General features: G+C 31.5%; 4 protein-coding genes across 13 annotated transcripts; 2 read left to right on the top strand and 2 right to left on the bottom strand.

Moving 5' to 3' along the window:
- Positions 1–7,929: 7,929 nt before the first annotated feature.
- LOC123700694 (protein tipE) lies at positions 7,930–33,921 on the top strand. Of its 9 annotated transcripts, none has more exons than XM_045647987.1 (4): positions 7,930–8,011; positions 25,770–26,826; positions 27,108–27,154; positions 29,418–33,921. In XM_045647987.1, the coding sequence occupies exons 2-3, from the start codon at positions 25,859–25,861 to the stop codon at positions 27,133–27,135; spliced, it is 996 nt and encodes a 331-aa protein (XP_045503943.1). In that variant the 5' UTR covers positions 7,930–8,011; positions 25,770–25,858; the 3' UTR covers positions 27,136–27,154; positions 29,418–33,921. The 9 variants fall into 9 exon arrangements, 7 of the variants coding, with proteins under 7 accessions (XP_045503943.1, XP_045503941.1, XP_045503940.1 ...); XR_006752638.1 differs by having other exon boundaries at positions 7,931–8,075; positions 27,108–27,190; XM_045647985.1 differs by having other exon boundaries at positions 7,931–8,070.
- Positions 33,922–34,712: 791 nt separating this feature from the next.
- Positions 34,713–37,601, bottom strand: LOC123700693 (dynein regulatory complex subunit 4). The gene is made up of 7 exons (XM_045647983.1): positions 37,584–37,601; positions 36,803–37,495; positions 36,350–36,537; positions 36,033–36,151; positions 35,429–35,540; positions 35,128–35,270; positions 34,713–34,810 (listed from the first exon to the last, which is right to left on the bottom strand). Exons 2-7 carry the CDS (start codon positions 37,461–37,463, stop codon positions 34,726–34,728), a joined length of 1,308 nt encoding a protein of 435 aa, XP_045503939.1. The 5' UTR covers positions 37,464–37,495; positions 37,584–37,601; the 3' UTR covers positions 34,713–34,725.
- Positions 37,602–38,159: 558 nt separating this feature from the next.
- On the top strand, positions 38,160–39,859 carry LOC123700692. Of its 2 annotated transcripts, none has more exons than XM_045647982.1 (4): positions 38,160–38,476; positions 38,979–39,095; positions 39,301–39,393; positions 39,610–39,859. In XM_045647982.1, the coding sequence occupies exons 1-4, from the start codon at positions 38,237–38,239 to the stop codon at positions 39,823–39,825; spliced, it is 666 nt and encodes a 221-aa protein (XP_045503938.1). In that variant the 5' UTR covers positions 38,160–38,236; the 3' UTR covers positions 39,826–39,859. The 2 variants fall into 2 exon arrangements, with proteins under 2 accessions (XP_045503938.1, XP_045503937.1); XM_045647981.1 differs by having other exon boundaries at positions 39,289–39,393.
- Positions 39,860–54,655: 14,796 nt separating this feature from the next.
- Positions 54,656–141,921, bottom strand: LOC123700847. Its single transcript, XM_045648191.1, has 3 exons — positions 141,110–141,921; positions 73,444–73,766; positions 54,656–55,620 (listed from the first exon to the last, which is right to left on the bottom strand). The coding sequence occupies exons 1-3, from the start codon at positions 141,258–141,260 to the stop codon at positions 55,471–55,473; spliced, it is 624 nt and encodes a 207-aa protein (XP_045504147.1). The 5' UTR covers positions 141,261–141,921; the 3' UTR covers positions 54,656–55,470.
- Positions 141,922–144,179: the final 2,258 nt, after the last annotated feature.

Here is a 144,179-nt window from a genome sequence, read left to right as displayed (position 1 = left end):
CTAAGAATAAGTTGGCCATAGTTCCAGATACAGTAATCCAAAATTAATAATGCGCATGCAAATCTTCGCTAATTGTCGTATTTCCGAAGACACTCGAATCATTGAATCGTAAGAGCCCTAAACAACGAACTTGCATTTTACACCTTGTTCAAAAGAAATAGACGTCAATTCACGGTCATACACAATCAAAAACAAATCGGGCGGTAGGTGACGGTAGCCTGTCAGTCAAAAAAACTCAAAAATCCGTCAGTTGTCTTTAAATATTGGTGGTGACTGCACGTGTTCTCTCAGTGTGGAATTATATAGAGCTGCTATTACGTTCCCTCCTTGGTTTTGTTTTTAAAGGTGAATTGAATTAAGAAGGTGATGGCAGTAGGGAAAGTGAAAATGAAGAAGAGTTCCGATGTATCTAAAATGTCAGAAATAAAGATAATCCCTGATTTTGATTGTTTTTATTTTTTTTTTGAAATTGTCATAATATTGAAGAATGATCAGTAATTCAGTACTGTAAATACTTTTGAACTGAGATTTTAATGATAAGATTTACATATATTATGTTCGCAGATTTACATATATATTATAATCGCGCAAGCGAAATGTTTCGCTACAGAAGCTATATATATACAACTTTCCGACATCATCCATTGGGGCCTTCACGGCCGGCCAGTCGAGTTGACTGGTCGAGGATCCTCCCTTTTTCGATGGAGGAATTCCACCTCCCTTCCTCCACAGTGGTGACCCCTGACAGTTCACAACTCCTTCTGTCCATCCATGATGTCCATGCTCACCTATCCCTTCCCCGCCCACGATCACCGCCCGCCAGCCAGCGCACTCGGCTTCAAATGGAAACCTGTCCACTACCATGTGCGATCGCGCATGCTTGGTCAGCTCCACAGCCATCCTCACTGCACACTCCGACTCACTGGAACATACCTGGCATTGGCAAGGCAATTCGTACTACGACCTCCGGTCTCGGAGGGGAGTCCTGTAGCGACACCTCGCTCTGAATCGCGCAAGCGAAATGTTTCGCTACAGAAGCTATATATACAACTTTCCGACATCATCCATTGGGGCCTTCACGGCCGGCCAGTCGAGTTGACTGGTCGAGGATCCTCCCTTTTTCGATGGAGGAATTCCACCTCCCTTCCTCCACATTATGGTTTAAATAATATAAACCTGTGTTTGAAAACCATACTTTCTACCAAACCATATCTACTTATTTTATTGAAAACCATACTTATTTTAACCTTCTTTTCTTCCATCATTACACCAGCTTCAGTAAGACACTTTAAAAGTACTATAAAATTTTCCAAGTAAATCAATCCAACAAAGATAATATATTCGCAATCGTGGGGTTATACTCGCTATTTACTTACAAGGAATTATCGAAACAAAATCGTTACTTACCTACAAATACATATTAATCTCTTTTAGCACAAAACATATAATTTGACTAAATTATGCACGAAGAAAATGCATTTAACCGCTCTATATAGATATCATCTTCGGACGCTCCGAGAATATGACAGTTGCCGAACAGTGACGAAGATTTCTATGCGCATTATTACCTTTGGAGTACTGTACATATGTAAATAATGTAAGTACTTATAAAGTAAAAGATATAAATCGTCTGTATTGCTTTGAAGACGCTTTAAAGCTCGTAATTCTGATGCTTCTCTTTTTATGGATATCAGTGGATGATATAGAATACAGTATACACTTAAGAACAAAGTATATGATAGCAAATCTTAATTACTAGCTTCCGCCCGCGACTCCGTCCGCGCGGAAAAATTAAGAAAAGTTAAGATTTATTTTTTTTCTACGTATTTTTCCGGGATAAAAAGTATCCTTTTTTATGCCCAGGATAATAAAGTATAATTATACCAAGTTTCATCGAAATCGGACCGTTAGTTTTCACGTGATGCCTGAACATACAGACAGACAGACGGACAGACAGACAAAAATTTTTTTAATCACATATTTGGGTTTGGTATCGATCCAGTAACACCCCCTATTATTTATTTTTTCAATATTTTCAATGTACAGAATTGACCCTTCTACAGATTTATTATATTTAGTTATGTATAGAAGAATATAGATGTATTGGACAAGAGATAAAGTCTAAAACTAGAAACCTGAAAATGAAAATTCCAGCACATAATATCTACTTTAATTTAATAAACAATACATACATCTTCTCCTATGATAGACTGTACTACGCTAAAGGAGAATGGCAAACTCCCATAGGACTCTGGGCCTGATCGTTACACTGATGATTTATGGGTGATTAAATAGATAAAAATATACAGACTCTATGAATATAATAATTATAGATCTTTTCTATGGGATAGCAGAGATATTGGGATATTGATTAAGATCAATTTTGAATGTAACGTTACTAAGGCCCTTCTGCCATTAGGTACGATACTTCTAGAATACGATACTCGCGTAGAATACTACTTAGATATTTGCTGGCTACCAGATGCTCGCATATTATGCGACTGAAAAATGACTAAATTCATCATTATTGTGCCTCGTTTTTGTGGACCGACGTTATAATAATAAATAATAATAATTCATTTATTTATTGCAACAACAGTTACGTCGTTATGTCGAGCAATCAGCAATTCCAGTGACGAAGAAGCTCTTGCAGTTTTTCTTTTTTATAGAAATAGAAGACGCCAACGTAAGAGTAAGAACTAAGAAGTACTGGATTCATCCATATATTGAAAGAAACATAAATTGTAGAGTTTTTGTAGCCGAACGAGAACTACAACATGATGATTAGATATTTTTATCTTTCTAACGAAGAGATACGCGCGAGAGTCGAGACCCGATGCAAAAGCGACCGACACGGTGAGTAGTGCTATACTAGTCGCAGACGTGTAGGATACCAGTAGCGTAGTGTGCGAGCCTACATAAAAATGTATGTGAGATACTCCGCGGCGACTAGTCTCCGAGACTTGCATGATACTTGAATCGCCTATGCGTATCGTAATGGGAGAAGGGCCTAAAACTTCACTCAAATGTCAAACAACAAACATAAACAAATCACTCATCACTGACACAATTATGATTAATAATTTGACATTTTATTAATGGCCAGCTACCTAAATAAAAATGTTATAATTATTATTGATTAAGTAAAACATGTTTTTATTTTATAGAATGATCTAAATAAATTAAGATATGTGTTAAAAATAAGTTAAGTTTTGCTTCTGATTTATAAAGCATTTGAATTCAATAAAATTGAAAATAAAATATAGTCATTCATTCGTATTAATCGATATATTCGACTTTTTTACTCCTGACAACACTGACAATCTCTGCTTGATAAGACCGGTAGTCATAGAAATCTAAATAACAATGCCGGTAGTGAACACATTATCTTTTTTTTCAAAGATTTGTTTTCCCATAGAATCAGAAGTAAATATTTTACCAAGAATTACTAAAAATAACATAATGAATTTTAAATATATTATGATTTCTGTAACAGTTAGGCCCAGTTTCGCCATTCTCCTTTTATTTTATGTTTAACCGTAATAAACTGGTTAAGCCTACTTGAAATATTGGACACTTCAATCTTTCGATCTGATTTATCCGCTTATCTTCCAATAATCTATATTAAATATTATAAATGCGAAAGTAACTCTGTCTGTCTGTTACGCAATCACGCCTTAACTACTGAACCAATTTGCGTGAAATTTGGTATAGAGATATAATTAGATACCCGAGAAAGGACATACGCTACTTTTTACCCCGGGAAATAGGATAAGTTTTATCCCGGAAATCCCACGGGAACGGGAACTATGCGGTTTTTTCTTTGACTGCGCGGGTGAAGCTGCGGGTGGAAAGCTAGTTGTTTATAAACGCCTAAACAATACTTGCAACACGATAGACGACGTAATAACGTAGTTAGTAATAAATGTCTAATGATTATATAAAGCACGGCACTCACGTATTATACTCATTATAAAATACTAGCTGTGCCGCGCGGTTTTACCCGCATTACTCCGTTCCTGTTGGTCTTAGCGTGATGATATATAGCCTATAGCCTTCCTCGATAAATGGGCTATCTAACACCGAAAGAATTTTTCAAATCGGACCAGTAGTTCCTGAGATTAGCGCGTTCAAACAAACAAACAAACTCTTCAGATTTAAAATATTTAGTATAGATATGCCATGAAAATTAATTATATTTCTTCTATTTCCTAATAATAATGCTGTAAATAATACGGCAATGCAGTAAACCGTGTCACGTGAGGTTGTTCAACCCTTTTAAATATTGAAAAGTTAATGACATTTTGAAAGCCTAGCGGAGCGAAGAGCGGCTATAAAACCTTTTTCATTGTATGTTCGCTGTAATTCGAGCAAAAGACAAATGTAAATAAATATAAGAGCATGACATTGGAAGTTTACGATTTGAAACACTTTTATATAAAAAAAAATATTTTATACAAAAAATGTATCTATCTTATTTTGGCCGTGACACTTTGGCGTTGAGGAGAAACCAAGATCTTATAAAATACTATCTGTGCAGTATTACCCGCATTTCTGTTGGTCCTATTGATGATGATATACCTATAGCCTTCGTCAGTGAATGGTCTAACACTGAATTTTTCAAATCGCACAAGTAGTTTCTGAGATTAGCGCGGTCAAGCAAACAAATTAACTCTTCAGCCTTATAATATTAGGATTTAGGTTTAAGATTAATAAGATATAGGTATATTGAACAGAAAGCCGTATCATTTCATTGTGTCTATAATTTCCAAGCTCTTAATATTATAACCATTAATCATACACATTTGTATTTTTTTTTATAGATTTTTCAAAATAACCGTTAATTAGGTAAACACAATAATTGTGTTTCAGAAATCGTTTCGCTTATGAACATGATACCGCCCTGTAATAACTTAGGTAGTATTTAATTTTTTATCGATCTCTAGATTACTGACGTTAGTTCAAGAAATAAAATCAATTTCTAATGTGAAGTTACGTTTACTAGCTTAAAGCTTAAAATAAATCTTAAGTATATTGATTATTTGTATATGCACGCCATTTCTACATTATCTTTTTCTTATTTTATGTTTTTCTTTGTTTCTGTTTCTTTTTATAAATAAATGTTGTACTGTTATTTACGTTTATTTTATTATAGGTTTACTAGTATTCCTCCCGCCGCCCCTAGCTCCTACTCCCTTGGGATTTACAAAATAAAACTTATTCTATTCCTTTCGCAGGTCTCAAGCTGTCTCTGAACCAAATTTCATGCAAATCAATTCAGTGGTTAAGAAGTGAAGTAGAGACAGATTTATTTTCTACTAACAGTAAAAATTAAATCTATAATCTTATGTGTCCATCAATAAAATTGACGGAATTTCATACAAACCTGTATAAACATATTATGTAATATGTGTATTGTTAAAAAAATATTATAAATAATGATATAAGATATAATGAGCTTAACGTTATTGCGCTTAATTTCATAATATGTATTAGGTATATGTACAAGGCTACCTAGGACAAAACAACTCACATGAAAAAAAAAAACATACTACGTCTAATAAAAACATTTTAAAGAACACTGTCATTCATATTAAAGAATAAAAACAAATAACTGAGAATAAAGAACGCTCCAATTACGATTTTCAGTGTCTCGTCTCAAAGAGAAAGCTCTAATGTCTAAGATCTAGACAGAAATAGGTCATAGCTGCGCCGTGATTAGCGTTTGTTCTCAATGCTAGAATAAGTTACTATGTTATAGGAATTGTTATAGTAAAACTAGCTAAGCATGCTAGAAAAATGTTGTTCTGCCTTCGTTCACTTAGGGGTATGGAAAATAGATGTTAGATCTTTACAGGCGCACAAAATTTCATAAAAATCGGTCCACACGTTTCGGAGGAGTATGTTAACTAACATTGTGACACGATAATCCATACTAATACATATTATAAATGCGAAAGTAACTCTGTCTGTCTGTTACTTAATCATGCCTAAACTACTGAACCAATTTTCATGAAATTTGGTATGGAGATATTTTGATACCCGAGTTTTATTGCGAAATATGTGCCACGGGCGAAGCCGGGGCGGACCGCTAGTTTTATATAAATAGATGTATGGCGATTATTCCGTAAAAACTTTAAACTGATATTGAAATTACTATACCTAATGAGTAAAATGACAACAATAACTTTTTCTAAATAAAACGAGAAATATCAAAAAAAAATTAACAAATAAATATTTGAGTTTTTAGTTTGATAATAATTTATGGAGAAAACTAAACAATACCTAAAAAATAATGAGATAGCATTCCTATAGCTTGTTATGTGACTGCTACATTTAATCTGCAATAATTAGCTGTTTAAGCTATGTTAGAGCTTTTAAGCTGATTATTATTGAATGTAGAGCTAACTGAGATTCATTTAGAAAGGTCAATATTATGTACTAGCTGTGCCCCGCGGTTTCACACGCATTACATCGCTCTTGTTGGTCTTAGCGTGATGATAAATAGCCTATGACCTTCCTCGATAAATGGGCTATCTAACACTGAAATAATTTTTCCAATCGGACCAGTAGTTCCCAAGATTAGCGCATTCAAACAAACAAACTCTACACCTTTATAATATTATTTCAAATATCTATTAGATATATTAACGTCTTTCAATTTAACTTTTCAACTTACACTTGCTATGCGTCTAAATAAAGGTTATAAAAATATTTATTTATTTTTACCTTTATAAACTTTATGATAGGTAAAAAATATGTTTGTAAGACTTTTAAGTACGAATAAAATTAAGTATCGATAATTATGAAACATTCAGGCCAGTAGTTTAGGGTTAGTACTATTAGTGCCATTTATTGCTTTACTTTTGAAAGAAATTTACAATCATTTGTATATAGGTAATTATTAATCCGCCTCCTTGGTACAGTGGTTGACGCGTGAGCGTAGAACCGAGGGGTCCTGGGTTCGATTCCCGGTGGAGACGAAGAAAAAAAAAATGTCTCGGTCTGGTAGGACACAGAAGGCTGATCACCTACTTGTCCCTAAAGAAAATCGATCAGTGAAACAGATGTATGCATAATGCATCTGCCCCTTACCCCACTACGGGGACACGGGACTTCACTTAATTATTAATAGCCGTTATAATTGCTCTTTCCTAAAAGGTTATGAGTCTTGTAAACTTCAAATTGCTTCGTTAACTTTCATAATGTTTGATCCATATTTGGCAAAATTTCTAGAAAAATCTGGCAAAAACATTTGGAACGTAAAGTCCATGGAAGGTTTTTCAATTCACCTGGCGTTAGGCCAAATGTGATATCTGGCAGTTTCGATTTCAAGCCCCAATAGCGGCTTAACAACTTAGTGCTAAAAATCGAATTATTCTAAATTGCGCAAAGCATGAAAACGCTTCCAGTTCGAGTTGCTAAAGCTCATAATCGTTTAATCAAAGAAGACGAACGTCATGACATTCGTCGTATATTTCCCTTTAAATATGCGGGGGAAACTAATCCAAAACACACTAAGTGTTAGATATGTAAAGCAAGAAAGACTGTCTGCCGCCACACAGTCGAGCACACGACACGGCTTTATCGATTCGCCGTACCGACGCGCGCACTCAAATAAAACGATGTTTTTAAATGGAATAATACATTTTTAAATTTAAATCACTAATAAAATGGAATTCAATTTGAATGTACAATTCTTTTTTTGAATAATTTTTGCGTTCCATTTTTTAAATTTCGAAAATTGATTCTTTCAAATTCGATCTGTTCGAATTTCGAATTCTGTGTTCAAATTTTTGAGAAATTAAAAATCGATTTTTGAATATTATTATGTAAAGTTAATTCTTTGTTTTTTAACAGCTTAAAAGTGTTCGTAGCTTTCTAGTGCCAATACGGTTACGATAAAGCCTGCGCCCAGTTGTAACCGACCCGCGGACTCGTGCCGACGTCTGCGTGTCGTAGACGTCAAAAATAGAACAATATAGATTTTTATTTTCCACAAAGGACAATGGTTTAGTGTTCACGATTAGTGTATAGTTTATAAAGAAGTTTTTAATCCGAGTGTTTTTGGTAAAGTGCGTATATCGTGTATGTTTTATAAAGGCTATCAAATTTGACCCTACACGTATTTGTATTGACCATATATTTGATAAGAATACATTCTAATGTATGAAAGGCGACGTTTGTATAATCACGTCTGCAATATGTCAAATTACGTGAAAGGTCCGCTACAGCTACGGTCTGGCATGTCTGTTCGTTTATTTATCCTTGGTATATCTTTACGAGGTTAAACGTAATGATTCCTTGGGATTAGTTATTAACGTAAATAGTAAATTAACCTAATGTATTAATTATTTTAATGTATTGGAACTAACAATTATTTGACAATGTGTGTCAAGGATACACAGAGATTTTCTTAGCCAAAAATATAGAGTGCATAAAATAAATTGGAGCTGTCTTTTATAAGAAAGGATTCCTGTTCCTTACGGACAATTTAATTTCCACTTAGTTCACATTTTTGTACTTAATTCAAGCTCATTTAGTACATGCCTAATTTACGACAAAATTCAATTGTCCGTAAGGAAAACGAATACCTACTTTAGTGAGTTACGTTTATAACGGTCACAAGGTTCCTTAAATTATGTGTTTAGCTATTTAACGTCTTTATAAGGATGTGTTACATTTCAAGACGATAAATTTTAGAATAAGTTACTTATGTTGAAGACGGTTGTAATACAACGCTCAGGATAATGTCTACATAAATTTGAAAAATTGGGTCTTGTTTACAATGTTACATAATATTGATCACATAACCAGCTTCTAACATAAAACATGAATACATCTACCTACCAGCTAGAACAATTAACATTTAGTAAGATTTTCATTACCTACTTATAATACAAAAACTCTACATTTTACAAAAACATCAATTTCTATATCAATTTATATATTATTATGATATTAATTATTTATACTAGCTTGACATACAAAATAGTAGACTAGTATTTTGTTCAATTTATTCTGTACAACGTATAGCTTGTGGTATAGCTGTTTCCTGAGTTTCATCAGATTCGGTACAGTACATTTACGTTATCTAGCCATCAATTTACAAACACAGAAACAATGCATTTATTACTTGAATTTGTAGTCAATAAATGTATTATGCAAATCTAAATTTTATTTACCTTATATATCGATATATCTTCTATGAGGCAACAATTGAACTCTTGCCAATTCAATCAAAAAACAAAAGCAAATCTATACGTATAAATATCAGAAATCCATCAATAAATATTGTACAGAAGTCAGAACTAACAAATCGTATCTGTAGTTTAGTTTCAATATTGCTTACCAGTTTTGCTTTTAGACTACTAGATGGCGCTCCATGAAATCTATGCATTTTCATACAATATTTTCTAGGCTCTAAACTTAATTTATTCAAGGCATATCACTTCATAGTTTGAAACAAAGTTTCTTTGTCCCTATGTATGCTTAAATTTGTAAAAGTACGCAACGGATTTTGATGCGATTTTTTTGAAATTATACTCTCTAAAGAAGTTTCACTTCAAAAACAATGTCTCCTTTGCACGCTTGTCCTATGTCCTCTCCTACAATTGTCCTGAAACATGGCTTCTATCTGAATTACTAGTACGCGGTAACCCATCAACAAATTGACCGCACCTAACTTTGCTTAACCTTCCGATTATTCAATCGTTAAGTGCGACAGTATTAGTTAATTAAGCATAGTACATATTTGAAATAAGCAGTGCTGAATCCTTTGTACAGAAATCAGTTTTAAAAAGTTGAAAACTACCTTAGTATTTTTATTTTATTTCTATAACTAGCTGTACCCCGCGGTTATACCCGCATAGCTCCGTTCCTATTGCTCTTAGTGTAATGTCATTATACCTATAGCCTAAAGCCTTCCTCAATAAATGAACCCGTGGTTCCTGAGACTAGCGTGTTCAAGCAAACATACAAACTCTTCAGCTGTATAATATTAGTGCACAATCAATAACCTATTTACTGCTATAGTGACAGATAAATATACAAAGGTCAGGGGTTCGACCCAAGCCCCTTATCATTTATGTAGTTGTAACTTTAATGTGAAAAGAGTATATTTTTGTTGATTGTTTTTATTGAGCATATAATTCGATTTCTTAAACCACATTTTTTCATTTATTAACATGAACACAGACACGCACACAAACACATGTACCTCTTAAATTTTGTTACACTTCTAAAGTGCGTCACACACGGTGAAGTGAACACACCTGTTACAAATGACCCGAAATTTTGTGGGTCATTTGTAACAGGATGGCGGTTCTACAGGGGTCTTAGTACACAATGACAAAAAGAAAAATGATGGTCAGAACGCTGATACCGGATACCTTAAGACACTATAACGTTTTATATTAGAGTATCTTAACATAAAATATTATAGTATCTTCACCGTTACCTTTATTTTTATAAAAAATGTTGCATGTTTGCATATACATATATCAAAAACTAATGAATATTGTAGTAATTGCTTTTATTGGAATAAAACTTTTATGTAATAGCTCTACAAAAGCTCTACAATATTTTTTAAAAAACTTAAAATATTATGTCATTTTCAGTCTCTTGATCGCCAAGTAAATTAATAATGATGTGGTAAAAACTTAACCCTATTATATTAATTAAATTTGTATTTAATTAACCATAAGTTAATTGGATATTTATTTATTTATTTATTTATTTATTTTAATTAGGCACACCAACAATAAATACATTTGACATTGATATAATTAACATTATTGATTAATTAATATTATGTACTTATCAATAAAAGGTGTACACAGCATTTATAAATTAAATAGAATTATTTATGAACATAACAGATAATTAATTACATTACAATATAAATATTTATTTTTTATTAGTGTTATCTATAATTAAGTATTTATAAAATTATTATTAATCGTTTTACAAACTATTATTAATCAAGCAATTAATAATTTTATGTTTGTATTGTGCAAGAGATCCAAAGAATATATCAAGGTCCGGTATAGAAGTGACAAATTGGTTATATGCTGCACACATTCGAGGCAATGGTGCTTGACGTACTAAATTAGTTCGGCTCACTGGTAAATCAAAGAGATTACTAATCGGTTTTCTGGGTAAATTAGACGGGATTCGAAAAGTGATACCAGAAACAATATCCTCACAGGTAGTTAAACCGTTTACACAGTTAAAAAGAAATACCAAGTCGTGTAATTTACGGCGATCTCTTAACGTCATCATTTTGAAGTAATGTAAGCGCTCAGCATACGGACAACGATGTGAGATACCTGGGGAGGTAAAAGCCAAATGCCTAGTGAACGATCGCTGTATGGATTCTATGCGCTGCGAGTGCACGGCGTGATGGGGATTCCACACAACACATGCAAACTCGAGGTGACTCCGTACGAGTGCATTATATAAGGCAATTTTTGTTGATGCTTTAAAGGATGTAGCATTTCTTTTAATAAACCCAGTCATCCTTGCAGCTTTCTTAATTATTATATCAAGGTGAGATGTAAGTTTGAGTTTACTATCCAAAGTTACACCCAGGTCGACAATTTCATGCTGGTGAAGGAGAGGAACATTGTCGATACTGTAAGCCGAATTAAATGGTACTTTTTTCCTTGTAAATCGAATGAATGAACACTTATTAGAGTTAATTATCATATTATTATTTTTACACCACTGACCTATATTGTCTAAATCATTCTGGATAGCAGCTGCATCCGCCAAGCTGTTTACAGTTTTGTAAATTTTTAGGTCATCAGCGAAAAGTGCATAACTGCAGTGTTTGATAGAGTCACAGATGTCATTGATGTAAGCAACGAACAGAAGTGGACCCAGATGAGATCCCTGGGGAACACCAGATGTAGCAGTAAACACTTTAGATCTGAAACCTTTTACAACAACTTCTTGATTCCTTTTATACAAGTAAGATGCAATCCATTGTAAAATAGGACCCGATATACCATAGTTTTTTAATTTTGTGATTAAAGTCAGATGATCCACCTTGTCAAATGCGCTACTGAAGTCTGTGTAGACTACGTCCATTTGGTTACCGATGTCCATCACATGCGTCAGGTCAGACAAAAACTTAACAAGGTTAGTTTGCACTGAGTGACCCTTCCTAAAGCCATGTTGATGTGGGGTTATAAATTTATCTAAATATCGAGTCAAAACTGGACAAATCAACGATTCAAACACCTTTGATAAAGAAGATAAGATAGTTATAGGCCTGTAATTACTGACTGCACCTAGGTCGCCTTTCTTGTGTACGGGCACAATTATAGAGGTTTTCCAATATTCAGGAAATATACCTTGTTTAAGTGACTCATTAATAATTATAGCGAGAGGGGAGGCAATTGCGACAGCGGCGCGTTTAAGAAATACAGGAGGAATTTGATCTGGACCAGCACCCTTATTTATATCAAGTTGTTTCAACTTGAGAAGAACCTCTTTTTTTGATACAATAACCTTTGCACAAGAATCCCAAGCGGCTTCTCTATTCTGAACACAAATATTTGATAAGGGTTCAGAATATATAGAAGAAAAATGCAATGCAAAAAGATTAGCTATATCAGGGCCGTTAGTCGCGATTTTGTCATTTAGGCACACAACAGAAGGTATGGAAGATGTCGGATTGTTCCGTTTACTATTTATAAACTTCCAGAAAGCTTTACTATCCTTCGAGATTGCATTTTCGATCTTTAACTTATAATTTTGATGACACTGTGCAATTAATTTATGGGAACGTTCACGTAATATACTAAATTCTAACAAATCGCGGGGATTTTTATATTTCTTATACTTGAGTCTCATTTTTTCCTTATCTTTGATAACGTGAATTAGGGCGGACGTAAACCAGGGAGGGTATTTACTTTTCTTCATTTTACTCTTAGGCACATGGTTATCAATTACACTACGCATAATGTCGTAAAATGCCCCTAACTTATCATTAATATCAACGAATTTAGCGAATTTGGAGCACCAATCAATATTCTCCAATTCCCGCACAATACAATCATAATCGTCTTTAAAAAAGTTATAGCTAACGTAGTCATCACATCTTAGTGTGGAAGGTGCTTCAGATACCAGACTCAGAAATAAACACGGATGATGGGGATCAGGTTTGGTCAATATATCAATCGCAGTAGATATCTTAAAACGAGGAATATTAGTTAGGGCTAAATCTAATATTTTTCCATTTTGATTTGTAATATTGTTTATTTGCTCAAGGTTATTTAAGTTGATAAAATCGACCAAAGCACACTCCACACGACCGTGACATGCAACAGGAACCATTCCACAAGTACCGCCTTGACCATAGGCCCATTCTATATTACCTAGGTTAAAATCACCTAGTATTATTACATTTTCCATATGTTCTAGTACATTATTAGCATTATAAATAAATTTTTCAAGGGCATTGTAGTTGGTTGGAGGCGGAAGATAAATAGCACAAATAGGTATGTTTTTTGTCACACCGTTAATAACACAAGTAATATTCACCCAAAGATCCTCATATTCACTTTCGTATTTAAATAATCTGGAAGATTGTATTTTCCGAGCTACTGCTATTAGGACGCCACCTCCATCCAACTTAGTTTTTTTGTTACAAATACGGTCTCTACGATAAACAACATACCGGGAATCGAATATCTCACTGCTAGAAATGCCACAATTAAGCCACGTTTCACTTAAAACAATAACATCGTATGAGTTTAACAGAATATTCTTATATAGGTCGTTAGTTTTAGTTCTCAATCCTCTAACATTCTGATAATATAGGGTAATCATAATTGTAAATTTAAATAAGAACCGCAACATTCACTGGGGATAAAGAAAAAGAGACTATGTCATCAGTTTTATACTGTCTAAACATCGGATTTGTAATGCTTGACTAGTTTCGTTTTTACGCACATATATTTTGCCGTTCCGAACCCAAACAAATTGATATCTCACTTCTTTTGCTTTTATTCTAGCAGATGCATGGAGAATTTTGTTGGCTGGGGTTAAATGTTCTGAAACATAAACTGGTTTTTTAATTCCACCAATTCCCAAGTTGTGTGTGCTTAATTTATCTCCTGGGTTACATTTGTTGAATTTTTGTACCGCTGCCAGCAAAATATCTCGATGGCGAGGACTTCGTAATTTAGCAACAACAGCACGGGGTCGACTATCATCTTTATTGATTTTAGCCACACGAGTTACATGCATTATGTCACCGTCTATGATATCTGCATTTACTACTTTTGCAAGATTAGTAAGACAATTAATTAAGTTTTCACTGCGATTTTCAGGTAAGCCATTAATCTCTACATTGCTATCCCGTTGATGCTGTTCAGCATAGGCTAGTCGACTAGAAAGATCTCTTACAGTGCTCAATAAAGTAGTATTTTCCTTTGTTAATTTATCAACAACAGTATCATGTTCTTGTAGTTTGTTTTTAAGTGCCTCATATTGGTCATTTAAGAAGGTTAAAGAGTCGTGAAAGTCTGATATTTGTTTCGTAATGCCACTTAATTTGTCACTTACTGCTTTAGCAACGGCGTTTTGTATTTCATCGACGATGTCAATCTTAAATGTATGCAAAATCTCACGCAGACTGGCCTCAGTTACAGGTGAGTCATTGCAAGCAATGGTGCCTGACCGTTTAGGAGCACTTATTTTTATTCTATGGGTGACATTATCGACTTGTTCCGCTGTTGAACCAAGGTCCTCGCAAGGTTTAGTGCAGCTTCGAATTGGCGTATTGGTGTTATCCAGTTTGGGTCGCTGGCTAAGACAAGCTGGACATTTCCAAGAAGATTTCTTTTCAGGTAGCATGGCATAAAATCTCTTATCGTTGGTTCCAGCGCACTGTAAATCATATGCTAAAGAACATAGAGAGCATCTTAGGAAATGAGTACCTTTGATAAGGTTTCGACATCCACTACAAACATTCGACATAGTGTGTAAGTTAATCTTATTTTCCTGTTATTATAAATGTCCAGGTCTCTTTTTTTTTTCCTTTCTTAATAGTTCCTTAGTATATCAGTACTATTTATAAATGCAAAAAAAAATCCCAATAAAAAAAAAAAAAAAAAAAAAAAAAACAAAATATATATTAATGTTCTGTGATGATTTGAACCGGCATCTATCGATTCTTCGAGTATGGGCGTCGTACGACACAGCTACGGACACTGGTACTGCTAATGTTGAAATTTATATTGTAGTTGTTCGATATAGTCTTTAATAAAAATAGTTCATAGCAACGACGTAATGTTTTCGTGTTACCCTCGTGTTAACTTGTTTTTTATTCCGGTAAAAAATTATTCACAGTTATTTGTAAATGATGTAAAACACTTGTGAATTCACAGTTAAAGATCATAAATAATAAATATCCGTTTATATTGCTTACACAGCACCAAGAAACAAGTTAAAGATATTGTTATATTGCTCAAAGTTAAGTGTTCTGCTTGTGTGTAGATAGTTTGTGACTTACGTAAGTTACTATTTTATTAATTACCACTTTTATCACTGATTAATTTGTCTTAGCACTGATATAACTTTTGCACTTATTCACAACCAACTATAGAAACAAAATTTACTCGAGAAATTAGAAAACATTAAGATTTTCTATTTTAAACAATTAAAGTATACGGAGAACAACGGTTACGGTTAACGGTACGGTATCTTTCTGGATAAATTTAACCTAAAAGTTGTTACTTTTAATTTTGCTTACAGATTGTTATCTGTAAGCAATAAAATTCAATTTTGTTACTGTCTTTTCATTAGGGCCTTAGTTCTTTCATAATTCATGCAAAAACAAATATTTTTCCTTCAGTCAGGAACTCAAGAGTGAGCCATTCAAGGGTATGTGGTAAAGAATATACAGAAAGAAACATAAGCAAGCTTTTTGCCGCAAAAATATATTTTGCAGAGGGTGAAATAGGATATAGTAATTTATAACGAGAACGGTTGTCGTTCGTTTTCTGGGAAAGTTTTATAATATTATATACTAGCTTTCCGCCTGCGGTTTCGCCCGCGTTGTCAAAGAAAAACCCGCATAGTCCCAGTGTGAAACCTATCATATGTGTTAATCCAAGTTACCCTCTATATATGTGTGCTAAATATCATTGTAATCGGTTCAGTAGTATTTGCGTGAAAGAGTAACAAACATACATATACATACATCCATCCTCACAAACTTTCGCATTTATAATATTATAGTAGGAAAGGATAGGATAGGATTATAACAGATAAATAGCAGATTTATAGAGGAAATATATCACGTCATTTCTGTCTTAAAAGTATATTAAAATAAAGTGTTTTATTACTTGCAAATTATAATACAGTCTAATTTTATCACACATTATCTTTTCAATTGCTTTGTAATTACAAATAAATTTGATTAGCACAATTGTGCTAATCAAATTTATCTGTACATAAAGACGTCGTTAATTCTCACATAATTTTAGGAGTCTTTTAGTAATAAATCTATACTACTTAATATTGTAAAGCTGAAGAGTTTGTTTGTTTGAACGCGCTAATCTCAGGAACTACTGGTCCGATTTGAAAAATTCTTTCGGTGTTAGAAAGCCCATTTTTCCAGGAAGGCTATTGGCTATATATCACGCTTAGACCAATAGGAGCGGAGCAAAGCGGGTGAAACCGCGGGCAACAGCTAGTCTGTTATAAAAAGATATGCCACAATGTATAGACGCGAACAAGAGCTCGTCGCATTACTTATTTTTATTTCTGTCAGAAAAATGCTACTATAAAAGAAAATAAAACAATAAAAAACTGAGGCAGGGTCGGGGCGTGGGCTTAGTATAATCTAAACATTGTATAAACAGCTTCACACAAAGTCAATCACTTTTCATACAATATAGTTAGCTATAGTTTCATATAATCATAGTGCCTACAAAGTAGTAATTTTCTTTGTCACTGAAGCTTAGTTATTTTGCGAACTCGACCAATGATTAATTAAATAAAGTCTTTTGTCACAATCAATGTTTGACGTCATATTATTATTGTTGCGTAAAAGGGAAGACGTATAAGGTTTGTGGGTTAGATACTATTAACATGCAAAGGGAAGCCCTTAATGGATTCAGAAACAGAAGGAGTTTAAGATTGAAGTTGTAAGCCGATTTGTCGAGCTTTATGATGTTGTAGTTTCGGATTGGACAAGGCTTGATCTAAATCAGTTTTGTGTTGTTGAACTATTTTTAATATAAGTCAGTTTATACTCATGAGTACATCTTTTAAATTGGCATTATTGTCTGCTTTCTTAAGAACGTCAGTGATCGAAATTTTCTGCTTTTACAGAGTTTCCAGAACATACATACTATATACATTACTTAAAATACTTTGATTTTTAGTCTTTTAAAATGTCAACATTAAACTCTCCAAAAAGTTGTGTAAAATTATAATCGATATTAATATATTAAACAAAGATTATATGCGTATTATATGTAATCTTCTGATAAGTACCAATTATATAATTTCAAAATTTAAACCTAAGTTAAAGCTCCTAGATTTACTTTCTTTTTTCCAATATTACCTGATAATAATAGATGAGCAAACATAATATTAGTCGACTTACCTCATATTATAATCACCAAATATATACTTTAATATATTCAACATACAAACTACATAAACGGCTTTATGCATAAAAGCTCTACCAAGCAGCTTAACCAGAGCTTTAGAAGGAAAACAGTAAAAATAACACAGATGTTACTTACTGATAATTATTTAAATAAGGCATTTTTAAGCACCCGTTTTAAGTCAAATTGCAAAAACAGGCAGTGAATTTTCTTGACCTACTCAACAAGGAATTTATATCTTCTAATTATTAGTAAGCCATTCTTTTTATTCAAGCCGCTTGTTTCTACTACGTTATTACGTATCATTTTGATGCTTGTGACATCATAGTTGCTATAATAAATAATTACTCCCTATTTTTAATCTCCAATCATTTACATCAATTGATTAACTTTCTTCTAAAGTTTTTAAAACGTTTAATATCATGTTCAACTTAAAAAAAAAATATTATTTGCATTTTTGACCCGTTAGGCAAACATACATTTTACTATTATGTACCTCTTTAGATTCAACTTATCAAAGCCTCAATATATGCCATGCCATACTTAATGCCATAGATACATCAACCACATGAAATTTTAGGGCTGATTTTTTCAATCTTTGGTTAAAACTTATTCTTCGGATAACGTATTAAACTAACATTTCAAAAATGCATTCTAATTTATTGTCCGGATTTGACAGTTTAATGGTGACATTTTAATATTATCGTGTAAAACTTTATTCGACGGATAAGTTTTAACCAAGGATTGAAAAATCGGGCCTTAATATAACAAAGTATATTCCAGCAACACGTACGTTAAATTAAAACCCCTGCATAAAGCCCAATTAAAAAAATTACCACATGCAATTTGCTGTTTTTAAATTCGTGCATTTCGCATACAATTAAAGTTTCGCTAAGTACTCAATTTGACAAACACGCACTGTTCCCTCGACCTCCTTGCCCTACTGCGCACTAGGGTTATACTGTGGTTATACATAGTAACCGTTTCCAACCAAGGCCGGGGTGGCTAAATGCGGCTAACTCTATTAAACTTTCTTTGTGAGAATTGTTGATAATACAGAGTAAGAATAATAATAGTATCGAATATTTTGTGTTGTATTCAATCGTATTATTGTTCCTAATAAGGGAGTTTCAGTAAGTTTCTTTTGGTAGTTAGAAATAAGCATAAACCAGCGTATTTTATATTATAACTAGATTACCGCCCGCGGCTTCGCCTGCTTTGTCTAAAACCTAATAAATTATATATCTACTCAAACCTTCCTCTTGAATCACTCTATCTATTAAAAAAACCGCATCAAAATCCGTTTCGTAGTTTTAAAGATTTAAGCATACAAAGGGACATAGGGACAGAGAAAGCGACTTCGTTTTATACTAGTGATAATAATATTAAATGTTATTATTTAATCTTTTTTTTATCCAAATGTAATTTTATACATTTGGATATACTATCATACTGAATAAAAGAAGCTTGTTCCTATGTGAACTATGAAAACAAATATTACATGCATATTTTTGCTATGAGTGGAATACAATTCAACACTGCCAGTTACTTTTATCTTTAAGATCATAATTTTAATCTTTAAGAATTATTCTTACATGTCCTTTATTTTTATAGTTGCCTGGAAGAGATTGCTTTTAAGCAATAAGGCCGCCTTTTCAATTTTATGTATTCATTTATTTTAAATTTCTCTTACATGTACAATGAAGTGTCATAAATAAATAAATATAATATTTTCAACGTTTATGTTTAGACAAAAGCAATTCACAATTGGCGACAGTGATATTTTCACAAAAAATAGATCTTGTTATTTTTTAAGACAATTATTAGATTTAGGTTATCCATAGGTTACACTTCATCTACACATTATATAATAAATCTGTAGAAGGGTCAATTCTGTACATTGAAAATATTGAAAAAATAAATACCAGGGGGTGTTACTGGATCGATACCAAACCCAAATATGTGTTTAAAAAAATTTTTGTCTGTCTGTCTGTCTGTCTGTCTGTCTGTATGTTCAGGCATCACGTGTTGCGTATTATTATAGGCCTATCCGTATTTGGGTCCAATAGATATTTATAAGATATCATTGTCAGAGTTACCTACTCAAAATGGAGAAATAAACCATCCATGCGAAGACCGACATCCGCGCGGACGGAGTCGCGGGCGGAAGCTAGTCAATACTAAAACAGTATACTCCCAAACAAGAAAACATAACACAAGTTCTATTCAATAATGAAACTACAAGACATCTTATTTATAGACCACGTCACTCCACGTTGCTTCCGACCTGATTGCTTCAACGAGAATAGCCACGCTACGTAACTGTGTGTATCGAGTTTACGTAAATCATTTTATTAGATAACTAGCTGTGCCCTGCGGTTTTACCCGCAGTGCTTCACTCCTGTTGGTCTGAGGGTGATGACTGATGATATATAGCCTATAGCCTACCTCGATAAATGGGCTATCTAATACCGAAATAATTTTTCAAATCGGACCAGTAGTTCCTGATATTAGCGCGTTGAAACAAACAAATAAACTCTTCAGTTTTAAAATATTAGTATAGACATAATTTATTAGATAACTAGCTTTAGCGGCTTCGCGAAATTTGTATAAAACCTAATAAGTTATATAAAAAAAAAACCTTCCTCGAGTATCAATTTATCTCTTCAAAAACCCCCTCAAAAGCCATTGCGTAGTTTTTTAAATTTAAGCTTAGATAGGGACGGACAGATAGCGACAGCGACTTTATTTTATGCTATGTAGTGACAAGCTGGAACCCGCGGTTTCGCTTGCGTGATATCCCGATAAAGAAGATTATGTGCTAATCCAGACAGAAACAGACCTTTCTCTGTACCAAATTTCATACAGACCCGATCAGCTGTTTTTGCGTGAAAGAGCAACAAACATACTTTAGATTCTTACAAACTTTTGCGATTATAGAAATCAATACAATATATTTGTTCGATATTGTAGAAGTCAATATATTTGGATATAATTTATTGGTTACGAGCGACCAGGCTTCACACGACTGCAATGCTGATGTATTACGTATAAGTAAACCTTCCTCTTGAACCACACTATCTATAAAAAAACGCATCAAAATCCGTTGCGTAGTACTGATTTAAGCATACAATATGTGCGAAAAGACAGCGACTTTGTTTTATACTATGTAGTGATTTGGTTTGTTTTATTTGAGGACTAGCTGCACTCCGAGGTTTCACCCGTGTGACTCCACTCCTGTGGATTAGTGTGATGATATCTTCCTCGATGAAAGGGCTATCTAACTCCCAACGAATTTTTCAAATCGGACCAGTAGTTCCTGAGAGCGCCTTCAAACAAACAGACTCTTCAGCATTATAATATTAGTATAAATTTTGTAGAGATATTTAAGTATATGAGATAGATAGTCAAGTGGCAAACAATTCAAAAGGGCCATTAGCACTGAAGTTGTTATTCATAAGAAGGGCGATTAAATCCCCTTGAAAAGAAAGCTTTTCAAGCCTTCTTCAAGCAGATCAAAATGTTTGTATCGATTTCTCTCTACAAAACTTGTTCTATTCATTTTGCTTCTAATGTTTTTTTTTCTACAAAACTTATTAGTTACTAGCTTCCGCCCGCGACTCCGTCCGCGCGGAACAATTAAGAAAAATTAAGATTTTTTTTTCTACGCATTTTTCCGGGATAAAAAGTATCCTATTTTATGCCCAGGATTATAAGGTATAATTATACCAAGTTTCATCGAAATCGAACCGTTAGTTTTCACGTGATGCCTTCACATACAGACAGTCAGACAGACAGACAGACAGACAGACAGACAGACAAAAATTTTTTTAATCACATATTTGGGCTTGGTATCGATCCAGTAACACCCCCTGCTATTTATTTTTTCAATATTTTCAATGTACAGAATTGACCCTTCTACAGATTTATTATATGTATAGATATTCATTTTGTTTATAATTAGATCAATATATGAACTTTTCTTTTGAACAGATTCTTTGTTATTTTATACTTATTTTCGAAACCTTGTACTCCAGTAAAGATAGTTTTACTTTTATTAGTTACTAGCTTTCTGCCCGCGGCTTCGCCTGTGTTTTCAAAGAAAAACCCGTTCCCGTAGGATTTCCGGGATAAAACCTATCCTATGTCCTTTCTCGGGTATCAAAATATCTCTTTACCAAATTTCATGCAAATTCGTTCAGTAGTTGAGGCGTGATTGAGTAACAGACAGACAGACAGAGTTACTTTCGCATTTATAATATTAGTATGGATTCCGTTTCTTATTACATTACAAAGAGGCTGTAGATTTTTGGTTTTGAAAACATAATAATGTAAATCGTTTGATCATTAATCACAAAGCCAATAAATGATCGAACTGATGTTTATCCATCCTTACTTTGCTGAATTATCATAGAAGCCATTAATACAAAGATAGATGTCCATGTGTGTTTCCATTTTATCTTTTATTTCCTGTTTTGCATATTAAACATACCTATATGTTAAGATATCTGTTTCTGTTTAAATTAAAGCAAATTTATTGTTACACATTTCTGACAAAAAAAGAAACAAAAAGATTTGTTCACTACAAAAACACCTTTACGTAATTATCTTGTTCAATTTTTTCTACATTACCTTTCATTATATTAAGTACATATTCATTATCATTACATACCAATTACATTTCACATAGATAATTGACCAAAGAACAAAAAGATTAACTGCTAAATGAAACAAAACCACCTTTACTTTAAAACTATCTTGTAGTATTTTTCTTCTCTATTACCTTTCGTCACGATATGCATAAGCAGCTTATGGTAAACAGATTACAAAGGGCTCTGAATACCTGTATAATGTATATGTACGGTATTTAGATTGTAAGCATGTAACTGTGGTCAATACGACTTACCTTAAACGACTTCTTACCCTTGAGTTGTTAAGGTGTTAAAATGTTCATTGGATCTTACGCTATATCTGTTATATTTGTAATGCATGCTTACAAGATAATATAATTTTTAAAATTCCTAGTAAAATATTATAGATAAAGAGTATTTTGTAAAGAGCAAACAAGAATTGTAAATGTTCGCCCAGTAGAGAAAAATACAAGCATTTTAGCTCATGGTACTTAGCAGCTAAAATAATCTTCTCTTCATTTTAATTCCTTGGATAACTACATACATGAAAGAAAAACTACTAGCTACATAAAATGTTTAGTGTGGATGTTACTTTGAGTGTAAAGATTCAATCCCTGTTAGACTAGCACAAAAAAGTGTTCCTCAACCTGTAAATTAAATTGAACAGGTGCCTATAAAATTATCTGCTCCTAACCTCCCTTTGAGACAGAAGATTTATCTCGCTTTCCCCTGGAATAGGTACATCTTTGTATAAGATAAGATTTTTGAAAATTATTTCCATAAGATTTCAAACCCTCAAATTCAGCAGTTTTAGCGATAGTTGTCAGTAAATTAGTTTCACGTAGATTCATTTTAAAACAAGGACACGGACACAATATGAAAAACAACGGAAACATTTAAGTCGTACAAAACATAGTGCCTTGTGTCAAACGTTACAAAAATATTTTAATATTTTCAGAATAAAAAGTGAAACATAAAGAACGTAACATTTAATGAGTTATTTAAAAGAGACTGCAAAGCTTTGGTTAGTTTCAAATTAAAAACGTATGGGGCTTTGAAATAAAACTCTTTAATATTGACATGAAGATATAACATTTTTATTTTTCTATGAATAGTGCATTAAAGTTATTTTTAGTAATTAAGTAATCATAAGGAATATGCTATTGTTAGTGTAAATATATTTTGGTATAGGTGTCAATCATATTCATAGAAATTATATTATTTTATTTGTATGATTTATGTTATCCAAAACATATGATAATTATTTTTCATTGAGATTTTTTTTCTTATACAGTGTAATATTATGAAATTAATATTACCTCTAGGCTCTACCACAGTATAACAATATATTTCCTATATTGTAATACTGTGGCTCTACATCATATTCAGGTACAAATTTAATTCAATTTATTTTATTGAATGCGCTGAACACGATTCATCTCAATGTTATTTCATAACATGTTATTCTTTTGAATCATTTTATTGTTGAATTTTTATCCATACAATAACATACAGTCAATATTCGTCCAAAATACTTACAGTGTAAGACCACAGTATTACAATATTATTTCCTATAGTAATACTGTAAGTATTTAGGAAAATAGCAAAAGCAGAACAGAATAGCAATTCCAACAAGAGCTTACATAACCCTTCAAATGGTACACTTTTAGTGCAGATTTTTCAATCCTTGGTTAAAATTTATCCGTCCAATAAAGTATTACAAGAACATTTTAAAATGTCACCTGTAAACTGTCAAATACGGACATTTAGAACACATTTTTAAAATGGTAGTTTAATACGTTATTCGATGAATAAGTTTTAACCAACGATTGAAAAATCAGCCCACCAAATATTCTTGCCAGAAATATCTGACGGCTGGTGGTCGAATCGATACGCTCGGTAGACAGGCAGGCGTCGGCTTGTACCTAACATTCCATTGGACATATTTTATAGGTATTTATCACTATACTTATAGTGGGTATAGTGATTAATGATGCATTATATTATGTTTGTCCTTCCTGATACTGACATTTTGACTAGTTTTTATTGTTCGGATATATTTTTTTGATATTATAGTCATAAATATCATATTACCTACAAGCGTGATTCTGTGATATTTAGATACAAAAATTAGGAAAAAACTGGCCTTCAAGATAGTAAGTTTATCAGTAGTTCGAATATCAGGGTCTACAAGTGAAATACGTGTTTATTTGGGAGATATTTTATTATTAACTAAATCCATACTAATATTATAAATGCGAAAGTAACTCTGTCTGTCTGTCTGTCTGTTACTCAATCACGCCTAAACTACTGAACCAATTTTCATGAAATTTGGTATGGAGATATTTTGATACCCGAGAAAGGACATAGGCTACTTTTTATCCCGGGAAAATGACGCAATCCCGGAAATCCCACGGGAACGGGAACTATGTGGGTTTTTCTTTGAATGCGCGGGCGAAGCCGCGGGTGGAAAGCTAGTAGATTATAAATATAGAACTAACTGAATTAGAATTATTATATAGTTTCATTGAAGATTCTAATTATCGTATTTAAAAATGTATGTTAAAGAAAACTACGTAGTTACGATTTTTAAGAGTTTTATAACCAGCAGCATCTTAATATGTAAATCCATGATTTAGGGGACTCATCGAACATTTAGTTCAGGATACATCGCCCATTTTTGCAAGTGACTACTATCAAGCTGATTTTCCGTTTGTAGCTTTATTTTGATGAGACACCGAATAATTTCGTGTACGAAACTCTCGATTGTGGTAGCTAACAGAGATAACAAGGATAAAATTTTTTGATTTGATGGTTCTCAAATATTTATTACGCAATTTGTAGGACAATATGTCTGTTGAATTATATAAACATTAACTAAGTGAAAACAAAAAAATCAGCTTGTTAGTAATCATTTATGATGACCTCGTTATCGATACACTTTGGAAAGGGGGACTCTTTGAACAAACCATAGATTTTGTAGGACAAATATTTTTTCGAATAATTTAGGTAATTATCTTGAGATTGAACAAAAAAAAATTCAGTTTGTTTGTTAGTATATTTGAGAACCATCAAATCAAAATTTTTTATCCTTGTTATCTCTGTTAGCTACCACAATCGAGAGTTTCGTACACCAAATTATTGGGCGTCTCATCAAAATAAAGCTACAAACGGAAAATTAGCTTGATAGTAGTCACTTGCAAAAATGGGCGATGTATCCTGAACTAATTGTAATAATTGATGAATTCATGAACATTTAACGAAGCAATATTTATTTAAATTATCGTGATCCATTATTCAAATATGGAAATGAAAATAAACATGAAGTTGTTTAAAAATGACGAACTTATTTAGCAAATGATTCAATATTCAACATTGCTCAATTATACGAGAATAAACATTCGAACAGATATGATATTATCAATAATAACAAGCTAGCCTTTATAAAACATGCACGCTAAAAATGTAAATACGTTTTTAATAAAAGTATACAACTCGTTTAAAGTGTTAATTCATTAAAGACTGATAAAGCTTGAAATGATACAGCCGAGCTGAAACAAGCGCTATGATCGCTTCTAGCGAGCTCACGCCAACATGGCCGACGAAGAAGAAAAACTGCCGATACCTCCCACATTCCTCGAGAAACTTCTATTCTACACGACAGCTACGTTCGTCCTCCTCGCGATATTCAGCCTGTTCGCCTTCCTCTTCTTAGTACCGTTCGTGATAGAGCCAGCCTTCACCACCATATTCATGCAGTTTGATCCCGTTGGCGCGTTATGTGTCACGGCTGAAGTTAAACACTTGGTCGGCGCGAGCAACTGCTCCTGGGCGTCCTGCAGAGAAGGCTGCACCAAAGACCTCTTCGAATGCACTCAGATACGAGTTAACTACAAACTTGGCTACCCCCCGAATATATCAGCTACCGATTACGAAGCTCTCATCAGAGCCGAAAGATCCCTGAGGAAAGATTACGATTACGAAAATTACGAATCACCATTGGATAAAATAGACCCAGAAATGGAAGATTTAGAATTGCCCGAAGTTATTCCAACAGGATTGCAAGGCAACGACTCAGAATGGTATTTCACTGGTGCTAGGTTATTCCCGAATGTTAAGGGATGCGGTTATCCACCTATTTTAAATTGTACTATATTCTATGGAAAATATAGACCACTGGGCAACAATTATACTTGTTATTATAGTCGCGTTGACCCCGGATTAGTGATCACGGAATTGGACATGTGGCAGAATACGCTCAATTTAGTTTACGCCATGGCCATTCCGATTCCATCCTTTTTTATTTCAGTGATATACCTAACGATTGCGTACTTTAAAATTTACAATACTGAAGAGGAATCTGAACAAGCGCCTCTGCAGAGTGATGCAGAGGCGATGGCAACAGGAGACGATGGAAAACCAACGACTCCTGGGTCCGATACATTTAGGGAAGATTTAGCTTGCTTTGGCCACCAATTAAAGTTGCAATTAGCTAACGATAAACCAAAAGAGGGCTTTGAATCAAATAGTCCTCCTATTTCCAACTCTGCGTCACTGTCTGGGTAAGTATTAGAGTGATTAAACTCAATAATATCTGTTTGATGGTGGAAATAGTTGTAGAAAGTAGAATTTTTCATAAACATGTAGATTTGTGTTAACTTTACCTAAATATTGATGTGAAATTAATATTTTAACAATGTAGTAATGCATGAATGTAGTTTAGTATCTGGAAAAACTATTCTTATTGGGAAAGATTTTATCTAGGGAAAACTAATCAAATCAGATGAATCTCATACAAAAATTGTAGTAAATAACATAAATTGTAAATAAATTTCTTCGACAGGACCAAATCATCTTTCGTGAACGCCTAATGAAACTAGAGTTACAAAGGTATGGTGAATGAAATTTCGAATTCAAACTGAAAAGGTAGCTTACCAATGATTTGCATTCATACTTTCTTCTTTTGCTTTATGATTTCGAGCACATTTGCAATTTGCAAGAACGAAAAGATTTAAAAGTAAAACAAAATTGCGTTTATAATTTGTGTCACTATTCACCTTTTTAACCCTAGAAACATAACCTTCGTCCATCTGATGAATACGCGGTACTAAATACGCCATCTCTTTGTAACGCGTGCGCGTATAAACTTGCCTGTTCTTGTCAACTTAGTGTGCACCGCGCTGTTGCAGACGACACCGGTGTTCAGCGCGTAAGTATTTTGTTTTTTGATTTATTGAGCATCTGTTCATCGATTCGATGAATGGTTATGGTTTGTGTTAGTTTTGGTGACGGTTTGAAATATTTGCTTGCAGATTTTTGACATGGAGTCTCGACGAGCACTGAGTGATGACACAATTGTGCGATTATTGTTGGAAGAGGATGACACCAACTCGCTGCCGGCTTCTTCGGATGGTGAAAATGAAGACTTTATGGAGGTGGACGACGTGGAAAGCGATCAGCAATATGAACCCTCTGACCAAGAGGACAGTCAGCAAATCCGTCACGGTTCATCACCATCTCACTCACGGGACCACGAGACCGACTCTAAATCACCTCCTGATTTATTGGAAGAGACTTCAGGTACTTCTTCATGTATTTTGACCTTACCACAAAGTACCATTCGTAGTCGCAATCGTCACGTTTGGGCCACAAGTAAAGGTCGTACATCAGGAAGGACAACTGCGATAAATATCGTCCATGTAGCAAGAGGGCCATCTCGTGGTGTAAGAGGAATGGTAGATCCTTTATTATTATTTGATCAGTTCATGACCGATCAGATATTTGAAGAAATATTGAAATGGACCAACTCTGAAATCGCTATAAAAAGACAAACGTATGAACAAGTCACATCTACTGGGATGATGGTCCATCTACGTCTACTGCCGACCCTCGACCGACTCAAGCACAATATTTGAATAAAAGGAAGGTTTGCGGTCTATGTTCCTATAAGCAGAGACGCATGACTAAATCATATTGCTCTAAGTGTAACACTGCAATTTGTGGTGAACATAAGGCTGAATTCTGTGTGAATTGCGCTGTGAATAATTAGCTTTTGTATTTTTTAAGTGTAGAGTTATGCCCTAAGTTTGTTTTGGCCAAAGAAAAAAAAGCTATATTTTGTTATTTTTTTTTTTAATTTTAATTTTTACGTACCTTATCAACTACGATCTCCTTAAAACTAGTGCCTTACGTTATTATAATAAAAGTAAATAAAGATTTACTTTTTTTTAATTATTATGTTTTAATTATAAATAAGACCCTTATCCCTAAAAAATTATGTAGTAAACAGTTTTAAATTATAACGTTTTAAGTAAAAATTTCATACTTTAAAAAATGTTCATCAATATGATGAATGGTTATGTTTAAAGGGAGCATTAAGAAGGTTATGTCTCTAGGGTTAATTCCAGCAAGTAGGTTCGTCGATAAATAAATTTCAGATAAGCTTTTGAATTGGTTATGCAAATTTATGCATAGTGCATGTTACTTGGAGTAATTGGATTAAATAACTAAGCAACTTAGGAAATAGTATTTTACATGGATTGTCTGCCTGCTATTTTTTAATAAGTATTTAAGTTATCGTTTTGTTAAAATATCTTTTACATCCGGCTCTTCCATCTATAATACGCAAGTTGTTTTGGTAATACAACTGAATGTATGTTTTTTTTTTTATTTGAATTATTTTATTCTCGTGGCACAGAAATTGCTTGCATTTTACGTTATGAATAGTTTTTTTTAAGCGAAACCCTAGTTACTCTAAAACTAGTCAAATATATTCTTAATCACACGATACGTGGTGTAATTTATTTTAATATGATTAATATTTTTTAGCTATCTTTTCATATCTAAAGATACAAAATAATAAGTGGTTACACAACTTGAATAATCACACCTTATCAAAATTCAAAAACCTACTCGTGATATTATCCAATTTGCCAACCAAAATAAAATAGAAAAATGTATTTTAAACCCAGTGGTAATGCAATTAAATCTTATCTTCCTTTCAACAAATTTATAATTCAATTTATTCGCCCAGTCGACAGTGTCATGGTTTCCAAGAGATTTGTTAATACTATTGAAAAGTTCTAATAAAGTTTTAAAATCTTGATAACACTATTGAAGAATGAATTTCTTAACTTCTTAACTTTGCTTTCAGATGACACGGCTCCTGAAAATGCTTTGGATACAAAGTGCATCATGAATTGAACATTTCAATGGACTTGTAATCTCCTGCGCCTGCGTGCTTTCGCTTCGAGTGAAGTGCTTGTGTTGTGACATTCCGTGACAGCAGACGAACGAATCAAATTCGTTTTTAATAATGTAAAGGGAACGGTACCAAGAGATTTTAGCAATATAACGGGAGCGGTACCCAGAGATTTTAGCAACGTAACGAAAACGGTACCAAGAGATTTTAACAATGTAACGAAAACGGTACCGAGAGATTTTAACAATGTAACGGAAACGGTACCGAGAGATTTAGTGAGTTAACAATGACGTCGCTTATTAGCTAGTTTATTTAGTAACGAAATTTAGATTAATGTTATGTTTTTAGTTATCGAAAATTGTGATCAATCGTTGTCACGGAAGATTTAGGAATTTTTCAAGTGTGTTTATGGTCGTATGATGTATGTGTCAAATGCACGCGTGCTAAACAATGAAATATTATAGCAAACGCTGGTTAATCCATTTAAACTGAGGTTAGTGTAAATAATTACATGAACAAGGTTATAGTAAGATATGTAATAATCGAACGATTAAACACAGCTTAAACGGTCATTATTTTGAATGTACCTAACTTTCATTAATTTCTTTCATTTAATTTCTTGTAGATAGGATAAGATAATTTAACATCAAATGAATATTGTATATTATTAATTCAATGTTATTTTAAGGTTTTGCGCTATTTAATTATTTTAAAAATTTATATTTTATACCATTTACCATTCGTAATTCTAAAACAAATTCACGAGTCGTCCCTGCCAGTAGCAAGTATTGATTCTTCCGTCCCGAGCCTAAACTTTTTAAAAATTCAACGATATATTTTATTGTCCATAGTGATCCGTACCGACTATCCAACCAAAAACAAAAGATGTTATTTGGTATGTGGCGTCTATCGATCGAACGTGCTTTTTCAATCATAACTGCTGTACTAAACGTAATACTCCGTCTAATAATGCTCAAAAATAAACCGTTTTGGAAACTTTAATTGGTTTATTTAGGTGGCTTAAGGCTTTTCGCTGATTTACACTTTCAACTCAAATTTCTTCAATTATTTAGAGGAGCTAAGACATTTAACGATAACATCATTTTCATGTGAAACCTTCGTTGCTAAAAGGCATTTCTTATCACAAAAATTAATTAAAATAACGAAAGATTTTTATTTGCTTTTTGAATACAACTTAAATTAAATTCATTTTCTAAATAGACAATTTTAATTGTGTCACCCAAAGTTTTTTTTTTATCTCAATAAAATTATAACTACCCTGCTTACTTATGTGTGTAATAAAATAGATATAAAAGCTTCTAGAAGCCGCTAGAAAAGAAAGCCTTTTCCATGTTGTGTGTCATTGTTATTTTTTGTGTAAAATAAATACTTTTAATATAAAAAATACGACTGTGTTATTCCGAATACGCTCGGATTAATATAAAATGTATAATGATAAACGTTTTGGAATTCGCTGGATATTGTTACACGAAATAAAGTTTATAATACTTATTGTTTTATACATATTTTCCTTTATATTTATATAATTTAATAACATTGTAATGTTGTAATAATGCTTTTAATGTTACTCTGACGGTTGATATGAATATCATAATTGTTTGTCGATATGAATTAAGAGCTAGCGCGCAAGAGCAACTTTTGTCTCCGCAACTATTTTGTCTCTCCCATCAACTCTATGGGGAGTTGCGTCGCTACGTGCGCGCACTTTCTTACTAGCCCATAGAGTTGATGGGGGAGACAAAATAGTTGCGCAGACAAAAGTTGCTCTTGAGCGCTAGCTATAAAAGTTAGAAGGCTTGTGTATAAACGTAAGCATACACTATTTATAATATTTAAGTATACAATAATATAATATGTAACAACTGTACTGTATTGACGAGAAATCTATGGTTTACCTTATACTTGAAAATTAAATCATTGATAATAAATATTTATTTTTCACCACGAAATATAGCTATATAATTTGGATATACATGTTTATTAGGAAGAAATGTTGAAATTTATAGATTATTAATTAATAATTCAATAATTAAGATTGTAATAAGGACGCTTAGAATATTTTTAGAATATCGCAAAGTACCCACGCGCACATTTAGTATGTAAAAAAGAAATACTGAGGGCCGATTTTTAAATGCTTGGCTAAAACTTATTCGTCGAATAACGTATTAAACTACCATTTCAAAAATGTATTCTAATTGTCCGTATTTGACAGTTTACAGGTGACATTTTAATTGAACGGATAAATTTTAACGAAGGATTGAAAAATCGGCCGTAAACATAATAATTTATTGTACGCTTGTTTAACTTTATTAATTGTAATTAATTAAATAATAATTACTTATTACTCGGTGATGTTATTGTAATATTTTCAGTTATAAATCGTCTCGAAAAGCAATCACAAAATATCAAGTTGTGAATTAATGTCAAATTATTTTAGGTAAAGCTTTTCGCAGAGATCCGAACTACGCTAAATAATATACTTAAGAGAAATGTTAAAATTTATATTATCGTATTTTATTAAGTTTATATACATAATATTGAATTGATATCATTTATTTACATGTTCCTTTTGTAATTTGTAAGTTTGTGAATATTTGCTTCGATGTGATAACGCTTATTGTGATGGAATAACAATAGGTAATATTTATGTATAGCATTAACCAATCAAAACAGTATAATAATATGCGAAAATTAATATAAGGCTTCACATTTCCACAGTGCACTTAAGTTGTTTAGATGTAGATCAAATAATGCAGATACCTAAGTGTGTATTTTGTTTTTGTGATATTTGAAATCTTTACGTGATTGCCTGTTTATTATGGTTATTTCCGAATGATGCTGGTTTAATAGTGAGTTACACAGATAATATTTACACAGATAAAACACAAAAAACAACGTCAAATCAATTGTTTCTCTACCTACTTACGTAACGGGTAAAAACAAGTTTAACATACTACTTACGCTTGCAACGCCATATTAAACAGGCAATTTACGTTATTAACTGACCGAAATATTAATAGTTGGCACTTAAATTAATAAAAATTAATACATTGTCATTAACCACAGTCACTGCCAAATGTGGTCTCACCGAACGCTTTCTAACAGAAACCTGTCCAGAATTAAATATAAGAAAAAACCGCTTTTATATTCATTTATAAGCTTCCAAACTTTGTTGTAAATATTTCCCTTATTATATATACAATTATTGAAATTCTGCACACATAGTGTGCACATTACTTATACGGAGAAAAGTCGGGCACATTTATACTGCATTCGACAGATAAAAATCAACCATAAAACGATGTGTTAAGAATCAAAATGTATTGTTAATTTATCAAACTAATCTATGGCTTAGAATTTCAAGCCAATAATAATCATATTTCAAACAAAACTTTATATGAAATTCCTTGTAAAACGGTTGTATTGAAAGATGTTATAAAAATGGCTTTAATTTTGAATTTAATACCTAAATGAATATAATTTATATGTTGCAAATGTGCCTAACAATCGCTTAAGTAAATACGGGCACAATTAAAATAATATTGCTTTGAGTCTGGTTTAATTTCAGGGTGTTTTGAAATGTTATCATATTCATTTAGGTACTTCGCTTCTAATAACGTTTTGAAGTTAAAAGCAAATAATTTAATTGGTTTCCCTATGAAAATGCAAATTTAAATCAACACAACTTTTTATTATAAATTTTAAAACATTGCCCAATTTGCTAAGAATACTTTTACTTTTTTAATAAGCTAAACATTATGCTTAAATAATAACAAAATAATTCAATAAAATTGTAATTAAATGATGTATTTATAAAATTAATTTATTATTAATGAAATACGCTGGTTCCGTAATTTGGTTGTTATAAAACAATAATTTATTGTATTAATTTAATTTTAATTAATATTCCTATAAGCACGTCGTTTTTTACAAATTTTAACGTAAGCTTATTAGCTAACACCACTGAATGTAAATTTGTTGAAACTTTAGATAATATAATTTAAGCAAATTAGTTTATAAGTGCAAGTAGGATAGAAATATAAAGAGAACAAGTTTTCATGTGTGTTCAATAATTTCTTCCTGAATTTTTTATAATTTTTAAGCTTTTTATTTTATGAGATATTATACTTACCGTAATTGTTATATTGTGTGGAAAGAATTGGTCGTTTTAAATATAATTTTAAACTCGAATATATTTTAGTTCAACTTCAAATATGTACCCTATGTTAAATATTTATATTTATTAAAGTAGATAAAAGTAGAGCACACATGAAAACTTATTACTTAATTGGCGCATTTTTTCTCGCTAATAAATTTTAAAAATTCATCGTAAATGCATTTTTCATTAATTTTGACCTGTTGCCTTATGATCGTTTTGTACATAAATATATAAATGATGGAATCTAGTAGTAAATATAATATTTATTGGCTTCAATGGTGTTTCATTTATTGTGACCTTTACGTGTCTAATTTTGTCTTTGGTATTGTAAATGGTCGAAAAATAATTGGTTTGAAAGGTCGGTATAAATAACTGAAGAAACTTTTGATACCTATATTGATAATTAAATAATGGTAATATCGAGTATAGTGAAGGCTAAACGACCATAATAATAATTAATGTGTTTTACTGTCAAGCGTATTACAAGATTATTTAGCTCAATAATTAGAATTTATTTAGCAATTTATATTTTAATATTATCTAGTAGTCTATAATAGTAATTGATAGGTTTTAAAAAGAAAAAAACAGTGTTTTTACTATAGGTAGGTAACCTTTTTTTAATATTGACACTTATTAATATTTGAACCACAATTTGAACAGTATAACATGATAAGATTCGAATAAATAAAAGCATAAGTATAAAAGGGGTTTATTACGACGAAAGTACCATTACAGGAAGTTAATTTTCATTTTGAATTATGTATTTAAGATTTTTTCTCATATTGATTTATTAATATTGTTTTAATACTTAAGATTTTACTTAAATTTTAAACATAATATTATGTTATACAATACCTACTAACAAGTTATTTTTTTGGTACAGCGCCATCTTTTGACTAGTAGTGAATTTACCATATCAGTGTGGAATGCGAAGCTTTGTAGGTTACATACTTTTAACATAGATGGATTTATATAAAAAAATTGTTGTGCTTTTCAAAATAAATAATAATTTTTAAATCATTACAAACTTTTAATAAATAGGTATAAATCAAAACAATGAACAATCGTGATGTTTATAATTTATATTTGATCCTTTGTTACTAAACCAGCTGGACCTTGACCAATGATAGGAGAGAGACCTGCTACGGCAACCGCTTTCAAAGGTCTGAAAAATAAAAAAACAAATAATTTTTAAACATATTATAATTACTACACTATAATTAATAAGGTTAGCTGGAAAAAATCGCTCTAAGCGATAAGACCGCCAATTGTACTTAGTGTAAGTTAGATTTAAGTGTTTGTATTTCTTGTTTTGTTATCTTTAAGTGCAATAAAGTATTTATAAATAAATAATAAGGTTTAAATAATAGTATTATTTATTATACTTATTCTATTTATTTTTTACGACAAAAAAAGTTGTCAACCATAAATTCACAAACCATGTTAGTTCGCCGCGTATCTACTAGATGGCGCTATACTTACTTGAACCCTAATTCTTCAGCTGGTACCCCAAGTTTGGCCAATTTAGCTTCATACGTAGCCAATAGGTCATCATGAGCTTTCCTGAGCCTTGCTGCTTCATACCGGAGATCTTCTACTTGTGTGTCTTTTAGTCTCAATAGTTCCTACGGTCATTTTTGAAAGAAGCATAACTACATTATTTTTTTGTTAGTCAGGAAATAAATAAATTAGAACATCTAAAATTAGTATCTATTGGTTTTATCATTCACGTGAGTAATAAATTTATACGAAGAAATAGATATAAAATTAATTAAAAACTTACATGCATTTCCCTTGGACCAAGATCTCTTCCCTCCATATTTTTCAATTTCGCTTCCAAAAGCGCAGTTTTCAAAGACGCTCGCTGTTGAACTTCAAGGACTGCTCTCGAAAATCTATAATCATAATATGACTAATAAGTATTAAACGTTTAATTTTGAGTTTTAAGCTATTGCATAGCTTCTATCGCGGGCCTTGAGCGCGGGGACCGAATCGAGAAAATCCGTAACGAAAAAACCTCACGCTCACCACTCCGACGCCGACGGGCTCCGAGGTGTGGCTCGAAGGCATGCTATGCAATAGCTTTACCGCGGCAGTCCCCGAGTGCCACACGTCATTTTTTTAAAGAAAATGCGAAAAAATAGCGGCCATATAAACTTAAGGGCCATGTAAATTTAAGGGGAGCGAAGATAGAGTGTCGTCGGTCGGGTCAGCTAGTTTATAATAATAATTATTTTTACATTTATTTTGCTGTCATTTTTTTAAACAAAAGCAAAGTTACAATATTTTTACAGCTTATCGATTATGATTTTGCGTTGATTAATACAAAAACCTATAAACCCGTATGATGTACTTATGAAAATATGTAAAAAAAAAGTAATAATTACCTTGCTTTTAATTCATCCCTTTCAGCTAGAATTCTGTCGAAACGAACTTGTAACACCTCATATTCCCATTTCAGTACTTCAAACTGTTTCTCCAATGACGCTAGTTGTTTTGTTTTAGCCTAAAAATTAAAAATTTAATAAAATGCGACTGCGAAATTAATTTCAATGCAATATTTCGAAGAACATTTTTAGGTTATAGCATTGTTGTTCATTAGTAAAATAATCAAAAAGTTACACTACGTATTTTATAATGTCAATTATTTATAGACTCGTGGGTAAAAATATTATCATTATCTTTATGTATTCTTATTACTTACCGCCAGCGCCGCTTTATCTCGATCATAGTTAGACATCTGCCGTTTCAACTCCTTGTTATCGATTATCGCAGCTTCCAACGGTTCCCTTAGACTCTTAGTTTCAGCCACAGCATCTCTAGCAATTTTCTCAGCCCTTTCCTTAACCTTTTGCATATCTTCCATCTGTTGTTTTAGACTGCTGATTAATCCTGAAAGATTATTAGATACATTTTATAGAAATAATTTTAATTCTCGTAATCTATCTGTCGTCGACCTTTAGTCATTCAATTAAATGCTCAATAAAATTCAATTAAAAATTAAGGCTCTAGTCATTCAATCAAATAGCAAATAGCAATTCAATCAGTTGACTGCGACATAATATAATATGTATATCTTAGATGTATTAAAAATGTTAGATGATACAATTTTTTAACGAATCTAGTATCTGATAATTTGATTGTCTCAATTACTTACCCAAGTTATTCAACGTTATGTCATTGTAATAGTTCTTCAAATCGGAAAACGCTCTTTCGTGATGAGCAATCAGTTCAGACAATTGTTTATTCTTTCTCTCCTCAACCTCAGCTATCTCCGTTCTATGTTTAACAGTTAATTCCACTTTTGTTTCTTGTAGTTTCTTCTCTGCTTTATCTTCAATTTGTCTGGCACGCTCTTCAAACGTAGACCTTGTATTTGATAGTTCTTCAGCATGAATTAATTTCGCACGGCGCAATTCGTCTTGCGCTGCTAACATTTTCTCTCTCATTTCTTGGCGTAATGCACGTTTGTCATTTAGAAGCTCTAGTTCTTGTTCCGTATGTTCTTCTTTTGCTGCTTTTAATGCTACTAAATTTTCAGCACGTAAAGCAGCTGAGGCAGCTTGCTGTTCGTACTTCAAGTGTTTAATTTTTTGTTTTTCTGTTTCCAATAGCGCTTCATTTTCTTCTTGTGCCTCTTCGGTAGCTCTTTCCTTGTTTCTTAGTTCTGCTTTCGCTTCTTCTAGTTGCTGTCGTGTTATTTCCCAGAATGTTCTTATTTTATCTCTTTCCAATTGGAAGTAATTTCTTTCTTCTCTCTCTTTATCTAGTTCTTCTTTTACTCTGAGCGTGAATTGCTCGAGCTTTTCCCGTGTCATCTCGGAAGTATCCACTCCATCGATTACGATTGCTGATAACAAAAATCAATAGAATATTTAATATGAAATTTTTATATAATATAATAAGTGATTTAATTCACTATGGCATTATTTACATACCCGGGGCTTTCTTTGCTCCGCCTTTTCCTCCTTTTGGTGGCTGAAAAATAAGTTAATATAACAAATTTATAATTGACTGAAATCTTTAGTACAGACTACAGTGTTACTTAAATATAGCGTTGCAATTAAATACGGACTATATCGGCTTATTACTAAATACCTAAATATTTAAAGTATAATAACTGTAATTACCATTTTGAAAATATACAAAACTCAACACAAATAGGTACAAAAAGCTGGTTAGGGCCGACTTGCTACAAATGGTTGACTCTGTCAACAGCATAATCAAATTCGTTTCTATAGCAACTGTTTTCAGTATTTGGTATTTGGTTGCCATTATAACAAGTTTATTACACAAACAACAGTATAGGTAATTGAATATTTATACGTGATTATTATAAACTATGCGCTAGGTGAGATAATTATTTTCAAACACTATAAATCGATTTATATATTTCAACTTAATAAATTTCTGCTTCCAAATATCTATGTTTTGTTATAGCTGTTAACAGTCTCATCAATTACTGAACTGCATTTATTAGGTACGTCATTTCAAATATTATTGACAATGAAATCTCTCGTGAAATTCTAACAAATAATTTTATCATGTAAATTAGTAGTATCACTATCCCCGTTATCCAAATCCTTTTAAAATGCTTCCTGAACTTGTTAGCGTTGCTTTGTATTGTTTGAGTTTTGTCAGTCTGTTCCTCATAGACTACTTACTGGGTAACGGATTTGTGGATATGTTTCAAAAGTTGTTGTGCAAAATTGTCTGTTTCGTTAGGAAGTCGATACGGGAAGAGAAATTGTCGGATATGACGGGTTATGATAATGTTATAAGTATACCGTTTATTGTTACTGAAATTGTTTTCTTGGGATTGACTATTGCTGTAAGTACAACCCGGGCGAGTCAACTTGAGACCTGCTACCTATCCCCGTCTCTTTCACTCTCACGCGATAATAGAATGGAGTGAAAGGGACAGGACCATTTTTCAGGTGTCAAGTTAACTCGCGCGAGTTATATACACTGAAAATGTAAAATGAATAGAAGTCATGTGATTTATTCTTATAGAACTATAGAAGGGTTTCTGTGGATAGAAATATATGAAAAATTTGGTGCAAAACGATATACGTTCGTGCACAGTACCTAAATAATTATGAATCTAATATATAAAAATCAATGCCACTTTTCGTTGTAATTCCATAACTCGAGAACGGCTGAACCGATTTCGATAATTCTTTTTTTATTATATTCCTTGAAGTACGAGGATGGTTCTTATGTAGAGAAAACGTTAATATGTACCACGGGCGAAGCCGGGGCGGACCGCTAGTAGTTAAATAATTTATAATTTCTCAAGGGAATGTCTCTAAAAACGTTGTTATTGTTTTCAGTTTTTAAACAAATACAAACAAATTCGTGCTAAAGATAGATTGGATGAACTCCTGCAAGATAGTCGGGCTGCTTTACAACAAACCAATGAGTTTTTAGAAAAATGGCGTCTACGAAGGGTAAGCTAAACCTAGAACATTATATTTAATATTTCTATGAAGAAATTGAAAGAAATTCTGTATGAAAGAGAATAAAAACACTTACTACCGAGTACCTATTTAAGAATTAAAATAGTTAAGTACCTTAATCATTTCATGTTAACCTTATTAAACAGATTATAAAAAAAAATCTAAATATTTATTAATTTTGTAGCTCACTTGGCAGGTAAAGACTGAGCATTCTTACCTAGATGAAGAGCCACAAGAGATCAAACCGTTTAAATTGGAAGTGCCGATATTGCACATGGCAATAATTGATGTGAGCAAATTTCTTGCTTCATTTACGTACTATTATTATCTTGTAAGCATAACAATACGTCTGATAAGTCTGTGATCGAGACCAGACAAGCGTGCAAGAAATAAATTAGTTTTTCAATTTATCTGCGCATGTTTATAACATCACCACTGCTAGAACACTGAAGTCGACATCGTCCGACATGACAAAGAAAAATTTGGGTATTTAATTTTTTTTCAGACTCTTGGAACAACCAGAAGTCGACCAGAGCGAGGTGACGCTGGTGACACAATCAACATCACAGATTCGACCCTCCTCTCAGTGACGTCACTGCTAGATGATGACGAAGCAATCCCTGAACCAATCAGCGATGAGAAATATGACGATTCTATGGAAAAGTGCATCACGGAGTTCAAGAATCGGTATCTTTGGGACGTGGTGGAAGAAGATGACTGATGGATTTTTGAAATAAATGTTTTTAATATCTTAATTGGTTTTCTTTTTTTGTACTCTGTAATGTGAACTTTTGATGACTCGTCAAGCTAGAATTATTTACTTTAGGTGAAAATTTGGCACATATTTTCATCAAAAGATGGCACATTGCAGACCCAAATTTATTATTCAGGAATATATCTATAATTTACCCTGGTAGCTGTCTTCATGTTAATGAAAGAATTAATGTATTAAACTCTTCACTATCATAATATTACCAGTAACCTTGTATATGAAGAGAATAATAAAGGTTAAGATATAGCAGCAGATCTAGCAGCATCTCGAGCATAGTCAATGTTGATTGTCAAAATAAGATGTCAGATTGATATAGATGTTCTGGTACCTAATAAATGTAGCATGTTCACTTGAACTAAATTACCTTCACGTGCCAGCAAAAAGTGCAGTGGTGTTACACTAAGCCGTAGAGAATATACGTCATAAATACACGTCATCTATTCATAAGTACCAGTAATCCTACAAAGCGTCCGCACACTTTTAGTGTCAATTCGCAAATACCCATAATCCCTCTGATATTAATTTAACGCCCTGCTTCATCCACTTTTTCAGCTTTATTTCCAACCTTATTGATGTCATCATAAGGTTTATTATCTGGTGTATGTTCAGCTTGCTTTGATGTGATTAAGACGGCAGGGTGTCTAATAAGATCGGATATAATTAAAACATAAGTAGGTGAAAATTGACGACTAATCTTTACGCTACTTCAACACTCTTACAGTATTTTATGTGTTATGTATTGTGTTTTAAAGAAGATCTTATGTATGAAGAATCAGGTAATTCGTAAAATAAGAAACTTAAAGTATTTTTACATAAGGTTAAAAGTCTATGAGCAGATTATGTTATACTGTTATAGTATATGTAGTATTGTAGATGATAACATGATCGATTGATGACGTGATAATTAATATTATAAACTAAAATAAAACACATAATATAACTAAAACAATTTACGTTTAAGCAAAATTGTTATTGGTTCTCCGACACAATTAGCTAATGCTATTTGGTGGTTGTCCAAACTTAGGATTAGATTAGCTCTCATAATGTTGTTTACAAACATGGTCGTTTGTATCACCATCTAGCTTACACATTTGGCATTCTGCTAACCTAATGTAGGTAATAAAAAGCTAAAAGGAAAAGAATAAATTTCACAAAGGAATATAAACACAATAAAAATCTGACATTGTAATAAGCATGAAAATAAATATACCTTGCGATAAGCTTACAAAGGATCGCAATGAGTTCGAAATAATATAATCTTAAGGGTGAGGTGGGAAAAAGAAATAAGAAGATAGAAAGTAGAAGATATCAATTTCAGATAATATTGTTATAAAGGTATTCTTGTGGCATCAAATTTTGCATGACTGTTTACTACTTTAAGTACGTTAATGTAGAATTCGTTGTAAAGTTTATTTTCACGTACATGAGTTATAAATCCATTTCAAACTTCTTACATAAAGCCAGTATCGGTAGTTAGTTCATAATATTTATATTAGGTAGGTAGGTAGTTACGTTATTTTTACTATATTATATCAACATTTTTAGGTAAGTATAACAGCAGGCACATTTAACAAATAAATGGTTTGTTAAACATCACAAATTTCATATTATATTATTGTTAAACAATAGAATCGGAGTAATTATTAATTTATCGTTTATGAAACGTTACAGTGTTCAACCATTCATAACAAGATATTACATAGAACCTATATCAACATTTTTTTCAAATAGCTGACCAATTTCACCGCAATCAACGATGTACGTAATTTTTGTTGAATTCAAACAAAAGGCACGTGTGTGACACAGAAAATGACCGTGATCATAACCCTCTTTCGATCATGTAATTATGGTGTAATGAACTGCTTGTACGTGGTCGTGTGAGAGCTGCTGATGTTTTTGGTCCTTCGAGCTAGTTTAGAATAATTTGATGCAAAGTTGTAACCACAATTCTGGCAAATAAATTTTTCATTTTTCATTTTTTCAGTTTTTGGAGTTTAGAAGTTTACTTGAGGTAGTTTTGGATTGATCATGATATAATTATTGTAGAGTAAGTTAAATATATATGTTTTAAAATAAATCCTTATTTCCCTTGGTCACGACATGAACAACTGTGTTCGTCATTGTAAAGTTTTTTTCAGTTTATAAAAAACAATGAAATATTTCTTACTGCAACGGTATTATGATATTACTAATAGTTATATTAATTATAGTAACATTATTAATATTAATTTCCGCTGTTATAAAATTTCTTAAATTAATCATTAACAGCATTTAGTTCACCATCTCTTTCACTAGATATTAGGATGATGCGTCGTGCATTGTGGCCGCATGATGGATGGGTGCACGCCTATCGGTTTGGTAAAGCAATCACCGTTTAGCGACCACCACCCTTTGGGAAAGAGTTGGTAATCACCGTTGTTATTGTTTGCTAGGAAATGAAATTTTGCCTTGGAAGCTACTTATAGTAAAAAATGACGATAAAGTTTTTAGAATAGAACGAATCAATGCAAATGCAACGTATATTATTACAGAGTAATTTCGGACTAGATTTGAAGAATAATATTTTTTTATAAAAATTTTGGAATTAAAGAGATTACAGGAGGTGATGTAACAGCATTAAACGAGAACAGAGAAGTGAATAAATAAAATTTTGTTCGGTCAAGAAGTAAAGGCATTTTACAAAAATAGATCACAAAAGTTAGAATCATTGCTACCTACCATTGCCATTTTTTGTTCTGTAATTGAACCTTTACCTTCTTGTAAAGTTGTTACAAACCACTACACACAGAGTTACTACAAAATCATCTATAGCTCCACGTTCAAAGTTAACTAATGAATTAACTCCAGTCAATCGATATGAGCAGACACTTTTGACAACTAAGTCATTAATCATCAGATTAGCTGAATCGAAAGCTAAAATGCATTTGAACAAGTTTTACTAACAAAGGTATTTTCGGGTTATATAGTTATCCATGTGTCCATCCATTAACAATAACTGCAAACGGCTATCTTAGCTCTTGATTTTTTCTGGATTATATTGTAGGTTAAACTTATGTAATAAGGGCAAAAGCAATAGTAGATAGCTGATGGTTAGACTAGTTGATTTCGATTTCAAGATATACAACAGTATGAAGGACACATTGTATTAAAAAAAAGACGTGTGGCACTCGAGGACTGCCGCGGTAAAGCTATTGCATAGCATGCCTGCAAGCCACACCTCCCGTGCCCGTCTGAGTGGGGAGCGTGAGGTTTTTTCGTTACGAAATTTCTCGATTCGGTCCCCGCGCTCAAGGCCCGCGATAGAAGCTATGCAATAGCTTAAAAACTTAAAGTTCCTTGTACAGAATCAAATTCACGATTGAAATTTCTTGATTTAAGTATAAATTTTTTCGTTAGTCTATCACGGTAAAATTTATAAAACTCTCTAATCCTTACAATAGTTGGACCACTATAAGATCAGAAGCACCTAACGTATTATAATTGTACGTAAAATAAAATCACTTAACGTATCGCTTAGACTTTAGAGCGCCCAAGATGACCTGCGACGCTCATTTATCACTCACTCTTTTTATCCCTTCCATTCAATACTTTTTGTGCAAGATTAAATTTCGCGGTAGCTCCCGTATCATTAATCCTAAACCACTCACAAAGACCCCTCACAGCTTGAACATGTTTTGGAATATCCTTTCGAAGATATAAATTGGATACGATTAGAGGGTTCAAGTTAGACTGGTCACGTCTGTCCCCATCGTGTCATAGATTTTTATTTTTTCCTAGTCTGTACGCTGATTATGATTTGTGGATTGGAAACGCCTGATGAATTGGTTTTTGATGACAAGTATTTAATGTTTGTGTTTTTTACGATGGACAAGCAGGTTTTATTAATTGTTGCTTAGGACAGTCTAATGAAAAGACGAGACACCTTTTGTTAGACTTCAATCTTCGATGAATTTCTTGTAAATGGCGCTTTGAAAATGACTCCTATAAAAATTAATGGTACCTTCTCCTCAAAAGTTCCTTATCGATTTTTAAACTTTAGCTGAGTCTCGAACAGTTTACTGTTTATATTATTTTATAGATAAATTTATAAATAAATACAAAACTGTGAATAACAATCACAACAATTTTAGATTTGAAGGCTTCAACGATCACCCTTGTTTGTTCAAGTAAGGATTACACGTCATCAACACCCCAAACTAGATAAACAATACCGAAATTACGTATCATACGAACTATTCTATATTATTGTAATTTAACAGAAAATTGTATTGTTGTAAACCAGCCTTCATTTTCCTATTTATTCAACACTGCCATTAATGTAATATCGCCTTTAATGTAATGAGAAGAAGCACCATTTTTGTGTAATAAGAGGATGTTCTTCCGAATTCAAAATTCAAACGTTTGGAATAATGACAGACAATGCAACCAATTTAAAAAGTACCGTTTGTTGGGTATTTAGTAAGGGTTGTAGTTCTGTTAAAACTGGTTGGGTTTTCGAACATGGCGGCGGCAGTCACGTGCCAGTCACGTGGCGCGAGTGAAAATCAAAAGCGTTCTTTCGGAATAAATTCTTAAATACGGTCATTAGAGATATGATTATACATAGTTTTTGTGCATTGTTTACTGCGATTGGTTTTGAAATAGATAGGGGTATGAGTTTGAGGTTTTTGTTATGGTGTACTCCGTTTTATAATATACCCAATTATTATATATCATAATATTACACTATGATGACTAATTTATTTGAAACGAATTCGGGAATTCGATTTAAGTTTGAATGCAATCGCAATATTTTTAACTGTTATTGTTGCAAAATTTTAACTTAGTAGCACATTTCTATCAAGCTGTATCCCAATCACTGCATAGGATGCAGAATATTCTGATGTTTTTAAAGATTTTTTTTAAATTGTATAAATTCTTCATTTGTAAAATGCCACTGTTTGAGTTACATAATATTCTTTTGACTTCGGCGTGAAACAGTAGGCAATTTGAATCTAAACAGCATTATGTAAATGAATCATAGATATGTTTGTCATAAAAGAATTATCAATAAAATTTTCTCTTATAAATCCATAAATATTTTGAGATCTAATCGATTTATCTACCTATTAAATATTTAAAAATTTAAAATTTAACTCATTGAATACAACAACACCTTGTAAACTCCCATTAATCGGTTCCCACACCAAATGACTAAGTAAAAAACGTATTACCTCTAGTCACGTGGCGAAAAATTGGCCCTTTGAACATATTTTATGTGGTTATGATTCTATATTAGCTATTTGTTAGGAAATTAATATAAATGAGATTAACGTGATCTTTTCGGTGATTAATTTTTTGGTTAGTTAATAATGGATTTTGGGGTGAATAGGGTGAGGGATTAATTGATATTTGAAACGTACGAAAGCTCTCTAATTTTTTGTGTTGCTGAGTTTTATCTTTCAATTGTTTTGAGTACTTGTCTCGTATAAAATTTGTGGAAGATAGCTGCGCTTTTAAGTACTCACCATAAATGAAGGCTGAGAGTATTAGACAAGGTATTGTCAGCCAAAAGAGCGAACACGATATACTAGTTTATCAATAAAAATATCATTAGGTTTGGATTACATTTTTTGTCCTTAATTAAAATTGTTCTTAAAATTTTTAACTTTAGCCAAATGATAATTAATCGAATTTTAGCATTTTCTTTACCTACCTGTTTCAATAAAAATAAATATTAATTGTTACTTACAATAGTAAATTACGTTGAAACACGCAGCGTAAATTACTGCCGAAAAAACCTTAAAGATGAAAAAATTAAAACATCTGATACAGCTATACAAACAACAAAACTGGCATTCTATAGTCATTATCCGTGTATACATAAATTAATCGTAATAATATCTGAACGTACGCACCCTCCAGACATTTGCATCGATATTGAATGTCCAGCGCTTATTCTGCCTCAATCAAGGGATGGGTTACATCTCGCGTATAAAATGCAGACACGGCAAATGAATATTTTGAATTTCAATTAGGAAGAAAGAAAGAAACAGAGTAAAAAATAAAAAACTTCGAATGCAAAAGGTGAAGTCAATTGGTGCAAGAACTGCCAACTAAAAAAAATATTTGTAAACTAGGTAGGTAGTTTCAACGGTAAAGCAAAGATTTTTGTAAGTATCTATTTCTTTCGTTTAACATATAAATAATGTAGTAACGATTTTTCCCGGATGTGGACAGTAATTTGACAGGTACCCAAATAATTCTTCTTTAGCTTTATTTTATAGCAGAAGAAATACAAGAATTTTTAAATGCTTCAACCACGTGCCGTTTTGACTGTGGGCCTACTTTTTACCAGTATTTTCGAAGGCTAGCATAGAAAGATTTCCAGCATTGATGTCCATTGCTACATCTGCGTTTAATCTATGACCACGAATATTATTAAGGCTTCCAGCGGAGTGGCAGCCTGTTTAAGTGACATTAGGCTAACACGCATGTCATGATTGATTCCGGCAATTTCAATACAGACGCGGTGGTGTGACGAATTAGTACTAGGTTACCTAGGTTCTAAGTGTATTCTATAGTAATACTATTATTAGACGATGGTAGAGCTTTCAGTTGTAGTTCATAGTTGTTGTAAGTTGAAATACATTTTTTTTTGCGATGAACACAATTAATTGGGGATTTTACTGAATAAAACTGGAATAGCAGTCATTTTTCTTGGAGAGTATTAACTTAAACCTGTTACTTTATGTATAATATGTATCTTATAGTTAAACCAAATATATTATACGGTTCATTATCTGCAGTTCATTATTTGAATGATAAAATGAAATAAGAAAAACAAATAACTACTCGTGAAATCGTTTTAATTCCGTATCGTTAATTCCACAGTATCAGTGGATTCCAACGCACAAACAGACGGAAACAAGAAAAAGTATTGCCTATTGTTATCCCCAGTAATACAGAGTAATACAGCTTTAATGAAGTAACACGACGCGTCGGTGTATGACATAACCGCAACCCTCTCTGGAGTGATATTATTCTGTATTTTCGGGAAATAATAGGAATTTTATAAATGTTGATATTGGTTAGGAATTAGGATAGTATACAGTCTTTCACGCAAAACAATAGATTGGATGATGTATCTGTATGATTTGGTACAGAGATAGATCAATTATTAATAGTTTGAATAAGCATAGGTTATGATGAGTAGAAAATAGTCAACTATTTTATTTGCAATAACACAAAGGTGTATATATAATATTTTAAACTGCCTAAAGAAGTTCTTTAGAATAATCATTCTAAAATTATAAATTGAAATGGAAACAATATTTGTGGTATTGGTAATGTAGAGCTTATTGTAAAGCAGACAATTGAAATTTTAATCATTAGAATATTTACACTGATACCATGCGTTTGCTTCAGTGGTAAATATATCGTACGATTACAGAATAGCATCCCTCAACCCTACCCGAATAACCAACCGAATCAAAAAAGCAATATGTAGCAAATTTATTTTTCAATTTCGTACCAATTTTGCATACAGGGACCCGTTCTGATATAATTCGAACAAATAAAAGCATTGTGGGTTATGATGTGTGTATGTTTTTTTTTATTTCGTCTTTATAGGTGCGAGGAAAGAGGATTTCTGTTTAAGGTTCGTTATGTTTAGATTTCTTTATTTTCGATTTTGTAGACGCGTTTGATACGGTTGCGTATGTTTAGTATTTTTGGGTAAATAATGATGGATGCGTAATGAGACAGAAATGTGTAGGTATCTATATTTTATTTGGCGTGTTTTATGGATAAACATCAAATTTTCCTTGATTGTAAATTCAAAATGGAAATGTTGAAAAAATATGAAATAAAAGGAATTTGCAGTTTAAAATGCGGCAATTGCATCTGCAATATCTTTTGGTGTACCTGGTGTAAAAATTTAATATTTATTAAAATATATTTTATCTCGACGAATATTACAAAATATACTTTTACACATAAAATGTTCTAAATTAAATTTTTTGATGATTTATAATTTTTAAATAGTTAATTACTATGCAACCGAAATATAAAATTCGTGAGAAAACCAAACGATCAATCTTCAAAAATACAGCGTAAACAACGCGATAATATTGAAATTAGTTGATGATCGATTATAGTAGGTACCTCTTCTATATGCAAATAATAGTTTGCGGCAAAAAATCTGAATACCAAATATATATTGTATTTTTCGTCACGCGTAACAATATTGTATGCAAAAATTTCCATTTGCAGATATTACGTTGAGTCGTCACAAGTATTGTATGCATGTCAATATTACTGACGTGATGGGGATTTGATGGTCTATCGATTAATCATATTTTAAATAAATTTATTTAAAATTAACGTCGCGTTAATGTTTATTAATATTGATATGTGATTTTGTTAATAAGAGTAACCCGGGGCTGGGTATTTGTGAATTTTGTTGAACGTTGCAAAGAGATCAAGTTAATTTGGCTTTCTGTAGATATGTAAATTAATTTTAATATTAAATTCCGTAGTTTTCCATTATTGAAGTGAAACTTCTTTATCGGGGTTGGACAAAAATTTAGTGTAACATTTTTGCGTTACGCTGTAGGCGTGACATTTTTGCGTTACGCCGTAGGCGTGACATTTTTGCGTTACGCGCCAACTTTTTCTTATCCCTAAGTTTCACTTCTTACGTGTGTACTCTAGTACACGCACACATTTTTCCATTATATTTAATAATTACTTGTAGAAAAAAAACTAAATATACCTAATAATTCATCTGTTTCACTGCTCGATTTTCTAAAGGTAGTTGATAAGTCCAGACCAAGAAGACATTTTATTTTGTTCACCTCCAGGAATCAAACCGCTTACCACTGTCAGCCACTGTATCAAAAAAGTAAAATAACATAACAAGGCGCCTAATAGCCCTATACGTTTGAAAAGTGCGCTCGTAAAACTTCCACAGTAGATATAAAACCATCCAAGTTAGATTTAAGTTAAATACATCAAATAAGTGACCACGTTAAGTTAGTGGGTATTCTTACAAACACGATCTAAGTTACATGGAGTGCAGTAAAGTTATTCAATTTAATAGCTTCGAAAATGGTTTAAAGTTTTGATGAAAGGCTTCATGCTAATGGTGTTAGAACTTGAGCGTAAAAATAAGATGTTTATGTGAAAATATAGAGTACTAACTTTCCACCCGCGGCTTCGCCCGCTTTGTCTAAAATCTAATAAATTATATTACACTTCCTCTTGAATCACTCTATCTATTAAAAAATACCTCATCGAAATTGTTCAGTTGCGTAGTTTTAAAGTTTATGCATACAAAATAGGGATAGAGAAAACGACTTTGTTTTATACTAAGTAGTGAAGATATTTTACATAAGTACTAAATATATAGAAACTTCATTCACACTATAAATTAAAGTTCACACAATTCCCGAAACACCGAAACAAATTGCTAATATACAGGGTTATTTGTAAAACACCGGCAACCTCGCAGGACAAGATAGCTAACATCATAAGTAACAACATTTGATCTACGACTTTTGGCATAACGCAATAAATTATTTTTAAATGATTTTTTAAGCTTTTATTGTACTCTCCTAACATTTGTAAGTCTATGTTCTATTCATTATCGAAAGGACGACGCGACGCCCCCTTTCCCCTCTCGTTCGCTTCTTGTTTACGTAAGTTTCGGAATGCGCGTAGAGTTTATAATATTCAAACGGAAAATTAAATGAATATTTATTTTTGTATGAAAATAAAATCTAACAAATTATCAAAAGTCGTAGAACAAATGTTGTTACTTATGATGTTAGCTATCTTGTCCTGCGAGGTTGCTGGTGTTTTACACGTAACCCTGTATATTTAACTACCTATACTTTATTTTTGCAACAGAAAGAGGGTAGTGCTCACGAATCGCTACTAATATTATAATGCGAAAGTTACAGTGTCTGTCTGTCTGTAAGCTCAAAAATAAAATAGAGCTTATGTCACCCTGAAGTACCTGTAGCTTTTAAGCTGTAAAAGGACATCGGTCTAGTAGTATTTGAGTTTAATTTAATATATGTAATTAAAAAATCCCGTAATGGTATTAATACCATTACGGGATTTTTTTATTATATTTAATAATGTTTAAACATTAATTTATTTCTTTCGATTAATCATATAACTGTTTTTTTTTTTCAAATTCAAATTGTCTTTATTTGCTGAATGTAGTTACATAGCTGAGGTACAAATTTTATAGGTGCTTAGACATTCTGCTCGTAGTTGAGCGTGCAAATAATATAATTGTTTGTCTTTATTTGTCTTAATTTTTTTTTCATTAATATTACACGCACACCTCTCTCCTGAACATAATTGTCTTTTTAGAGTGTCTAATAAAATATTATGTTATCACCATATGCTTTCGTTTATTACCTCCTTAGTGTAGTTATAAGTGTTTAAGTGTGTAAGTGTTGTACTTTCAATGAGGTGCTTCTTCAGGGTTCTTAAACAGTTTAAATTTCATAGGACATTCACCTTACACCCCACTGAGTGACTTAAATCTTCTTAGTTATATGATAAATTCGAATATTTGTATGCATGTAGGTACTCTGAATGTTACTTTTTCATGCCAGAAATATTGGACATATTTAGTTGAAATTTTATAAAATGATAGCTTAACTTGCCTACGCTTATACATCATACTTAAATATAAAGAAAAAATATTAGATAATATTATCTATCCGAACGAATGTAGGATATTTTTTGCTCTACAAACATTTTTAGCTACTCAACCGAGTTTTTTGAAATTTAATATTTCGTTTAGATAGCTATCTATACTTATATTATATAGCAGAAGATTTTGTTTGTTTGAACGCGGTAATCTCAGGAAATTGTAAAAAATTTTCGGTGTTATTACGTAGTACTATTATAATAATATTCTGTGGTGTTATATAGGCCATTTATCGAGGAAGGCTTAATACCTTAAGGCTATATACATAATTATATCATCACGCTAAGAACCAATGACTGTTAAATTACTTCATCTTTAATATATATATAAATCTCGTGTCACAATGTTTGTCCTCAATGGACTCCTAAACCACTAAACCGATTATGATAAAATTCGCACACCATGTGCAGTTCGATCCAACTTGAGAGATAGGATAGTTTAAACATGTAGGTACCACGTGCGAAGCCGGGGCGGACCACTAGTAATATATATATAAATCTCGTGTCACAATGTTTGTCCTCAATGGACTCCTAAACCACTAAACCGATTATGATAAAATTCGCACACCATGTGGAGTTCGATCCATCTTGAGAGATAGGATAGGTTTTATCCCGGAAATCCCACGGGAAAGGGAACTATGCGGGGTTTTCTCTGAAAACGCGGGCGAAGCCGCGGGCGGAAAGCTAGTTATTATAATAAAAAGTCATAATCACAGTCAGTTGAGTTTAAGTAGGTAGAGTCAATAAATGAAACAAAATTTTATTTATAAAATTATATTATTTAAAAAAAGAATATACAAAAACAGAAAATAAATCGGCAGTTGATAAACATTTAAAAAAAATCTAGCGTAAAATTAATATATAGTTGGTAAGAAATAAAGCATTAAAACTAAATTATAATATATTTTCACTAAAATTAATTATTCTAAAATATACAGGCCGTCAATTAAACTAAGTTATGAATCACACGTTTGTATTAAAATAATTTCTTTAATAATTATAATCGCTTAAAATAATTACAATGTAATACTAAAATTAACAGCAGTTTATAGAGGCCATTACATAGCCCAAATCGTAAAAATATATAGTAGTTATATATACAGACATACATATCGTTTATAATATCCAAGTCGAATATTGAGACGGAGCGAATAAGAATTCTTTTGGCTTTCTTCATAGTATTTAGAAATTAATGAATTACTATAAGTATAGATATAGAGTGTCCTAAAAAAATGGACAACAGTTATGTAGACAGCAGGAATTGGTTGAATCCAAAGATTAAAAATAATAGGTATTTTACAAAGATTAAAAATAATGTTCATTGAAATTGGGACTTTCATAGTTTTTGGATTTATATTTTTGTAATATTTATAATATTCACATCATTATCATGGTTTTGGCTAAGTAAAGACTCTTTACAAAGTAGAGCTATGTCTTAAATCATTTTTAAACTAAACTCACGAAAAAAATTTCAATAAAAAAAAGAAACCCTCCATTTTTTTAATGTATTTTCAGTGGAATTATAAATATATTCGAATCGTTTACGCTGAAAATTTTAGATATAATATAATACATATATGGAACTAAAAAGAGAAAAATGTTTTCCATACAAAAACAGTAAAGAACTTAAGAAAGACTTGGTAGTGAGATGCCTTATACCTAATTATTACAATTATATTGCTTATAGATCAATTTATACACTTAATCAATAACTATACGTACGGTAGCAAAAGCACATTTTATAATATTATTGTTGGAAGAAGGTCTGAGTATATTTTTGTTTGTGTGTAAAACTGACTTTAAAGCATATGATTATTAAGCAAAACATTGTTTTATATTAAACTATGTATTTTTTTAATTGCAGTAGTACGTTTGAGGAGGTAATATTTTTTATAAGCCGATTTTACGCAAAGTCCAAAATATTAAAGTTAATAGTTAAGAAAGTCATATAAATTACTTTCAGGCTTTTTTGGAACAGATTATTGTAGATAAGTGCTATAATTTTATTGATTTCGTCGACAAGTGACATGTGGCAACCCTAGCAGCTAGCTTCGTCAGTAGGGATCATTATAACCTAAATTCCCCTAGGAGACTTATACATAGGGCTGCTGATGATATTATTTTCTTTTACAAATGAAATATTCTCACACCTCCTTCCATTTAGACGTGAAGCGTTAGTACGGAAATTTAGAAAATTTTCTCTATAAATCTTAAAGAGCGAAAAGCATACCAATTATAATTTATTTACAAAACTCTTAAATGCATAGCTTTCTTTCGGCTTCTCTTTAGTGTACATAAAATATTATCAAATTTGTAAATATTATCTATAAAATAGTTTTAACAGATATTGAATAATTTAATGACTTTAATGAATGATTATTTAATAATAATTAGGCATATTCAAACTAGAGCGGTATCAGCTACCGCCGTGGGTAGCGGTATCCAGATGGGCACGCGATTATATCTCTTACTTAGTATATTATAGAGACTCTAATCGCGTACCGATCGGTATACCGCTACCCACGGCGCGGCGGTAGCGCATACCGCTCTAATCTGAACAGGCCTTATGGAGACAAAAGATTTTATAAAATTTTCCTATAAAGTAAGGTGTTTGATATCTTTTACATACACTATAGTGAAGCAGTTCAGCAAATAAGAGTTTTCAAGAGATCATTATGAAAACTTTTTATTTAACTTTTCCCTTAAATAAATACATATCACAATTGAACACATCCTTCATTGTTTTTTCTTTAAAACAAACGGAATAAAAATTACTTTATACTTAACTAAGGTTTGCTCCCAAATTATGATCCCCGAATGGAATTCAAAAATTGTAACAAATTGAGGCATTTTAAATCTAAATGGCTATTTTGTTTTCAATAAGATAAGCTTAAATATGTACTAAAAATTAAGTAGCAAAATGATTTATTCCATTTTAAATAAATTGGTCATTCATTACATTCTTTGTATTATTAAACATTTTTAGAACAGGATCTTTATATTTTATGTTTTTGCACGTTTCTGTGTTATCGTTTAAACTATTTCTGGCCACCAAATTTAATAATAATAATTATTAATAATTGTCGTCACTCAATTTGTTATTGAAAACTTTTGAACGTAAAATTAAATCTAATTCTGTCACTGTTTTACTGTTATTCGTACTTTTTATACATATCAAATTTTCATACCAATAGTGCACACATTTGAATAAAACGGACCTTTCTTGTTAAAATGTCACTTGAATTCAAATTCAAATTAAAAATGAAGCCTCGAATTCCATACAAAATTAATTACTATATACTAATAATAATCGTATTTACAAATAGCAAAAATAATATAAAAGCATCTATCCGGTAACGAATCATTTCGATTCAATCCACTTAAACTAATCTTAAATTAATTAATACATAATTATATAATGAATATGCTCTTAAACTGTTTCATATTTCGATTAAATACAATAAAATTAATTGATTAATAAAATATTATTTCTCTGCAAGTTCTTGGCACGAACCGTCTTACATTACCTAAATTATCTAAAATAAACCTTTTCATTACAAAAATAATATAATGAGATCAATCGATGATAATTTTAGGCTGTGTCTTTGGAACAATTTGTGGGAAATACATATCCAGATATTCAACTCTCAACTCTTATATCGAAATACAACGTATAAATTCGTCTAATTTTCGTATATTTTATTGCTATATTAGTCCGAGAAAATTAGTAAAATTTGCGGAAACAAATTGTGTAGTTTTGAAAATCGCTACAGTTATTCCTTGACATGTCCATGTAAAAACTTTACAAATAGCATCACGGTTACTTCTAGGAAAATATTATACATAAAATTACCTTTAGGACCCTTTAGGACTTCCGATAAGATAAATTACCTTAAGGACTTTCGATAGGTATGATCATCTGGATATTGCAAGAACAACTACAGCGTTTTTAAAAACTACACGAATTATCTTTACTAATGGACCATTTTCGGCTTAATTTTCTCGGGCTATTTACAATTATGACAACATTTAAAGCGGAATGTAAGCATCAATCATCAAATGTAATAATTCGTAAGTATATAGGTATAAAACATGAAAATTGTGCGTTTTACAATCAGTAATACATTATTCAAATATCTAAATTTTCAAACAATATACAAATAGTCAATTTAGAATTAGGTTAAATACCTTTAATACTAAGCTGAGAATATATAGGTTTTGATTTATTAACAATTTATACAGTATCTCTACATAATTACATGGGCATAACAGTATACAAATAACTGCCAATGTTATATTATAATCACAGATTTAAATATTCGTATATTTTTGGGTATATATAATTAATATTCGTATATAGTGAATTCATGAAATTGTTTCTCTGCTCGACTTGGATTACAAAATGGTCATATTTTCACTTTTCTTGAAGTTAATTATCTGACGAAGACGATTAATGTTATTGATTTTCATATTATTTTGGATTTGATGTTAATATTAATAACTCAGGCCCCGGAATCACAGACACAATAGAAAATCTATTGTGTCGTGGACCGATCGGACCGCTCAGGGCTCAATGTGTTAAGTAAGTAATCAAGAATCGTTCATTAAAGAAAGAAAAATAGTATCGGAATTCTTTGCACACGAAAGCTACTATATCCGAAAAAGATAAATTCAAATAAATCACTCATTGAGCTGTCCTCTTCCAAAATATAGAACATTCTAAATCTGTGATTATAACATCAATACTTATTCATACAAGATACAATTTGGGGTTGTTCCGGGACCTATACCTGGTCCCGATTAATTGACTCTCTACAAATGTGATATATATAATAACAGACGAGAGTAGACTTAAAAATTAGATACATATTTATGGCATTTTGTTCACCGTTTATTTGACAATAGTTTCCATCCAAGCATGAAGAGGACAGCAGTACAAATGGACCCGGAGAGCTTGTCTGGTATTATTGATGAGAATATTGAGCTTTCTGAAGATCCTTTTTCGTCTGTACATTGCGGTAAAGCGGCATCCGTCTGAAATGATAAAATGATATGTTAAAAAAGCGAAATTTTAAAAGACTTAAATTTTTACATGAAAGTAGATTTCTGTTCACGGCTTCGCTGGTGCAAATGTTTCTGATGGCTGATATAGTAAGTTTGACATGACTAGTCAGTTGTATATATAATATTGTTCTATTTATAAGATATTATTCTATTACATAGATTTGAAGTAATTTTAATTGAAAACTGTTTAGTGGTTCAGGCGCTATAAGGTAGGTAAAAGACAGATAGTGGTCTTCCTATTAATAATACATATTAACGTGGACTAGGATTAGTATGCAGTTTTGTGTGCATTTAATAATAACAAATAGAATAAGTAAAATCAACTTCATTAGTATAACTGTAAATAATAGCTCTACATCATCATTAAAATATTTATTAACATAACTCAAAAGTTCCTTAATGATTGCAATAAAGAAATGCAGGCAAATGCACCAAAACAACACGAATATAATTTAATTTTACAAGTTAGTGAGACCAATAAACTTAGTGCATCTAGAGTCTGTAAACACTGAAACTCAAACGGTTTACTTGGAAGCACTTTTTATAGATATTAATAAAACAATGCCCTCATAAAGTTTACTACGTGAGTCGTAGAGTAGGTACTTTTTAACGAATGCGATACGATTTTATTACGACTCTAATAAGTTGCATGAATCACTCTGTTTCATTACCTTACAAATATTATGTTAGTTATGGAATTTGTAAGAATTTTTGTATAATGTTATAAAAAGTTATTTCTACCCCCAATAATTTGTAATAGACTTAGTAATTAACACATCTATTTGAGGCCGTGTTTTGCGTCTCTAGTTTAATTTTTAAATTAAATGATTCATCTTATGGAATGTAAAGCTTTATTATAGTGAAGAGCATTCCTTAATAATTAAATTTTAAAGGAACACGACATTTTATTTACATTACACGTCTCATAGTTGCCGGAACTTCTTACGTAGCCTAGTACGTAATATAAATAAGTCGTAGGTACTAACTTATCGCCCGCGGCTTCGCCCGCGTTTTCAAAGAAAAACCAGCATAGTTCCCGTTCCCGTGGGATTTCCGGGATAAAACTTATCCTATGTGTTAATCCAAGTTACTCTCTATATGTGTGCTATATTTCATTGTAATCGGTTCAGTAGTATTTGCGTGAAAGAGTAACAAACACACATCCTCACAAACATTCGCATTTATAATAATAGTAGGACAGAATACAGAATACATTATTTTAGTTTTCATTATTTTAGGATGTTTAAGAAAATAAATATAGTACCTAATTTAAGAAAATAATAATAATATTGAAGAAAATAAAAAGAGTTTTACTATTTTCATATCCGACATTACGATACGATATGTCATAACGTAGCAAACGATATTAAAAGTAATTCAAGAGAGTGATACACTTGTAGGTTTTATTGTTAGGATAATTCGAATGGTGTTTTTATTATAAGGGGTTGGGATTGGGAATTACGCGTGTGCTGTGATAGTAGAGATTAGATTTTTTTTGTGAAGACAGGAATGATATTGGCATTTCAATTCATAATTAAAATTCGTAATAGGATTATGACATTGTTCTGGATTCTTTTTTTATTCATTAAAGTTGTGTACCGTCTAATTAAATATATAATCGAGATTTGAAGAAAAACGCGGTTTTTCAATTGGAAATCCAGATGTTTTTTCTGTGTTTGAAGAAAAAGTGACTGTCGTTTCATTGCGTACAATTTTCGGAATTATGAATCTGCACATCGACTTGTACTTATTTTTATTAATTTATGTTGCAGTCCATCTATAACATCGTAAAGACTAATATAATTTCGCAATAGTAAAACTATTCAAGTGTTACAACGCTTTTAACGAAGTAAAATCTAATGCATATAGTGTTTATTTTAGCTATCTAGATCAAGTACACTTCTAAGTCATAAAAGTAGGTGGTGATGGAGTTCATTGCGATTTAGATTTATTTATTTAGTAACAATTCTAAGATTTTATTGTATTTATTGTTGGCATTCTTAGGACACTGATTAGCGCAAAAACATAGGATTTGAATTAATTTGGATCTTAAATAGAAGACTTATTAAAAGATCGTCGTTAACTGGCTATAGAAGAAATCAATCAGAGTAATATAAGATGTGAAAGACTTTGTAGGTATTCCCACGCATTCAAGAATGGATAAATTTTGTTTTGAAAATTCTAGTAGTTCTATAGAAGGACTAAACATTGGAGGTAAATAAATGAGAAACGATGAGTCTACGCTGGTGAATTTGTATTGTTAGGGATACGGATTTTGTCTTATGTATCTATATTAATAAAAACTATCAATATTTTAACTAGGAGTATATTAAAACAAAGGCACGTAAATATAATAACGATAACACGATAGACATACAGACGAAGCTTATGAATGGATTATCTATACAAATTCTAACAGATGGTAAAGATACAATGGCATGACACACATAAAACCAAATTTAATGACATCACAGGTAAAACGCTCCCCTCAACAAATAAAATTAGAAAGAAATCCTCTTAAAAGATATCATTCAGATCGAAACGTTAGCGGTGAACTGTATAATTTTATTATACCTAATTTCGTTTCTAAATTGAAAACGCACCCGACAAATTACTTTCTCTGATACCGAAAAAATGAAACAAACATATACAGGGACAAACGTAACAGACAGGGACAGATATCACCTGATTATCTTAACAAGAAAGGCGGGAAATCATCTACATTTGCATATACTTTGAGAGTAAATAAAAAGCTAAATTAAGTTGGCAAGATTCCTTCCCTGGAGGTTGCATGCAATTTTGAATTCAAATAGGGAGCAGATAAAATGCAAATTTGAGAAACTGTGATTGGAGTTTTGTATTGAACTCTGTAATAAAATCGAATAGTTTCTGATGATACAATAAATAAATATGGCGAAGTAGATAAACATCGTTTCAAAGTGGAGGTATCGTTTCCAAATATTTGTTTACTCAACAAATTGTACGCTTTCTAGTTCAAAAGATTGTTGTTTTCTGAAGATTGTTATGCATATTTTATGATAACATCAGGTAACAGTAATAAAATATTTTCTTTTCCATTCCATATACTACGCACAAATAACTGCTGAATTAAATCGTTCTCTGTTAACTACAAATTAATGGTAGCAGAATTTAATAATGACTGTAGTTGTTCAAAATTGAATATGAAGATAATAATATTATAATAACGAAAAAAATAGATTTGAGTAAACCCTAAGATACATGGTATTGAAATGACAAATAACATACATGAACTAATATTACATGTCCCATAAAAATCAATGCAATAAGTACATTGAAATCAAATATTCCTTCTCAACCGTATACACATTTGTATCCTGCAGGTAAACAATGCTTGCAAGAACCGAACAAGCGTAATAATAAGCAAAAAAATACCTTTGAACCTACAATAGACACACGACAAATCGGTTCAAAGGGATTGGGGTGGATAATTTTCACTCAATACCCAAATGCTCATTTGAATCAAATTTGAATCCTACTCCCCATACGTAGAGTCTAATCTCCCTTAAACAAAATTCGATCGAGCAGGCTATTTGCTCAAGAAAAGAGGTTTTATGAAAGGAGTCGTGAAATTAGTTATATTTAATTTCGCAATACTTTTTCCGTGAACACAATGATCGTCTGCTTATGCGCATTTGATATTGGAATATTAATATTTAGTCTGTGATCAAAGAGAATTGTGTTATTTAAGATTTATGAAATAAAATTGATTTAAAAGTAAATTGATAAGATTCTTTTAAAATTTGTATTTATAGGAGAGAAGATAGATAAAGAACCGAGAAAGATAGCATTTTGCGCATGTATCTGAGGTATTTTGTATTAAGTATATAATTTTAATGATTTCTAAGCTTTTATATTGAGATAATACAACTTTGTAAACAATTTAAACTAAATATTATTAAGCTAACAATGTAGTTACGAAGACAATTCTGACGTTTCATTTGACGATAAAAAGATCTATCGACTTGAAGATTTTATCCCAGCATTCTGAGTTTTATTGCCGAAACTATGAATTCTATATCGATATCGTTAAAACCAGAACGCTTTATAGATAACTAGAGGTAATATTGGTATTGACAAAGTATGTCTTGGAATTGTAAAATTTTTCATTTGAGCTAATAGTGGTGGGACATTGTGTCGATATTTTTATCGATATTATTCTTATACCATACGTACATCACTATTTATGTAATGCATACTTGTATAGTGATACATTATCTGAGCTTATTGATATAAGCTCAGATTATACAGCTGATTGTTTGAGTTGCTTTGGTTCGAGTTGGTTTATATTAAAAAGTATGTACATAACATGGACTACATAATAGACGCAACGTCGGCATGTTTGTATTTATTTATTCCTTTCTTTATTCATTGGGAGTTATCATACACATGTTTGATATAAACCAGACCAACATGAGCTGCAAAAACAAAACGAAACGAAGTGCCCGTTTTTTAAATAAATTCATATCATAACAAAGTCAAGTGAGACGGACAGTTATGGCACACAGAATCGTCACGACGCAATCTCGTAATAGCATCGTTAAAAACCGCGTGGGTAACAAATAATAATCTTCAAACGGAGAGCATCGATGCTCCACATGACGTTTACGATCGAACAAATAAATTAAATGCAATCGTAAAATGTATCGAGCGGTATCGACGCGTGTCACATCACTATAAAAAATGGCTGCGCTGAGCGCGTTGTCATAAAAACACATTGTTCTCTTTGCTTATGTAAACGTCTATTATTTATTTCCGATGTATCGTTGATTGTACTTATACGTGTACTAGCTGTGCCGGCAAACGTTATTCTGCCTTACTCTCATCATTTAGGAATTAAAAAAGATGTTGGTTGATTCTCAGATCTAACCAATAGGCGCAAGAAATTTCATGAGAATCGGTCCAGCCGTTTCGGAGGAGTACGGTTACTAAGAGACTTTTATATATAGAGCGAAGTTAGATATCGACGCAGAAATTACACAAAATATGTATGCAGGTAACTATGGTATGGATTGCACATTACCTATGTTTAAACATAAATAGATTGTTAGGTTGTTGATTTTATTCCTATTATAATATTATCCCTACTAAAATAGGCGTAACAGTAAAGAAATAATGCATCATGTATGGTCGTTTTTTATTACTTATGTCATACTATTTACGGTCAAGTCGTAGGGATTTCGGCTAATCTCTTCTTTTATAGCTGGCGACATTCAGTTTTAACATCATTGGGATTCATAGATCAATAAAATAACTTCTTTTTTGAATATGCTATTATTGTTTGCCGTTTTTCAGCTGATTACTATAAATCCATTATCCAAGTACCTACTACCTACATATTATTAACTTTTAACTCTGTCTGCATACCTAATATATTTTGTTAAAATGTTTAATAATTTCAGAGCGAGCGAGATTATAAAAATAGAAAGAAATTAACATGTTTTTTTTATATTTTATCACTAGATTAATCTTATCAGTATGTAATACACAGTTTGGTACATACATTCTTATTTATAGATATTAACCATCCTTCATTTCTAACATTCCTTATAAAGAACCGCAAGGAAAAATCCCAAATCAAAGCCAAACAAACAATGCGAAATAAATCAGATACATTAAACATCAAACCATTGCCTTTAACAATCCCCATAATTTTTATTCTCAGTATTAAAATGTCCAATTACCACTAAACTCGATAATAACCAGCTTTTATCTGAACATCGTAAAATAACTCGATTTTTCATAAACGATCGAATTAACATGCGCACGCGTCTGTCTAATAAGTCATAAAAAAGAATTTTCTGGAAGTTTATGACGTCATTGTTAATGTACCGACATTTATTGACTGTTAAAGTGACTAATGAGAGAAGGATAATAAAATAATGGAAGATTAGAGATGCATTGCGTTAATTTTATGGTGTTATAAAATTATTTTAACTTTACAGGAACGTTAAATGAAATGCACCATTTTGAATATATTAATATTATTCGCGTGTCGTTAATTTGAAAAAAAAAATGATTAAGTAAATAGATACGTAAGGTTTTTTAAATACGGAATGATCTCTTCTAGTAAAGAAAAGGTAGGTATGTATTAGTCATAATTGGTCCTAAATGACAATAACAATGAACATACATGAAAAAACTTATTTTGTATAAGTACCTATCTCAATATTTCTGGTCAAACAAAAACCAATAATAATTGATTGATCGCAAGTTTACAACGATAAAAAATAATATTTTAAGTATCTACATACTACCACAGATAATATAATACTATATACAACAGAATTAATTGAACAATGCCTGCTTTTTACAACGCCTTATAAAAGTTTATTCCATTCGATTGTATAACAAAGAATTGCAATAAAAATAAAATGTTTCGCTTATCTTAAATTATAACAAACCTTACAATCGCTCATCTTTTTAACAATAAAAAAGTTACTTGAAAAATTTTACGCGCCCTTTTACATCTTGCTTTTTAAAATTCGAACGCCGCCATTTTCTTTTAACGTTCGATTTTGTTAGGCATTTAAAGATAAGCCCAAATTAGTGTGATATAAAAGAGAAATAAGGTAGAAGGTGAGTGTGCATCTAATTTATTTTTTTATTGTGTTGTTTGTTTTGAATTTTAATCAAGTGTACAGTTGGTATAGATGCATATTTTGTTTACTCTGCAATTTCTCTCGATATTTGATATAACGAAAAAAGTTAGTAGGTACATACATAATCTTTCACGGCATAATAAAAGGTGTTAGTCAAAAATAAAAGTGCAATTTAGTTACATTAAAACGATCCTTCGGAAAATGATAATATTATTACTTTGCATAGATAGGTATAGAAGAAATATTATTATACTGAAAGGTAGTTTTACTTACCCTACAAATAAAATAATCATTTTTATACTACACTAGCTGCGTCCCGCGGTTTCATCCGCATTGCTCCGCTCCTGTTGGTCTTAACGTGATGATAATATATACCTAGCCTTCCTCTATAAATGGGCTATCTGACTCCGAAAGAATTTTTCAATTCGGACCAGTAGTTCTTGAGATTAGCGCGTTCAAACAAACAAACAAACTCTTCAGTGTAAAAATAAAGAAAAACATTTTTTTAAGTCTATAACGAGTCTAAATTTAATGGCTACATAACTAAATCCAACGCTTATTTTAACAACTGATATGAAACGCGTTTTCCATCTCCCGATATAAAAAATCGTTGGTCTTAAATTTAATGTTTTTTTTATTGTTCAGATTACAATAATACTACTGGGGTGCGTTTTATATTCGTGTGTAAAAGCCATATATATGTAATGCTTATTTATTAAAATTTCATGATTTCTTCCAAATGTTGTTGTGCATTAAAAATAATTGAATCTAAATAATCCATACTAATATTATAATTGCGAAAGTAACTCTGTCTGTCTGTTACTCAATCACGCCTTTACTACTGAACCAATTTGCATGAAATTTGGTAAGTATACTTAGAGATATTTTGATACCCGAGAAAGGACATAGGCTACTTTTTACCCCGGGAAATAGGATAGGTTTTATCCCGGAAATCCCTCGAGAACGGGAACTATGCGGGTTATCTATGACTGCGCGGTCGAAGCTGCGGGTGGAAACCTAGTATTAAATATATACCTAATTATTAATATTTAACAAAAATCTTCTTTTTTTACTGAGACAGGACTACCTACATTATACACCTGTGGCTTGTAAGATAATGATCGTAATCTACTTATTAACTTTTAGAAAAATAATAATGTAGGGGTCGCCTGGTAGAGATCACTCTGAAGTGATAAGGCCGCCCCGTTACACATATTAAGCTGTAACATTGTGACTTATTAGGTATATACTTTTATATTTTATAAAAACAATGTGTGTAATGAAGTGTCAAATAAATAATGTAAATATGAGTAATATCCTAATATTATTTTCATACTATATTTTTATGACAATAGATTGTGTTTTAAATGATGTCATTTGATGTTAATTTGAAAATGTTGACAACATTATTTTAAAGTTAAGTTAACGTAATACCTAGTACAAGATCATACTTAGTAAGTCTTAATCTCCGATTAGTGTTTTGCGTAAGCATTAAAAGAAAATTCTATTTTATTCAAAACTAGCGGTCCGCCCCGGCTTCGCCCGTGGTACCTACATGTTTTATAGCCTTTGTTGCTCAGTGAAGATGCAGCTTTCTAATAGTGAAAGAATTTTTGAAATCGGTCCAGTAGTTTATGCGTGAAAACCATACATACATACATACAAACCTTTCCTCTTTATAATATTAGTATAGATAAAGTTGCCAATTAACAAACTTATAACCTTATTAACGTAATCAGGAATTTCAATCAAGTACTTTATTACCTTCATATACTGGTCATATACATATCGTTAAAAAACCATGTACAAAGTTAATATTTTTACGACATGTGTTGATATGGTAACACGTTGAAATTTATAGATAATAAACATAAGGTAACACATTTGTTATGAAAGTATTTTACGCAGTCTGAGCTTTAAACGGTTTATATGCGAATAAAGAAGTACGCTCGTAATCTGCCTACGTTTTATTGTAAAATGTATAAGATAATAAAATGTTTGTGTAGAATATGTATACAGATGTAGTATTGAAATTAGTTACAGTAGGTACATATTTTGGAAGAAAAAACCACTATGCGATTGAAGTTCTTAATTTTTACAGTTTTTAAATCGATATTTATATAAAAACTAGCTGTTCCCCGAGGTTTTGACCACAGTACTTTTCTTCTGTTGGTCTTAGCGTGATGATATACACACATACAGCCTTCCTCGATAAATGGGCTATCTAACACCGAAAGTATTTTTCAATTCGGACCAGAAGTTCCTAAGATTAGCGCGTTCAAACAAACTCTTCAGCTTTGTAATATTAGTATAGATTTTACGCTTTCATGAGAAACTAATGACTATTTTCTATAATCTGTCTAATTTATTGAAGTGAAACTTCTTTATCGGGGTTGGAAAAAAATTTAGTGTAACATTTTTTCGTTACGCGTGCGGCGTGACATATTTCCGTTACGCGCCATCTTTTTCTTATCCCTACCACGCGTGATTCGACGTATTTCTGTAAAGTTGCATAATATAGTAAATTATTTTTAGAAAAATAAGGTCATAAAGAAGTTTCACTTCTTACGTGTGTACACTTGTACACGCACACATTTTTTTTATTACATTTTTGTAGTGTTCAAAGAAAGATATATTATCCAATGATACATTAAAATCAACAATATTGCATTTAATAATATCCAATACGATAAGTAGGTATTTGATTTTAAAAATCCCATCAAAGGAAACATAAATTCCAAATACAATTATCAAAGTAATATTTAATAAGAAATGAGCGTATTTCGCAAACATACAGATACGTATCATAATAAAATGGACGGAGATTCTTTTGTCAAAAATGTTTTATTGGATTACTTCTTTCCTGTAATTCATGCATATTTGAAATTAAAACTCCCCTTCGTAATGTGTCGTGTATTTTCTTGAGAGAAGTCTTGGATTTGATTCCTTACAAGATAAACAGATGTAGAGCAAAAATTTAATATGTATCTATAGTCTATACCAATAATATAAAGCTGAAATGATCGTTTGTTTGTTTGGTTGCGCTAATCTCAGCAACTAATAGAGGAAGTTTAAAGAAAATTTAAGCGCTAATTTGAAAAACAACTATTACAAGTTCTATTAAGTATATTAAATTAAAAGAAAAAAAAAATGTTGTGTGGTTTTATGAAACCACGGTAAAAGTGAAACTGTTCGAACGGTTCCGAACACTGCTTTGTGTAGCGCATGTCGCGTGCCGAGTAGGTATACCTACTCGGCAGCCGCGATACACGCGACATGCGCTACACAGACCAAAAAGTTTGAGACGATGTAATAAAAGTTTCACTTTAAAAACATAAGACCTCAACAAGAGCCTACGGTAGAGATGCTAAAAACTTTCTAATATAATGCATTAAGTACAGCTATAGGTAATTAATTAATACCGATTAAAAAATTCGTCTCTAATCTTATATATAAAAATGAATCGCAAAATGTGTTGGTAAGCGCATAACTCGAGAACGGCTGAACCGATTTTGAGAATTCTTTTTTTATTATATTTCTTGAAGTACGAGGATGGATCTTATGTAGAGAAAACGTAAACATGTACCACGGGTGAAGTCGGGGTGGACCGCTAGTTTCTAATAAAAATTAAAAAAGAAATTTACCACCCATTCTTCATTGCAAATAGTGCACACTTTTTAAACACGAAATCGTTAAATTAATTGCAAGAAATCGTCTCAAAAACATTGAATTACAATGCTCGGTTAGAAATTTCATATGCTCCGGTGTACCAGAACGATCGAGTTTCTATTGTATGTGGTCATTCCCATGACAGAGAGAGTCTCATAGAGTCACATTATAGGTATGTATAGAATTATTAGAGAAATGGACACAAGCTTTTATGTTAAAGCTGTTATGTTAAAGAAAAAGTAAACCTAATATTATTTAAACTGTAGAAATTAAAGGAATGTTAGCAATGTTTAAAATCAATCTGGTTTTTGATAGTTTTCTGTTCTGTAGCAATATTAGAAATGTTTAAAGTTAATATAGTTTTTGATAGTTTTCGGTTTCGGACGTTTCATTTTCGACGACAGTTTTGAAAAAAAAAATGTTATCGTAATGGAAACATCGCTAATATTTCCTTTCAAAAGACATTACCAATAGAGTAACAAGGACAAGAACAAATTACAATAGAAATAATTCATAACTGAATAACGAATTCTGATCGCGAACAAAGGTCTTGAAAAACAGAAAAAAATTGGCGTCAAAACATACTTGAGGTATTAAAAAATCTTTCTAATTAATACCATCAGCGATATTGAGCGTTCGCGCGACGCCTCTCAAAATCTCAAAGATGCAGTGACACCCGTTTTTCATAAATAAAAAAAGAATTAACGTTAAAAAGTCAAAAAACCTCATCCACTTCGAGTTAATGATACGATACGGCGGGCGACGTGAAACAAAGCTTCGGGACTCTGTTACACCGATGTGCAACTTGCTTTGGATCGTGTGTAACGTGAAACATGGTGTAACGATGGTCAGTTAAACTTTCTTAGTTTTTAATTTTACGACTATTTTAGTGTAAAACAATGTTAGCTATTCTTATTTATTGACAAGTGATAACTGCGTTAAAAACAACCGACTTCAAACTTGCACTTGCAAAATTTACAAATACCTACAGACAAAAATGCTCATAAAATAAAAACTACTGGGCCTATCCGAATAAAATTTTTATGGGACCAATTCGACACCATCCCGCATCGAACAAAAAAAGAATCACGTAAATCGGTTCAGAAACCTCGGAGTAATCGGTGTACATACATAAAAAAAAAAAAAAAAAAATATACCGGCCGAATTGATAACCTCCTCCTTTTTTTTGAAGTCGGTTAAAAACAATTGCTTCATTTTAAATATTATTATGTAAATAAATAAAACTATTTTGACTCAAATTTTTGGTGTTCAGTCTCTACCTGCCATCTACAAAATCGAAGAAATTAAAATACCTAAAGAATAGAATATATTCCTATTGTAACGTGGTTTAAAGGACCTAAATCATAATACTAAAGAAATAAATAAAATACACAAAAAACCTCTGAATTTAATTCCATTTCAAGATCATTTTACCGCTCCAGTGTAAAAGCATCCACACAAAACTTCAAGGTTCGAGACTTGAGACCGTCGCATCTAGAGATGTCTCGATTTTTTCTGTTCTATTTTCGATCCGTTTTCCTCGAGTTTTCCCACAAAAACCTCTCGCTTGGCTTCCTCTACAACCTTTAACATCGAATGCAGAGTGCTTTGTGCTGATATACTTTTTATCCTTTTATTACGACGCCAAATCAGACATACCAACGTTTGGGTATACCGTATAAGCACTGGTTATATACAATTTTAATCGTAGTAAGTGGTGTCGATCATTTCAGTTAAGTAAAGACGATGTTATTCGATGGAAAAAATATGAAGATGTCGTTTCGTCATTTATTTTCTATTCAGTGTGACGTGAGGTCAAAATTTTTTTCGTTTCAGCAAAATAGTATTGAAATCGGTATCTATACTAATATTATAAAGCTGAAGAGTTTTTTTGTTTGAACGCGCTAATCTCGGGAACTACTAGTCCGATTTGAAAAATTCTTTCGGTGTTAGGTAGCCCATTTATCGAGGAAGGTTATATTTCATCACGCTACGACCAACAGGGGTGGAGCCACGGGGGTGAAACAGCGCGGAGCAGCTAGTATAAAATAAAATTAATAATGTTACAGATTGCATTTGGTAATAGTAAATAGGTTATTTTATAAACTTGATGATGCGATGTTTATTGTTTACATTTAACTTGCCAAGGATGCCTTTGTTTATAAATGCTGTAAAACAAGTCATAACACGTATTTTGGAAATCAACGAATAATTAGAAGTATGTTGATATTATTTAGTTTGTAGGTATATACAAAATATACATAATTTTTTTATATTCTGGAATAATTCGTATTTACGCTGCTGAGTTCATTATGAGTGCATCTGGTTGATTGTTCAAATTGGAGCTAATTAGACAGTTTGCTACTGGGTCAGAATCGTAAATTGTTTTGAATATTATTATTAGAACAACAAACATTACCAGTAGAATTTGTAAGAACATAAACAAACCTATAATTACGATGCGATCTTTACTACATATGATACTTCTACATACAATCTTTCTAATAAAGTCCCCACTTTTGTGATCTTTAACAGCAGTCATTTCTCTGTTCTTCATCTCTGCTTTCGATTGCTCTTCGGCAATGTAACCAACATTGTTATGATAACAGTTCAACTATGATGCAAATAAATCAAATACAACTTATACTCATCACGCTCAAAATTTATCGTACCATGTCACCAACCCTATTCCTAACACTTCTGGTCTAGCAAGCATACCGTTGTGCACTTCCAAATTTTTCTAGCTTTTGTTTGAAACACGTTAAAATACCGGTGGTATGCCGTAACGAGGCCCACTTCATTATCCGTCGCATATCCAGCCCGCGATTTCCATTTACCAAGCTCCCTCCCATATTTTACTTTTTGCATTATAATTTTTGTCCTTTTTTCTGATTCTAGCTCCTTTTTCCCAACGTCTCGGGTGATTGCTCCGTCGCTACAAGTGGGCATCTACAATGGGATGACATTTTCTTTTTACAGTATCTTAGGACCCCAGGTTGGGGTGAGAAAGAATATTTAAATGAGCGAGGTATGGCTTTGATATTATAGATGTGTTTGAGCACTTCGGATTTTACATTTGCGTCTTGTCAATGATGTGTTTTGTGATACTTTTTGTGAATATGATGATGATACCTTGATATAAACTCATCTTTACAAAATGTTAATGGATCCATTGATTTTACTTGGTACTTCCTTCTTAAATTGATACTTGACATAGATTCTTCTTTCAGAGTAGTTTGAATGATGCCGTGGAAATATTATATTATCTTTGTGAAAAATATTCTTTAACTTCTGTTTAACAAACTGATCCCAATCCATTCAATCAATTTATATGCTAGCAAATTTTCTGGGTAGTACCAAGGTATTTTAAAAACTAGGCATTAGGCAATGTATTTTAGACATGAGGTTCAGACACAATATTATTATGTTATAACAGAAAAATAGCCAATAACTAATTATTTACGTATGTTTTACAAAAAAGTACTTTGCAGTACGATTTCAAACTGCTAAATGCTACATTTTTATTCTGCTATCTCCTATATAGTCAATCTATCTCTATATAAGCAACTTTATATCATACCTATCAATTAACAGAACGAATTTTTTCACATGAATACACGCTACTTACCAAGTAATAGCAGAACATCACAAAAGAAGTACCGATCTCAAACCCTGTACAAAATTCAAATCCTCAAATTACTTTTACATTGTGCTCAAGTAATCCACGTAAAAGGCATTATAATACAGCATCCATAACAGATCATCCCAGCAATTTACTTATGAATATTAACAACCCGGAATAAGGAATAGGGCGGGAAAAAAGGACACGCTTAACAAAAAGAAACCAACCCTCTAGTGATGCTTGAAAATACGAAAATACATTTTGACGGTTGACAAAACTGAAAAGTAATCTAAACCGCACTCCAGATTTTCTGCGCGTTTAATATTTGAGAGTGTCCTCGAATACGGTAGATTTATTTCGGAATTAAATTTATTATGTGCTTTTGGATGAAAATATGTGTGAATTAAGTAATTTTATAAATGTAATGTCTACTGGCGTTCGACTCTACCTTATTTTTTTGGAATACACTTAAGTATTACCTATTAATATTACAAATTATGCCATGTTTTGTTAATAATATATGAAAATACTTTTGTAGAATATATTGTTATTTCGTTTTTGATAATGTTGTTACTACGCACATACCTATGAAAAGTATAACAAAAGTAACAGAAAATACTCTAATTACAAAATTTGCATTCTTCAATTATTTAGCCTTTGTCCTAATCCCTTTCTAGTGGAATAGTGTTGACCTATAACTTACATAAACTATAACCTTTCGCCTTGATATCTCCTGCACTATAACTTACTAAGCTACCAATGCCGAAATTTCATATCTAACTTATACTGTAACTAGATTTAGTTACTAGCATAGGTTACTAGCTCCACAATAACATTTTGCAATAGAAACTGCGTTTGATTCAAATCATAAATATCCCAGCCTCTCCCACCGAGTGGCCTAAAAATAGATTCGTTGATGCAATAATTACCCGTTGTTCCCTTGTCCTAAATGAAATTGTAGTAGTTCTTAACTGAAATAGATCTATTGTTTACTTTTGTTTTTTTTTTAGTTTTGTTCTAGTTGCTTTTTCGTTCGGGAATTTCTTTTAGATTTGCGATTGTTGTGATTCTTAAAAACGTATTGTTGTACCTAATGATTAAAATGTCGTTATTTGTGTAACGTAAAATAATTAATATATAGTACGTTCATAAGTTTTTAAATAGCTTGTCACTTTTTATCGTCATTAAAATAAATATCACTTTTCTAATTGTTGAATTTTTATTATTTGAGACATTGCGAATGAATTAAAGAAAATGTATGTGTAAAGCAGTTTACTGTAGCAATAATTTAAAGACAGAATTATAAGTGTGACTTTCTAGAACATTAAACAGAATTGTCTGGAACAACCAAAAGAAAACAAATAATTCGCTAAAGAATTTACACCGACCCTTATATTTTATTACCTTAACGGAAATGAGTCATTCAAATCCTAAGCACCTACAATGAAATCCATCCAATAAGGCGTAAATCCATCTTCATCCCCTGCTATGTTTTGTGGCGCAATTAATTTCCTACTAAATACTAAAATAAATTTATTTCCAGCGTAAACCGAAGATCATTCTTCAAAGTCAATGGATATGTTAGTATGGAAGCGCTTTTTTTTTATAGTGACGTTCATTATACGCGTGAATTTCGGTTTTAAATGAAAATGTACTGACGTATTAATTATCTCCTATATTCTATTATCAACTGAATGAATGAAAAAGTAAATTATATCAATTTAAAAAATAAATGATTGTGTTACATTTAGTAATGATTTGCTATTGAATTCTCCTTGTTACGCCATATATAAAATGCAACATAAAAAGACGAAAAAAATCATATTAATAATTGTAGGGGGCATCGTTTATATTTGAGTTTATGTGTGTGTAATAAATTGAATTGCATCACAACTAAAAATAGTATAAACCTTTTTGTAAAAGTGACACAGATTTCCAGTTGCAGCATTAAAAGTAAACAGAAGTTGGCGACGCGCCAAAATGCGTACATCTGCGTGTGAATAAATTTTCTTATTACGAGTGCGAAGCGAATGCTAAGTGACAGCGATAATTGAGTAGGTCTACTTACACTTCCTCGTGTTAATAGTTAGCAAACATTTTAACACAATATTGTCTTTACTTTATTTTATTGTTAACATTCTAATACGTAAATTATGCTGACATAATAATAGGAAGTATATTATTTTTAATGAAACGAATTAAATAAAAAAGCCTATTCCATAGTCTCATCTCATCAATAAAGAAAACACTCGTAGTAAAGTTTATTTGAACGTAAAACTGTGCGTATTGGAAAAGATTTAATTTCCGCTTCAGTCAGCGCTTTTTATTTTATTGTATTGCTATTGTAACATTAACAATATAATTGCACCCTTATATTTTGTACTTAGTAATATTTTTTATCTTACGCCTGACTGTTAGGAAAAGCAATCTTTACGATAGGAGTTTTGTTGCTCTGCATTTGCGCTAGGCGTTTATTTTCAATAAAATTTACTTTAAATCGTATCGGGATTCTGAATCGTGAATCTCTTAAAAGTATTGAACAGAAATACCGTATTTGTAGGTTGAAAATTGAAACTAGCACATGTTAATCACAACAGATGCACTCGTTAACGGTACATTAAACATGCATATGAAAAGTAAAAGTGTTGTTTCACACTTTATTCGGAGATGTTAATTGCTTTTTAGGCCAAAACACTATATTTATGGGTCGTAACTCGTAATATTTGCGTATATTTTTAACTGATACAGCTATAAGATACAAAGTTAGCACATAATATACAGGTTCATCGACACATAGGTATGAATCATATGCGCGCTAACAAAGGCCCGCACGTGCGGTAAGTATAAAAAATAACATTGGATATACATATTTTAAAATGATGACAATTTGCACGTACTATGTTAGTGCGTAAATAATTATTGTTCGAGATTCGTGATAGATTGATCTCATTTTTATTTTTATTTTTCGTATAAGATCTATTATGAGTTGAGAACTGCGGTTCTAGCAAATGTTACATCTATTAATTAAACATAGCCCTGAATGAAATTAGTAACACGTAATTAAAACTAATTAAATACATAATTATTATACCTACCTACCTTCTAGCATTTCTTTATCTCAAACAGCTGACATTATCAATTTGAACCAAAACGATAAATAACTAATTGACGCAGTGGATTTGCAATAATACATTATACATCTCACAATTTTTTAATATTACACATGTACCCATTTTTTTAATATTATACATGATACTTTGTCTGTATGTTTGTTACGTATATTTTATTTCTATATATTAGAGAGTACGTCTTGTTATGAGAAAATAATTTTACATAGGTGAAATAGGGAATCAAAATGTTTATAATATGAGACGGTACCGCGTAATTAGCGTGAATGGCGCGCAACCGTTACCTAATTAATTATTTGCTAGTAAAAAATCCATTTTCTTTTTCACAGGAAAAACTGAATTAAACCTAGTGAGTCAGTTAGTTCAAACGAAGCAATACCATCATTTAACTGTAGTAAGTAGATACTAATAGTCTGTTTTATACATTTTTTGAAGATAAAGGACTGGTTACATTACCATTTAGTTACCGATAAAGTCCATAATAGGCAATTTCACATAATATTTTGACCTTATTTTGGTTAATATTTTCAAGTACGATTTTAAAAATTTGCACCGTAGACCGTAGCACCATAATAAGTATTTCAAATCTAGACTAACTTAAATCTATGTCGAAATAACAGTTTTTGTAAGATACCACCTACCTACTTTACTTCAGCCAAAACTCTCACATACAAAATTAGTTCCAAATTCCAATTTACCAGGAGTACGTAAACAGTAAACACACAAGACTCACCACATCAGTGTCCATAATTCCATCAGCCACGTCTGTCCCGCCCTTATCCCGCCAATGCTTCTCGCTCGTCAGAAAACTGAAGGAGGAATCCCGTCTAGGACTCAATAGTACTCCCGCGGGTGTCCTAGGGCTGCCATATCTGAATATTTCTATGTTTGTGGTCGAGAAGGGATCGTTCCCGCTGTCTGTTCTAGGGCTGACAAATACGTCGTCGTCAAGGTCCATGTCGAGTGGAAAGGTTAAAGGTGGTGATGATGCAGATAAACGGCAGAATGGAGGCGATTGTGATGGACGCTCGATGTCAGACTCGGAGAAAGGGCGATCTGGGGAAAGAAAAAAAAAAACAAATTAGTTGATTGAAATGTGAAATTTACAAATTACAGGTCATGTAATAAAAATATCCCTGAGAAATGTTTAAACTGCATTTGAATATGAATACTCTAAAACTAAATATAAAAAATGTCTTTGTCACGCATTATTCGTATGATGTTTGTAAATGTTTTTTTTTTTTATAATCCTAAATTTAATTAAATTCTGGATCTAATAGCACTGAACTCAACAAACAAAACTAACGAAGTAACGAATTGACATATAAAATCACGAATTAATTTAAGAACTACCTACAACCACTTTTTCTACAAAGATGCAACGGAAGACACGTGAACTTGGTAAGCAAAAAAAAAAAAAACAGAAAAGGACAAAAAATATGAGCAGAATCACAGAAATAAATGGGACATTAACAACGTACAAGTATCGAGATTCGAAGCGACAGAACAAAGGACGAGCAATTTGTTATCAATGAGATCGATGATATGAGTACCAGGCGACCAGGATATCCAAAGAGGTTATAAGGAACAGAAATTATTAAAATCTTCGTCCGCAGACGAAACCCGTTTTGTCAAGGCGCACGTGCAGCGACCGGCCGCTGTGCGAGCGGGACGGGTGTTCGCCCATAGTACGTCTCTCTCTAAAGTGCAACGTTCGTAATATAGTGGATGAGGTTGGATGAATAACCGCAACATCTAACTTGCATTACGTAAGGTGTCTGGTTCGGATTAGCTATTGTTTTCTATTCAAACTGGTTGGTTGTCTCAACTTTGACTTTAATTTGATCATCGTTTAACAACTACTAAATAGGCATTCATGTGTCGTTAGAAAAGATGTTCATTTGGTACCTATGATTTCATTGATATTGTAACTACATAATGATTTCGTAACTGTGTGATACTTTTTAGATTCATTAAGTATGTAAAATATAATAAATCATACTAGCTACTATACCTATATACAATACTAATTACCACCGGCAGCTTGTCCCGCTTTGTCTAAAACCTAATAAATTATATACTAAAACCTTCCTCCTGAATCACTCTATCTATTAAAAAAAACTCATCAAAATCCGTTGCGTAGTTTTAAAGATTTAAGCATATTAAAGGGACATAGGGACAGAGAAAGCGACTTTGTTTTATACTATGAAGTGATTGTTTAATCTAGAATTTAATTTATCATAACAATTGTGATAAATTAAATTTTAGATTATTCTAAACAGTCATAAACCTTTTGAAATCCTTTATGCGTTTTGCATGTAAACGCACTTATTCTAAGTATTATCCATAAACATTAACCTAACAAGTATGTACTCGAGTTTCCATTTAATAAATTTAATTTCAAGAGCTATGTAAATTTTAGACTATCCTTAATATTCTTTCGCAGCTTTTTTTACTGGACGCGTAACACAGGTGTTTTGTAGGTCTATAGCGTATATAGAATTTAGTTTATTTAAAATGTATACTTATTCTTTATTTATAGCTCCGTTTCATTATTTATTCAAATTTCCTTTGGTAAGCTTTAGGTAAATAATAATTTCGTTATCATCTTTATAATACGAAGGGAATTACATAGGTAATATATTGAAGATTTTAATGTTATCTACTGCACTCTACACTAATATTATAAAGAGGAAAACTTTGTTTGTTTGTTTGATTGATTGTAATGAATAGGCTCATAAAGTACTGGACCGATTTTAAAAATTCTTTCACCATTCGAAAGCTACATTATCCGTAATATAGGCTATATTATATTATCACGCTAAGACCAACAGGCAACAGGAGCGGAGCCACGCGGGTGAAACCGCGCGGCACAATACGATACAGAATGTAAAATCGTATATTGATATTTAATAAAATTGTAGCCGTATTCAATTGTAAACTTGTTTAAATTAATTACTAAAGCTTGCATCACATTTATAACATTTCGGCAATCATAAACCAACCAACATTCCGATACTATTTTTAGCAATAGCCATATAAACCAAAAACTTGCGGAAAAGTTAAACCGAAGTAGGAAAAATAAGCAAGTCTTTGATACTCGAACATAAACAGTGAGGTGACCATTAAACGTGTTGTATCGATAAAATGGTTTATGAGCTATAAATCAAGTATCGATAGATGTTGCATCATTGGTCAGACAATGAAATGGCTACTAAACCTCATTTATTTGATTAATATCGTAATACCTAGACTTCAAAATATAATGTTATAATTATTGTATTAGTTTATGTACTTTTAATTACAGTAGTAATGAGAGTAAAAGATACGTGTTAAAATTATATTAATTGGCACTTGGCAGTAATATAACTTTATAGTTTTAATTTCGATGATTATAAAAAAACCTTATTTCAACGATAATTCTCTTTCTTCTTTGGTAAGAAATGGAAGCTTCCTTTCATAAAATATTGTTCAGTTTTAAATGTTTTATGTATTTTCGCATTATAATTTATTTAATTCGTCTTTTTTCTACATCTTACAAGAGATTTTAAAACACAAACAACCAGAAAAATCAATTAAATTTAAAATTAATAAATAAATTAAAATATAATACTTGAAGCACCATTGTCGTTATCGACCTTTAGGGTCACAGATAATTTAAAATTCCCATACATCAAGTTTATTCAACATGGTCAGTAAGAATTGACCACATATAAGATGATTGTCAACTATTTAATCCTATAAGTACCATTCAAGTTATTTGATTCAGTGATTAATTGAATTATCACGAAAACAGTTGAATGTTTTATTCAGATTTTGGTGGGTGAGCGAAACTGGTTTATATTTATAAGTTTAATTGAAATGTTAATACATTTTTGTGGCTACTGAGTGCGTTTAATATTAAAATATATTCTAAAATTTTTAAAGAAATTCCATTCAAACACGTGATATTTGTACATTTTGCATGGTGTTGTTTTACTTTTATTTTATAAGACTGTTATACACAAAGAGTAAATTTAAATAAACAATGAACAAATGGTACTTGTTATCTCTAATCCATATTATATTCATATTAAAATTTCATTCAATCTATTGTATTGTAAGAATAAGATCTATTTCAGGATAACTTACAATATTTGCACTTTTCTTATTATATATTCAAAACATAATAGCACGTAACAGCCAATTAACAGAACCATAAAACAAGCCGAAACATTTGCAAACATACTTTGTTTCCTTCTTCAATAAGCATCTAACAACTTTTAACTACACATTAAAATTTAAACGTTCACATTACCCTCCATAATTACCCGTACTATATGCAAACATATTTCAAATTCAAGTAAAATATTTAAATGGATTAAAAGCGATACTAATAATTATAATGCCTGAAAACAATTTTATACTTGCTTTAAATCAGACGCCATCAGGCACAGTTAGGCGTTTAAAGGCGATTATGCACTTAACGACAATTATCTTGATGCCACTGAAGATTGGCTTTATAAATAGATTCGATGGAACAAGCCATGAGAAAGTTAGAGGCTGAGCTTTAATACGCAACGAAAGTCGAAAAGTCGATACTGTAAGAACTGTTTGGAAGAAACTATTACAATCGGTTCTAAATATCTTGGGATCAGATGAACGGTTTTAGAAGTGGTAAATTATAGTAAAGATGATTCAAAAGTGCTTCTAGAAGAGTCTAATCGAATAAATTTTGAATTTGAATTCAAAACTTTAAACATTCGCGATTATAATGGTATGATAATTTCCTGCCTGATTCGATAGTCTGAAATTACAAGAATACTAGAGCTTTCATTTTTAAATTAATTATAGACGTTCTAACTTACATATTTTTAAGGATACTATTTCATAATAATTATGTACCAATGGGAAGCCTATTACCTCGATAATTCCATCAATAAAAACTACCTAATAATTAAAACTTGAATGCATAAATCTTAGTAAAATTAAGATAACTCACAAAAACAACAATCGAGTATTCGAATTTACTATATTACTATTAAGTATTAAGCAACAGACCGTTTAAATAAAACGATACATTATTAAACTTAATTGTTAATCCAATTATTATGGTATAGTAAATCATAGGGCTATTAAATACAATCAAACTATCATCTTCAACGGAGATACTTATTTAATAATAATATATTAGAGATTTTTCTATCTCGGTAGCCGTGTTCTTTAAACGAGTTGAATTGCCTATATCGTAAATAAGCTTTTTACTGTTTTGTTATTTGATCTGAGCTTCTTTCGAACTGAAGGTACCGAATTACCTATTCAACAATTTAAAACCAAAGTATTTAAGTAATAAAACTAAAAATAAGGATCTCACAAAATATGACCATTTTGGAATAAAAGATACACGAATATATTGTTCGTTCTTTTTAAAAAAATATTGTGTCATTTCCCAGGTGTACAATTTAATACACCATCTTCATACACAAAAACTTATATTTAACAATTAATTGTACATTATTTCTTCCACGCTATCTAACCTACCTTTACGTCATCCTTGCACAGACTATAAACACTCTAGCGATGCTAATTGCACATGCACTGTCATTTATTTAACTTCACAATTTTGACAGATATAAACATTCATAACTTACGTTTACTCGCTTTGTCTGTAACCCGTGTACATCATTATTCATACGCTAGCAACTACAATTAATAAGTTAAACTTCATAAGCATTTGCATACAATGTGCGATGACAGTGACGGCTTGACGCAGCTATGTTCTGTCAGCTTCTTATTGGATGTTTTTGTATTTAGTTTAATAGGTTATTTAACGTTTATCAGGCATGCTGGATATTATGAATATTTAGGGTGGTTCTTCAATCATTTTTTCTTTATTGGAATACTTGTAAGAGCACTTTTGTAACATTTTATAATGTAGCTGTGTTACTGGTTATGAAAATATGTGATTAACTTTATTAATTTTTAGGACATTGTAAGCATATTATTCTGTAATAGATATGAAAAATATGCGCAGTAGGAACTAACAAAAATATTGATTCTAACATTAGATGAAATATTCTGAGACTGATACAGTCTACATTGTAACACTTGATGACACAACAAAATAAAAATCCAATGCCAAAACTGATAAGGCATTATCATTGCATTGTAAGTAAACAATGTTTTCTATACTGCGTTAACAAAAACTGTAAATCATCTACGTTACAAATTGGTAAACGACGTAAACAAATTTAAGTCCAACCAACAGAATGGTGAGTTTTGTTCCTTTTGTCAATACGTTCGACTTGAAGAAATACAATGATTCATTGAAAACAAAACCAACCATCTTATCTACAGCTACTGCGCTACGCGGGACCGGCTTTCTTATGGAAATATGGTAATCATTTGGAAAGCATTAGTGCAGTGACACGTGACATAGCACGAAATATGACCGTGATAAACGTATGCATGGAGTTTTATACAAAAAGTTTTTAGTGCACTCTTCTGGTTTTAACGTTCAAGAATGATGGTAGGGATTCTGTAAATGACCAGTTACTTTTGTTTTATATTAATGTGAACATTTACTTTTGTTTGTGAACATTTTATAGTAAATACTAAATACCATTTCTTGATATGATGAGAGTAATTAATTAAAACTACCTTCACCTATTTCTGCGCAGCTGGTACGTTACGTTTTTATTGTAAGTCCAATAATTATTGTAAATTGACTGTGTGGAAAATGGGCATAGTAAATAAACACGTTTTAATATACAAATAATATTAAAATTGTAAGTTATAATTGGATTACCATTTAAGGTGTTATTTTCAATATTCGATACGACTGTATTACGCCAATATACCTAATAATATTTCGAAACGTTGGGTACGTTAAGATCTTTATCGTACTAGTTTCTGGTTTTGAATTTAGTAGTTATTGATATTTGACTAATATTATTATAAATGTGGAAGATTATGATTGTGTGCATGAATGTAAATAATCCTTCATAATTTTAGTAAGTACCTACATACTAGCTTTCTGCCCGCGGCTCCGCCAGCGTTTTCAAAGTCGTTTTAACAATCTTTATTTAGTGGAATAGTTTCGATGGAATTAGGTGAATATTAATGTGATGAAGATAATCTCAATGTAGAAGACTCTTTCATTCGCTTCCTTATTCAGGATTGAGTAAGAAGTAAGTTTTGGAAAGGATAGATGCTACTGTGGCTTACTATCCTTAGTTCTTGGACCAGCCCGTATCAAGAAATATTGCTTGCGGGAACCCGCTTTTGGGCTCTCAATTTTAGGTTATTTTATTGGCATTTAAATATTTTCGGCCCGTATCGAAACACCAATTCCAGAAGCCGTGGTTTCTGACCTCAGATTTATGGGCTTTTTTATACGAATTTAAGTGGCCGTTTTGGTATGTTTCATATTTTATGAGCGTTAATCATATGTGTTACAATTTGGTTGTGTGGCTTTTTATATGAATTCAGGATTTAGGAAGTTTTAAAATTTATTACAACGCCGTCTAGTAGTCAAAATTGTGGACGATAGACTAAGGTAAACAGTAAAAAAAAGGTATAAAAAATAAACATAATATAGAAAAACTCAAAATATCAGCCCCCCTAGATAAACGTATCTACAGCTTACGTCAATCTCATACATTCGTAGTCTATTCTATTGAACGCTACGCTAACAGAAAGCCACTTGGCTAGGGGGGCAGGATGCTATTAATTCTTGTACCTACCAGATGCGCTTTGAAAGCTAAAGAAACTTTTCTGTCGTAAATTCAATTTTCAGCAAAACTATACTTAATATACCTAGGTAGTTGTATAGGCTAAAGCATTTCCCTATCCCAAGTCTATATTTCGCCAAGTCAACAAAACAAACAATCGACTGCACGTCATATCACAGAACAAGTCGAGGCCAGTGACCCAAAATAAGAATAAGATGATATTTTATTTTCAAGATACGAGTACTATCGTGGCATAAATTAAAGGGTTTATATTTTCTCTCTTTCTCGTACCACGTGTTTTGGTGGGACTTGGCGAGGTACAGTTCGCAAATGTGTTCTAATATTTCAATAATAAATATAAAATTTTGTTTGTATGTACCTACATTAGTTCTTATGGTTTGCAAATCGGGGCAGGAAGCCGTGAAGCGTATTTATGAAATTGTATACTTTTTTCATTAATGTTGTAAGTAGAACACTTATAATGAAAAAAAATTAACAGCGTCCAACGATTGCCTAAATCATTGTTTATAATTCACAATTACTTAATTGCCATAATATTATTATAATACTACAATTGAATGAAAATATAGGAACATGCTTCATTTTACTCAACACCATGCTTGTAATATATCCATGTTTATAAACATGAGGAACACTAGCTTACCGCCCGCGGCTTCGCCCGCTGTATCTAAAACCTAATAAATTATATACTCAAACCTTCCTCTTGAATCACTCTATCTATTAAAAAAAACCGCATCTAAATCCGTTGCGTAGTTTTAAATATTTAAGCATACAAAGGGACATATGGACAGAGAAAGCGACTTTGTTTTATACTATGTAGTGATGTAACAGTATTAGGATCACTCACCACGTCTAAGATAAAGGATATCATAATAGCAAACATTTGCACTCAATATCAGCACATAAAATGATTTTATGCATCAGATTATATCAAGCACATATTCATAAATGTCCCGATCACAATAACTATGTTATTTATGTGCTGTCCGTAGTAGAATAGCCCTACAAGAAATCATTAGTACCAGTAATATTTATAACTGCATAAATCTGTCGCAAAATATATGCGTAAAGTTTTTTTATTGCGATTTCTGTGTTTTGGTCAAGCGTGATCTGTATTTGCATAGTTTTTGCATAAAAAAGAACGTGAAGCTATGATAACGTAAAATATGTCAAATTATTATATTTTATTATATTATTATATTCACGAGCTCGTTTTTATTATTTTAAAGGTACACACAAAAACCATGCATTTGAATGATATTGCTAAATGTGTAGCGAAGCCAATAGATTACTTGCATGTAACTGACTTTAAAATAGCCTATGCGCTATCATAGCCTATGTGACTTTGTCTTCAAATTAAATACATAAATCTTTATCAGATTTAAATTATCAAGACGTAAGTACTCGTTCATGATCCAACCGCAAAAAAAAAAAATGTGTGCGTGTACACTAGTACATGCGAGGTACACACGTAAGTAAAATAGTAAGTAAAACTTCTTTATTTTTAAAAAAATAATTTACTATATGCAACTTTACAGAAATACGAATCACGCGTGGTAGGGATATGAAAAAGATGGCGCGTAACGGAAAAATGTCACGCGTAACGAAAAAATGTTACACTAAATTTTTTTCCAACCCCGATAAAGAAGTTTCACTTCAATTGCACATCCATGATAGATATTAATACAATAGATCGAACATAGTAACCGTTTCAACTTTAGTTATCAAGTAGGTTATTTCGCAATAATTCCCAATATTAAATCACACGATATAAATAGGATTAGATCTATTTTGTAACCAGTACACAATATCACGATGATTACCGTTCGGTATAGTATAAACTCGCTTGCTACTGGTTTTACGTTATGCGTCTGTGTGGGTGTACTCACTGTGTGTGTGTACTGACTGATTGTGTGTGTGTGTGTGTGACCAACAGATTACGCACAAGATTGTAATGATTATTCTTTGGCATTGCATGTGAATAATTGTACGATGCTTTTGTAAGCTCTTGGAATAAAATCAATGGATTGATTCTTTGATTTCATATTCGGTTTAAAAATTAAAGTACTTATTTGTAAAATATTCTTATCGGGTTATACATACATATTTTAGTAGACCATCGTGTTATCTAGTCAGAATGTAAAAAGTTCATTATTTTTAACAGACACAAAAAAGGACTTCGTTTTTAAATTCGTATTTTTTTTACCTTAGACCTATTGGACCTATTGAATCACATAAAATTTTCACATAAATCACTACATAGGTATCATACATATTCTTTCCAAAAATTCCCCAAAAAGTCCACAAAAAACCTCATAGTTAAGTAGATACTTATGCAAATGTTCATCTCAATAAATGCTTACACCACAATAAAAGAAAAGAACAAATAATCTGATAATGCGATTTACTTCAGAAATACCATTAGGGCGACATAATTCCATACAATCCCGAAATAATAAGCGAACTCATTATATTGACACTGGTTTGTGAAACCAGGATACCAATACCAATATATTATTTGAAGTTCTAGAGATTAATAACCACGTGCTTAAAGGAGAACTAATTTTTAACTATTATTTCAAACTATAGTCTATTTGCATAAAATCGGTTCAATAGTTATTTTGTGATTGGGCAACAAAATGCATCAATATTCGCCTTTATGACATTGACAGTTGGATGATATTATTCATATTATTATTACCTACTAGTGGTCCGCCCCGGCTTCGCCCGTGGTACATATTTCGCAATAAAAGGTACCGTCCTTTCTCGGGTATCAAAATATCTCCATACCAAATTTCATGCAAATTGGTTCAGTAGTTTAGGCGTAATTGAGTAACAGACAGACAGACAGAGTTACTTTCGCATTTATAATATTAGTATGGATTACATGGCTAACGTAGGTATTCCTGCACTTTAATTTTGAATTTTTTTTTTCTATTATTTCTAATAGTCTATAATCGACCTAAACCCAAGTATGTATATTATTTGAGCTTTTATGTACGTATGTGTATTATTTATTATGTATTTATTGTTATATACCACAAAATAAGAATTCATGCAACATAAAGATATTGAAAAAAAATAAGTGGAAATATATTAAAAAGCAACAGAATAATCCAAAAAGGCGAAGCAACAAAACAAAATGAGAAAAAAAAGATCCGTCACGAACATAGGCTAGGGAGAGAAAAAAAAGAAAAAGTGGTAAACAAGTTCGTTTATTTTCTTACCATCCCTCTCTAACTTATAAGGATTTTATATGAACATCTTTCTCGCACCGGCCGAACGTTGGACACCTGTGCTTTAGTATCCCCAGAGTAACAACGACCTCAAAGACGTCTAATTGCATAGGAGCACAACTACCTTCTTATATGCAAGCTACATCAAAATTTATCGCGATGTAATAAGATGCATTTTTCAATGCACACTTGACCACTATGGCCATATTATTTTTTGACATAAAGCAATCATTGTCGTATACCGATTTGATTCCGAAAGCTCAAGTTTTTTTTTACCTTAATGCGTAAACTAATGTCTCGTAATAATAATGAAAGTGGAACACCTGTTCCCTGCATTAATCCTATTGTTAAAAATAAATGTTAGGTAAATTGGGGATTTTTTGTGCAATTTTTGTTCTTTCAACGTATGAGGGTAATATTAAAGGTTTTGCTGTTTTTGGGCAGTTGTACTCAAATTTTTTTATAAAGCTTTGCTCTCAAATTTATTGTTTTTTATCATGTACTTTCGATGCATGAAGTAGAGTCACAGATTAATAAATGTATGTTTACTACGTAGAGCTAACAAACTACGATATTGATATTTTTTATTTTATGGCATTCAAATATGTGTACAATATTTTAAGAAAAAATTAGGAGTCATTAATGATATAGCTATTTGTGAATATTAATTACCTACCTAGTAACTTCCTGGTGTTAGGTATATCTTGAAAAACTTTGTATTTTTTGTAACAAGACTTAACAATTAATCAGATTTTTCTATTAAGGTACCTAAGTATCTAATTTATAACAACTGAAATACGACTAAAAGCACTGACAAAAGTGGTTTTAAAATGCTTATATTGAATATCATATAGAAATGCCGCGTAATGCATCACTGACAATGATCATGCCATATTAATACATTTACGAGGTTTCGTGTTACAAGTAACTGTAGCGTTCGAACGTTGCACCTCTTTTATGTCCGCCTGGTACTCGATCGGTCGAAGGTGTCGGATTTTATTTAATTTATGCACTTTTTTTTAAGTAGCTTTAGATTTTATGGTTCTTTTGAAATAGTGACCTTTTAGAAAAAGTTACTATCTATTTATTTTTTTTAATTTAGGGACTACTTTGTACTTTTTTTTCTTTTAAATCATATTTGATGCAAGCAAAATTTACGATTTGAAGATGAAATATCAAATATAACCCAACTGCACGAGAATTCACTGAAATGAAATAAAATCGTTTTATCTAATTTTATTAATTAAGTACCCTTAGATTACAAAATAAAGTACAGATGGAGCATGACAACCGCCCGTCGCCCTTGTCAAAGAAAATACGAAATCAAAAACAAATACGTCGCTGCACCAGTGCTATAGCGCATATAGTGTCATGAAATACGTCAAAAAGGGTTTGCAATTTTAGTAAAAAAAATGCTGTCTTGTGATAATAAAACGCTGTAAAATTTGTTCCCGAAAACAAAAAAAAAGATGAAACATCGTTTCACAGGTTTTCTGTAGATTATTTGGCTGATTTATTTCTATAAACGAATAATAATTTTACAGATATGAAGGAATACAAAACTTCAACGTATGTTGCCAGTATTTTGAAAATGAATTTGCCATTTTTATTGGTAAAACGGTAAAATGGTTAAAAGATCTTCAGGGTAATGCTGTTGGATTTTTCGATCGTGAATGTGATTATTTGTATAGTGCACTAAAGGTTCATGATCATTATTAGATTATTTTAATAAGCATAATACATTATTTTGTTACTTTTATAAAGCTTAAAAACGTCATAGTCATTTTCGCTAGCGATTTAATATATGTGAACTCCATGATGAAAATAAAATGTCCCGTATTCTCGACTAAAAACTACCGCTATTCGCATTCATATATTTGAAAAATAAAAAATAATTTAATTATTATAATTAATATTGAAACATTTTTTTATGTGATTTATTTAATTAAAAATTGAATATAATTATTTTGTCCATCCATACTAATATTATAAATGCGAAAGTAACTCTGTCTGTCTGTCTGTCTGTTACTCAATCACGCCTTAACTACTGAACCAATTTGCATGAAATTTGGTATAGAGATATTTTGATACCCGAGAAAGGACAAAGGCTACTTTTTACCCCGGGAAATAGGATAGGTTTTATCCCAGAAATCCCACGGGAACGGGAACTATGCGGGTTTTTCTTTGACTGCGCGGGCGAAGCTGCGGGTGGAAAGCTAGTATAATATAATTTTAGTAGGCAGGTACTTTATATAATAAAATAAATTTTACAATATTATAAAAAAAATTATCATAAACCCATTAAACCCGAAATTATATTAAAATAAAAATTAAAACTTGACTGCTAATTTATGTGTATAGCCTACGTCAATATCGCCACTAACATAATAATTCATATGATTGCAATGAAACCTCACATCTCAAAATCGGTCCAACGGTTTATACTGCAGTGCGTGTCAAAGAAATATTATACATACATACATAAACTCGAAAAACATAACCCTCTTTTTTCCGTAGTCGGGGAAAAATTTGGGAAATTTTTCAATATCCGGTAACATTACACGCACACAGAAGCACCGTGTACGTACAGTGCAGCGGCGAAATGACAGCACACATAGCTTTATTGAAAATGACGTTAAATCATTCGGTTTAGTTCGGCAACGCTCCATCTGTCTTTTATTTTGTAATCTAAGTAAGTACCTACCTACCTAGCTTTTCCCCTCGTTTTTGTTTCAATTATTTTTGAATAAATTTTTGATGCGATCATTACCGTAGACCAGAATATTTTAGTTGTATTATGTATGTATGTATGGCTATTACTCATTTTGTTACTCATATGTTTTTGCAAGTCGAAAATAGTACCTACCTACTAATATAATGTATCGAGTTACTGATTTATTAACGTCACTTGATGTCACTCATCAGTGAGATCCTTCAAACGATGCGGGTTTTGATGTTGTGAGCGATTACAGAGGTTAAGCGTAGCTGCACCATTCCATAAGGAAGATGGGTACAATTTGAAATCACTGTTTTTTCAATAGGATTTATGGATTTCTATTATGTTTACGTGTCTATAACAAATAGGTACTACGGTTTAGGAAGCATAGAATTATTACAAAAAAAACGTGTTTATAGACACTTTTAATAAACACCAAGACATAATATTATATCAGTGGCAGTTGCTACAAATTTTCAAAATGACAAGACATAAGTAATTTTTATTATACAAGCATACTTTAAAAGATTTTTTTTCTTTATAAGAAAACCGGATTGAATCTGATCGAATTCGGATATCTCTACAGGGAATCTATTTTAGAACTTTTTTTTCTCAAGATGGAAGGGAATGAAACAGTAGCAATAATAATATTATTATGTAAATTCAAATCTTCTAAAGGAGCAATCTCATGCTGAGTTTATTTTGTTTATTTCAAAATCTAACTCATTTATCAAGAAAAGCATTTCAATTAGGCACTCAAATCGTCTTAATAGGTACATACAAAAATAATAAGATAACATTGTTTTAAAGAGAAAATCGAGTCATTCTATTAATATTTTTTTTTAATAAAAATTATTTTAATTATTAGAATAATAATAGCTGCGCCCCGCGGTTTCACTCACGTGGCTTCGCTCCTATTGGTATTAGCACGATAATAGGTATATAGCCGAAGCCTTCCTCGATAAATGGGCTATCTAACACTGAAAGAATTTTTCAAATCGGACTAGTAGTTCCTGAGATTGGCGCTTTCAAACAAACAAACACATTCTTCAGCTTTATAATGTTATCTGTGATCAATACCAACTCCCAAGTTTGTAGTTAAATTTTCAACACAACTAATACTTAATAAAACGAATCAATGTAACTTGATATTCTGGAAGCTACAACAATCAATTAGTTTAACATCATCTGTCAACGATAGCTATTTATCAAGCATACAATTATATCTTGGCGTTAGAAATTTAAATTTCGGGAACATTAAGAAAAAACTAATTTAAATTCGGTAGCCGAGGGACGGAGGGATAAAGATCTTCCCACAAGGGGACAGGTTACATTTTTATGCATATTGATTATTATTCTTTTGATGGCATTTTTTGTAGCACTTGACGAATCGATTTTGAATATGTAAAGTTCGCTATAATATCTTGGTTCACCTTCTGTATTGTGTAAATCAACCAACATTATGATTTGTTCGTGTATGATAATATTATAATATTTTTTTTAAAATATGATATTTAAGCTTTACGAAAGGTTTTTTTTATTACAGGTTAAAAATATGTTTTACGTTTTTCAAATATCAAATGAGTATATTTAGTACAAATAAGTACCTACCTAATAGTGTTGTTATAGTCACTTTTTTTAAAACTAAAATTCGGGTCTCAAAAGTTGTCGCTCACAATAATTATTTACCAAAACATATCTATAACGTGTCTTCACAATAAACATACGTTTACATACAAAAGAACATTACTATCGATACAATAAGACATTACGATGTAATCAACCGTATCGTATGACCATTAGGTATCAAGTATCTTTAAACTCAAAGTACATAAATAATTAGTAATTTACAATTCACTTAGCATTCAATAAATTGTAAATACAAACGTATCGGAGTTATCTCACAAACAATTTATTTGCGGCAGCCTCAAAGGAGTCGAAACAATAATAACGTAGAAATAGTAAACATTACAACGGTTTACTATTTGTGTTATTCGAGGTGGATAGGGTTGTCAACGTCTTTAATTATAAATATTTTAAACTAGCTGTGCCCCGCGGTTTTACCCGCAGTGTTGGTCTTAGCTTAATGATATATAGCCTTTAGCCTTCCTCGATCGGCTATGTAAAACCGAAAGAATTTTTCAAATCGGACCAATAGTTCCTGAGATTAGCGCGTTCAAACAAACAAACTCTCCAGTCTCTTAAAAATCTTTGGCTATTAACAATCACATACTTGAACGGAAAATAGACTTATCGATCTTTAATGTGAAATATTTATGTCTTAACTCTTAATAAAGAGAACACATTTATGTTAGAGATACTGACTTAAATATATAGACCCAATCTAGTCAAATTGTGTTAAGTATCTTTGAGACCTGATTTCATGTAATCTGACACCGTTATACCATAAATATTACATTTATTGCCCATTTAGTGTAGTGTGTGTAAATAGAAGATTGTCTTTAGCGAATAAGGGTCTACGCAAGGTGACGAAAGAAACTACAATAGCGCGAATCAGCAGTTGTTTAATGCACATAAAATATTGTTTTACTAGATTTCCGACCGTGGCTGCGCACGCGTTTTTAAATAAAAACCCGCATAGTTCCTGTTCCTGTGGGATTTCCGGGATATAAAGTAGCCTATGTCTTATTCTAGGTCTTCATCTATCTACATACCAAATTTCATTATAATCGGTTCAATAGTATTTGCGTGAAATAGTAACAAACATCCATACATCTTCACAAGCGTTCGCACTTATAATATTAGAAGGATTTTTTTGTACGGTAGCAACCCTGAAACTAAATAGCAAAACCGGCGCTACGTTGCCGTTGTTTATATATGAAGCGTGCTACGTTGACGTAGGTCACGGACATCTGGCTGTGTTATTAGTCAAAACTTTTTCAGCACCACGTGTTTAGTTTATAAGACAATATTGTATAGAACTATTTTTATTGGATGGAAGATCAAAAGGATGACGTGAAATAATAGTCTGGTTGGAACTAAGTTATTTATTTAGAAGTATTATGAACTCAATTATTTGTTCTTGGGTCTGGGTGTTATTATCTATATAATATGTATTTATTAAATATTATATTTATCGTCGCCTAGTACCCACAACACAAGCCTTAATTGAGCTCACTGTGGGACTAGGTCGATTTCTGTAATAATGTCCTATAATATTTATTTATTTATTTAGAAGTATATAATATAGTTATTATATACTTACCGATTTCAGGTAGTCGTTCTATAAATACTTACTTTATTTCTTAATTCTGTCAGTCTTTTTGATATAGGTAGGTACACCTTATATAATTTAATACTAATACTATACTACCATACTAAATTGAAAGCGCCCTTAAACATCCTATGTAGAGACACTTGTATAGAGATGTAGAGATAAATAGATTTATGCACTAAATTATATAAAGTTAATTCATGAAATTCATAAACTAATACGATAAAAATTGAAACAAAGTTATCACAAACAAAGTCAAAATACATAAACAGTAAACAAACCAGCCGTTATAACTTGCAGAAATAAATTGTATTTATTAGACGCAGGTAAGCAATAATTTGAACGATTTTAATTGTCAGTCATTACGCGAAATGACTGGGGAGTATCTTACGATGTGATTGCTACGATTTGCACCTGCAATAAGGTATAAAAAGGTATATAATTTGAGCTCGATGATTTGTTAATTGCTTATGCAATGTTAATTTATGTTTGTGGTAAATATTTTTTAAATTAAATGGTATCTGAGTTTTCTTTGCCATGTTAAGCGCCAGTCTCACTTCTTGATAATAAAGTTAATAGTATTTGACGTAGTTTTCCTTAACTTTGTAATTTTGGTTGACGGATAAGCTTATACAGAATACATCCAGAGGTTTTGCAACTCTATATAATAATCTGTATGTTATAATAAAAATTGTATGATAAAAATATATCAATTGATTGGTATATCTACCTACCGCGCAGTGTGTCGATATTAGGTAGGTATAGGTGCGTATTGTTATTTCACTGTGAAAATTAATATTAGTCATGTACCTCACGTAAAAACTGCTAGCCGGAAGTACATGGAATTATTCACACATATGAGTATAATAAAACGTGCATGTTTTATTAATAATTGGTAAAGTTTTGATGAAAAGTTCGAAACCCTGAGAGGACCGAACCAAACGCGCAAGAACCACGAATTAATCTAGATATATGACATCTTAGATTTTTATCCATATTAATGAGAAACAGGTGAAACCTTCTAATTGTAGCTTCTGGAAGAAGTAATTTCTAAAATTAGCTTAAATTACAAAACAAGGATAGGGAATTTAATTTATCCTTTACAACACTAGAACCACAAACACAAAAGTAACGGTAAACTTACCTAAGTACTAAAACTTGAAATAAGATGATACTTACGTTAGTTACAGACCGTTTTACATGTAATAAGCACATCTAGGAAACCATTTAAGGCTCCGGCTTGAAGCTATTACAACATTAACATCCTTCTAATTGATTGTTCTCGAGCTTACAATTTCTTTATATATGAGTCAATTTTAGTGGACGCTTTTTGAGTTGGTCTACTTAGAGTTTCGTGATTGTAAATATTGGTTCAAAATTACTAAAAATTGTTTGTTATTAAAGTTAATTGTATGTAATATTGTTAATATTATCTAACTGTTTGTTGTACCATCTATCACTATGTACTAATCGTACCTGTATAGTAAACTATGTATTTTAACTTTCATAAACTAAATGAACAAACGCGTTGGTTGGGAACCAAAAGGCTTGTGAATTTGCATTAATGTAGGCTAGCTCAAAGTAAGCAATCTCAAAGTAATTCGATAAATTAATTTTATCTCTATCTATACTAATATTATAAAGAGGAAAGGTTTGTATGTATGTATGTATGGTTTTCATGCATAAACTACTGAACTGATTATAATGAAATTTAGCACACATATAGAGGGTAACTTGGATTAACACATAGGATAGGTTTTATCCCGGAAATCCCACGGGAACAGGAACTATGCGAGTTTTCCTTTGAAAACGCGGGCGAAGACGCGGGCGAAAAGCTAGTTTTCTATACAGCCAATTAGAATTTTCAAGGCTATGTAGTATGTACGTAGATAAAAATGATGTAGGCCAATTTCAAACAAAATACGTAGTTACTAACTAAACAACGTTCCTATTCGTGAAACGTGCTGAAAATGTACAATTATTTTTATCCTATACGAACTAGGTCCCACAGTGCGATCGCTTCGTGAATTAATCACGTCCATATTTAGCGACACCCATTGATATTGTACAACAAAATATACTTTCTCATATAAGATGCATTTATATGCGAAGGCACGTCCGCGCCATCTATGGTTGTAGGCGATTGACCGATTGCTCGTTACGTGTAGAAAATCTTAAGGCACTTATTGTTTTTCGAATTTGTGTAATGTGGCCTTAATTTGCGTTTGTTTTGAATTTGGAATACATGCAAAATATAATTGACTGTATCAAAAGCTTACCCGTAAAATCTTACTGTAGTGCGTGTAGTCTGAATCCAGTAAAAGAGATAAACTACTGTAAATACATTTTGTGGTTGTACATCGTCCATGTATCGAAATATAAGGATTTTCAATATTTTTCTTAAAAATATTAAGTACGGAATTAAACATAAGGGTAGCTTATAAAAATTTAGACAATTATAACTAAAATTGAAAAAAATAATAGAGACAGAGTGACAGAGGCTTTATTATTCGTTTATCTAGAGTTTAAGTAGTACTTATTTAAAAGCAAATTAATCTCCTATCGCAGAGGTTCATCTTGCCACAATTTAAAAACATCGTATAAAAGGTCAGTCAATTAATTACTTATCTCAAAATCAAGCAAGTAAGAGACGTAAAGTTGGAGATAGCTCCGAAATATATGGCTAAAAATAAATCATAAACAAATGTTAAGGTTGTGCGCAGTAAAGCCTGTTTGCTTGGTGTGGGCCAAGGGATGGGTTACCGCGTTAAAATATTATAACAAGTGATAACTGCGTTAAAAACAACCGACTTCAAACTTGCACTTGCAAAATTTACAAATACCTTCAGACAAAAATGCTCATAAAATAAAAACTACTGGGCCTATCCGTATAAAATTTTTATGGGACCAATTCGACACCATCCCGCATCGAACAAAAAAAGAATCACGTAAATCGGTTCAGAAACCTCGGAGTAATCGGTGTACATACATTAAAAAAAAAAAAAAATATATACCGTTTTTGAAGTCGGTTAAAAAGACCGTGTGCGCCGAGCACGCGTGTCAGAAGTGAAACTTCTAAATTGGCAAAATAAAAAGATACCAAAATCGTCGCCTTATGACGTGACAGTATTGTCATGACTAGACCTTGAAATTTTACTCTCAAAGAGCCTAAAGAAGTTTCACTTGAATAATTCAGAAAACAAGATGAAAGTTTTCTTATTACTAACACTAGAAATTAGAATAAATCCTTGACTTGACGAGAAGTGAATGAATTATTTATATTTACTATTTAGTTATTTTATACATTCCTAATTTCTAGATTTTGTTCCACATGAAAGATGATCATAGTAGTTTTTAGGTAAACCAGCAAACAATATTTGGTTCCGAGCAAAATAGTGTCGAGTGTCGGTTTTCTTCTTTATTACGAAATAGCTTTTCACCCGAGGCTTCGCCCCCGCAGTCAAAGAAAAACCCGCATAGTTCCCGTTCACGTAGGATTTCAGGGATAAAACCTATCCTATGTCCCAGGGTAAAAAGTAGCCTATGTCCTTTTTCGGGTATCAAAATATCTCTATACCAAATTTCATGCAAATTGGTTCAGTAGTTAAGACGTGATTGAGTAACAGACAGACAAAGTTACTTTCGCATTTATAATATTAAGTATGGAAGTATAACGGATCAATATTATTGACAGAAATCAATGGAAAAACTAATAAAGCACTGTTCTTAAATATTTTCTTATGCCATTATACATGACATAATTACAACAAAGAAAACGCAGACGCTTCCAGACGGTATTCTGTTACTTACGCCGGAGCGGCGCCTGCGCAGGTCCCGTTAATTTTAGTCCACACAAACATCGTACGAACACGGGTCATTCGTTTCAATCAAACGCTAGTGTTATTTACATTTTAATATCTTTGTTATCAGGGTACTTAATTATTTTGATGTAGCAAAAATGATAAAGTTTATTTTTGTTTATAGAGATGTCAGGATTGAAGTATATTTAATTATCGAATGAATGAATCTTGTTGGATCTTGATTTTAAAATCAATTAAAATTGTAATTGCCGTTAACGAATAAAGCAGTGTAAAAAATAGTATTGCACAGTATACTCAAAACTCCATAATATGAAACTTTATTGTTTAGCTACGTTAGATCCCAGATAACCAATAATAACTATGATCCTTTTTATAGAGAACAAAGTAATATTATCTTCGAATGAACATATTATCGCAATTTATATATATCTGAAAATTAACTTACTCTGTATGCTGTATGTTTGTTAAACATTTAAAAACTACAAATGTAACATACTATAACATTAAAAGATAATGTAATGTATCTACATGGAAAATGATTAAACACACAATAATAAACTTACACACAAAGGAAGTACAACTTAGCACGTGGCAATTAACTTGCTTAGGTCACACTTAAGTTCTAATGTTGCAACAAAAAGCTAAGATAGCAAGTATCTAATAAGTTATAAGTATTAACATTCATAATTTATGTATGCAGATAATATGTAATATACGATTTGCCACTAATATAGTACATTATTATTTATTAGTAATGTCAGGTTATTGTTAAAACAGATTTGTGAATACGGTTGAAATTTTATTAGAATTTTAATTTTGAAGTATCTTCGTTTGTTCAATATTACACCCCTGACCCTTCAGGATGTCCTGGTAAAAAATCATAACTGGCAAAAGTATAATTTAAATTTTGTATGCTTTGAATATAAAATAAAGATGTTGAAACCTAGAATCCATACAATGCCGTAATGCCAAGGACACGACGTTTTCCCAGTTTCCATTTTCAGTAAAACATGTTTCGATATGCAATACACATTACACATGTATGGTATAATTATCACGATAATTATTCAGTCTATTATGTAAATTATTACTTAAACATAGAGCTTATTTTCGCATATATCGCTTGAGGCCTATTGCTATCAAGGTCTGCGTACGAGTTGAATGTCAACTTTGTTTACGTTAAAAAATGCACTCGATAGTGTGGCAATTGTTTCATTTTTAACAATATTTTGCATGCGTATTTGTTTTTTATTTCAAATTTTTAGTATTATACAAATTTTATACAAATTATTTTGAGATTTAGTCTTTATTTTTTGTGTGAAATATATTTGGAAACTGCTCAACTTTTTAAAAATTGTTTCATCCGCAGATAGCTATATTAATCCGGCAGCAGGCAGTGACAAACTACGTTTATTTTTTGTTTTTGGAATTTTTAAGGAATGCATTTTTGATTTTGTACAGCAAAATTGTGATATGGAGATTCCCCAATATAGGTCCTACTAAGAAGAGGCAATATTGAAGTTACAAAAATTGCTTACAAAAGTTACCTACAAGGTAAAGCCTTATACAAGAGAAAAGTAAACACGGATAAACTGTAAGCCAATAAAGAGTTGGACAATACAAGACGCATAAAAATCTCGTAGACTTCGAGGAGCCGACAATACTTTGTTTAACATAACATCACGTTCCCACCAAGGACCCGTCCTTTGCAAATATTAAACAGTGCACCATACACGACCAAACACGACCATACACGACCGGGAACCCTTTGTGTGCCGCTATAGTAAACCATTGAAGTTTTAAACTGAGCGTCTGCAAATCGTCAGATTTTGTTTATCTGGAAGATAAACTAATAGATATTTGTATTTAATATGTCGGCTATTAAAGATTCATAGTGTTCGCCATTAAATTACGGAACATATGCAGCTGTAAAAAGTGTTCTTTGATTCCTTTGAAATGTATAAACAAATTCAATGTTCAATGTTCATGCTTCTTCTTTCTCTTTTATTGATTACAGGTAGAAAAAATAAACATATGTCACTCAGAAATAATATACTGGTGAATTAAAACTATCAATAACACACCAAAATCCTCAAAAATATTCCATTCATAGTAGTGTAGATGTAACAATACTGTTTCAACTTCATATTTTCCACACAAGCAGTGTAAGTACGAGCCAACAGATCCTTATGACGTTTCATAAATCACACCCAAAGAAATGTTCTACATTATAACAGCAATTTATAACCGAAAGCCGAGATAACACATCAGCCAGATGCAAGTATGCGTCATTGAATGACACAAACGCAGACTGCACGGCGGCCAAATATATACTTATGAATAAATACTGTAATTAATAACTCTTATTATAGCTTTATGAACTTAGAAATAAACTGATTGAATAAAGCTCAGAATCGCTGACTGATTCTTTAATAAAAACTAAAGCGCCTTTGTATTATAGTCAGGGGCAGGCTAGCCAAAATTTGAATAATACGAACTGAAAGGCACTAGCTTTCTTATAAAAAAATAATCATCAAATTCTGAAAGATAGGTAAAAAAATACAGTCGAATGAGAACCTCCTTCTTTTTAAAAAAAAGCAAGATTCCGCGGCAAAGTTGTAAATGACGTAAGAAAAATAATCATCAAATTCTGAAAGAAAGTTCTGAGGTAAAAAATACAGTCGAATGAGAACCTCCTTCTTTTTAAAAAAAAGCAAGATTCCGCGGCAAAGTTGTAAATGACGTAAGGATTAAAAAATAATTACTTAAACTGATGTTGAACTGGTAAGGTTATAAATAATGGACGGATAAAAATGGATACAGTTAGACCAGTTTTTAGTCAACACACTACTCGCTAACATCTGCTGTTGTTCTCTCAAAAAAATGGATGCAACCTTGTTCTTACTATAGACCATTTTGCAAAGGTGGCTTCTCAACATGACATTTGATGAAGACCTTCTTGGTAGAGAGGTTAATGTATAAACATCAAAAATAATAAGACTTCAAACTCCGGTGGAGACTGGAGAATGATTAAAATCTAATGTGAGAAAGGTTACTTAAAATTGATTACCTAGTTGTCTTGGATGGAACATTGACCAGAAAATACACATGCATCTGCTCCATTACCATAATAAGATTTGTCTTAATAATGAATTCTTCAAATAAATGTTATATCAGGCTACCGTTGTTGAACATATGCACAATTTAAACGTATGTATCGTATTATACGATACGTTCACACACTTTCCCAAGGTTCTGACAGCAAAAGGTCGAAAATTATTGAGGCATCTTTGATTAAATAACTGGATAGCAGCAAAATTGAACCATTAGACCTAATAGAAAACAGTAAATGTTATCTTCCTTCATAGATTTGCTCACATATTGATATGGAAACGTGATTAAGCACGAACCAAATTACTGAGACTAAATTCCTTAAGAAGTAGGTATGCTTTATAATTATGATTTGGAAAAGGCATTGCCCATTTGCATAGAAACCATATCGAAAGGCGATATAATATCTAGTATATTGTAAAATTGACGGTGTGTCCTATTTAGTAGGTTGAGTCAATTCTAATGAACGCGTTGTCATTACTTGCTGTAAATATAACTGTTCTTGCTACTGCAGGTGGGTGGTCACACAAAGGATTAAACATAATGTTTTGTAAAATGGACTCGAGATAATGTAGATAAGCGTGCTTAAACTAATTGGGATTTTTCTATGAATTGTAGTTACTGATTGTTAGACTACGAACGATAATTAAGATAACTGAGTTTAAAATTTGGTCACTGGCTGGGTTGTATTTATCAACTGATAAATTATTAATGTAATCTTGTAAACGTTGAAAAGATAAATCGTGATCGAATAGGTTCAGACTCAAAATTAAATATAATCAGGTATTCAATATAACCAGTAATGATGCCACATGACGTAACTTTACTAAATGGACTGAAATATTTAATATTTGTTCCAAAATAGAATGTTTTTACACAAAAAAAAGAATTCATCAATCTCAAAATTGGAGTTTCCATCAGCTGTCAAGTTTATCTCCAAACAAATTCTCCGCATTTCAGTGTAACAAGAAAAGAGCAATTCCGTGTGTATCCAAAATACTTGGGGTGTTTGCTATTTAACCTGTAATTAAAATGTCGGAAATCAATGTAGCTGTCAGTGTCAACTTGACAGTTCCATCTGTCAATTGCGTGGCGACATTTTTTCGAATTCTGGGGTGATTCTGGAGTATTCCATAAATAGTTTATGTTAATTGCCTTCTAATTTTATGTATTTACGTTTTGGGTGTTTTGTTAAAAGGCTCAGTGTGACAGATGGGAGATTTATGTTTTTTTACGGACAATAAAGTTATTTTTACACAGAGGTAAATTTCGAATGAATAATAATTCTTACCGTAATAATAACTTGAATGTTGTTATTTAATCGCGATTTGCTCTATTGTGTAATGATTGCTATATTCAAATAATAAAACTAACATTCGAGTGTGCTCAAATAATACAAACAATGAAAGATTTAGCCAACCTTAACATTCTCATGGTACTCAAATAAAAAAAAAACTTACAGTTCTCTTTCTAAAATGTTTATAATAACTTAATCAAAAACATAAATGTAAACAAATGCCAAAAATTAAACAATAACAGAAATTAATAGCGAACTATTATTCAAACTCAATTCTATGACACACTCCAAGTCTAAAATAGAACAATGTTAAAAACTCCTTAATCTCGACTTAAAATCTGCTCAAACGAATATTAATACAGTGGGGACAAAAGAACCCTAATTTGGGGTAGACTAAGTTACGAGAGTGAGCCAATACTTCAAAGTCGACGCCTAAAATTAATGATAGTTTTTTAAGATTTTTTTTCTTACGAGAGACTACCGAGCCAATAAATTTGACTGTAATTATACTAAGCAGCATTTTGTTGAAAGGCAATTTGGTTTGACGGTATACGTCGTTAGATTTATTGGGAAAACAATCAGTCGTTTTTAATGAATTGTTTTCTGAAATAAATGTGCTGGGCTTAATCTTAATGTCTTGTTAACTTAGTGGGAAGCTGTTTTTATGACGCATCTTCTAATTATAATTGTGGTTTATGATCTGGTTTTAATCTGGATGGAACTTTCGGTGTTTTATTAGTATCGATTTTTCTTTATTCTGCCAGTACGGAAACGGAAAAATGCAAGGTCTGAATATCTAAACATTTAAAATAATTAATTGATACTACGTTACATAATATATTAGAAGGATGATGATTACAAGAAAATTACTTCTATAGTATATCTTAATATATATAAATCCCGTGTCACAATGTTTGTCCTCAATGGACTTCTAAACCACTTAACCGATTATAATAAAATTCGCACACCATTTGCAGTTCGATCCAACTTGAGAGATAGGATAGGTTTTATCCCGGAAATCCCTCGGGAACGGGAACTATGTGGGTTTTTCTTTGAAAACGCGGGCGAAGCCGCGGGCGGAAAGCTTTTATACAATACGAGTAGTACAATAATCGAGGTATATTTTATTTTATTAATCAGATTTTGAAAGCAAAATTTTCCATTCAAAGATCTCTCATATGCAATAGGTAATATTATCTTCATTAGACTATGATTAGAAAAAATATTTTCGAAAGCTGTTCAAACAACACCATCCACGGGACTCTAAACCGCTGATATCAAAATTAATATCATTAAAATTCTCTCCGTTCCCGATATGATTCGATCATAACCATTCAAACTTACAATTTTAACAGTTTAATGACGTTTAAAAAGTAACTTCTGAGTCTATCAATGGTAAGGTGGCTTTGCTGAACCGTTTAAGAGCAAACTTCACTCATATTGATGTTCATTTAGTAGAATGGTCGTCGTAACGTAAAAAATAATGGATATAGGCTACGTGCAGATGTTCCAAGGCGATTCCGGTAAGCTGATAAAAAATATTAGTATTGTTTTAATCCTTTGGAGCTATCAACGGTTGTGGTCGTTTTTTATGGACTCTTAGTGATTATTGTGACTGTGTTGCAGTTTTAGGAGTTTCAAATTAAATTGTCTTAAATTACTTTTTACTAGTGAGGAAATGTTATTGAATTAAAATTTAAAATATCACTCGTTAACAGGAGATGATGATGACTGCTTTAGTTTGAGTCTGATATTTTTAAGTACCTCAATCAAATTAAATTCTTTGAAAATAAAAAAAATCATGAATTCGTTAAATTTTTGGTTAAATTAACAGACTACCTATAGGTTAAATACTGTAGTATGTGTATACTATTCAATAAAATGTATTAGAATAGCTCATTTTAAAAGCTCAGCATACCTAAGTTGTATGAAAAAAAAATATTTTAACTTTTTCATGTGAACGTGGCTTTACTAAAATTGATCAATAATTCTTATATTATGACTTCGTCTGTTTACTTTGCTGGTTGTTAAAGCCAATGGACAGTGGTTAAGTGTTCGAGGATTTATTTATGTTTATTATCTTTATTCATGAAGATTCTCGTCTTATTAGCTATTTCTTATATTATATGACTCAGATATTTATAGAAATATCGAGAGCAAAATTAGTTCAGTTCAAAATTTTATTAACAATTTACTTGATGTTAGTTATATATTCTTTATTGCACACAATTTTTAATTTTACGATACCAGGACATAACAAGCAATTCGTGTCTTTATTGCTAAATGCCATAATATACAGGGTGTCCCAGCAACGATATACTAAGCTCAAAGGAGGTTATATTTTTGCATACGCTGAGTACGTAAAAAATACTTATAAAATTCCAGACGCGTTTAAGATTATATTGTCAGACAAAATGCTCATATTAAAGAAGCGTTAGAAGCCGGGTGCGCGAAGCTAGAGACGAAAACATTCGATTTCATCATTTTGTTGTTTAAGTAGGTATTTTTACGTGATCAGTGTATGCAAAACTACAAGTCCCTTCGCGCTTAGTATATGTACCAATAGTGGGGCAAGACTGTATAAGGCCAATAATTGAAAACTGCCGTCGTCCTTTGGTACCGTTGATTAAAAATACAATCAAACCTCTTACAAACTCTGTCTTATGACCTATCCCACGCTGATAAATATCAAAATAATTAAACTATAAATAACCAAATATAAATGTACGAATGGTGTATCTATTTATATCAGCATGGGAAATTATACCGTTACACACTCAAGTATTATTGTATCAACCACTTCTAAATCTAATTAAGGAAAATAGCATCTTGACTACTCAATATTTAGCTCTCGACTTACGTACCTATGAATAGACTGTGCTATAATTTAATATTTATTTATACAATTATCGGCCGTAAGTCTTGGCAATACAGGGGTGTTTGCTTTGGAGTATATTTAGAGACGTGTTACGACTTATGGGTGTATTTTGAGTTGTATTTTATTTTTACACGTGAGAAAGTTTGGAAGTAGATAGATCGTATGTAAATAAAATAAAGGAAAAATGTAACTACATACCTATGTATATTTTATTCTTACTGGACGTTGAAAAGAAGGTACCTAACAGTACCTCAATTTTTTTTACTATTTTGAGCTTTTAAAAGTTGAAACATATGTTGATACATATGAATAATTGAATATTGTATCGATTATTATTAAAATACTATACCTAGTTAGCTAGCTAGCTAACTAGTTATTATTCTGTGCTATAGTCTATTTATATTATTTTATTTAAAACTGTGACCTTTAAAAATATATATTTACTTGTTTTACTAACGGTACCTTTGTACTAGGAAAACAGAAATGATCTGCAACATACAAAGAAAAACCGTGATTACGCTAACGTATCTCCATCTCACTTGCCAGTAAATTACAGCCTATGTTAGACAAAGACAGCAATTGGTAGATTAAGCTATAATTTTGTTCTCATCATTATAATTGGTGAGCATAAATAATGCATTTACAGAAAAATTGCCGATATCTTCAGTGATTACGTTGATAATATTATAGAATTATTCTTCGGGATTTCTGATATACGCAGTATTGTAATAGTTTTTTAATGAAAACCTTTTTGCAAGAAATACTATTAAAATATTTCGGTATAGAATATGTACCACAGCTGGCTGAAGCTATATTGAGCACGCGGCTTTACTTGCGTGGCATAAGAATAATAAGTACCTAATTCTTCCAGGATTTATATAGGTATATATATTATAATGCTGAAGATATTATAGATATCTTTTACAATATTTTATATAGTAAAAGACTTAAGTATAAAAAAACATACTTGATATAAAATAATACTTAAAATAATTATTTCAACTACAAATAACCTTATGGTTTCCCTGCATTTATTGTTTTATAATTTACTATTATATATTATACAATACTGACCTAGGCATAAATTAATGTTATACCTACTGACTCACACAAATACACGCACACACCCACACGCTCATCGTAATAATAGATGCGTTACTATAAGCACAGATAATATAATACTCTATAAGATTACTATGCATTTGTATTATGGAAAATAATTTAATTTGTTCGCCCTTGGAGCATTATGTGTTGACATAAAAATTATAATATTAATTTTATGATCCGTTTATTGCATACATAGTCATAACGTTTAATTTATACATACAAGTCGCGAGTATGGCTTTACTCGGAGTGAAAATTAGCTTTTATATAATATGGACAAAATTTTCACTTACTAACTATTTCCTTTTGGATTTTAACAGTATTCGTAACAAACAGACAATCAGACTGGAAAAACTTTATATAAATTACGTTATGTTATATTATGAACTACTTAAATAATAATTATGTAATATACCGTCTTCTATAATATGACACAACTTCCTAAGCCCAATCTGGTCTATGTACTTAGTACCTATTCTAATTTCTAAACAAAATACTAGTTTTAAGAACTTCACCAAATTCCTGTTAAATATTAGAAACAAATGACTATTGAGAAATAGCTCCCGAACTAAAATTAGAAACAAACGATTTAAATAATGGAGTCTAAGTATGAAAATTGGATTGAAGCCTGCAACCATGTTATTGTAATAATAACCTAACGAGCATAGTAATCCTACATTTCCTAACATTTTCAAGGATTTTCTAAACTTCCGTTGCAATTATGTGCATTGCCTAATGTCTTCTGGGAAAAAAAATAACTAGGGACTAAATTTTGTTTAGGTAATCTATACTTTAATTTAATCATATAACGGTGAAGTGTTTGTTTGCACGCGCTAATTTCAGTAACTACTGGTCCGATTTGAAAAATTATTTCAGTGTTATTGGCCTTTTATCGAGGAAGGCTATAGGCTATATTTAATCAGGCAAAGACCAAAAGAAGCGGAGCAATGCGAGTAAAACCGCGGGGCACAGCTAGTCCTATGTGCAGGAACTCTCGCCTCAAAGGACCTCTTTGCTCCTTCGTGATAAAATATCACAATCTAGTAAGACGAAGCAGGAAATTTAATTGTTAATTAACATATTATATTCAACGTATTGTATTGAATTTTCTTGATTTTATATAAAATATTTTGAAAAATTCAAAAGCAATAAGCTTTTCAAAGTTTCATTACAACAGAACATTAAATAATATATCATAAATAGTAAACGATTGTTTTTCACTAATGCGAAAGTCTGGCATATCACGATAATAAAGGTTGTATGTGTCAAATAATGTGCTATAGGTCAATGGTTTGCGAAATAATGTCGTTCTAGGCGCCTGGGAGACTGGCATTGAAAATATCTAATTGATTTTAAGATTAATTATATTTTGGTGCAAAATAATGGTTGGCTTCTTTTAGTAAATGATAGGTAGGTACTATCTCAAAGGACTAAATCCCATTTCTTAAATTTTAAAAATTACTCAACGCTGTAAAATTTCATGTGTGTGTGTGTAGATAAGTTGAAAAATGAAGGGATTGACGGATTTTTGCTGAGCAACCGAAAAATATAGTAAAATCTGTAAACAAATACGGTTTCTTTTTTATATTTCATATTATCAATGATTTCAGTACTGTTAATGGAGCCCATACACTATGCTAAAAATATATTTTAAGATATATACATTTATTTATTTCCTTCGGCACCTGGTGTGTCAAAAAAATTATGTAAACAAATGAACATCAAAGTGTGGCCACACACATAGATATGGGGAAGGTCATGGGTTCAGTATAGTAAATATTATGATCATTATATCTTACGCCTTACAACACTTATTTAGAAATAAATACTTATTTATAGAGATAATTACAAAACCTACTTCAAAATTTTTTACGGGCATAGATACTACGCGTAACAAATTTAGTTTTACAATAATACGACATATTATTCATTAAAAGGTTGTTCTCAAAAATTAAGTGGCCTAATTTATCGCATTTATTTAATTGGCTTTCATTGCAAAAATGTCTGAAGTGACAAAAAACAATTCAAAAAAGGTTTAAAGACATGTATTCCCATTAAGACATTAAGTCACTTACATGAGAAACTTAAATTTAAAACATAGGTATTTATAAAAAATATCATTCGTTAGTTAATTAAAAATTTAGAGTAAGTTACATACTATAAACATAAGTTTAGGTGAGGTACTCATTCATTGCATTCAAAGTTTGAGCGTGTGGTCTTCCAGGATGTGTTTCGCTAATTGTTTTTTGAATACAATGAATGAGTTTACACTTTTTAATTTGCTTGGCAATCCGTTATAGAAACGTGCTCCCTCGTATGTTGCCGTTCGCCTTCCATAATTCGTTCGGATCTTCGGGAGGGCAAGATAGCTAGCTCGTCTATTAGGATAGTGGCGATTTGATGTTGAGAATATTATATTTGTATTTATGTTTTTATGTAGCGCTTTGTGGATGAACATACACGTATTATAAAAGTATAATTGTTTTAAATTCATTATTTTAGTATCGTCGTAGATTTTATTTGTAGAAGTTAAAAAATTCCTACTTCTTAAAGCAATATCATCCACGTAACCCAAAACAAGGATATGTTTACTAGTTTTTAACGTCATATTTATTTACGTTAAGCATAATGCACACGATCTGGTGGCACGTGTTACTGGGACGAGTCGTAAAAATTTTGGAATTTTGTGCTCATCTGGTGCGGTTAGTGTGTACAGGACTTTAAATGCGCGTAAAAATGTATCATAAACTTTATAAACGTTTATAGTATGGGACTAACTATAGTCGAGCCAATTTAGGTAATAGGCAACATTTGACGTCTATCAATTTTATCTTCGAAGAGAGGTAGCCTGCTTAAAAACATCGATTAAAGTGTATTAATCGATACGGATTTGAAACATTTGTCAATCGAATTTATTAATTTATGATGATTTTTATTCACAAGTAATCAATGCATTCGATTCTAGATGTCAGATTTCGATTTTTAGAGTAACGTCTCTAGTATTTAAAAAGAAAAAAGGTTTATTGACACAAAATTGTAGCGACGTCAGTTCTTCAATTCAGAAATTGATTATTATGTTTAGGATGGTTTATCAGTAAAATGAAATCTTAAAATTACTTGTATCGGTCATTATTATTATAAATATGTAATCGTAATTGAAATAAGTTAAGCAAATGTGCAGTTCTAACAAAACGAAATATCATGTTATTCTATGTCGTCGTTACTAGGTTACGTTGTTGAATTTTGTTGAACTGTCAAATGTTGCCTATTAAAATGGCTCTACTATATTTCTGGTGTGAAAGCTGTGTCATATGTGTTTTAATGTTTTTCTTTTCTGTTTTAAGCCCGGAATTAAGTTATTTTTTACAAATAAGTACCTACAGCGTACACTTAAAGTAAGAAGTAAGTAGTTCAGTATTTAATAATACAAATCTATGCCCTCGATGCAAAAAATAGTTAACTAAAAGAAAATTAGCTAAAATATTAAATACTTTTCAACGAATTTTAATCGTGATTTTTTCATTTTATTGTTAACCCAATATTTCGAACACTTTACAGCTAGCGTGGTAACGGGGAGACTAGGATTAATTATTAAAATAATTGTTATTTGTTACCATAATAATTTATTATTAACTTCTGATTACATCACTCAAACATCGAATTTGAACACCTTACAAAAGTACTTACATATAAAAATCTATATGATGATCATTTGTATTGACTAGACAATTACACATTTAATACTAAACTGTACATAAATATTAAATCAAAACCAATGTTAAAGTAATTTTATATCGTTTTTGTTAGCCCTTGACACGTCTAGACATTTAGTCGACTATAATTGAACACCTGTGGCCAACTTATATAATGGGTTTACGATTAACTGTGCTTGTTTTTCCTGTGTTAACCGACTTTTAGATATTAGATACTAATTCTTATGAATTATATGACATTTCATTCCTATATAATAATACTAGACTATTAGTGCACGGTCAAGTGCGATTTTGATATTGGGTTGAATGTACGAGAAAACTATAAAACAACAAATTCTTAAATTTTGTAGTTTACGTAATAATTTGCACACTTTCATAGGTGTTTTAGTTACAAAATAAGATTGTAAAGCTAAACTTTGATTATATTCACAAGCAATGACCTATACTAGTAGACGCGGCATACGCCAACATCATTGCACTAAAAACCAGCGTAATTAATACATACCTACTTACTAACGCATTATCACCAATACAGTTGTTCTCTCTTTCACTCTCACGCACGAGACATAATACATGTCTCACTCATGTACTTCGTAATAACAACTGCCGATTAAAATACAAAAAGAACGTCCAACCACGACGCTGAATGGTGCGTGACTAAGTGAAACTCGGGCACTTACCTGAGTTTTTTCTTGCCAAAATAGAGAGCGGGTAACGTATCTAGCTCTTTTATATATCATAGTTCACAAGAGTGTCATTTAACTATATACCTACCTACCTATTAAATTTATCAAAAATAAATTTAAAACATAATTAATAATAAAAAAAATGTTGTGTGGTTTTATGAAACCACGGTAAAAGTGAAACTTTTCTTCACACACATTTAACTAAAAATTATCGTATTTGTACGATAATTATCGTACGTATCGTGCGTCACGCGACATGCGCTACACAGACCAACAAGTTTGAGACGATGTAATAAAAGTTTCACTTTAATAACCTGATTAATTTATGGTTTACTAAATAAATACTCCGAAAACATTTGCAACAACAACCGCCCACAATGTAACTTAAGAAAAGATAAAAGATACAGCAAAAGGTTCAAACATGAAATATAGATTGACTTTCAGGACCATAACAGTGTCTGGTTTCAGGGTTAGCCAACAAAGGGCGACTGTTTCAAATACACACTAGTGGTATAAAGTTAAAAGCTTCAGCGGAATTTTTAAATAATTTTAAATTAATAATAGTTTCCAATCAAGTATATTTCAGTTATTTTTAAACCTAAAATAAAGAGAACGACAAAACGTAATTACTTAAATCGGTTATTCGATAAAAAAGTGTATTTTTAACATTGTTCAAAACTATAATTTACAATAATTATGATGCCATTAAAAATATGAAAAGTAATCTAGAACTTAAACTTTAAGCTGCAAATACTAATTTGCATTTAAATTATACTCTTGAGTTAATTGCGTTTATTTAGATTTTGATATAAGCACTGAGAATATTTAAGCTTGCTTGTTTTAAAATTAATCATAAAAGGTGTTGTTTAAAATAACATTTGTGTGAATTTAAAAACTTCTGCATTTCTTTCATAAAATTTAACCCAAATCATAACTTTTCAGATTATTTATTAATCGAATCTCAATAAGTCTTTACAAAGTTCAAAAACATTAATTTAAGGTTAAAAATATTCTAACAGCTAGTTATATGGAACACACGTTAAATTTGTCTCTAATTAACTGAAGACTCCAGGTTTGTTGATGTTATCAGTAACTTGATATCACAACGTGTTCGCTTTGAACTCAGATAAATATAGTGTGTATTTAAATCCATATTATTAGCATATTACTATGTGTGTAATAATTATAACATGTATTGTTAATAATATTTATGGAAATACTAGCGGTCCGCCCCGGCTTCGCCCGTGGTACATATTCACGTTTTCTCTACATAAGAACCATCCTCGAACTTCAAGGAATATTATAAATAAGTAGTTTAGACGTTACGAGGGAACAGATGAACATACATACATACATACATACATACATACATACATAGCCTGTCAAAATCATAACCCTCCTTTTGCTTTGCCGTAGTCGGGTAAAAAAGAATTAACGAAATCGGTTAAGCCGTTCTCAAGTTATGCGCTTACCAACACATTTATATTATAGAAAATAACGATTTAATTGATTTTATGTACCTATCTATAAGTTTATAATATGTAGAACTAGAACAGATAGAGGATTATGACCCAAACCTTTATAAGCTTGCGTACCTCCAGAGGTATGGCAATAATATAAAGATGATAATATTATGACGATCAATAATTGTATCCCCAACATGTATTTTTACCAACAATTTGACAGCCGAATTTTTATCAAAAATTATTTATTTATATCACAACGTCACAGGTTCTATATCTGTTGATAATTATTATTTCTAGCGCAGCTGCATTTCGAAACCAGTTTGTACGGTAGCGCCGTCATTAGAATCACGAATGGAGCCTACTGTTCCATCAAATAAGCTTCTGATAACTATAATTTGTTGGATTTCAATGTATGCGATGGTAATGGTATGAACTGAAGGTCTAGTTGCCTGCGGTGTGAAATAAGCAATTGCAAAGTTGATATTGTATTCCGGGATGGAAATAGATATTATGATTCTAAAGATGACAAACTTCGAAATAAAATTTCTATAAAATCTGTTAATTAATGATGATGATGTTTGCGTGATGTTGAAAACATATTTTGTATTTAATAGAAACAGAGAGAGGACATTAAGGAGTAATTTTCTTAGCACTCTTTAATATTAAAGTAATAGATGGCTTGACCTGTGGTGATAAAGATAATTAATACTGTCTATGTCTAGAATTCTATGTAACTCTAGTTAATAATTTAACAATTTATTCATTCCAATCCATCAAACATTCTCCTTTATTACCTAGATTCAAAGCCTAATCCACACGTGCATAATAAACCAAATAAATTAGTACCAATAATGATTTATACAACAGATATACGATGGACATTAACCATCGAGTATTGAACTTAAAATCGTGACATAAGTCGATGTTCACAATTATTTATCAATCTTCGATGATTACCCCACATTATCGTCCTGACCTCAATTAGTCTAAGCTGTTTTTAAAACGATAATGTCAATGTATAACGTGTGTTATTTATTGTACAATGATCTTGATAGGTTTGATTTTTGTATTGGAACCATTACCTTCTCAACATTCATTTTCATCTTTGATATATATATATTGATAGTTATTTGATCGGGTTAGGTCCCTGATGGTTTATAAAAATGCATGAAGCAAGATATAGTTTTTGATTTCTTCATCATCATCAGCTCATATACGTTCCCGCTGCTGGGACACGGGCCTCCTATGAGTTCTTAGGTTGACGGTAAAAGTGATCACTAATTAAAGTAAAACACTAATTATATAATAAACACTACCCTCAATGGAGCTCATGATTCAAGGCTGATTTCCAACATATAATACGATATTCATCATGATACTGATAATATGAGCCCAACAATTGTTACTTTTTAATCATCACTTTTAAAAATAACTGAATGTAAAGGATGCCCTATTTTCCACCATTAGAAATTCCCTAGTATAATAATTAATAAAGCATTCGATACACCATCATCACGACATAACGGTGCACTTAATATTCTAACTTTGGTCTAGATAAGTACTAGAACATGGCCTAAGCTACGTGCTTAGGATGCATTGTTAAGTAATCATTGATTCAATCACGACAAATAACTGTATTGATTGGATTAAATTGAACGCAAACACGGTGGCTTAAGTGAAATGGTCGTCTAATTAAAAATTATTGTTACTTTGTGTGTACTTCCTAGTTGTTATTATATGTAGATTGGTGAGCCAATAGAAGACCCGTCTTAGCTCTGTGAATTGGGATATTTCACAAAGATTTTATGAAATATTCCAATAATTTCATATGATGGTACCACAGAACTATATCGATGGTACAGTTATACTATATGCTCTATATTATAGCATATAGTATACCTAACTGTACCAGTTGTAGTTATATTATAGGCTCTAGATTATCCCTGTTCTTACTATTTGCAAAAGCATGATATACTTTGTTTGTGGAAGAGCTGCTTCAGCGAAGCCAGCAGAGCTTTCGTCTTGCGCCCATAAATAAAATAAAAAAAAAAACAAATTCAATAAGTTTTTTCTAATGATCAGATTTTCTAAAGATTGCGATAAAAGTCAAAATCACACAACAGCAAGTTTTGCTAGCTCGCCAAAGAAAGGACCACAGTAAAGCAAGTTTCTCCATCCAAAAGTGGCTCAATATAGGTAATTTTGCTCCCAGTCAAAAGGCATTAACGGTCCCTCCATACAAGGTTCGACCATGGTAATTATTGTCACAGGTCAGTATCAGGTTTAAAAATGGTAGAGAAAGTTCAAACCTGTTTGCAAAATGAACCTGCAATTCGCTTCAAGGACACCTTGTAATTGCGTCGGATCTTGATATTGAATACAGTTTTAAAACGCCCCAGACGTATAAAAAATGGATACTATGTATGGGTATGTAATTAATAAAAATGAAGACTGCAGATTTTAAAATGAGAATCACGGATCTTATCGTTAAACATTTTTCATCTTTCGTAGATTGCGGTAAAGCATTTACTATATAATATACAAAGTAAATAAAAAAAAAACTTAAGGTCTAGTAATCAAAGATGACTACTGATACAGATTGTAGAGTAACATTTTCACTCAACGAAAAAGTTGAAATTGTACTCCCTCCTGATTTAAAACTTAAACACGAACTCACACTTCATCAATTCATAGAAAATGATGTTCATAAAAACATGTACACAGACAACACAAAATCCTAAGGAGTTATAATCGTGACACAAGAAGTGAGATATACAAAAACCATAAATTTACTTTCAGGTTTCTGATGATGATTGCTGTTCAGGCATCCTGCACCTGATGCTCTAAATTTGTAACATTATTTTCTAGTTAAAGTGTTAAAAATGAATAAATAGAAGTTATCCCTTCACCACAACATCCAGCAATATTTATTTCATCCAAAGCTCTTTTCTATTCCATCGCAGACACGATGCAGTAAATGCAAATCGCCTTTGAGCATTTCCTTCACGAACACATGTAGGTCAAGTGCGTGATGTGATTCATTTAATTTTATCAGATTTGCAAGTAATTAAGGAAGTATTGTAATAACAGATGTTATTCATAATGTTACACAATTATCTATTTCTGTATGCATTTTTATGTATAGTAATAAATATTTGTAGGTATCTATGTTTATTAAATTACATTTTTAAAATCGTAGGAAGTGTTTGGAAAAATGTGATTGTATTTTTTTCTGAAACAAAACTTTCTATTATTAAATAATATATTATTATATTTTATTACAGTTATCTACTATTATTCTTTATGGCCTATTATTTCCTCCCGATCCCATGGTGAGCGGTAGGATACAACGAATTTTCCAAGTTTTATTTGGAAATTGAAAAATCTTATAAATAACTATTATTACAAACAAAATGTGGTTATGATTAGAATTAGTCTTTAATTATAATAATTATACTTGAATTGCACTTAGCGTCCATTTTGCAACATCCACCTACGTGGCCCGTGGGTGGTTATAAAGTAAATCTATTTCTATTTATTATGACCACTTAAATATCAGGTTGAACGCTCTTAAACATAGCCTAAGACACGAAGAAAATAAAATATAACTTATTTTGTACACTATTAATAATATAAATGCGAAAGTTTGTGAGGATGGATGGATGGATGTTTGTTACTCTTTCACGCAAATACCACTGAACCCATTACAATGAAATTTGGTATGTAGCTGAAGACCCAGAATAAGACATCGGCTACTTTTTATCCGGGTAATCCTAAAAGAACGGGAACTATGCGGGTTTTTCTTTGAAAACGCGGGCGAAGCCGCGGGTAGAAATCTAGTATAACATAGTTTACTGTATTGTTTAGAGCTAAGTAAATATAAAGTCAAGATAAAGTTAAATTATTCATAGTTAATTTGTTCAGTTGTAATACTGTATAATTGGAAGATAAATTTATAAAGTTTAGTTAGTTGTTATTTATATAGTTTGCTATATCTTACTTTGTCAGTACTTAAAATAGCAATGGGACGGTGAAAAGTGAATTTGGAGGACACATGAACAGATAATTTTATATGTTATTGTGTCCTCGAAATCTTTCATCACATTTGTTCCATCAATTTTATGTTGAAAATCTACCAAATTCAACAGAAAGCTTCTGACTTAAAGGACCATTTTCTTATGGTTTCTGATCAGAGAACAAATGATGCTCATGTTGATAGCTTACAATTTTAGGACCAATTCCTTATGATTTCTGATCAGAGAACAAATGATGCTCATGTTGATAGTTTACAATTTTCCATAATACGTCACCTACCCTGAAATACAATCCGCTAATCAAGAGTATTATTTATCTATTATATAACAACTTGATGATTGAACAATACCACTAACACAATAACAGACAATCTCTATTCCATGTCAAAGTAACAAATAAGGCTGCTTTGATTTATGTCAGAATTATTCGGTGGCTTTAACTTGATTCGATCCTACGCATTGCATTGCGAAATAGATAACACCTGCGGCTGACATAATATTATTTACGATCAAGTTTATTGTGCATGCTGTGGTACTATTAATTTGGTATGAGTTCTTAATGAAGTGGTAGTTCTTGTAATTACAATCCTAAATATGCTTTGCAGATAGGAACATAGATTCTTATCTGCTTAGTATAGACTAATATTATAAAGCTGAAGAGTTTGTTTGTTTGAACGCGCTAATCACAGGAACTAGGTACTGGTCCGATTTGAAAAATTCTTTCGGTGTTAGATAGCCCATTTATCGAGGAAGGCTATATGCTATATATCATCACGCTAAGATCGACAGGAGCGGAGCAATGCGGGTGAAACCGCGGAGCACTGCTATTAAGGAATAAAGGTCAATTATGTGTCAAAATATGTCATTTGAAAAATAAATTTTACTTAGAAATCCTTTTTATATTTTAAGAACTATAGTCGATAGGGTGTATTTCCCTAAAATGTCCTCGCAGAAACAGTGACCTTTCTGTTTAATTCACCTCAGTATATTCGTGAAGTCCCATGACCCTTTGAAAGACATTGCAATTTAATGTTACTTATTAATAAACTTGTTTTCCTTTATAGAGAATTAGATGATCAGCCTTTTATTAGATATAAATTATTATCACTCTAAAGAACACTAGTGAAAATACCTAGATCGTAAAAACATAATATAAAATGGGCAACAAAGAATTTAGTCAATCTTATTGTGTACTGTACATGACAATCAATCTCAATCTCTGTATGTAAAAGAGTATTTAAACGTAAACCTTAACAGATATATGACCCAAAATAAATTAAACCAAATACAAATTGCATAGCAATTCAGTTTAGAATACAGAACAAATTCAAGCAAAATACGACAATAGAGAACATACAATTCAATAACCAAAAGTTAACACAACACAATGTAACATAAACTGGCTCGTGCTGCTCTTGCGCAAGCTAAACATGTTGATGACAACGATATTATAACACGACAAACCAAAAAGGAACCTAAACACAAACACAATAAGGTTCACATTGAAGAAACAATTGATCGAGATAAACTTGTAAAGCTCTGTCAATGCAAAGCTGATATTTAACGACTGCCACATAATTTATGCATGGAAGATTAAAACTATGTCGAAAGATAGTTTTTCAGATTACCGGTTTTATGTTTACTTTAGATATAGATAAGAGATTCGATCGATAATTTTATAGTAAACTTACAGTTAGATGCAATTTTGGTTTTATTTTTCACTTCAATTATAGGGTAGTTGTTATAAATTGAGCAATGGTAGACAATGCTTCTTCTAAGAATAGTGTCTATGTTACAAATTGGTGTTGGCTGTCTCTTTGATATGCAAACAATCAGCTTCGATTGATGTTTGGTAACAAAAAAGCATTATAATAATGTGTGTATGTATAATATTATTTATTACATTTCTAAATAAGGTAGAATTTGAAGTACTTATATATTCAAGGTTTCATTGATATGAGACGTATAAAGTATATAAGTTACATTTCAATATTTTGCCTTACGTTTTGAATGTTCACGACAACTTCATTAAAAGAAATAAATGGTAATGTTGAACAATTCATTCCGTAGTCTGAATCTAATATTTTGCTTTATTTGCAAGCCATTATAGTCCTATTTATTGTGTGTCTTAAACAAAACAATTTAGTACATGTAAATTGTAGTGTAACAATTTAAACCGTTCCAGCCTAAAGCAGTAGCCACTCGGCTTACTATACATCAGTCAAATAACAAATTACTTTACGCTAACAAATGGTTTGGAACAAATAGTAAAACAATAGGATTGAATTACAAACCGTTGTTATAAGATCGTGGACAGTTAGATTATTTTGCTTTGTATTGTCTTTTGTTTGATTAATAATTCTTAATGTGTAAGGTAGAGTTAAGAATATGGTATCACTACATAGTATAAAACAAAGTTGCTTTCTCTGTCCCTATGTCCCGATGCCCCTTTGTATGCTTAAATTTTTAAAACTACGCAACGGATTTTGATACAGTTTTTTAAATAGATAAAGTGATTCAAGAGGAAGATTTTAGTATATAATTTATTGGATTTTAGACAAAGCGGGCGAAGCCGCGGGTGGTAAGCTAGTTAGGTATAAATTGAACCGCCTAGCCTCCTTGGTACAGTTCGTGACGCGTGAGGATAGCACCGAGGGGTCCTGGGTTCGATTACCGGTGGAGACGAAAAAAAAAATGTAGGTAGGACACAGAAGGCTGATCACTTGTCCCTAAAGAAAATAGATCAGTGAAACAAATGTATGCATATTACATTTACACCTGCCGCTTACCCCACTAGGGGACTTGGGACTTCACTTTATTCACACTTCACAATAAATATTGATTTCAAATATGTTATAAAATTTATAAGCTAAATAATTTCTCATAATTGAGGCACAGCGATACATTTAAATAAAAGTCATGTTTTGATTTAGTATTTTGGGAGTATTATTCATTAATATTATGTCTAAAATTCTCTGTATGTAAAAGAGTGTCCTTAGAAATGAAACATAAGGGAAGTCCTGAAACAGAGTAACCATAAATTTCTTTAAAATGAAAGTAAAAACGCAAAAGTCAATTGTTATTTTTAGGAAACACTATTAGTTGCACAAAAGAAGATTAATGTATATTACTGAAGCGATAGAATCGCCATAAGGGGCAATAAAGACGCCATAAAGTGCTGTTTTAGCCGAAACAATAAATCCATGGAGCGTATATAATATATATGTATAACATTTCAATTTTCTTTTGAATTCGATTCCCTATTCTTCTGAAATGCTGGTAAAAGAGTCTAATAAACATTGCTACTTTGCGTTTGGTTTTTACGTCTAACAATAAATAAGTTGTAGGTTTGTTAGTTTCCTGAGAATGGATGTATGCTATGATGTATAAGAACGGATTTTGCTTCATATATATCCTACTAATATTATAAATGCGAAATTTTATGCATTTTTTCATGAAAACGACTGGACGGATTTGGACGAAACTTCGCAGTAATGTTTTGTATAGGTTATACATCAGAATAACACATGAGTTATAGAAATACTTGAACTTGACCGCCTGTAAGTCCGCGGGTGAAAGCGCCAGGTATACAACCAGTAGGTTATATTATGTAGTATGTATTACGACTTACGACATATGCTTTTTGTCAATATATCAAGCTGAAGCCTTTTGCTAAAGCTCGATATAAAGCTTTTTTACTCTGCGATATTTACGAACCTAAACTACGTCTTTACAATAGAAGTACGGTAATTTGTTTGAGAAGTGCAGACTAAATGAGCGATAACTCGCACTGCAAGTACTATGTTCGTGCAGTATTCTATAAACTGGTTTCGAACCGCTTCTGCTTTTCCCTGCAAAAGTTCATATGTATGTATATTGTATAGTAGGATATAGTTGTAGTATAGTGTTTTAAGGCATGAGATGTAGCGTGTTTTAAATAGTAAGTTACAAGTAATTTTGCATAAGCTTTTTATTCAAATTTTTGTTTTTTAATCAATTTGATAGAATGGTATACGTACTATAGAGTACAATTCTCTATATGGTAAAAAATTTAGGTCAGTACCTAATAGTGTTGATTTTATGCATCATATTTTCGTTAGCACCGCAAATAGCGAGCCCTTGAGATTGAAAACCTAAATGATATTAACGTTGAAACTTGAAGCAAATGACTCTATTCCTTAAGACACTAATAAATCACAAAATAAACTATGGCCGTGTGATTTACATTAAAGTATCTTTTATAATAGTAATTATTTATCCACACATAATTTTTTTTTAATCTCAAATATCTCTAATGAAAACGTATTAAACTGCCAATACTAATCTGAAAACATTTTAAGCTTTTAAAGAAATAAAAAACGACACTACTTATAATAATATGTAAATTTATTTCGTTTTATTTACGCTGTATCCACAACTTGTTCCAAAGCCCAGATAGTTGATATCCCATAGCTAAAGATGTTTCTCAAGTTCCCTGTTATTTAAAATTGTATTTATTTCACTTACTTGAATATAACTTGGGACTTACGGGGATTCTGCTCTGCTTGTAAAGTTAGATTTTATAAATCCTACTTAGAATGCTTATTTAAATTTTATTTCAAACGATTAAAGAGTTAACTCTATTTATATATTATTATATTATTAATAAGATATAGATATTTTATTAGGCACGATTATGATTAACTAGCTTACCACCCGCGGCTCTGCGGTCGGTCGGGTCGGTCTGCTTTGTCTAAACCTAATTAATTATATACTAAACCTTCCTCTTGAATCACTCTATCTATTAAAAACCGCATCAAAATCCGTTGCGTAGTTTTAAAGATTTAAGCATACAAAGAGACAGAGAAAGCGACTATGTTTTATACTATGTATAGGTCTACCAGAATCTGATGGCATATTTATATTTAAGAAATAAAAGATTTTCATGTGACAACTTATTTGACAACTATCAAATTGGTTGTCAAATTATTTGTCTTTTTTGCAGTTGATATATAATTTTTAGGATTTTGTCTAAAAAATCTTCGAAAATGTCGAAAAAGCCGCTGTGATCACAAGCAAGAGGTGTTGTTTATAATGTGTATAGAAAAATATTTGATGAAGAAGGGTCAAACACATCACAATTTTCAATTTAGAATATTTTATTGGTAAATTGGACTTACCCGCTTTGATACTTTTAATTAAAAAAATATAATATGTAGGTAACTATAATATTGTTTGTTGATTGGAATATAATTATATGAAAACTTATTACAGGAGTTTCCAATACGGCTATTCGTCAAGTCCAAGCTGTCCAAGTCAATTTTATAATGTGTGTATCTGTTAATACTTACGAAAATAAACATAGTTTTATTTTACTTTTATTTTATTTTTTAAAAAATTATAAGCAGTCTAGTTTTCTATCGATATAACATCGATATTTTCACATGGCATAATGATAATGAACATACAAATATAGGTATGTGTAAATAATAATATTATGTATTACCTGTGTAAAAGTAATATGTATATTATACATGTAAGTATGTACCTACATAATATTAAGTGGATATCTCATTATTAAGTACAGTATTGTCCACTTATGTAATGTGACTAATGATATAAACTAAAAAATAAGCAGTATCAAGATCGTTCAGTCCATTTTCCCTAGGGTTGCACACTCAAAATTTTGATTTCCCTAATTGCCATCAGATTCTGGTTTACCTATAGTGTTAATAATAATCAATCCATAGCACGACAGGTACTATCGACATAGTTTATTTTAGGAGTTATTGTACTATTGTTATGTATAAAATCAAAGATGATTCTTGTTCCATAATCTCATAAACAACGTTTTTCAACCAATAAAAATATATTTTATTCATATTGTTTTGTATCTATACTAATAATATTAAGAGGAAAGGTTTGTATGTATGTATGGTTTTCACGCATAAACTACTAAACCGATTACAGTGACATTTAGCACACATGTAGAGGGTAACTTGGATTAACACATAGGATAGGTTTTATCCCGGAAATCCCTCGGGAATGGGAACTATGCGGGTTTTCCTTTGAAAACGCGGGCGAAGCTGCAGGCGGAAATCTAGTTTTAAATAATTCCTCACTTTTGCAAGGCTCAAACTTAGTCAGTTTTAATCCAATAATCTAACCATTGCACTATGAAGGTATGTCAATAATAAATGCTACATATAAAGGACGTTATCACATGGATATAAAGGTTTCTCACAAGTCAAGTGTCCCAGTACCAATGTTTGCAATAATATCTAAAGTAAATGGCTTACAGAATCAACACAGGTGGGTGAGAAAGTGATAATGGAATCGTGTATAATTTTATTAGTATTTTCCGTTATATTATATAATATTACTAGCTTACCGCCCGCGGCTTCGCCCGCTTTAAACGATTTGAGATTTAAACTATCCTATCTCTCAAGTTGGATCAAACTGCACAGGGTGTGCGAATTTTATTATAATCGGTTAAGTGGTTTAGGAGTCCATTGAGGACAAACATTGTGACACGAGATTTATATATATTAAGAAGATGTGGAACTTTATTCAAGGTTTAGAGAACAAAGTAAAATAATTTTGTACTGGGCTGAATCTTAAGGTTTGTGTGGTGTAGGTATGTATTATTATTTATATAGTTGTTTACTAGTAAAAACATAATATTGAATTGAATGAAGCGATAAGCGATATTGTATATTTCTACATATCTATCTTATGGTATCGTTTACTTATAAAATTTCCTCACTCTAAAGTCTAAACACAGAATTAATTCCTTCATAAAACATTACCTACTGACATCAACACAAACCAACGTATCTAACAACATTATTAATAAGTATCACAGCGTTTATACATCAATTACAATGACTCCTTTGTGATATATAAAGCAAAACTGGAATCAGGTTTTCTACACAATACATATGCATACATTACATACATAATATATATACGTATATGTATATACGTCACGACATAAACACGTGACTATAGTAAAACAGAATTAAGGAAAATAATTGTAAATCAATGCTACGCAATATGTAATTGCGATTCAATTAAATTTATCAGTATGCGGTTTGATTTTAAGAGAAGTCAATTAAAAATAAAACAATGGGTTTGCGGTTTTTTGTTTATTAGGATATCTTACTGGCCGTATTTTGTAAAAGCAATTAGGAGATTGTTGACCCGTGTTTTTTATGAACATATTAATATTGGATTAATAATATTGACATGGTTTATTAGGTCACAGAATGATGATATGAAGTTCCATTTTAAATTATACAAAAAAAAAATGTAAACAGTGAAGAATTTAAGTGTTTATAAAAATTAAACTTTTCTCAACTACTATTTTAAGTTTACGGTTACGGGAACGACACTGGATTATATGAAATTTTCTGCATTTGATAGATGGGTTTATTCCTAAGGATTAATGGCTAAGCTCAACTCCTCTTTTCTTAAAGAAATCTAACACATTGAAACTCTAATGCATTTTTATTGGATCTGTGAGATATACCATTAGAAGTACAAGTCACTTGGATCCTTGCCAGAGCAAAACAAAGAACTAGAATTTTCAGTAAATACCTTTTTTACTTAATGACTTTGGCAGAGTAATTCCGTATTAGTTGCACGGTTAATTAATCATGTACAATGTAATGTGATTTACTTCCTTGTGTCATTTTTAACGAAATATTTGTGTTACGCGATTTTTAACAGACTTCAAAAAAGAAGGAGGTTGTTCTATTCGCGCGTAATTTTTTGGACATGTTACCTTAGGACTTTCTGGGTGAACCAACACCGATATTTTTTTTTTATTTAAAGCTGGTGCCTGTCATGTTGTCCCATTTAAATTTGGATTAGTACTGACAATATGAAGATTTTATTAAGAATTATATTGTATCCGAAGTGTTTAACTTTGGATTTAAATCGTGTTTTATTTCATGAAAATAAAATATAAGAAATAGAACGCGTAAAGCCTATAATCAAAAATGTAATCTATTTTCATAAAAAATCCCAAATTAGGGTTGTCCGCGCGATTTTTTAAACGTCGATATTTTTTATTTTACTAAAAGTGCAGTTCTCACGCTTTATGACTAAATGCATACAACATTATGTATTTATATATACAATACGATAGATAATTTTACAATCGACTACTACGTCGAAGTGTAGATAAGCCATATTGCGTTATTGCACTTATTAAGGTCCATTTGAATTTATTGTATAATATTGTATTAGTATGAATAATAATAACATATTATAGGAATAAACGATTATTTATTATCAGTTTTAACATTATACTCATTTATTGTTATTTAATTAGTATGATGATATTGGTTTGCTTATTAATATAATAATAATAATATTAATCTGGCCAATTATTTTCAACATAATACCTATACATACAGGTAAAACCGCGAAAATTAAAATATGATGAACAAAGCAAGTGCATTGTTCTTATATTATAATTGGACTTAAAGTAAAGCAAATTCATAAACGTCAATGTTTGCTACCTGGATGGGTGTATAAAAGGTTAACTTCTGAACAGATTTTGATAAAATTAGTTTGGTTGAGTAGATTATGTACTAGAATGACACAGTTGTAGAGTGGTAACGAGAAGTCTTGAGCAAGAGCTACGCTAGTAACGTCATCATAAAACATAAAAAACGTGTTTTTCTTTTTCTTTACATAATATAAATATGTCAATTTGCATCCCGTTAATATTCTCTATAAACGCTACGACTTGACCTTAAGTTAAAAATTAAATACAAACAAAATATAAATTGAAAATGCGCTATCAAAGGAAACCAAACACAGGCATGTATGATAAAACTATAACAACGTATCGGGGCACAGATAATAAAGTTTATTAGAATTTCAAGTGCTCTTTAAGTGAACAATTGCACTGATTTATTGAAGGGGAAAAATACACTGTTTTTTCCCCATTCTTGCTGTAATTAAGGACTTACTCGTATAATTAATCAGAGAAATAGGTGTTTTGTTTTATATACATACCTAATACATTAATGGAGAATTTTTAAGGACATTATGTCCATGCGTCGATTTTAAATGAAGTCAATTAGTATTATGAGAATTAGAAACTTATTAAAAAAAATGTTTGTTAACTTTATTCCTATAAAATAACTGCGGAGTTAAAATAATAACTATTTACACATAAGTCGTTGTATATGTCTCATCTATCCGTATCATTTCATGATCAACTAATTACTGATTCTAATCAGTAAGCAGCAAATTGCTTGGTCTTTACATGATTTTCTTAGAACATTCTAAAAACCATAAAAAGTAAATCTTTGTAGTTAGTACGTACATAAACTTTATTACATGTGCAATCTCATTACATTGTTTAAATAGATATAGGTATTAAAGAAGAAGTAAATTATTATCTTAACGTACATTAACATAAAATGTAATAATACTATTATAATACATTTATTTTATATATAATTCAGGATATTCTTCTCACACGGCACGATCAGATCCCATTTGTGTTATGGGAAACCACATGGCTGATAAATATACATAATATTATATAATTTTAAATATATACGTATTTAGATAATTAACAACCAGACACAAAGCAAACATCGATGTTCATCACACAAATATTTGTCCTGGGTGGGAAATGAGAATCGAATCCATAATCTCTGGCTTGGAAGACATGGTCACTACCAACCAAGCCAATCGTTAAGTCAGATTTCAAAATAACATCAATAACATTAATTTATATTCCAGAATTGAATGCGTAAACATAACGTATTAGCGGTATCAAATTATGATGCAATTTGAAATCGATACGAAATAGCTTAGATGCTACCGTTTTGAAAATTACCTTCAAAATTACAGGGCAATGGAAAATATATAGAATTGTTTCAATATTAGATTAGCTTTCATTCGGCTCAAGTTACTTCGTCTTTCCATTTACAGACCGCATAATATTATGTTTTACACACACCGCAATACCGTTTTCTCAATACGACATCTGAATGTTTAGTGATGTGCACCGTTATCGATATTTTTTCATATTATAGGTAATTTTCATACCGACTAATAACTTTAGAAATATGGTTTTGGTAGAGTTCATTTTAATAATAATTATATGGCGTAACCTACAGGATTATATATTGAAGCGGTTGTTTTTATTGTGGCATTAAAAGATTTATTTATCATAGAAAAATATAACAAATGTTTTCTTTATATGTGAAAAAAGAAGGAGTCTACATAAATACTTAACTACTATTAGTACTCTACACTTTATTTTTGTTATATCTAGGTTATGCTACGTTCACGCGTTTACTACCTAGTACCGCATAAACAAGATTGTGATTTTAATTGTCTTAAGTCTGATTAATTTATCGATAAACTGCATCCAACACTACACAAAGATACAGGGCACGCGCCAGTGCGGTAACTCCAGTAATTCAATATTATTCTTATTATTACTTTATGGTGTATTGACCACCTTGGTGTTATAATATATTTAGTAATATAAATGCCGTGTTTATTGGTTTGTTTTGTAATAAGAAAGTAACGGAGTAATATGTGGTATATTATGTTTTAGTTGGAGATGGTCAATACGAGAAACACCCATTTGCCTAGTATATCTACATCTATTTTTAAATAAACTTTGGCGTATGTTTTTATTGTAATTTTACCGAATTTTACCATAAATCCATTGTAGTACTATTGAAAATAACATACTTATATCTTCAAATTATAAAAGGTTAAACCTTTGTAAAGTCAATCCAGATTCAGAACGATAATGATACTTGAAGAAGAATTATTATAATCACCATAAAGCCACAGAGCACACTTCAACAATACATAAACTATGTCAAATTACGCATTGAGCAATATTTTCGTCCATTAACTTACATTTAAACCATTAAGATCTCATCATATGGAGAGCGTGCTGTACGTCTGTAATAAGGTACCGCTACTTAAGGTAGTTGCATGTGTGTGTACGGCTTTACACCTTCGTTTTGACATGCTAAAGTTTTGGATATTTGAACTCTTATAGTCGAGCCAATTTAATAGGCAACATTTGACGTCTATCAATTTTATCTTCGAAGAGATGTAACTTGTATAAAAACATCGATTAAAGTGAATTAATCGATACGGATTTGTAACATTTGTCAATCGAATTTATTAATTTATGATGATTTTTATTCACAAGTAATCAATTGCATTCGATTCTAGATGTCAGATTTCGATTTTTAGAGTAACATCTCTGGTATTTAAAAAGAAAAAAGGTTTATTGACACAAAATTGTAGCGACGTCCGTTCTTCAATTCAGAAATTGTTAATTATGTTTAGAATGGTTTATCAGTAAAATGAAATATTAAAATTACTTGTATTGGTCATTATTATTATAAATATGTAATCGTAATTGAAAAAAGGTTAAGCAAATGTGCAGTTCTAACAAAACGAATTATCATGTTATTCTATGTCGTCTTTACTAGGTTACGTTGTTGAATTTTGTTGAACTGTCAAATGTTGCCTATTAAAATGGCTCTACTATAGATGTCTAGTTTCAGGGGTTTTCATGGACGTTGTGTTTCACACTTTTGAATGTCTACAAATTGAGATAAATTGAGTAGCATCACGATTTTTAAATGAAATACAACTACGGTGTAGGTAATAATAAACAGGTTGATAATTTTACTTTTTTCTTTGTGAGATTGAGTAAAGAATTTTTGCAATCGTATAAAAAAGAGAATAACTATCGTATTATATTGATTTAACTCTCTTATATTGCTGTTGTATAATATTATATCTAAATTGAAATCATAATATTTTCTCAATTATATTGCTCCCTGATTCTTTAATCATTTATATTTATGAGTTAAAAAAACGCTCAACAAACGCGTCATGCAACCGCCGCTAGTGTGAAAGCGCACTAATGACCACATTTACCGTTGTCCGCGATACGCAATGGGCTAATAAATCAAAACTTAAACGCCACTTTATTCGTTGCTAGATGAAGTGCAGTGTGCCCACTTAGGTGGCTGTGCCTTACACCGATGGTACACTGTAATTAAAGTTATTTTTATTTACTTAATCGAAGCAAAGAAACAATTAAAATATTCTGTCAAGACCTTCAATTTTTCAAATTAGGCTGAATCTATTCATAATTTTCTTCACGGAAGTAACACGAACTTTATTTCGCTTAGTAAGTAGGTAGGTAAGTACTGATTTTTCTATTCCTGCTAATAGTCGAATAAAGGTCTATTTTTAAATTTTATGTTTTAATTAAGATTGAAAAATCCCTTAATTAAACATTTATTTGTATGTACAACAGATACACTTTTTTGTTCAGATAAATGTATTGTTTCATTACACAACGGTGTAACAGTAACCTTATGATCAGTGCTATCCATTTAACGATGTTCCTGTATCCAGCTATGTTCCTTACTTTGTATTCCTTAGCTTAGCCAAGTTTAGAATTATGATTTAACTTGAACTTTAACGAGTTGTTAGATCTTATACTTAACATAAGCTATGCTAATTTGGCTATTACATGCTTAAGCTAATTTTTTAAAGAAAAGCTAATTTTCAAATTTAAGACTAAGTCGGATCAACAAAGAAAGTCTTAATTGAAGATAATAAGATTTAATTAGAAATGATTTTACCACTTTGAGTGAGATCAAAGAGGCATATATTATGTAGCAAAGAAAATACTCTCCATGTGCAATTTTTGCTTTTCACTTTTTTAACGTTGAATGGAAGAGAAGATACAATATTATCAAACATATTTATTTTCTATAGTGATGAACATACATACGAAATAAATATTAAAAAAAAATGTTGTGTGGTTTTATGAAACCACGGTAAAAGTGAAACTGTTCGAACGGTTCCGAACACTGCTTTGTGTAGCGCATGTCGCGTGCCGAGTAGGTATACCTACTCGGCAGCCGCGATACACGCGACATGCGCTACACAGACCAAAAAGTTTGAGACGATGTAATAAAAGTTTCACTTTAAAATAGAGATATCGTTTCAACTACCGTTTTCACAAAATATCGATCTCCAATCTTAAATATAACACTATTTTCCAATAACAGAAGGAACAGAGGCTTATTTGTAGGGTCCATTAATATCGAGTGCCATCAGCACATTATTACATGTCACGGTGACGATGCGCAGGCGCCGCGCGTGTACTAATCTTGTAACTTTTAGGGATCCGTGTTGGAATATGTTTTGTAAAAAAAATCTAAAAATGCTATCAATTTTTAGTTTTTGTTTGTTTTTATAAGACATTTTGTAAATAGATTTGATTGTAAAGTCAGAAGTAATGAAAATTGACATTTATTTTTTTATTGAAATAAGCAATCCGCGTACATGCTTATAACCAATTTTCGTTTCTCTCATAAACGTATGTCCTTTCAAAAAATGTAGGTAATTTATATTTTTTTGAGTAAAAAAAAAGGAATTTAGCCTTGAAATATATTATTCTTAGAACGCTTTTTATTAAAATGATTTTATACAGAACCCATCCAATAAAACAGACACACCCAATTTTCCTATCATTAATTGATATTACGTTATTCGGAACGATTGATCTCCTTGTGTTTAATTTGAAGTGCTCTTGTAATAATTATAAAAGCCATTTACTGTGCTAATGAAATAATTGAAAGAACAACCCGACATTTACAAAACTATCCTTAAAATCTACTTCTATTATCGCTCTGTTTGATTTTGGAATTAATTTTGTCTTAAATAATTCAGAAAATATGGTTTTAGCTAATCAAAATCATATTGTTAATACTGAATTTCTCACAACTCACGATTTTATTAGAGTCATTTAAAAATCAAAACTCTTTGTAAGAAAAAATATTTTTGCTTTAATTATTATTATAGACGATTAGCATACAATTTTTCTCGAATAAAATGAAATTTAGGAATTTATTTTCTTCCTCCTATCATAGAAATATTTACTAAAGAAATACCTTATTTGATAATTTATAATTTCTAAGAAAGGACCGTTCTAAGAAAGGACAGACAGTTTACAGATTATTTATTTATTTATAAATAAATAAATAAATAATAAATAGACAGACAATGGATTCATGCGAGCGCCACAGCATACAAGAACTACCCTTAGTTTTAACACCAAACACTAAAACTTGTACACATTTAACACCAAACATTAAATTTGGTAGAAAATAACTTCCAAAGCAATTTGTCCATCCAGTTAACATTAAAACCATTCGAAACAGTGCGTGATCACGTGCCATAATTGTAATATCATCGCGAGAGATTGATGGCATCTTTTTTAATGTAAAACCATTTAGAACGATCACCAGCCATCCACCACAGCATAATATATTTAATGTCTTATAATATGTGGTACTTAATGGGTTTTATGGCCGATCGTCTCATTTAATGTTCTAAGGTTAACTATTTGGATATATTAGATTTTATGTTTTAGTATTAAAAATTGTCATAATCACCAATAATGTGCCGTTAGATTTTTATGTTGTGGATTATTTTTAACTTGAAAGACAGCAACAATAGTTTTAGTTGTCATACTATATTTAGAAATGTATTTATTTAAATTGTAAATTGTATAAGTTGTAGTTGTGTGTGTTGTAGTTGTGTGTGTTGTGTTATAAGTTGTGTGTAAATTATCGCAATTGTACAATATTTTTGGTAATAATTTGCTAAAGGTTACCTTTGAACTTCATATACAGAAGTTTTTCAGTTCATTTCGGTGCAAATGTCAAAAATATCAGTTCAATACTTTAAGGGCTGTTTTTCAATCCTTGGTTAAAACTTATTCGTCGAATAACGTATTAAACTACCATTTCAAAAATCTATATATAAAACTCAATGGTGACTGATATAGTGATCTATCAACGCACAGCCCAAACCACTGGATGTATCGGGCTGAAATTTGGCTTGCAGGTAGATCTTAGGACGTAGGCATCCGCTAAGAAAGGATTTCCCGAAATTCTTGCGGAACCGGGAATAACGGGGATGCACGTACAAAGTCGTGGGCGGAAGCTAGTGCATTATAATTGTCCGTATTTCACAGTTAACAGGAGACATTTTAATATGTTCGTGTAATACTTTATTAGACGGATACATTTTAACCAAGGATTGAAAAATCGGCCCTAAATAAACAATCCTGACTTTAATACCATACAAGGCTTCATTTGAGTAACCTTTGTTAAGTCTTGCTATCAACATACTTAAAATAAAAGGCTGTGTGCACATCAATGTCATGTGTGTGATAATGATGAATGCCACTGAAACTTTGACTTTTGTGTCGTGACTATTTGCAAATGCATTAACCAACGATAAATGTAAGTGATATTGTTTTTATTCTATAGAAAATATGCTTTAGTATTCAATAAGTATAAATAATGGAGTAGATTTGAAGAAAATATTGATTATTTTCCATTGTTTTTGTGATGTACTTAGATCAATTTCAATCATATACCTATTATAGAGGTACAGGTACATATAGTTACAGGCAGGTGGTGATGGAGGTCGCAGAACTCGCTAAAATTAGCTAAATCTCTTTAGATCTTTTCCCCAATACTATAATCATCATAAATTAATATCTATTATTTCAGATGTCTTTCGATTATAATGGAATTGAGAGTTGAAATAATAATCATTTATACCTGAGCATTGTAAGATAACATTACTTTTAAAACTATTATATATACTACTAGCTTTACACCCGCGGCATCGCCCGCGCAGTCAAAGAAAAACCCGCATAGTTACCGTTCCCGTGGGATTTCCGGGATAATACCTATCCTATGTCCTTTCTCGGGTATCAAAATATCTCTATACCAAATTTCATGCAAATTGGTTCAGTAGTTAAGGCGTGATTGAGTAACAGACAGACAGACAGACAGAGTTACTTTCGCATTTATAATATTAGTATGGATTGTGTTACTAAGATTTATTTTAAAACCTTTTTACCGAAATGTGAAGCGTAAATAAATTCTAAAATAAGAACAATGTTTAATGATGGTAATATAAGAAAATGTAGCAAAGTGCCACTTTATCACAGCACAGAAAAAGCAATAGAGTACTTCCATTATGCTACATAATTTTTAGTAAAAACATATAAGGCAGACAGTATGGAGGATGAATTCGATATAGTTTTGCTAAATGAAGCGTGCCAACTCTATGGTTTTGTATATCGCTAGTGGCTATCTTCTCTATTTTTATTTAGCTCATCTATTACAATCCTTTGTTTGCTGTCGTATTTACACCGTTTTAAGAAATTCAACCCTATTCCTCTGGAATAAGATACAAATCTAGTTGTTACGTTTTATTCTTATATTTGCAAAATAAGCCATCAGAAGTTATTGGAACTTGTGCTTGGTGTTACAAATGATTTATGATTTTGTTCCGCTTTTTTCAGTTTTGTTGCAAAGTTCAAACTGATATGTTTGTGGAAATTGCTCCGTGGATAAAGTTATGAAAATAAACATTAACGATCATGCAATATTTAGATAAACTAAACTGCATTTAAGATTAGTTAATGTTCACTAAAGCGAACATAGTTATAATTCTAATGTACCAATTTATTTCCTAAACCACGCCAACCGTCATGTTTATTATTTCTTGAAGTTTTGTTCAAGTTGTTGTATCAAAAATATTTTTTATGTTATCAAATCTCATTTACATATTCTTTTTGCTTTTTTTTTCAGATAAGAAACGAAGTCAACCTTTAATGCGAATTTATTGGTCAACGAGACAATATCACACACAAGACATGGATGGCGCAAAAAATGCTGACGACCTAACAAGGATTCCTCCTTCTATTTCTTATTTTTATTCTTTAATACTGATCTATTGATTTTCTACATCATATATCATGCTATCGTCACACAATTCATGTCACATTATGCCTCCAACTTCGAAATGAAAGATAATCTGACGTCTAATATATACGCCTTGATCGATCGATGCATCTTACAAGTTTAAAACTGCATACAGAACAGAAGAAATAGTTTTAATACCGTCTTTATTACCTGTTAAATAAGATTCAAGATTGTACGAGTTGATTTTGTTAATGTAATTTGTATTGTTGTTGATTTATTCGGTGTCACTTTTTTGTGATGGGTTACAAAAGGTGAAGTATTAGAAAGGTGTAACTGAACCCTATGGTTGACTTAATTTAACGGTTCGATTTGAGTTTAAGATCTGTTTATTTGTATTTAAATTATACTTTATGCGTTATCTGTAATTTCATTGATAATTATATTTTTGTTTATCATAACTATAAACACATGTAACGATGAAATTGTATAATAAAGGCCTTTGTAAACATGTTTTGTTTCTACTTACCTTCTTGTTTTAAGCTTCTCAAAATAATTAATGTAACATACCTGAAACAGAAAAGGAATTATACTTAGGTTTAATTTAAATGAAATATTAAAAAATAGTAATTAAAAATGGTCATACCATATTGTAATTGATAAACATACTTTTATTTTAAGTGTAAAAGCTTAGCTTATATGGTTAGAGCTTCCGTAGAGTACAAAATTGTAGTATATTTTGATAAATATCGTTGCCTTTAAGAATTCCTATTACTATTACGCCATACTACAATAAATATTTTTTCACAATCACCTGTGAACCATCCGTTCTTTCTCGAAATAAGTTCTCATTGGTAATTAACAGTAAATCTTAAACGCATTTTGTAATAAAAAACAGATACTTTTCGAAACAAGGCGAGGTGCAATGATAGGATAGTTTACATTAAATTGTTGTAATTTAACAAGAAGCTATCGGCTTACCGATCCGCTTGAGGGCCATTACTGATTGCTCATAAGTTTCTCGTGATTTGATGTAATTTTGTTTTTACGTATGGGTACAGATAATATGTATTATAATAGGTACCTGGTACATACTATACATATGGGCATGGTTGCTTTCGTGTGTTTATGATAGTTTATTGTAAGTAATTAGGTAGGTATATATAATAGATATATTATGCTATGTGGAGCCGAATTATAATTTTTATGATAATATTTTCTATTATTTTAATGCCGTGTATGTTGTTGCAGTTGGTAAATATTTCGATACTATTTTACAAATAATAAATTTAATATTATAAGCAATTAAAATATAAATATCATTTATTTAAATTTGTATTATAGGTAATAGGTATGTATTTTTAACTCGCATTCTGAATAAGAAATAATTATGTGTCATGTGCACAGTGCAGACCATAATATTTCCATATTCATGCAAAATATTGTTTTATTAAAATTATTCACATTCAAGCAATATAATATTAAATTCTATTCCACAAACAGACCGAATTAAACAGCCTGAGTTTCTAAGAAATATGTATAACGTTCTCGGAAGGTCTGAAGGAAAATCGACCGCCATTTCTTAGAAGCAAAAAACACAGTTATTAAATGTTAGTCATTTTCTTTTGGGTTCATCTTAATGATTTTGCATTAAAAGGATTGTGGGATATTATTACAAGAGATAACAATAAAACAGGAAAATAGGGTCAATGTTAATATGGAGCATTTTTGTGTATATTTAGAAACTAGCTGCTCCGCGCGGTTTCACCCCCGTGGCTCCACTCCTGTTGGTGGTAGCGTGATGATATATACCCTATAGCCTTCCTCGATAAATGAGCTACCTAACACCGAATGAATTTTTCAAATCGGACCAGTAGTTCCCGAGATTAGCGCGTTCAAACAAATAAACAACCTCTTCAGCTTTATAATATTAGTATAAATTAAAGATATTAACGGATTTTAAACGAGATTAATTTCGAAATGTAAAATAGTCGAATAAAATCAATGACAATGGGAATGACAATGATATTTTGTGTGTATTGAATGATGATGATGATGATGATGATACTTAATTTGGAAAAAGATTTTCTTTAACGAGGTGGAAAAAACATTACCTACCTACATTATATAAAAATCTAAATTAAAACTGATTATGTAGAGCTCTTTATTTCTTCGATATCTATATCTATACTAATATTATAAAAAGGAAAGGTTTTGTATGTATGTATGGTTTTCACGCATAAACTACTGAACCGATTATAATGAAATTTAGCACACATATAGATGGTAACTTGGATTAATACATAGGATAGGTTTTATCCCGGAAATCCTACGGGAACGGGAACTAAGCGGGTTTTCCTTTGAAAACGCGGGCGAAGACGCGGCGAAAAGCTAGTGATTTAATGTGTTCGTCAGATCCTGATGAGCGGCTTTAGGCGTTTTTCTACAAAATATGTCATCATACTTTTACAACAAACAATTAAGTGTATCCAAAACATTTCTGAAAACTCATGACTGAAGAACCTTGTTTATTTCTTTTCCATGTCACAACGCACAATTATTTAAAAAAAGCTATTAATCTGCCTCATATTGTAAGTTTTGAAGCTATTAACATTGTTTATTAGCTTTTCAATGAAAATATCTCGCATAATAGCATTCTTTAAGTCTCATAATCGTCAAAATGAGTCGTGACTAAAATCGACATATAAGTATGGATAAAATCTGGTTTAAACGCTCATTAAATCCGAGATTCCCGACAAGTTGAGGTAATAAATGCGTTATGTTTTTTGTTAAATTTTATGTACCTTTGTCTGGGTTTGACTTTCGAAATGATTTGCGATATGAAGATGTTTAATGTTCGTATGGGGAGATATCAAATGAGAAAGAAAGATAGGACTGTTTACGTTTGAAGGAGTAGTGTTTATTTAAAAAAAAATAAAAAAGACGTGTGGCACTCGGGGACTGCCGCGGTAAAGCTATTGCATGCTATGCCTTCAAGCCACACCTCCGCCCGTCGGAGTGGGGAACGTGAGGTTTTTTCGTTACGGAATTTCTCGATTCGGTCCCCGCGCTCAAGGCCCGCGATATAAGCTATGCAATAGCTTAAAATTCCTGAAAGATTTTTAGGTTTTATAAATTCAGTCACTTGTAAGTTGTAATAAAACAAAGACAGACGCATCTATGAATATGTGTACCATTTATGTTCAATCACAGTCCAATTAATCAGCGATAGTTGAATACAATGCGATGCAATTAGTTTTGCCAATAATTTCAAAATCTTTATTATTAATATTATAAATCTGAATAGGTTGTTTGTTTGTTTGTTTGAACGCGCTAATCTCGGGAACTACTGGTCCGATTTGAAAAATTCTTTAGGTGTTAGATGGCCCATTTATCGAGGAAGGCTATAGGCAATATAATATCATCTCGCTAAGACCAATAGGAGCGGAGCACTGCGGGTAAAACCGCGGAGCACAGCTAGTATGAAAAGAAAGTCTTTAATTTCTTTTCATCAAGTAACCATACACCAGCAATTTCCATAATTTTGGACTACAATTAATCAGCTTAATTGTCAATAAAACAAAAGTACCGAACAATTTAATTCTTTCTCAGGCAATGAAGCGAGAATGTTCTTCCCACGTTTTTAAATGCATAATTATGTTATTATCTTTTACTTGTTGTTATGATACATTTAGTGTACAAAATGTAAGCTTTATGTTTTATAATTTCAAAGAAATAACGCCATTTTAAATGTTAAGTGGATCGTCGTTCACCAGAGGTTTTAATATCGAGTAAGAAAAAAAATATCAACAAAATGACGAGGATATTTTTGCAATGAATAAACTCAAAAGATGGACTGATTTTCATTAAAAAGTAAACGAGAAGAAAATAATTAGATACTTTTATTTACACCTAGGCATAGACACATTTTATTTATGATATAGGCAATTTTTAATCTCTAGTTTCAAGCGGTACTAAATAAATGTAACTCAGTCGAAAGCACATAATTTCATTCTTGAATTATAATATAATAATATGTTGTACATTACATTTTATAGAAATAGTTAATTAACATTCAATAAGATGTCATGTTAACATTAACAAAATATGTAATTAAATTTATGTTTATGAAACTTCAAGAAACTTTGTGGAGATTTGTAGATATAATAAAGTTTTGAATAAGATTGTGTGATTAAAATATCAATTCAATTTTATTGGCGTTGGACATTTGTTTAATTGGATAGTAATTGAATATCTTTATACAAATGTCAGTCATAGGACGAGTGAGGTAGAGCTAGCTAATTTTGAGTTTAATTATTTTACACTAGCTGCTCCGCGCGGTTTCACCCCCGTGGCTCCACCCCTGTTGGTCGTAACGTGATAATACATAGCCTATAACATTCCTCGATAAATGGGCTATCTAACACCGAAAGAATTTTTCAAATCGGACCAGTAGTTCCCGAGATTAGCGCGTTCAAACAAACAAACAAACTCTTCAGCTTTATAATATTAGTATAGATTTGAAAGAGGTTTTTATTATTATTTTATTCAAGAGATTTATGGGATTAGCAATGTTATTCCTCAAGGTTAATTTTATTTACACAAATAATATTTGTCTTCATTCTATCATGAAACATATTTTTACATTCAATTTCAACTCGTGGATATAACACGATCCTAAAGCTAATTAGAAGGATAATGAATAGCAGAAAACCTAAACAACGTCAAAGAAACCTAAACAAAACCTGTATAAAACAACTAGTCGTTTAAAATAGCGGTAGCTTTAAAACAAAGAATTATATAACTTAATAAAGCGTGATTATGGTGTTATTAAAGTAACCAGATGGACGGACCACGTGTGTCCAATTATGAGACAAAGGGCCATAGGGCATTGTATTTTGTTGACACTTGAGTGTACGTTTTCTAAGAGTTAAAATGTGTATGAAATTGAATCGTTCTTATACATTGATGGTTGGGTTCTTGTGTTTACCTGTTACCCTGGTACTTGTTCAGTAATGAATGTTAATTGTTAAAAGATTAACTGGATACATTCGACGCAATGTTATATTTTAGTTTATTTAAGTTATTGCTCTATTTTTTACTGAGTTCTAATAGATTTTGTTAGTACATCTTTTGTTATTCGATTAGTGTACCTACCGGTAAACCTTCTATGAATATTAGAAACTTATTTCAACTATTTGTACCTAAATAACGAAGTAAAGCTAATTATAAAAAAAATCCTAAACAACCAATTTTCAGAAGCTTTTAAAAATATAATAAGCTGCTCTTTAGACTTAGACTACTACATTGTATTCTTTATCTTGATAAATCAAACAAAAACATTAAATAATGGTTATTATACGAAGCCACCGGTATCCATACTAGTTGTTAAACATTGCATAAGAAGGAATATTCGCAAATTGCAGTATTAGTTCGTCAGCTAATGATCAAGGGGGGCAAAATGCTAAAATGTCAAGGAGCAACCTTTCGAATGTAGTGTGTTAGTGTGTCACAATTATAAGTTGGTTTCACTGCGTTATTGGTATATTGTATTTTCTCTAATTATTATCTTCTCAATTTATAATAAATATGTTATTCTTCATTGTTTACAGAGTCAATTAATATCATATATAATCTCTCTCTCAATCGACGTGATATAAAGGCAAAGAAATAAACACACTTTCTCATATTTTATATTGGTAAGGATAGTAAGGATTAATGAAAAAGGATAGCTGGATAACCTAGGTTCATTTTCTTGTAGAGATAAAATAAAATCTCAGTCTGACTGGACATAGAGTAGAGAGAAGTGGACATAGAGTTACACATTTTCTGGTAAATAATAAGAACCTCCAATGTAGAGCTTATTTCACCCATGGGTTTAAATTTTCAATGTTTAAGTTACATACTTTCTTTCATTGTTATACAGATTATTTGAGCTACTATTACAAGGCTAGGTAGGTATATATGTAGTTATATAATTTATCAATAGTTACATAAATTATTAAATTCTATGTTATCTAAGTGAATATCTACAGAATACCACTTATTATTCTATGACAATAACCCTTAATGACTATTTAAACACCCTTTACCTTCAGTTTAACTAACCCTTTTGAAGTGTCATAAAAATGTATTCTAATCCACTTCATAGACAGTATTAATAAATTGTTATTCTACGTAAAACAAAAACAAATGAACAGAATGGACATGTCTGGACATGATAGCTTGGAACAGTGTGTAATTTTGTTAAATCTTGTGTTATTTGTATGTATTTGATGTGTAAATGTGTATGAAATGTTAACCGGGTTTATTTGGCTTACAATGTGGTGCTAATGTGCTATACTCGAAGTATAGTAATACACGGAGTATATGTATAATGATTTAAACGTGTTGTTTGTTAAAAAACATCAATGTATTGTACATTGATGATTTTAAACATACCTAGTAATATTATTTAATTGTATTCCCAAATTAGGTTTTAAGGGTAAATAGGAAAAACTACATTGAACTTTTTCCGATGGATTTTTAACTAAATAAAGGAACTTAACTCACAATATCGTATCTATGAGCCTAAATCTCTTTTTCTTTCATTATAGGTTATCTATACTAATATTACAAAGCTTAAATTGTTTGTTTGAACGCGCTAATCTCAGGAACTACTGGCCCGGTTTGAAAAATTATTTCGATTTTAGATAGCCCATTTATCGAGGAAGGCTATAGGATATATAATATCATCAAGCTAAGACCAACAGGAGTGGAGCAATGTGGGTGAAACCGCGTGAAACAGCTAGTAAGTTATAACAGTATCGTTTTGTATTATTTGCGGTTATATCATGCATTTTATAATTGCAAAATACTAGATACAATTATACTTATCATCAAATGCTATTCTATAAATAAATCGACATTTAATTAAAAACTCATGTCTCATTCTATTTTTATCCTTATTCCATCTCACGAAAGATAAACATTGAATGAAGATAAAGAAATAAATTAAAGAAACTGTAAACTTCGTAACCCTAAATGAAGACTAGACACCTGTTTTAAACAACACCTGTGGAATATTTAAACTCCCCTTTTTCGAACGAAAAAACGAGGCTTGCACACTATTATTGCTCATGTCGACTTGTAGTGCTGAAATTGTGTGTGTATGTGTGTGTATTTTGTAATAATGAAATATTATCATTATACATATATTATTACAAAATGTGTATTTATATTGAAGTTAACATGATACATAAAGATTCTATATGATTTGAAACTTGATAATATAATATTCCGACGTTCCGTTAGGTTAGGTTAGTGGTCATAGACAGACTCTTAATGCTAAATTATCTACGCATAACGTACATAATATAGGTATTGTGTAAAATCGAACCCTAGACTTTGAACAACTACTAGTTTTTTTCTCAGTTTTCATGTCTCTATCTTCCTTGCATATAGGTACTTAGTATATTATATAACTTTCAGGTAATTGAAAGAACACTATCATGGTCTATGATGTGAAGAGATATTACAGTAATGCAATACTGTCAAGTTTCATGCCAAACTATCATGCTTGGAATGTGTAGAAACACCTTTATACAACACCTGTGTTATGTTACGTCCCCTTGCATGTGCAAGCCGTTCGGGAGCAAAAAATCTGGCACTAGGGTAATCGGTGTAAAAGCATTGTTAGTTTACGTTGAACACAATAAAATGTTTGTATGAAGGGAGTTTGGAAATCTTGTAAACTCTACCTGTAAGTTATAATGTAGAGAGGTAATAAAAGATTAATGTGTGTGTTAATATTTTGTGCATTTGGTAATGTTCTTAATTTTATTTTAAATGTAATGCAATGTACAAAGTTGTAAGTTATGAAAGTGTAAAAAGTATGTTTATTAGAATTGGAAGCTAAAATATAATATATATGAATTAATTTAATTTATCTTGAGATGATAAATCAGGGATAACAACTTATCAAAAGTTATCACATATGTATTACTAGCTGCTCCGCGCAGTTTCACCCCCGTGGCTCCACTCCTGTTGCCCGTAGCGTGATGAAATATAGCCTATAACCTTCCTCGATAAATGGGCTATCTAACACCGAAATCATTTTTCAAATCGGACCAGTAGTTCCCGAGATTAGTGCGTTCAAACAAACAAACAAACAAACAAACTCTTCAGCTTTATAATATTAGTATAGATGTATAAGTAATAGAATGTATTGTAAGAAAATCTTATGTTGAAATATAATGTTAAATCAAACTAATCTTTTTACACAACACTACGCTATCTTTACCTTAAAATTAATACTTTAAATATAAATAACAAAGCTTTATGTTGTAAATATAAAAACACATATAAAAGTTCGTTATAGTTAATGCATATTCTAATAAGATTAACCACAATTTTATACCTTTCTTCAGAACTATCCATGAATGAAATTTATGTAACAAGTGAATTTATTAAGATGCTGCGAAATGTACCTTTGTAAATAATATCATTTGCATAGCGGTTATCCAACACTAGAAGTTTTGAAGTTTAATTGCTTGGAATGTAATTGTTTAAATAACATCTTCAAGGGTGGTTTCTGGTTTTATGGGGAGTTACTTTTAAATAGTGTGGTATTTTGTGCGTGTTTGACTCATAAACTGACCACTAAGTAATTCTTATTGGTCTTATACTAAAATATTATTGACATATTTATGTAGGTATTGTTAGAAGAAAATAAACTGATAAGACGTCGTTGGCTCTGTCGAAAATATACGTATGGTATATTTCCATTTTCCATAAATTATGCCATATAGGTTATAGGATAATTAATTATAGATACCTATATTAATCTCAACTTCTAGCAAATACACTAGGTGTGTAGGTATTACATTAAACACATCCTTAAAATAGATAATATTAATAAGTCGATGTCCTGTGATAAAACTGTCTAATTGTTACAAATTTCACAAGAGTTATCACATATTTACCAGAAAAAAAATTGTTCAGTAAAAAACAGATTATTTGCCCCATACCCCACATGGGGACATTCTCACTGCACCGAAAGGGACAAATTAATTCGTTATTCTAAGAATGATCGGCCATTGTAAGAGCGTGAAAAAATAATCGATTGAGGTATCGATGCCTTTTCAAAAACAAATCGGAAAAAAGTCGATCTTTTTCCACTCGAATGATAATCGTAAGCGTGACTTACCTTTGGTTGTTATATTTTAATTGTAATAGACCACACCTAAGGAATACGGAGACCATTTGAAGTAGGCTATATACAATAAGAAGATATAAATATATAGTTATAAACTAGTTTCGTCGAGGCGATGAATTTTGCTTTGAGTGAAGTTCTTATTAGAAATATTTAAAGTGCATTTAAACAGTAGTTATTCTCTTTAATAGTAAAATGCAGTGTTGTGAATTAAGTTGTGGCTTAAATTAATAAATTTCTGGCTTATTTTAATTATTAATTAATAGCTTTTTTAACTAAAGTAGCTTTTAAAGAGACGATGCTCTACATGCACTTTTTAACTGATTACTTACCGATATTTTTATGAGTAATAAAATAAAAATAAAGTATGTTTATATGAACAAGCTAGAACTATCATTAATATAATATTTGGACTCTTATTATATACTAGTTTTTTTGAAGAGTTGTGATTCCTACATTTTAAAAGTTGTCTCTTTATATTTTCACTACCAAAACTATTTTTATCAATTACTAGCGGTCCGTCCCGGCTTCGCCCGTGGTACATGTTTACGTTTTCTCTACATAAGATCCATTCTCGTACTTCAAGAAATATAATAAAAAAGAATTATCGAAATCGGTTCAGCCGTTCTCGAGTTATGCGCTTACCAACACATTTTGCGATTCATTTTTATATATAAGATTATTTGTGTAAATGATTTTCTAGTATGGCAATATTTACTACTTAGTAATAAATCTCCATAAATAATGAATTACGTCAAATCGTTTGTTATTATAGATAAGATAGTGATCGATTTTCCTCTCGAATGTCGAGTCCATTATCAATGTTAAACGGTTTAAGTAATATACTTTAAGTATAATATAAAAATATCTGTTGTAATTATTAATACAGATTATGGAAAGACTTCTGTTACTGTATTTTTAATTTTTAACCCTAAAAAGTATCTTATTGTATGATTTTTATGCAACATAATTTGTATCGAATTCAAAAACTGGTGCTCATTATTCACAAGATAATAATTTCACCAGGAATCGAACCCGGACATTAAAACAATTTAAATTTATAAATAATGCTTCCAGATAAAATATATATTTACCTCTCACTTTTATTTAATTTAGAGAGATTTCTTTGCTTTTTATATTTTATTTAGAGATCAAAATATCGTAAATATTGCTACGTTAAACGCCTTATAAATTGAACTTGGACCATTTCACTTCGTGACCGTTTCCACGATTCAGAGCAACTTCATGTCTTATTTCAAGTTTGAACTAGTTTATCGTTTGTCCCTTTCTAAGGTCTTACAATTTTCTTAAAATATAACCTCGAAGGTACATGAAATGGTTCGTAATTGTTATTTGTTGTATCTGTATTTTTTTTATAAGTTTGTTATAGAAAAACGTTATGTACTTATCTCTTCAAATTATGACTCTACCAAGACTCTATCACAATTTCAATTATAAAAAAACTCTATTTTATGATTTAAAATATAAAAATTCGTTCGGTAGAGTTCCTTAGACTCTATCAGAATACATTTGACATTGTTTTAATATTTTATGAATTTAGACAATCACATTCTGTACCATTCAGTATTATTATTGCTACTGAAGTCAGATAGTATTATTTTTACTTACTATGTAATATATTCTAAGTTTTAGTACATATTACTTTTTATTTAAATTATTCACTCACAGACTATATTTGAAATCCCTTTTTTTTAATTGTACCAAACTAACTAACAAATAAACAGAATTAAATAATTATTAACAGAAAAGCCATATTCTCTAAACATAAAACACTTTGACATTAAAACAATGCTTCAACATGTAACAACATGTCTCAGGTTGTTCGGCTATTTTCGTCCTGATTGACGAACGAACATTGTTTATAATTTGTGACTTGTACGCGTATATTATAAACATTTTTAGTTAAAAATAGTATCTACTGTTTATTTTATTTATGTATTTATAGTAAACGTTTCCATTTAAAAATAAATTCAAATTTTAAAAGCTGAGCTTTTATCTAAGTTTGGATATAGAGTTCATTGGATGTAGAGCTACATTTTTTTTCTGAAAATTATATTTCTATTTTGTTGAAAAAGAATTATATTTTGAAAAATAAACCAGCTAAGATATAAAATGATTGCAAAGATAATGTAAAGGGGCGACTATAGGAAGAGTGGAGTAAAATCAAAGATTTTTCTAGAAAATAATAAATTTATTCCACAATATTAACCCACAGCTGGGAACTAAACACAATCCAGTTATTATAAAGATTACATGCGGCTTACATTATAATTGATACTTGTGAAATAATAAATGTATAGAAAGGCTTACATAGAAATCACAAATTTTAAATGCAATATTTACAATTCAAAAATTAAATTCTACACCATTAAGTTATTTATGATTTTTACATTTTTTTTTCGTTTTACACTTTATTAAAACAGAACATAATCGATTAAAATATTATTTTAACAAAATTCAGTAAATATTTACAAGTGGTAATGTAACAATTTCTTATATTTAGATTTAGATAAATTACAGAACATTTGAATTTTATTTGCCGAGGCGTATTCCACTAATATTTGGCGTATATCGAAATTATCTACGAATAATAATTCATGACTATCGATCATTTGGAACTAAAATTAAGAGATCCTCAAACAAATTCATATCATACGAATATTTTAATGCTACTCGCCTCATTACTATTACAATAAATTAAACTAACTGTTTCTATACTATGCAAAATTATTAAAACAAAATAAGAGATCAAATGGAAATGTAACTAAAGATAAAAACTTAACAGTACTAATGAAATTATATTTTCTACGGTCAGCAGAGAAATTTAATTTTTTGATGAAACAAAAATTAGAGTTATTTCATTTTCGTAAAAAAAAATATTATGAACACATTTTATCGATTATAACAATTATGTTATCTCGTTGTAATGCAACATTATAAATGCACGTATTATTTGAGTACAATAATTATTGTGGAGGTTTTGTCGAACTTCACTCAAAATTTGTAAAGCAAAATTCATCGGAAGCAAAAGTGTGTTAATTGCAAGACGAATTAAAACGAACAATGTCGCGATTGTAAATTTTAATTCGTGACCACCATTTACAAATTAAGTGCAGTTTGACACAACATCTCTTGGAATACAAATACTGGACTTAAAATTACGTAACAATAGTCCAAATCTGCTTTGCAGTATCACCGTTAACAATACTTATCTAGGTTCTTCTCTTATCTCACGGTATTGAAGAGAGATGACGCCAGGGACACTTTAAGGATGGCTACTACCATCACCAAATTCACGATGTAGGTCGAATTGCATCTTAAGTGGTAAGGTGGTATGTTAGGCTCGCGAGGGCACTCACCTCGGCGATTGTCCTGCACTTCTTGGCCAGGTTGTCGCGATACCAAGATGTGGCATAGGACCTCGTACAACTCGGCTAGGAGCCGGTTCAAACGTGAAAAGTTCTCCTCTGTCGCCTCTCTCTCGCTCGGCAAGTTGAATGCTATTGCCATCTTTGTCTCTCACAACGCCTTTTTCGACGGAAGAAGCGTGGACAGATTGCGGTTTGTTTTGTATACATAAATGCTGTGCGCGTTTTATGCACTTCGCTCTCGTGTGATGTTTTCAATTTTCATCCAATATAATGTTTAAATTTTTTTGCCAACTGTACTTTAATTTCGACGAAATATTTCCAAACTTTGTGGCGATATAAAAGTTCAATTTTTTTTTTCAATCTTAAATAAAATATTAAAAATGTTTATAAATCACACAAAGTTCACTCAACACTTGGACACAGTCACAGTTCGATTTGGCGGCAAGGAGATCACAAGTTACGACCTCAAAAGTTCACAGATACACAAAAAGTTTTTGCGAAAACTCCACAGCGAGCATTGTCCGTGAATCACTCGCAATTTAGCGATAACCGACGCTCGGTCGATGACACAATCGCGCTAACTAACGCACTATGCATCGCTCGGCTTTTCGTAAACAAACTGAAACTTCGCACACCGCTCTACAAAAGAGGTCGACTGACAACTATTGTACGTGCAGCCAGCGCGGAAGCGGATCGTGTAATAAGGGATAATACTTTGTGCACATCATTGCCTCGCTCGACGCGCGCGTGCCTGTGTGCGTGGTGCATAACGTAAACATACGCTCACACTGCTGCACCCTATTTGATTATAAATAGTTGAACGCACGGTAGCACGTTCCCTTCGCACTCTACCACTACAATCAAATGTGACACGGCTATTGCCGTCCCTTTCGCACGCGCAGCGAAAAGGTCTCCCTTCTCATTTCGAGCTGGTTACATCACAGTCATAACAGCATTGATAGATATAGGTGTTCTCGGTCTGTTTTCAGGAATTAATCCCTTTGCGAGAGGGATAGCATGAACGTATTGGGGTTTTAATTTGGTGGCAGAAAGCGCGGCAAAGTGAATGGACCAATGAGAGGAGCGTATTCGTATGGGGTGAGGTGACGTAAGAATGGAGATATCGAGTGCACGGGGTTGTTGGAACCGGCGCGTTCACTTTGCTCTGAGCTTTCGGCTGTGTACCTGTTACCGCGATATCTATGACTTTAACGACTCTTTGTTCACGCTAACGTTAATCTTGTTTTAATGCGAGTTTAGGACCGGGCCATTTGATACCGTGATAGAATTTACGCGTGTGCTTTATTTGTAGTAATTCGGTAATGGTTAAGTTTAGTACGTCGGTTTTACGTTCGCGGTTTTGCCATAAGGTAGTTTGTGCAATCGAAGGTGCTTTTTGGGTTTATTAGCGTTTAGGGCCGAGTGAGAACCTTTGTTTAGACTCAATACGAGCAATAAAAATGATTGCTTTAGATGTAAAATCGTTTCGTTAAGAGTCCGGCGGAGGCCGCTGCCAACTGCAATTCGAAGTGAAGGCAAAATACGCTCGAATATTGTTGTCTCTGTTGCACAATTCCCGCCGAAGCCGCGCGTGAATTTGTGTGAATAGTGTGTAGTTGTGTGAGTGTACCATTCATTCATATTGACAAACGCATTTCTTTTTATTTAGGAGTATAATGTTTCTTATTTACTTTATTTTTGCAGCAAACTTTGGGCAATCGTAAGTGTATGTGCAGAATAGCAATGCGTTTTAAGGAAATTTCTCTACAACACTTATATCCTACTAGTAATAGGTATTATAAATGCGAAAGTTTGTATGGATGTATGGATGTTTGTTACTCTTTCACGTAAAAACTACTGAACCGATTACAATGAAATTTAGCACACATATAGAGGGTAACTTAGATTAACACATAGGATTTTTATCCCGAAAATCCCACGGGAACGGGAACTATGCGGGTTTTCCTTTGCAAACGCGGGCGAAGCCGCGGGCGAAAATCTAGTCTTCAATAATATCTCAACATCTAGGCTTTGTAGAAAAAAAATGTAGCTGTAAAAATCAGGGTACATTTTTTTCGCAAATAATAATATAGTGCGTGCGTATTTTTTGCCAATTGTATTGTAATATTTCTGACTAGCTTCCACCCGCGTCTCCATCCGCGCGGATGTCGGTCTTCGCGTGGATGGTTTATTTCTCCATTTTGAGTTACTCTGACAATGACATCTTATAAAAAAAAGAATCCACTGCGGGTAACGCAACGTGTGTTCACGGTTCTACAGAACAACGTCTATGGAATATGGATAAAACTGAAAAATTAAGATTATTTTTTTCCACGTGTTATCTATACAAATATTATAAAGAGGAAAGGTTTGATTTTTTGTTTGTTTGTTTGTATGAATTGAATAGGCTCCGAAACTACTTGGCAGATTTGAAAAATTCTTTCACTGTTGGAAAGCTACATCATTTCTGAGTGACATAGGCTATATTTCATTTTCAAAAAAAATAGGTATCCTTACTAAAATTACGATAACGTAATCCAAGGTGTGAAAAAAATATCAAAAAACTACCTTACATCGCGTGCGCTGCGAAAACTATTGATGATAGAACAAAATGATATACTACATTTTTTTAGAACACACCATTATCTACAAAAAATCAGCGGCAGCATATCTCTAACTATTACAGTCATGTCACAATAAGCGTTTTTTTATTGAAAAAAAGAAATTAAAATACCACCGCTACAAAAAGCTCTTTATTTGTACCTTGGTATTAAGGGGGGTTAGGCGGTCAGCGAAAATTCAGCTATTCGGGCCTGAGGTAAGCGGTGAGGGGGTCCGCGTTTAGTATGGAATCAACGTGCTCGAAACTAAAAATCGTAAGCGCCATTCACATTTTTATCAAAAAGTGAATGAAAATATTTAGTATTTTCAAAATCTAAAACAGTCACGAAATCGACAAGGTAAATACCTATGTATTTGTGATTTTATACGAATTATTATCGTAAAATACGGTTGTAATGAGCATTTATATGATATTTTAGAGATTACTTCAGGATTT

This window comes from Colias croceus, chromosome 20 (assembly GCF_905220415.1).
Source record: "Colias croceus chromosome 20, ilColCroc2.1".
NCBI classification, from domain to species: Eukaryota; Metazoa; Arthropoda; class Insecta; order Lepidoptera; family Pieridae; genus Colias; species Colias croceus.
Note: the sequence above shows the minus strand (reverse complement) of the source record. Positions and strands in the feature narration are given on the sequence as shown.

Coding starts and splice junctions, on each gene's coding strand:
- LOC123700694 (XM_045647987.1), top strand. CDS start 25,859: ATGGCCGACGAAGAAGAAAAACTGCCGATACCTCCCACATTCCTCGAG. Junction 26,827..27,107: donor AACTCTGCGTCACTGTCTGG/GTAAGTATTAGA, acceptor TTTCTTCGACAG/GACCAAATCATCTTTCGTGA.
- LOC123700693 (XM_045647983.1), bottom strand. CDS start 37,463: ATGACACGGGAAAAGCTCGAGCAATTCACGCTCAGAGTAAAAGAAGAA. Junction 35,541..36,032: donor AGGGATGAATTAAAAGCAAG/GTAATTATTACT, acceptor TTATGATTATAG/ATTTTCGAGAGCAGTCCTTG. Junction 34,811..35,127: donor GCTGAAGAATTAGGGTTCAA/GTAAGTATAGCG, acceptor TTTATTTTTCAG/ACCTTTGAAAGCGGTTGCCG.
- LOC123700692 (XM_045647981.1), top strand. CDS start 38,237: ATGCTTCCTGAACTTGTTAGCGTTGCTTTGTATTGTTTGAGTTTTGTC. Junction 38,477..38,978: donor TCTTGGGATTGACTATTGCT/GTAAGTACAACC, acceptor TATTGTTTTCAG/TTTTTAAACAAATACAAACA. Junction 39,096..39,288: donor AAAAATGGCGTCTACGAAGG/GTAAGCTAAACC, acceptor TTAATTTTGTAG/CTCACTTGGCAGGTAAAGAC.
- LOC123700847 (XM_045648191.1), bottom strand. CDS start 141,260: ATGGCAATAGCATTCAACTTGCCGAGCGAGAGAGAGGCGACAGAGGAG. Junction 73,767..141,109: donor AGTGCAGGACAATCGCCGAG/GTGAGTGCCCTC, acceptor TTCTTTCCCCAG/ATCGCCCTTTCTCCGAGTCT. Junction 55,621..73,443: donor GAATTATGGACACTGATGTG/GTGAGTCTTGTG, acceptor TTATCATTTCAG/ACGGATGCCGCTTTACCGCA.